Source organism: Hemicordylus capensis, chromosome 4, assembly GCF_027244095.1.
Source record: "Hemicordylus capensis ecotype Gifberg chromosome 4, rHemCap1.1.pri, whole genome shotgun sequence".
Lineage (NCBI taxonomy): Eukaryota > Metazoa > Chordata > Lepidosauria > Squamata > Cordylidae > Hemicordylus > Hemicordylus capensis.
In genome coordinates this window covers 277,855,223-277,968,526 of record NC_069660.1, presented here as the reverse complement: position 1 = coordinate 277,968,526, position 113,304 = coordinate 277,855,223, and the positions used below count along the sequence as shown (strand labels likewise).

General features: G+C 42.8%; 1 protein-coding gene across 4 annotated transcripts; it reads right to left on the bottom strand.

Moving 5' to 3' along the window:
* Positions 1 to 3,829: 3,829 nt before the first annotated feature.
* On the bottom strand, positions 3,830 to 95,628 carry WWP1 (WW domain containing E3 ubiquitin protein ligase 1). Of its 4 annotated transcripts, none has more exons than XM_053245135.1 (24): positions 95,194 to 95,628; positions 79,921 to 80,011; positions 51,900 to 52,041; positions 48,785 to 48,909; positions 43,547 to 43,684; positions 43,395 to 43,458; positions 38,999 to 39,186; positions 33,845 to 34,184; positions 33,060 to 33,155; positions 31,242 to 31,416; positions 26,048 to 26,102; positions 25,881 to 25,965; positions 25,640 to 25,768; positions 25,173 to 25,245; positions 25,019 to 25,090; positions 23,501 to 23,589; positions 14,931 to 15,090; positions 10,773 to 10,906; positions 10,542 to 10,682; positions 8,819 to 8,939; positions 8,514 to 8,618; positions 8,129 to 8,225; positions 7,963 to 8,035; positions 3,830 to 5,817 (listed from the first exon to the last, which is right to left on the bottom strand). In XM_053245135.1, the coding sequence occupies exons 2-24, from the start codon at positions 79,988 to 79,990 to the stop codon at positions 5,718 to 5,720; spliced, it is 2,772 nt and encodes a 923-aa protein (XP_053101110.1). In that variant the 5' UTR covers positions 79,991 to 80,011; positions 95,194 to 95,628; the 3' UTR covers positions 3,830 to 5,717. The 4 variants fall into 4 exon arrangements, with proteins under 4 accessions (XP_053101110.1, XP_053101108.1, XP_053101112.1 ...); XM_053245133.1 differs by having other exon boundaries at positions 43,395 to 43,461; positions 95,194 to 95,626; XM_053245137.1 differs by having other exon boundaries at positions 38,999 to 39,162; positions 95,194 to 95,625.
* Positions 95,629 to 113,304: the final 17,676 nt, after the last annotated feature.

The window sequence follows — 113,304 nt, the reverse complement described above, 5'->3', positions numbered from 1 at the left end:
TTGGGGCAGTATATAAATGTTAAATACAATAAATACCAGCAACCTCTTCTGCAGGGCTAGTGGGCAGACTAATTTATTGTGAATCCATTCTACCTAGGTGCCCTGTCCATTAGTCATAATAGGTTTACTGTAACCACAGGTCGTACATGGCATAACCTAAGATTGTTTATTTATTTATTACCTTTATATACCGCCCCATCCAAACAGCTCTGGGCAGTGATTGCATTTTAAAAGCCTATTGGACATGATCATACCCAAGAAAATTAATAGCTTGAGCAATTATGTAAACTTAAATAAAATTTCAACTTCATCCATTGGCTACATAATACTACAACTACAACATAATTCAGCTCTAGTAAGCGCTAAAGAACTAGGTTACAACCTAGCCATATACTGGGGAGGTTTGACAGATACTGATCTCATTCTAAGTTTGAATGCCAACAAACGAAGGTAGCTGTTTGGTAGCTAACAAGGTATCACATCCGCCAGAAGATAACACACATATTTTACTTCAGAGCCTGGAAATTCTTCAATAACCTACCCCACCATTTTCTCCCTTATTACATCATAAAGGGAACAGTGTAAGATATAGAGGCTCTCCACACGAGCAGTGTGGAAAGCCTAACCGGGCTCTGTGGGGAGAAGCGGCTTAGCCTGCTCTCCCCACAGATGAGCAGGGAGCCATCCCTGGGTGGCTGAATCGGCCACCCACACAATTACCAGCATCATGGAGCCGGTATGGGTGGTGGAGATTGGGGTCCACCCAGCCCTGGAAAGTCCCAAGATGCCCCATGCGAGTGTGTGGGGCATCCTGAGGAGACCCCCCCCCCCGAGGCCAGGAAGCTTGTTGGAGCCTCCCGATTGGGGGTCTCCTCATGAGTTGCTGCAGCACCACTTCACGATCAGAATGGGGTTAGCAGAGTGCTCACTTTAAGGGGAGGAGTATTTTAGAAGGTTTGCTGCTGGGTGCTGCATGGCTCCCGTTGCAGCACATGAACGCGTGGAACCGGATGGGCCTCCTTTAGCTCGGTGCCACCCGGTCATGAGAATAGCCTCATAGTGTTGATCGTCCACCTGTCTCTTACCTTAAGGGCAGATGATGTTCCAGTGGAACCTTACAAACCCCAAGGTACCCCAAACGATGAGTCAAATTGTAAGGTGGTAAAGGTGTTCCTTATTGGCAAATTAGCTAGCATTCTTCCAAGTCCAATCTCATTGTAGATTAGCTCCATATCATCAGTATATAACAGAACTGAAACTTTCCTTCAAATCCACGACTTGGACAATATCACTAATAAAAATAAAATGGAGCCAGCCATCAGGTGTCTGACTCCTCTCTTGAGTAAAATTGGATCAGTTGTTGGGCCACTCCCACCCTAGCTGTGAGATTAGAATGCAGTTCCATTAGGAATCTGGGTTTCGATGCCTGTTTCTGAAGATGGATGTTTGAGATAGGGATTCAGTTGGTAAACTGTCCACCCTGCTGCCCAAGCCATCTGGGATGGCTCAGATGTTGGGAGTTTCCTAGGCTTTTAGTGCTGGGCAATTTCAGTCTTTGTAACAGAGCTCCCAGCTCAGGTACAGTTCAGAATTTCATGGCAATGGACGGACTTGTTCCAGCTGGCAGCAGCACCCATTCATAGGACAGGGCATATTCTTGACCTAAAAAAGTAAGAGAAGGAAAGTGATCTAGTATGGGGAGGAGATAAACGTATCTCTTTTGTCATGAACAGATCACCTCCTGATAGGGTTTTGCTTGATCACAATCTCTGCAAGGGTGAGAGGCACATTAGGATGGCCTGCCCTCAGAGGGCACCCTTGCCCTTATGGCTAGGGGAGTACATGAACTGTTTTACACTGTTTGTTCCGAATTTGGACCAAACCAGCTCAAATTGGGTAGTTAGTCTTGATCGAAGGTGGTGGGAGGGATGAGGGTGGTGGCAGTGAGAGGCATCTTTACAAGTAAATAAGGTTGTTACGGGGAGTACTGAAGTTGCTTGGTGCAGCGGTGCTCCCCGCAGCAGCCGGCGCAGTTCCAGCACTCACCTGTCCTCCACACATGCGGAGGAAGAAAAGTTTCAATTCTGCATGCATGAAAGAAAGTTTCAACCTGTTGTATGCTGATGACATGGAGCTAATCTCCTACACAAGTGATCATCCAGCCCCTGCTAGCTACCTAGACCTAAGCGAATTTATACAGGATGGATTGCATTTATGTAAAGGGGTGCCATTTGTTTGCATCAAAGCCACACACATGGGGGCATCCTTTTCAGTGGTGTTGAGACTAGTGAAAATAATGAGCACGATACTCCCCCCCCCCCTAAATCTTGTAGACAAGAAAAAGGTACCACCACATGCTTCTAAATTTTTCCAGGTAAGTTCATACTCTTCCCTTGAAGTACAATATCCTAACATGCCAGAGATCTGGTAGTTTAATGCAGCAGATTAATACTACCTATTTTTGTGGCACCTCTGCTTTTGAAGACTGAACCCAGGTTATGATGACTGGAAAGACTGAGAAGTTACACGCTGCTCACACAACCAAAAACTGGGTAGGACAAATGTCCTACACAGGTTTGGGTGGGAGCTGTGCATCTTCCCAGTTTCTGGTTGTGTGTGAAGAAACAACTAGGAAGGAGGAGAAAGATGTGACTAGAAATGTGCAAACAGGTTTGTCATCCAAAGTGCAAACAGGTTTGACAGTCCAGTATCGAACTGAACCCCAACTACCCCCGTTTGGTAGGCCCCATTGGGCATGTGCGGCAGCCTTCAAAATGGCCACCATGGCAGGGGTGAGGACTGAAATGGATCAAAGACTGCCTGAACAGGGCGATTTACAACATAATGGAGACTGGCGGGGAGAGGGGGAACCTCTGGAGACACACACACATACACCCGTGGCCTCGGAGAAGCTCCCCAGATGGAATAAGTACAAGATCACAAAACAGCACCCCCCACCCCCCACCCCAAAAAAAGCTGAACTGGAGGCAGGGAATTTTGAGCTGGACCAAACTGGCCAGGTTGTGTTCAAGTCCGACTCAGACCCGAACCAACCAATTTTGTGCACACCCCTAGAAGTGACTGCGTGTGAGGATAGACAGCTTTTCCTCCTACCACGGTAAAATGCTGGGCTTGGTAAAATGAAAGCTGGGTAGGATGGTGCTGTCCTACCCAGCTCTCATCTCCCACACAGTCACCCCTCTCTCCTCTTACCTAGTTAATTGCTCCCAACACAACTAAAAATTGGGATTCCCCATAGCTCTCACCCAGATTTTTGGTTGTCTGGATAGCCTCTATAGCAGGGTTTCTTAACATTGGGCCCCCAGATGTTGTTGGACTACAACTCCCACCAATCCCAGACATGGCCTTTGTGGCTTAGGATGATGGGAGTTGTAGTCCAACATCTGGGGGCCCAAGGTTAAGAAACTCTGCTCTATAGCATATACTAGGAATATGAAACAAAGAGATTGTGGAAGGCTCAGTGGATTCTCTTAACAGGTTTTCTATAAGTAAAGATACTTTCTGATTTGTTACACTTTTTAAAAAGCATGCAATATTATTTCCAAAGAGAAATAAGTTTTGACAATAAAAAAAATCTACACAGAAGCCAAACATCCATCCAGTCTTATTATTTTAAATTCATATGTTTTCACTTGTTTTGATTGATAAATTGAAGTCATTTCAAGATAAGGCTAACGTTAATACATTCCCCACTCCAGAGCCCAGTGAATAAATTTAGACAAATTCATTTGCTCCCCTTTTCTTACAACTTCCTTTTCTGAGAGGAGAGGAATAAAGTCAAATAATTACCAGAGTACATTTTGCGATGCACTGTCTTTGTCTTTTATTTTAATTATCAATTTACAAGATTAGCTGTTGCAATGGTTCTCCCAGTCATTCATTAGTGCAAATTAATAAAGTGTTTCTGTTGTACTGAACTTAGTTCTCCACTCTTAGACAACTCACTTTTTCTTTTCCCTCATTGACACTTTTTAAAGTTCTTTTCCATATAAACTAACATGAATAATTCAGGTAATTTCCAAATTTCATTACTTTTCTGCATATCTTAGGAAAACAGTTTTGATGTTTTTCACATTTGTTGTGAAGAGCAATCTAAGATATTTAAACCATTTTGATATGTTTAGGGCAACTAACAAGATAGACTGGAGGTCTGTTAGTTCAGTGCTTTTATCAAAGCATTCACAGGTTAATATCTATGAATAACAAAGTGTAACAATATGTAGAAAAATAAGATTTGGCAGGATTCAACTGCTATATTGAGAAAATGAAAGCAAATATAGCAGTCATTCTGCATTTACAGTTTTTGCAGTTCGATATGTTACAGAAATGTTAATTCTAGGAAATCTGTTTCATGTGTGTACAAAACTGTATAAGTTAAATTTAATGGAATTTACAGTGAATATTGAAAGCATGATACAAATGCAAATTTTAAAATGTTACTCTAAGGAAGCACAATTTGCTAAAAGTAGCATTTAATAATTCACATTGGTAAGTTTTAGAACTCATTACACATCTTTGCAGCTCAATACTGCTAAAACAATTAAAATGGTTTCTATATATTGTGCACTTATGACAAATAAGCCTTGGCCTATACAAAAGAATAAAATTTAGAGATGCTTAATTAGGAGCATCTGGATCTTTTCAGGAACTTAAAAAAGGGATGAGAATATTTTAACACTAACAGAAAATTAGTTCATTTGTGCAAAGCTTATGTAACTGTGTTTCCATTTGGCTTATCTAGATCCATAGCCAAAATGAGCAGCGCAGTTCACATTACCTTTTATATCCTCCTAAATCTCAAATTAGTTTATCCTATGAAACTGAAGTATATCACCGATATCTTTTCAAACACCTTTAAGATACCAGACCAGGAGAGAATATGTAAGAATCTTTTATTTTTTTTTCCTTGAAGATTACCTACTGTCCTCTTGGAAATAACCCAAGGTATATGTAAACAATTTTCAATGCTGCTCAATGAGTTAGAATAGTCTGTTCAGCTTCTACAGTAAGTCAGAACAGTGGCACCAATGTCTTAACATTAATCACATTCCTCTTATTGTACATTACTTGTGCAAGTAATAAAGGCTTTAACTCATGACTTTGGCTACACAGACGTAGCAGAGAGGGTTATCAGCTAGTACAGTTCTTTAAAATTAAGCTGACAGAATATCACATTCCATCATTTCAAAAAGCCAGCAGCATTTTTCTACATAGTGAGGATACGTTTGGCCTAAGCCTTTAACACCTTTTATAACAGCCATGCATTAGAAATAACCTTGGAGATATTGCATAAGTGAGAAGAACACAGTCTGCGCATATTCTGACCAAAGCCAAGGAAGAAATTCCTGACTCCTCTGAATGGCTGTGACGTTTTGTAAGTTTTTAAGCTCTATAAAACTAGAGCTCATTAGTGTGTATTTATATACACAAATATATTTTTAAATAAAGTCTTTTTCTGCTTCATTTTTACTCTGCCAAGTCTCTGAAGGGGAAAATAAATAAAGTAGAGAAGGTTGAACTGTTTTGCATATCTTTGTGGAAGAACGGAGAACATATATATTTTAGAGTTCCAGAAAAATCACTGTACAGAAGAAACAGCTTATATACAACTATCTGTGCAATTTAGTTGCTCCGGCCTGTCTGTCCAAAAAAAGAAAAGAAGAAAAAGCCAGCATCACTTTGATTAGAATTTGCTTTTACTCTTGTCCAAATCCTTCCGTCTCCTCAATTGCAAAAAGCAGTTTCTCTTTTAGCTGTTCATAGCTTTTGTAAGGCGGCAGATCCAACCGATTAAAGCTAGAGAGAGAGAGAGAAAAAATCAGACCATCTATTTTCCCATTTCATAAACCTTTCACAGGTTTATCTTTGCAAATGGGACCCTCCAACCCTTCCCTGCTTGATAGCACCCTTTTGGCACTGCGCACAAGAAACAGGTCAAGTATTAAGCTGCTCAATTCTTCCCCTGCTCCTTTCCACATTCCAATCCCCACCAACTGCTAGGCTATTAGAACCTTAATTCCCCCTCCCTGGCAGTTGCCTTCACTTCCTTGTGCAACCACGAGGGTATAAAATTGCTAAAAATCACCAGTTACATTGTGCTTCTGCATTTTTACCACCCCCTCCCCCCCCAAAAAAGTATCTTGTTTTCAAGAGTCTTGCTTGAGTCTGTTATTCCTCTGGGATACCTCAACATTGGCATTTGCATCTGTCCAGGCTGCAGTCCATTTGATATATTTGCCAATTCAGTTTCAAGCAAATACTTCCAAGTGCATCCATCCACCCACACCCGTGTGTAGCATACACATATTTGAGCAAGTGTAGTATCACACTGGCCAGTATTCAGAAGAATAGAATGTGCACACACCATGTTGAAGCTTTGAAGAACCATATAGCATCATGAGCACGGAACAGAGTGAGTGAGTTTTGATGCTGTGCTCTGTCTCCAGAAGTGCCTGCATATGTCCTTGAGAGTCAGGAGATATTCAGATGATACAAGGCACTTCTGGAGGCGGAGCAAAGCATTAAAATCCCCCACCGCCTGGTGGGTACAGCAGTAGGTCTTCCTGGCATGACCATGCTCCATTGCGCTAGATGTATTGTTCCTAGGTAATATTTCCAAACTCGGTCCATTCCCCAATTCAAGAGACAGACCACAAACAGAACTGAGGAAGAAAAATCTTATATTTTCAATGTATTACATTATGCATTAATAGACTAATGCTACATTTTCTCAATATGACAAAAATATAAAAGAGAGACTTAACAATGGTCTCTAAAAGGATGTTGAACATCTCTCCACATGGAGAAGATGTGGAGTTGCTGCCTATAGTAAGGCCTGAATGTGCGTTCCCAGTTATAGCCAGAGCTATAGCTGGCTTCATCCCAGAGGATATGCAGGTCCCCCCACATGAACAGATTTTCAAAATCTGAACCAGCCCTCACATACTATAGTGTTTATTCAGTATCTCAAGAGCACCTGGTGCCAGCCGTCCACAAATGTTATTCTGTGGGTTTAACTTTGTGCTCTGTTTTTAATGGTGTTTTAAATGGTTTTTCAAGAATCAGAACTCTTTTCTGCCATCTACTCAGATGCAATTTTTCAAGCTAGATGAGAAACTCCCTGCTCGCAGGGTTTGGAAAAGCTGTTCTTGGGGTTATTTTAAAAATCAGGATTCCTTGTACAACCACATTTTTAGAACACCAGAGCCTTCATTTAGGGTTCTCAAAATGGCCCAGTACATTTTCACAAGCAGCTGCCTCTGCACACTCGTGTTCTCCCTCTAAGATGCTGTTTTAAGGATGGGCTGATGCTGGCGGAATATTTACTTTCACCCACAAAAGGTCATTTGAGGAGGAAAGGGGAGAGGGAAGGAGGACCCAATGTCATCTCATTCTCAGCGTGTGTTAGGGAAGTTTTGCTCCTCCTCAGATGCATTCCTGATTGCAGTCAGTTTACTTTCACCCCTGGAAATAAACTGGCTGAATTTAGAATGTAGTGGAACTGGAAGCTAAACTTGCCAGTCCCCAAAATGCATGCTCAGTTCAGACGATCAAACACAAAAGTCGGTTAGACTGAAAAATTGCGCTTCCCATCTCCCCTTCCACACCGAGCTAAATCAAACACTTCCTGTTTGATTTAAGCTAGAATTTCCTGAGATAATACTAACAAAAAGGATTTGAACCTAATAAATTAGGATCAAATAATGGTTTGCCATTTTGGTTAATCTGAACCAAACTACTGTCAAAGGAAAGAAATGATACTGCCTCCAGTCATCTCCCTACCCTATCTTCCCATGAAGTGCTTTTCTTAATGGCATAAACAAACAGCAGCTTTTAACTTCACTGTGAAAAAACAGTAGTGCACATGCACCCTCTAGAGGACAGGAGGGCAAACAGAACAAGCTGACCAAAGGTTAAAGCAATTCTGTTGTAACAACTCACCATGTATGACTTCTTGGTAACCATGTTTCTTTGCCAACTTTTTCAACGCAGAATTTCTGAGGACCATTGCTTCCTGAATAAAAAAGATTCACATATTTTTGAGATAATTGTGTAGAAATATATAAAGCAGGGGCTGTTAAGATATAAATTACAGCAATACGCTTACCCATGAGCTCAGCAAATCCTCCTAGTGGTAATCTGCAAGTACCAGTGACAAACTGCATCAGTCGCATACGGACTTCATTGTCAGCTTCTTTTATGAACTAAGAGTAGAAAATGAAATGGTTTACTTCTTTACTTTGAAATGTAGACTAATTAAGAGTTAGAGGCAGTCAGATAAAAGGGTAACAAAAATTGCTTGTGATTTGAACAGAGAGCACACACCTACACTATTTGAGGAGCTCTAGAAAACATACCCATTGTGGGGGGAGGAGTTCTAGAAAAACATATTCCCACTGTAGGACTTCACAGAAGCCCAAGTAAACCATTGGTTTATTTCTAAAATAAAAATGCAAGACGTCTGATTTTTGCAACAAGTAAATATATCGTACCTGCCAAAACCATATTATTTGCTTGCTATTCCTTGTATAATGACGATAAACAGTATTCCTCTGCCAGTCTGCTAAGTCAACCTCCTGCATGCCACAGAGCATAACCTGGAAAAAATCCATAAGGTTTAGAAGAATAGTGGCCTCTAGTATTGAATGTGTAGTTAAACATTTTCTAATAAACTGTGTTGCAGCACATTTTGAGTTCTGCTTGCTTGTTTCTGCATCAGTTGAACGTGTACGTTGTATTGTTTTTTGCTTTCTTCCTGTACAGCTAACCACCTCATACCATGATTTTAGAATCTCACCTCCAGCTCCTTTTCGTCAAAATACTGTAGCCACTGAAGGGGAACAACTTCATTAAATCCATCAAGGAAAGCTTTGGTCTGTTCTCGTACTCCTCGGGAAAACCGCCACTCTGCCATAAGACTGAAACAGGTAAGAGAAAGAGGAATACTTTATTTTAAAACATGATGCAGCTTCTTACTCTGTTATATCAATTTCACATTTGTATACATTTCAAACTCCAGAATAATATAAAGGTAAAGTGTGCCATCAAGTTGATTTCGACTCCTGGCAACCACAGAGCCCTGTGGTTTTCTTTGGTAGAATACAGGAGGGGTTTACCAATGCCTCCTCCCATGCAGTCTGAGGAGATGCCTTTCAGGATCTTCCTATATCGCTGCTGCCTGATATAGGTTTTTCCCATAGTCTGGGAAACATACCAGCGGGGATTCAAACCGGCAACCTTCTGCTTGTTAGTACCTTGATCTTTAGATGTTGCTGTCCAAATGCATCATATGCATTACTGCTAGTTTGCAATGTGAGCTTTCACAATGAAAACACTTTGAAGACATGGACACTAGTAATCCATCACAAAATTAGGCCTATCTAAAAAAAACCCTGACAGTCAAACTAATGCATTTTGCACATGCAGTGGGGGACGGGTGATTTTCACCAATCCCTCCTTCCTCCCATAGCCCTCTGTGCCTCCCAAAAATATGTCCCTGAGGGCCCTCAAGGAAATATTTTAAGAAGACACATCAGGCTGCAGAAAAAAGGGGGAAGGTCAATGAAAACTGCTCCCTCCCCCAATGCACTCATGCAATGTTATTCAGCACACACATTAGGATGTATCACTGTAAATATTCTCAGCACAAGAATAATTCTGTTCCGTGGAAGTCTTAAGTTTTACATGTATCTTTATAGCTCTAAAAAACTAAGCTACTGAGTATTTTAAAAAGTAAATTTACTAATACAATTAGTAAATTACTAATAATATTTTGTTAATATTTAAAATGTAAAGTAAATTTACTAATATTAGCAGATCTCATTCTATGTGAACACCACTATCTTGATTAGGGGTGTGCATGGAACCGCCAACTGCGGTCCAGCACTGGGTGTGTGGGGGTACCTTTAAGAGCGGCGGGAGGGTTTACTTACCCCTCCCGCCGCTTTCCTGCTTGCCGCCGTAATCTTCTGAGTAATTGGGGCGGCAGGACACCAGCCGCCCCCGCCCCCCCGCGACTGGATTAGGGGCCAAATCGGCCCAAACTACTGCCGCCGTGGCCGCCGCCCACCCACCCAACCGCCCAACACAAGGCCCGATCTCGGGCCAAGGTAGCCACGGGGGGCGACCTGATTAGGGGCCAAATCGGCCCAAACTACTGCCGCCGCGGCCGCCCGCCTGCCCTCCCAGCTGCCCGAGTCCTCACCATAAGAAGGCCCGCGTCAGTCGGGCCGATCAGGGCCCCACAATTCTAAAAGGAGAGGAGCTCGCAAACAGAGCTCCTCACTCTGCAAAGTCTCGGCCCGAACTGGGGCTTTAGGCGCAAAGGACGCCTTTTCAATGGCCTCCGAACTGGTCCGGGCCCACCCCTAATCTCGATTTCTCATATACATATGCACACACTCAATATAAACATAAGCTGAGGGAAGATCAAAAACTACATATGTAGAAATTAACATTTCAAACATGTGAAAAATAAGTGACGGAAAAAATAAGGTTTTTCCGTTGCTTTGTTTCCATACCCAATGTATTCTTCTTTATTCTCTTCAGTTACAAGTAAGTTTGAGCCTCCTGCTTTCAGCTCATGTGAGGTAACTTTCCCTAGTAGCTCCATATCAACACAGAAGTACATCTCTAAGTTACACTCTTCAATGTTGTTGTCCCTGGGAGAAAAAATTAAAAATATATTAACTACATATAACCATTTTAGCAAGAAAATAGGAAAATGTGAATATCTGAAAAAACATACAAACCTTATCCAAATTAGGGAATTATAGAATTCAGTATCAATGGATTCCAAATCCTTTATTGTGAGTTTCTTATTTAGCATGCGCTTGTAGAATGGCAGGGAAAAACCAGTGTCAATGAATTTGCCATGAAACAAAGCCTGTTTAAGATTTAAAAAATCAATTTGGTATTTCATACAAAACAACTTCAAGTGCATTGTTCATGGCAGAAAACCTAACAACTGCTCTAAAAGGCCTCAGAACAGATGTTTAGGAATAAAAGCAAGCCTGGAGAAAGCCAACATAATGAAATGAAAATAGTAAATAAAAAATAGATAACATGATCTTCAGTGCATAATCCCTTCAAATACAGATTACACCACCAGAACACATTACAGTCTCACAGCCAGATTCTGATTATGAATTATGTTCCAAGTGGTTCTACTACCGAATGCTAGGCTAAGCCCAAGAATACTCAGGCTAGGCCTGTGCAATACTTGGCTCCAAATAGCCCAAGCCAAATAATCCATACAGCCTTGCTGGCACTTCATGGAGGTGAGCATTCCCAAAATGCACCTCCACACAGGACCCTGATCCCCAATTCCCTATCCGTTCTGATAGCCTCTTATAGAGAGTGGCACCCTTCTACATTCCAGTGCCATCTTGGAAGGCATGCAGGGAGCACTGCAAAGTCGAGTCCTTTCCATTTTCCCCATGGAACCCTATGGGGAAACAACTGGAAAGGACTCTACGTCCCAGTGCTCCCCAAGCTAGGGATGTGCGAAACGTGATTTGGCATCCGAATCACCAGCACAATCCGTTTAAAAAGGAGGAGAACAGGTCCATAGCTGCTGCTCCTCCCACTAGCCATCACTTATGTAATCCTGGAGCTCCTCCTGGATATCTTTGCATCCCTGCTGCCCCTACGTGTGATGCCGGCATGGACATGGACTCCATGCACATGAAGATATCCAGGAGGAGTGCCAGAATTATGGAAGTGACAGTGAGTGGGAGGAGCAACAGCTATGCATCTGCTCTCCTCTTTGTTAAAGGGGCTGTGGAAGCCCTCGTTTTAAAAATGGGATTGTGCCAGTGATTCAGATGCTGAATCACGTTTTGGCACATCCCTACCCTACACACCTTCCAATTGTTGAAGGAGAAATCTTGAAAGTCTTTTACAATTGGGACCTTTTTTACATTGGTGTCCTCCTACATGGGGGAAAGAAGAAAAACAGACACATGCACTATTGTCATAAATGATAGTGTGCATAAACCCAAAACACATGCATGAGTTGTACATGTGACTATGTCCACAATTTTCTTTCCACATACATGTACAGTCCAGAAAAGAACATGTTCATATATGGGAACTGCACAATTAATGAAATATATGTGAGAAGGTTGTGCAACAATCTACACATCGATGTTTTCTAAATGCTGTGCTCTATATGTATGAATTTTGTTAGTTGATTTAATGTGGTCTATCTTGAGACGCTGAAAAAAACAGAAGGTGTGATCAGTGCATTCCTCTATTTAAAAAAGTTATATAAGCTTTAAAAACAGAAATGGTCTATACCCACATTTGTGACTATATAAACCAGGGATTCCCAACGTTGGGTCCCCAGATGTTTTCGGACTTCATCTCCCATAATCCCCAACCAAAGGCCACTGGGGCTAGGGATTATGGGAGTTGAAGTCCAATAACATCTGGGGACCCAGCGCTGAGAATCCCTGATATAGACAATGCTTCACAAATAAACATTGAAGGGGAAAATAGAAATGCATGAATTCTGAGCAAGGAACACACAAAAACTAAGCTATTTTTGATGGTGTGGTCCTCTGACATGGAGTATAAAAAGCAGAAATGGTACAAAAGTAATTTATTGCTGAGAGCAAGTTCTGACACATTTTGGGGATAAGACCTCTTCCTCAAGGGAAAGTATAGCATACATAAATCAAAGTGCAAAGCTTCTCTCCAAGCTCCATTTTGATTTATGTTACACTTTCCCCTGAGCAAGAGGTCTTATCCTCAAAGCGCATTGGGACTGTTTTCAGCAATAAATTACTTTTGCGCTGTTCTTTTTTGCCCTCCTGTCCTCACCAGTATGGTGCCTCCCCCTTCATCTCTTGTCCTTTGACATGGGACATTTTGATGCTTAAAGCTAGAGAGTAAAAAGGACACTGCTTTAGGTGGATTTAGGAAAGAAAAAAGTCTGACACACCACCATAGCTTGGATGTCTGAAATTGCCATCACAAAAGGTGACAAGCTGGGATGTGTTTAAATGTTCGTTATAACTAGTTGCATGAATGCAACTTGCCACCAAGTTTTGGAAGCATAGGGCTTCCGTCACTAAGAAGTAAAAGATAAGCCAAGGAGCACTTCACTGGATCAAACCGTAAGTGTTCTACTCGAGCAAGCTGTCTCCAGCATATATAACCAAAATACCTTTGTGATGCTCACAAGCCAGACATGATAGCGGCAGATCTGCCCTGCTGTACTCAGCATGCTAGATGTACTGGCCAAGGTGACTCTACAACTAATATGGGGCAGTAAAGTTGTGGCAAATAACTTATTGGGGAGCAAGAATTTTACTATACATTAAATATTTATAGAGAGTAAGGTAATTAAATGTTGTTAGTTTATTTGCCTTCTTAATGAAGCTTGCTTGATATTTTCAAAATTATTCAGAAAATGGGCCAAATGCCTCTTAAAAATACTATCCTTTTGGATTAGGTTAAACCTCTCTGTCTGCCTTCCAGGTTAGTTTTCTCTTCCTGCCCAAGAACACTGGGCAGCAAAGATTGGGGTGAGGAGAGAGATGAGTACCAGGCCAGCTGAAATCTACAAGTGAGATAACCCAGCAGCTCCCTGCACACATGGCCTCACCCAGCCCCAGTTCCTGGCCAGCAAAGAAGCAAAGGGAAGCCTAGTTCCAGGGAAGCTGGAGGAGTCTCCCACCTACCTGACCACACTGGCTTTTTGTTCTGGGGTAGAAGAGTGAGTGAATGAAGTTTCTTTAAGCAACAGAGGCCTTTTAAAATACTGTATATTCTGGTAGGAACGCCACAGCACATACATTTTTGAAAGTTCTTTGTTGGCACTTGCGATGTTTACGATGATGCAGCATTTACGTGCAAGTGGAGATGAAGGAGGCCGCCGAGGAAGAGGAGGTAGTGGCCACTAAGGTGGACAACGTGGCGCAACGACACTTCAGCAAGACCAAGCTCAGCAGTCCATTTCAAGATGGCAATGCAGGTAATAGAGAAGGAGGGATGGAAGGGGAGCAGGGTATGTGTCAAAGAGTCTGTTTTAAGGTGGTGCTGCAGGCCATGGAAGAGGGCTGGAAGAGGAGCAAGCTGGGGGGGGGGGGGAGAGGAGGAGGAAGGGTGGCGGTGGCAGCAGCAACAAACAAGCCAATCCAGACTTCCCCTCCAAGAAGGCGCAGCAGCAGCAGCAGCACAGCAGGGCCTTCTGACCGATAAGAGGCCCCATGCAGCCGAGAGGGCATCGAAGCAACAGAGTTGCTTCCTCCTCCCTTTTGGCCATACTTAATTGGTTTAGCTGCGGCGTTTTTGCCATGCAGCATTTCTGATGGGGTTTTTTGGTGGAGGAGGGAGAATCACCTTTTCCCCTCAGTGCAGTGTTTACGCCGATGTGGCATTTCTACCAGAAAATACGGTAGTTAATCCAAGCTATAGGACCATAATGTATTATCACTGTATTGTCTGAAACTTTGATGTAAAGTTCCAGTCTGGTGGATGAGAGAGTTGGAAATATTTTTTGGGGGAGCAACTGCTACCCCTTGAAGCAATACTGGCAACGCAGCCTACCGGTAATGTGGCAGGAAGACACACCATGTGATGGATTGCTTTCTTATCTGAACTCTGGTGATGCAGCAGGGAAGAGGAATTTCAACTCCTCACACTGCCTCCAGAAGTACCCTGTGTAACCCAAAAATATGTCCCTGGAGGCCACACAGCCATCAGGGATAGAATTGCAAGTGATACACACTCAGGAGAAGCCATGTGGTTCATTAAATTGTCTAAAAAGCCTGTTGTCCAAAGGGCTGAAAAACAATTCAATCTCTACTTCAAAAAAGAAAGTACATCAATTCCTTCAATGCATATTTCTTATAATGATCCTGACAAATACTTGATCGAATACAATAAAATATAAAACTCACCATGGCAATAAACCGTCCAATGAAACAGAAATAGGAAAGATGATCTGGATTTATTGTTGATGCTGGATTTATCTGTAGACAGTAGTTGCTCTTCCCAGCATATTCAAAGAGACAGTACATAGGGTTCAGTACTTCATGGGAAAGCAAGAAGAACCATTCTCTACAAAAATTAAAGCACAATTTAATAAAGCACAATTTAATAGCTGCCTTCAAGAGCTACAAAAAATGATCATAGAATGTATGAGATTAGCTCCAAACAACCATGAGCAGAAGAGAAGTGAGCAGAAGGGAATTTCCTAACCCTTCTCCCTGTTGCAGGCCTCTGAACAGTTACTCCTGAGAATTGGGGATGAGGCTGAAAGGTGGAGAGCAGATTCCACAGAAATCATAGTGCTTTGTGTGTCCAGGGCTCCCATGAGAATCCATGAGCTATTTTCCACTCACAATTGTTTCAGCCCAACCCAGTGCCTAATACAGGTGGACCTCGCTATATGTGGTACCGCTATCTGCAGGTGTCTTGACACCCAACCTCATTATCTGCTGATAAAACCCCCCCACATATCAGTGGTTCCTAGACGGCTGGAAATTACCTTGGAGGTCATTTCCGGCCACCATTTTGTGGCTCATTTGTCAGAACAAGTTGTTCTAATAAGAACTAATCTGCCTACCTTCCTTCCTTCCATTATCCCTTCAACTGGACTAAATTTTGTCCAAATCAGTTAGGCAGTTCACAAGTTAGCCCACTTGCATCTCAAAAATTCATCCGTCTGCCATCTTGGATCAGGGTGGATGGCTTCATTACAAACTACACCATTGAGGTATCCCTATGTGTCCGTGAACACAATGTGGTTCATATTGATCCAGGCATTGTGAAGTTGATAGGGACACACACACGGAATGCCGGGCAGTCTCATAAGCCTACTGGAAAGTAGGCTAAACAGCATTTTCACCTGTAATTTTTTGCAGAAAAAATGGGGAATTTGGAACTGGAGCAGGAGCATCCCGGGACAGCTGGACACCCATGGAACACAATAGGGCACTTTATTTGTCCTTTTCCTTGCATTTTCCCTGTGTTTTTGCCAGCCTCCAAGAACATAAACCCACCCCCCATCCCATTGACTTCAATGCTCCAGTATCCACGATTCCCCCGCGGAACAAAAAAGAACAGGTTGCTTACCTGTAACAAAAGATCTGGTAGTGATTCCATGACATTCATAAAGTATGGGTTCTGCACCTGTGCAGATCAACTTCGGGTAGAACTTGTTAGCTCCTCAAGACACCTTTAACCATCTCCTGCACGTGCCCTGCAGAACCTTATAGCAGCAGTTAGGCATCATCCTCTCAGTTTCTTGAAGGCCGATTAGCGTTTTTGCATAATGCTGTTCAATTAGTGGTGTCTTGGAAGTAGCTTGCGTTCTGCAGTGGGGATGGCTGAGCGGGTTTTATGAATGTTGTGGAATCACTACCAGATCATCTGTTACAGGTAAGCAATTTGTTTATTTGATAATGAGTTCCAAAGACAATAATGAAGTTCCACGACAATAATGAGTTCCACGACAATCATAAAGTATGGGTGAATTACGAACTTCCCTAAAGGAGGAGGGAGCTGCAAGCTATCATAGCACCCTTTTAAAAACTGCTCGCCCAAACTCAGCCGCCACTGCAGAGCGAAGGTCAAAAGCATAATGTTTGACGAAAGTCTGGTCAGAAGCCCAGGAAGCAGCCATACAGATGTCTCAGAAGCTTATTCAGGCTAAATGTGCAGCAGATGTAGAGTATGCTCTGGTGGAATGGGCCTTTATTGACCCTGGAGAGGCTACCTTCTACAGGTCATACATCATCTTTATGATCTCTATTTACCAGTATAATAGTCTGTGGCAGGACGGCTTCTGGCCCTTTTGATGGCTGATCACACAGACAAAAAGATGTTTGGTTTTTCTTATTTCTTATGTTCTTTGTAAAAAGAACAGAATGGCTCTACGAACAGTCCAGAGAATGCATGGCCTGCTCCAAAGGCGAGAATGGATCTCTGAAAAAGGTTGGTAAGACTATATCATTATTCAAATGGAAGTCTGATACTATTTTTGGCCTAAATTCTGGATCCAAGTGCATCACTACCCTGTCTGGGTAAAACTTTGTATATGGCTCGTCTGTGTGGAGAGCGAGAAGCTCACTCATGCGTTTTGCAGATACACGAGAAATAATGTCTTTAATGCCACCAACTTTAAAGAGTCCGTAGCCATTGGCTCAAAAGGTCTCTCTGTTAATGTTATCAGTACGAGAGACAGACTCCACTTGTCCATTGGCTGCCAAATCGGTGGGTACAAATTATTTATTTCTCTCATGAATTCCTTACATCTAGGGTGGATGAAGACCATTTTTCCATCCCAACCACTGTGGCATCCTGAGATGGCTGCCATATGCACTTTGATGGAGACATTAGCGAGCCTGCTTGATTTCAGGGATGTAAGATATAGAAGCACTTCCTTTAATGTTGCGTTCTTGGGTGAGAAGTCTCTTAAATCCGCATGGACGCAAAATCTTTTCCATTTGGCCCAACAGTTTCTTCTGGTTGAACTTTTTCTGTAATTAAGCAATATTTTCTTCAATAATCTATCCACCATGCTTTTAAGATTCAGTATGGCGAGGTTCAGATGCAGCAGCTGGCGCCCTCCCTGCAAGATCTGGTCCAGCTGCTGTGGAAATCGTCTGTGGTTCTAGCCACCAAGTTCGAGTAGTTGCGGGAACCACAGCTGTCTTGGCCACCAGGGAGTTATTAAGATTCCTCTGGTTCTGTTTTGCAGCATCTTGGCCACCACTTTGTTCAGTAGAGGAAACGGTGGGTACAAGGAGATTGTGCATCCACTGAAATTGTAACGCATCGCCCTTAGATCGTTCTCCTAGACCCATCCTTGAGCAGAAGTGTTTGAATTTCCTGTTCTGGGTGGTTGCAAACAAGTCGACCGTTGGTGTTCCCCAAGAGGTGAATAGGTCTTTCAGAAGTAGGGGATTCAGCTCCCATTCATGCTGCTGAAGTACTGGGCTCCTGAGCTCAATGCATCTGCTATTGAATTGTTTTATGTGGATGGCCATTATGTGAATGTTCCTTACTATGCACCAATTCCATATCTATAAAATGAGTCGACACATTGGTTTCGATACAATGCCTCCCTGGTTGTTTACATAAGCAATAGCGGTGGTATTTTCCATCTGGAGTTGAATCACCTGGTCTCTGATGATGTTCTGGAACGACTTTAGAGCCTTTGAGGTGGCCAGTAGTTCCAGGAAATTTATGTGCAATTGTCTTTCCAGAGCCGACTAGCAGCCATGTATCCTTAGATCTGACAGATGAGCACCCCAGCCTTGCATGGAGGCATCTGTCATAAGAGTCAGTCTGGGCACCAGAGTCTTGAATGGCACACCCTCTGGGAGATTCTTGCTGTTGGTCCAGCAGTGTAGTGAGGCCAATACCTTGTTCGGTAGATGCAGGCAGGGATCCTCAACGTTGGGCCCCCAGATGTTATTGGACTTCAACTCCTAAAATCCCCAACCAAAGGCCAGTGGGGTTTGGGATTATGGGAGTTGAAGTCCACTAACATCTGGGGGCCCAACGTTGAAGATCCCTGGATGCAGGAGTTTCCCTTGAGGATCTATATTGGGATGAAATTCCGACAAATACCACATCTGCAGACTTCTCATTCTTAGTTTGGCATAGCGAACTGTGAACGTGCACGAAGCCATCAAGCCCAAAAGTACTTGTACTGTCCTGGCTTTTTGTAGTGGAGCGTCCTGAAACAGTTTTATTATTATCTGGATGCGTTTTATCCTGTCCTCCGGTAGGTAGGCCCTTTGGTCGTCCATATCTAGTATTGCTCCAATGTATTGTAGTCGCCTTGTGGGTAGCAGATGTGACTTTTTCCAGTTGATTTACACTCCCAAGTCCTGTAACAGTGATGTCACAATCTGGATGTGGGAGTCTGTGTCCTCGATTTTGCACTGATGAGCCAACCGTCCAGATATGGGAAGCTGGAGAGGCCCTGTATCTGAAGGTAGGCTATGATGATTGCCATCACTTTCGTGAAAACTCTCGGGGCTATCGCTAGGCCGAAAGGTAGCACATTGTATTGGTATATATCTGTGCCTACCATGAAGCATAGGTATTTTCTGTGGTTCTCCTGTATGCCGATAGAATACAGGAAGTAAGCATCCTTCAAATCCAGTGTTGCAATCCACCTCTCTTCGTGTAAAAGTGGGAGGATTGTTTTCAGTGTTATCAACAGAACTTACACACATTGATATACAGGTTAAACCAGCATAGGTCCATTATCGGGCGTATGCCCCCATCCTGCTTTGGGATCTGAAAGTACCGGGAGTAAAATCCCGCTTGACTGAGTCCACTGCACTGGCGTGATCGCCTGTTTCCCCAACAGTTCCTTGACCTCCTCTTTCAGAGTCAGTGTCTCAGGAGTACATCGGGAGACCCAGTGTGGTGTAGTGGTTAGAGTGCTGGACTAGGACTGGGGAGACCCGAGTTGAAATCCCCATTCAACCATGATACTTGCTGGGTGATTCCGGACCAGTCACTTCTCTCAGTCTAACCTACTTCACGATGTTGTTGTGAGGAGAAACTTATGTAGTACACCGCTCTGGACTCTTTGGAGGAAGAGCAGGATATAAAATGTAAATAATAATAATAATAATAATAATAATAATTATTATTATTATTATTATTATTCCCATAAACACTGGCAGAGTCAGGAATTCTATAGCATATCCCATTGTGATTATTCTTACTACCCACTGATCTGATGTTATACAGTGCCTTGCCTGAGCATGACTTGCCAGTTTGATGGTGACTCTGGCTGGCGTCAAGGTGATGTTTTTTCTTGCACAGATGGTAGTTATTGGTGTTTTGCTGCTGGGTGCAGATGGGCTCTGACTACAATCAAAGATGCTGCTTAGCCAGTTGAGCAGCCTTGTTGTGGTTTTGCTGATTTGGCCTGTTCTTAGGAGTGTAAGTCCTGTGGTTAAACCGTTGATACGGCCTCCTATAATCTTTTCGTTCACCTTGGCAATAATTGTAATGCCTTCTTTGGTAAGGTTGGTATCTAGAACCCATATATCTTTGGGTCATAAAACTTAGCTGTATTCTTCAACTTTTTCCACTGTTCCATTGTGGCATCTGTTTCCTCAGAAAACAGAAACTTCCCATCAAAATGAAGCACTTCTATACGCTCTCGCATATCCTGCTGCAAGGTGGTTGAACGCAGCCATGCGTGTCTTCTCACCATTATTGCTGACGCTAAGGTGCGAGATTCTGATTCAGCTAAATGTTTTGCATTAGCTAGCTGTTGACGCATTGCCGTTGTTGTTCTGACAAAGGTCTGTTCAAATTTCTTTTGAAATTCTGCTGTGGTAAGGTTGGCACATTCGTCAATATAGATTCTCCCATAAGGAGTGTGTGAATTTTGACAAACAAGCGATGTAATTTGCTATTTTAATAGAAATACATGCAGTCGAATAAGTTCTCCTGCCAAGGACATCCAGTTTACAGCCCTTCTTATTGGATGAGGTTGTATGGCGTCTTCCCCCTCTGGATGAAGATGCACAGTCTATAACCAGTGAGTTAGGTGCTGGATGCTTCATAAGCTCTTCATTGTCTTCCTCCTGTATCCTGTAGAGAGTTTCCAACCGTTTTGATGTTGGTGTGGAGGTCTGAACAACTTCCCAGGCTGAATTTGCTGCCTTGGTGATGACTAGGAGCATGGTAAGTATACCGGCTGTAGTCCTGCAGTTCTCTTCATAAAGTTATACACCGGGTCATCTAAGTCAGATGTTTTTTGCTTGAGGTCTAGACCAAGCACTTCAGCCATTTCAGCTATTTGCTGATAAGATTTCAGTTCCTCCGTTGGAGAAACTGATGGTGATGTTGATACCTCTGGAGTTGGTTCTGGGACATGGTCCTCGGATTCCTCTGCTGAGGAATCAGAGATGTAACTTTCAGCCTCGTCAGAGGAGTCTATCTGCTCGTCCATAAGTAAGTGCATAGCAGCATGACTGTTGGTCATGCTATCCACTGAAGAACAAGGCTGGATCATTGCGTCCCTTTTTCTGTTATCCACTACTCGTAGGGTCTGGGTTGTCGAGTGTTGTACCAGTCATGTTGGTGCTGATGGCAAAGGAGGGAAACTTACTTGAATAGAGACTGTCCTAATCTGTGTCCTAGGTTCTTCTAGAGTCAGAGTCTGTACAGAGGTATCTCTGAAGTCCTGTCTATCCAGTGAGACTTGTGTTCCAGTCTGCATCAGCAGACTCCTTTGTTTTTGACATAGTTTAAAGGAAGAACATTCTTCAGTGGATAAGGTTATGGAATCACTCCAACCCCCATGAGGTAATAGTCCCAATGCTGGAGTGGTCTTGTACAGAGTTGTTCCCAATATCAAAGGGGTTCTGGGTATTGAGAGATGTTGTTTGGATGTGTCGTCATCATTGACATCTAGACCATGGCTCAAAAAAACCCTAAATGTGGAGGTCAATGGTGTGCTTTCTCCTGACTGTAAGAGCTGCACAATGTCAGGTGCTGGAGTAGAATCTAACTCCATCTCTTCTGCCACTTTGATGCCATGTTCGGCATTGTGGCCGAAGTTGAATCCGGAATCGAGGGTGGCCTATGTCTTCTTATTTCATTCAGACGGGTGCCTGGATGTCAATGAAGATCTCAATGCCGACGATAGCAAAGTGTTCAATGTTGATGATGATTTCAAGGGCATAGTAGGTTGAGCCTTCAACATCAATGTCATCTCGGGGGCTTCATGATGATGGGACTCCAATGCCTGCCCACCCATCCTTGATATCGAAGACATCAATATAGAGCGTGGCGTCGAAGGGGATAGCTGAGGAGTTGGTGTGGGGGAGAGCGATACAGCGACTCAGTTCGATATTGAATTGAGGTAGACGCCAGTGGGATTTTGGTTTGTTGTAACCCTGTAGGGGAGAGGGTATTATCTGAGGTTTAGTCTCGATGCTTTTTCTTATGAATGTTATGTTTTTTTCGGTGGTGGCACCTCCATTGAGGGCTTGCCCTTTCTTTTTGGTCTTGTCTGCACAGCAGCTGGCTTTAAAAAAGATTATTCGCCCCTCGAGGTCGAGGCTTTCGGTCCCAACGCCGGGATTTTAGACTGCATCAAAATTGCAGTTCTTGGTATCGACTTCTGAGTAGACTGTGAAGGCAAGAGGAATTTGCAGTGTCGATTTTCCCGGGCTGAGTGCATCCTCTATCAAGGTGACCTTAAGTCGGGCTGCCCGGTTCTTTAATGTCTGCTTTGAAAAAGCTGAGCAGATTGGGCAGGTTGCTGCACTATGGTTATCCCCCAGGCACAGGAAACAAGGTTTGTGCCTGTTGGTAGAGGGAAGCTTTCCCTTGCAGTTTTTGCACCTTTTAAAGGTGGTGTTTTTTCCATAGGAGGTTGTAAACTCATGGGAGGCATTACAATAAGGGGGGGGGGGTTAGCAAAAGAGTAGTTGATTTCAGTCCCGGGCCAAGCCAAATAAATCCTGCCGTAACAAGTTTAAATCGATGCAAATCTCCAATACCGTTTAGCTGTTCCATAGTCAAAATCCATTTTATCACTATAATTGCCAAAATCTGAGGGTAGAGAGAATAGTAGTCACTGTCTATTCCAATTTCAAGCCATTTAAAAGATATTTTTGATTAATTCTGAGGAGCTCTGAACCGAACATCTGATCACTTAGGAAGTCGGAAAGAAACTGAAAGGAGGACGCCTAACTGCCGCTATAAGGTACTGCAGGGCATGTGCAGGAGGCGGATAAAGGCATCTCAAGGAGCTAACGAGTTCTACCCGAAGTTGATCTGTGGAGGCGAAGAACACAGAGTTTATAATTGTCGCGGAATTCACTATCCAGATCCCCTGTGGATAGCTGGGTTCACCTATATTGCAGCCAGCGCAAACTGCTATGAGTTAAATTATTACTTACTTTAAAAAAAAAAACAACTACTGAAAAACCATGTGACCCGCAGTTTGGAAATTGGGAAAGATGAAAGGGGGCAGACTGAACTCCGTAGAAGTGTTCCCTCCCAGCTCAAACATTCTGAAAGTGAAGTGGGGATTCTCCCTTTGCTGTCAAATGTCTGCAAAAGGAACATAGACTGGACTCTGAGAAAGTGCCTCCTCAGAGCACAACTTTGCTCCCTTTGTGATTGTTTTGCTGGCAAAGAGATTTAGTGGACTCAGCCTCCCCACTTTGTCACCAAAACTATCATATTTTAAGCTGCTCCACAATTTGTGTATTTTCACTGGCCCCCAGTTACAGCCTTTATAGAGAAATATGTTCTTAAAAGGAAATTGTTAAAGGAGTCTTGTGGCAGCAGAGCATCAAGCTTATTTAATGCAATATCATCCAAATTCCAACCAAATGGCCAAATAAGTTACCCTCTTTTTTTCTCCTAAATTCCTTATAGGAATATAGCAAGGTAGATTTCTATTCTCTCTCCCCTTACTATAAGATAGATCCTACAACTATTTCAAGCAAGATTTTGAACAAGGACTTACCTGGCTAAACCACCATAATCCAATCCTTCTTCTCCTCTGAATATGACATACAATCGTCTCCTTAAGTCATAGGGTTTTAAAGCCATGATCTACATACAAAATATCAAAAACACAGTAACACTGAAAAAACCAGAACAAATATTGGACAAATTGAAACAATACATTCAGTGTTAAATCTAAATATTTTATATAGCGCTATGGGAAATGTTCTGTTACTTTTCCAGCACTATTTTCTTCTCCCTCAAAACATGGTCTCAGCCAATTATGGATCATGAAATCAGTGAAATGATATCACAATGCTGCAGAGCCAGATTTGGCTATGAAGCATCATCACTGAGAGAAAATAAGGAAGCATTACAATAACACGAGAGAGCAGTGATGAACTCATCACCATGTTGTCAAGGCAATTGTTTTCAAGTGCTGTATTAATTTGAGTTGCTGTCCTCCTGTGTAGACAAGTAGATTTCTTGAGCCCTGAGAATGTAGCAACCAACTAATTGTCCTGAGGAATGATCACATGTTTGTATTTTAGATTGTTTTAATTATGCTACTGTTTTGCTGATTTTATATTGTGAACCGCCCAGGGACCTTTTTGTATTAGGTGCTATATAAATGTTCAATCAATATTGGACAACGCTTCTAGACTCTCACACTGTATTGTAAGAGTAGTTTCTTTTCCCTCACAATGCAGCAAGAGAGAAAACATGTCCTCACATTGCCCAGGCAATACTCCTGTTCTGAACTGTGAGGGGCAGGTTATGTGGGGAAATATTCCTTTCTTCTACACAATGAGCAAATAATTGGTTCCTATTGGTATATACACTATGGATATTTATATACCGCTCTTCAATCAAAGTTCACAAAGCGGTTTACACAGAAAAATACATAAATAAAAAATATATAAATAAAATGGTCTCCTGTCCCTAAACGGCTCACAATCTAAAAGAAACATAAGACAAATACCAACAACAGCCACAGGAGAGATGCTGTGCTGGGACTGGATAGAACCAGTTGCTCTCCTCTGCTAAATATAAGAAAGCAGGGGCGTAACAAGGCTGGAGTGGGCCCAGAGACAAAATTTTAAAATGGGCCCCTCACTGATACACACACACTCACTTCACATGTGACTTGCCTCTGGGGGGCCCCTCAAGGCGTGGGGGCCCCCAGGCAGCCGCCTCCCCTTGCCTAATGGTAGTTACGCCCCTGTAAGAGAGTCAACCACTTTAAAAGGTGTCTCTTTGCTCAGCAGGGGTCTCACCCTCTGAAAAATCCACAAAGGGGGCATTGAGAAGGGTAAATGGTTTTGTGGGGAAAGTCCTAATTTTGAAGAGACTAGCTACACACACACTTTCTACTAAACTGTAATAAGTAAAGATTTGTGAGGTAAGATTCACCCACTGGAATTTTACAGCTATAACACAGTTGTAGAATAAGCCCCTTTCCTAGCTGTACCATGAAAATGGAAATGTTCTAATCTACACAATGTTTAGTAATGTTTGATACTATAAATATTCTTACTTGTTGGAAGGAATCTTCAAACAATGTTTGTCTGGATACATTGATCTTCACATGGCTTGGAAGAGCATTTGACTATAAAAAAAAATAGTAAAACATCAAACACCTACTCAAAAAACATTGAAACTTTTATAAATTTTGATCAGTATTCCAGTACCTGACACAAGTAGCGGAAATGAGCTAGCTTCCACCTGAAGCTGCGTTCATATGCAATTTGTGGTCCTTTATTTCTGTAACAAAATATATCTAAATTTAATATGCAACAAGGAATATCATTTCACAATACATTCAAGTGCTTACAAGAATTTATAGGTTGCTATAATTTCACAATACATTCAAGTGCTTACAAGAATTTATAGGTTTAAATATATTTTATTCAATTCAGAAATAGTGAGAGCACTACTGCAAGCTTTGGTCTCATTTTCTGGGTCAATCTTAAAATCTCATCATATAATCTTTTAAAGAGATATAGTCTATGAATACTTCATATTAGTCAAACACCACCTAAAAGGTCATCAGTTACGCAATTCTGTCAAGGAAACACTGCAGTCATTATTTCAACTATACAGATTTAATATGCCAGAAACACAAATATATAAGAATTTCCATTAACATCTCACTTACACAGAGGATTTACCGGTACGAGGATCATTGAAGGTAGTTGTCCGTGTGTTATGATCAACGAAGTATCTAACACCTTCTCTGGTGTATCTGATTTCCCAGCCCTCAGGAAGGGGGTCCTCATTTTGTAAACTGCATAAAAAATAAAATGTATTACATTTAATAAGAGCATGTCATTTTATATCTAGTTTAATTTTGTTTAATTTAAACACATACTACAACGCATATATATACACAGACAAACCCTTGAGTCCGTGGGTCTTCCCATTGTGTTGTCTTTGTGTTGTGGTTTACAAAATACACTCTATCATTTGCATCTACTCTCCGTTCTGCAATTAAAAAAACCAGCAATGTAAACAAATGTTAAACTATACATGGGTGCTATTTCATATAGATACTTATATTTCTCACCCCAGCCTGGTGGTAAAGGACCAAGTGGATCATTTTCTGCGGACAGCATGGAGGCCTAATGAAAACAAAGGAAAAATAAAAATAAATATGTTGGAATGTATTTTTAAAAAATAAGTTAAACCAGCTAAACAAGGAAAAGCTCCAAAAAAGCACTACTTCTATGTTTAATAAATTATTTTGTGCAACAGGAGTTTCTGCATTTAAACACATATTTGACATTCCTTCTATTATGCCATAGCTAGAGGTGGGCTTGTGTCTTATCCCGGACGTATCTTATTGAACAGATGTTGCGTAAATGGTAATCGCCAATCCTGTTGCTATCTACTTTCACAGAGAAGTGAGCAAAGGAACAACATGACATAGAGTTGGAAGAAGTTGCCACCCTTTTGCCCAATGTAGTTAGTTGCCTTTCCCCCAAGATGTCCTGTTAGCTTGCAGGTGCTAGTCTTGGCTATCAGAACAAATAATGTATCTTGTCTTCCATTTAAAAAAAAAAAAAAAGCCTTGTGAAACTCCATTAGACATATATAGAGCTACTTCAGATGAGCAAACAAATCATGGCTTGTTCAGTCACTAATAGTGACCTGAAGTCCTCTAAGCCCATAACCTCCTTCCTCCCTCTTCAGCTTGTGCACTGTTTAAACCACAGCTCCTTAGCTTATTCAAAGTCTGGGAGTGGTGTTTTAACTATGGTTCACAGATCAGGTAATAAAAATAGATTTAACTCTGGTTTCTCATAGCAGTCTATGAACCATAGTTAAACTACCACATCTTCAGACAAGTCACAGAGCTGTGATTTAAACAAACCAGAATGTCAATATCAGAACTCTGCATCACAGCCGAGGAGATAAGGGGACGGAGAGGACAAAGCAAAGGGGCTTGTGAGACTTATACCTGCATTTCCGATCAAAACAAATATATATTTTTAGATCATGTGAACAAGTCCATAGATCATCTCAGCTAGCCCTCAATGGTTAACATGAAGTGTATGCATCATATATAGGCATGATTGCTGCTGCCCTAGATTATCTGGGTGATTTTAGAAAATGGGATATAATATTAGAGTCAGACTTAAATAAATAAATAAAAGTAAAATAAAAATATCTAGAAGATATACTGGATTTTAGAGAGAGAAAGATCACAATATATTCTGTACTGCACACTTCAGGACAACGTTAGCACATGTGCTATAGTTCTGTTATGAGTTATTTACTTCATTTCAGATAGAAGCCCAACAACAGGTTAACTTTATTCTGAAATGTGCAGGGATGTGTGCACACACATATTGAGGAGTCAGAAATATTCAATGCAAGGCAACTGTAGTTATCACAGATGGCACTTATATTTCAAGTTTTAAAAACTAGTAAGATGGACATCATCCTGATATTCATCATAGAATCAATCCACAAGTTAGCTGGTTCTGAAGATGTAAATGAAAAGACAATATGCCCTAAATTTAATATTTTAGCAAGAAGGCATCATATATAGTCTTTCTAATCTTTGTTGAAGCTTTCTGAAATGATGAAGATCTGAAGGGATCAAATCAGTTCAGCTAAAAATAACTTAAATGCATGACAGAGTTCCCAATATACTGTAACAGTAAACTGTAGAAATGCTCACACTATGAGTTAGCACACAGAACAAAAAGCCAGGTTTCACGATCAGTGAGACACGGGTTCAGGAGCTGAGGGGGGAGAGCAGGCTAAGCCTGCTCTCCCCACTCACGACTGGGGAGGAAGCCCTGGATGGCTGCCCACACGATTGCTGGCTCCGTGACGGAGCCAGCGGGGGCTGGGGAGCTCGGGGGCCGTGTGGCCCCCAGAAGCTCCAGTATGCCCTGCACGAGCATGCAGGGCATACTGGGGAGACCCCCAGAGCTGGGAGGTGGCTTTTTGCCTCCCTCCCAGGGGTCTACTCGCGAGTAGCTGTGGCACAGAGTCGCACTGCGGCTACTCACAATCAGGAAGCCCGGGTTTGCGGAGTGCTTGCTCCGCAAACCCAGGCTTCGGGAGGGCTACTAAAGTGGGCTAGCCGCTTGTAAGCCACCGGGGTTGCCTGCGAGCCCGGTGGTTTACACCACAGTTTCTCAACCGCCGGTCCCCAGGGGGTTGAGTGCCGGTCTGTGCAAGTCCTTTAACACCCCCTCCTTTTCAAGCATGCCAGTCCTTTAACACCCTGGAGATTAGCTCCCTGGAGCTAATCTTTAACCAGGCAGCCTTCGCTGCAGGGCTCTGTCTTCCTCCGGAGTCCCAGACAGCCTTTTCTCACTCCCAGCTAATCTCTCCAGTCTCTTTGATGAGAGGAGATAGCGAGAGCTGGTGACGTCACTGGTATGCAGCCGGTGAAACACACTAGGCAGGTAGCAGGGCGAGTGAGAGGGAGTGCTTGGCTTGGCTGGAGTGCTGCATGCATAAACTCTGTTCTGAACTTCTGCATGCATAAACTCTGTTCTGAACTACTACAGAGGAGGAACAGAGGAAGGCAGGCAGGCAAAAGATAAGAAAACAAACAAAAGTAAGCAACAGTGCTGATCAAATGAAAAAAGAAGGGAAAGATAAGAAGAATGAAAGGGGTGGGGGTGAGGGGCGGGCTGATCATGTACTGACTCAACAAAAGGGGAAGAAGATCAAATAAAATGGGATTTTTAAAAGCAAGCATACAGGAGAGAACAAGTACAATCTGTGTGAACTGAGAAGTAAAATGGGGGGGGGATGAGGGAGGTGAAGAAAAGGGTGGCTAGGGTGAGCTACTGACTTACCAAAAAGGGGATGACGCTAACATAAACTGGGATTTTTAAAAGCAAACATGCAGGCAGGAGAGAGAACTAGTGCAATGTGAACTGAGAAAACCAGTGGAAAAAAGAGATCACGAGAAAGGGGATGGAGTGGGGACTGGGTGTAGCAAGGTATGAAATGGTGAATAGAGGAGAGAGAAGGAGGGAAGGAAGGATGAAGAAGAGACCCACTAAAAGTCTTCCCACTCATGTGTGAATACATAGTACTCCCCCCTCCCTTAAACCTCTGCCTAAAAATCATTACAGTTGTAAAAACCTGGATATATATGAATGTGTGGTATGAAGGGTTAACTCTCCCACCCCATTCCCTGTGGTTTACTTTCCTAATGTGGATGCCATATTGATGTGTAAAGTTCATTACCATAACATTACCTTTTCAAGTCTCTTTTCAAGGTAATGAGTGTTTTAGTTCTGAGTGTACTGCTTGGAGGTTTTTTGGATGATGATGTTTGGTTACAGACTTCCAGTATGATATGAGATGTCATGTTTTAAGCTTCCTATCAATTAAGTTGATAAGCTGGTTTCATGGTAGCAAACATGCATTGTCCCATTTGCTAAGGAGAGCAAGGGCAGTGATTACCAAATGAAGAGAGGAGGAAATCTGGAGGGGGAGTACTGTGTGTAAGAGAGAGTACTATTTTAAAAGCAATATTAAATTACTATTTTTATGCATTTAAGAAGCAAGATATTATGTATACAGGAACTTGACACAAGTTCCTGCCTGCATGTTTATATGCAAAATAGATAGATGAGGAGTAAGAAAAGACAGAATTGGAAGAATGGAGTGTAAGGTTGCAACCTATTTTTAAAATATGAGAATGTTAAATCTGGACTGGACCAATCTCAGGTGCCAGGGAGCCATGATGTCTCATCCTTTCCTCCCTCCCCCTTTTGAGCCAGAACTTCAAAAGTTAAATATTGATTAAATTCATTTTCATTAATTTCACTTTGATTTAATTGATTGATTAAGTGTTATTTTAATAATCAGCACCCTAAAAATTGACCTTGGCCCCCATGAGCCAAGTCACAGTCAGTTTTGGCCCATCAGGACATTTGAGTGGTGAACACCTGTGAACGCCTGTACTAATAGATAAATTTGAAACCCCTTTGCTAACTGCTGGTCTGGTACTAGAAACTGCACACACAAAATGTAGCGGTCCTTGAAACTCTGCATGGCGAATTTAGTGGTCCTTGACTCCAAAAAGGTTGAGAAACACTGGTTTACACAATCAGGCAAAATGGGGCTAGGCTCCCCTAGCCCAATTTTGCCTGATTGTGAGAATAGACCCAAAGTATACTAACTAGTACCTTTAAAAAATGGATTCTGAACCTACCAACACGTCATGTGTACAGAGCTCTCATCCAATCCCTTGCTTGAACCCCTTTGTCCCCCCTGCACACTACTCTCATGTGCAGAATTCCCCCCTGCCATCTCATCTGTCAGCCTACCTCTTGAAATGGAGAGCTGTGCATAACACTAGAGGGTAGGGGTATGCACGGACTGTTAGGCACAGAACCATGGACAGAACCATGGGTATGCGAACCAGTTAGGTCAAACCAATTGGCTGGGCCAATCAGTTTGACAAACCAGCTCAAAGCAGTTCCAAACTGCTAAACCGGCCTGGTTCATGGCAGTCCAGTTCCTGACCGAACCAGTTCTGCACATCCCTACTAGAGGGCTGCACCATGCTGCGTTGAAGATGCAGTAAAGATTATTTTAATTTATATTAGCTTAATCCTAAAACTAATTTGGCAGGGCAACAAAGTAGTTTGTAGAAAGGCTACATAAACCTTTCTAAAAACTAGTCAACTATATAAAACAACTGAGGTTTGGGCATAGAGAACACTATTCCACATTGACTTGGAAATAAATGATGTTGAGACACTTTCTAGCCCTGATTATTAGGATTATTCCAAAGTTAAACATGGCACATATGCCTGACTGTTATGTCTCTTAGCATAGTCCATTAATGTGAATGATTCAGGCAAGGGGGGCGGGTGGGAGCAAAGGAACATATCCATGTGTTGTGACTTTAGAAAGATTTATGTTATAGTAACAATTGCTTATAAAATGGTTTTGGCTGCTTTGGCATATTTTTGGTTTTTTTGATAGCGTTTTAATATGGTTTATGATGCACTTTAAGGGTGTTGGTGGTCATTATTGTAACTGGCCTTGCATGTCTGAAAGGTTGACTATAAGTTCAACACACAAAATAGAGATAAAGACGACCAATACAGTAACTAAATGTTATAAAATAGAACCTGTTATTCAGTTTACTCAAGACTGACATTATCAAGACATTATCAAGTCTTTGTGTATAGTTGTATATAGCAAAGAGTATTAAATATCTAATAGAAGACAAAAAGGCAAAAAATTATTTCATAACTTTGTACATTTACCGAATAGAGGTATCGTTGGTTAAATTGCTGCATAGCTCCCTGCAGTTGATTGCGCTGAGACTGCCATTGCTCAAAGTTCCTGACTGATTCCATTGTTGGTCGCTGCCAAGTTGTTGTCCGTGTGTTATGGTCCACATAATAAACTCTTCCACGATCATCAACCCTCCTTTCCCATCTACCACACAAAATGCCAGAATTAGAAGCAACGTTTTTCCCAGTCATAATATGAATATAGTTTACAACTGAATTTTATTTGCTGATATCATTTTGCCTTATAAATCTAAGTTTTTCAAATGTTTTTCTTCTCCTAAAGTTAAGAAGCTATAAAGTAATATTCAAGAAAAACAATTAGAAAATAATATATCTGTCTCAATGGGCAACATGTACATTCGTTAGTCATGACTAAGCACCATTGAAATCAATGGCCAACATGGGCAGTTCTGAACTGCCTGAACCACTGTAAGTGCCTTAAAAAAATCCCACTGGCATTCTTGTACAAATACTTACACTGGTGTGATCACACTTCTGCGACACCACTAACATTATTTCCAATATAAGTAGCATTGCGGAAGCATGATTGCACCAGTTTAAGTATCTGCACAAAAGCACTCTTATGCAAGAGCGTCAGCAGTTCTTTTTGGTGCTTACAGCAGCAAGGGCAGCTCAGAAGCACTACACAACATGTTGGACTATCAGATAAATCAATCATGACTCACATTAATTGGGACTTAGTGTGGATGTAGCTCAGTTCCAGTGCTAAGGTCCAACAAGTCTGGTGTACAGTCACTTTGTTTAATTAACTAATAATGCCCTATGCCTTTGAAAGAAAGGGTTACAGACTGAACTGTAGTTAAGCTTAAGTAAATGTTACTTAAATAAATGCATATTCTGCTCCTGTTTACCTCCACCTCCATTTAGTTTGCCTTTCTCTGTGTCTCCCTTGTGTAAAATTTCAAACAATAAGCATATTAGGGCAGGCATCTCATTCCTCCAAGTTGCTAGGAAGATTGTGAAATTCCTAACACAAACTAGTTTGAAGCTCCCCAAAGTAGTTTGAATACAAAGGCCTGCGAGTGTGGACTACTCCAGAACAACAATCTCAACTTTACTATTAAAAAGGGCAAACTGAGCATCAAGGTGAGTATTCTGTCTTCTAAAGGCATAACCTGCAATTTCAGAATTATTATCCAGCTTTGCTATTCATTTCTGCCAGATTCTAGCTACTTGCATACAGAAAGGCATTTAATACAAGTATACAACTGGAACAGATTTTTTTTTTAAGCTTAACTATGGTTTGGTTCCTAAGAATTATGGCTTGAATTCTAAGAACCATGAACAATGTTCTGCTTGAGGAATGGGGGCCCCTGTTCCCTCCATGCAGCAGCCCTAGTGCTCCTCCAAAAGGCAGCTCCAGGGAACCCTTGGGAACAATTTGGGACATGGCGTGAGGACAGCACATGGGGTGTTGGAGAACTGTGAAAATCACAGAACTTCCTCTCTTTGAACAAGGAGTGCCTTTACACTTATGCCAGACACACCTGCATTCAAGTATACTTATTTTTAAAATAAAACACACAGTACAGTATAGATGATCATTTTTGTGAATCTCTGTTTCTAAAATGCATTTATCAGCACATTTTTAAAAAGATTAATGTTTATTTAGGAATTAAAAGGTTCTACAGGACATCATAACAGAACCTATGCAAACTTCAATGTAATAAACAATTTTCCATTTTTGCATTTAGTTCTCAAAACTATTACTTTAAAAATCTGCAACAATATATCCAAGTTAATATAGAACTTGTCTTTTTTGTTTACCCTGGAGGCAAAGGCTGTGGCCTTTCCCATGTTGTAGTTCTTGTGTTGTGATCAACATAATAAGTTCTACCATGAGGATCCTTTCTCTGTTCCCATCTTTAAAAACAAAAGCATTAAAAGAACACGTTGCAGCTCACTGAAATTTATTGATGACAAAACAAAAAGTACTTAATATTACATTTTGATTGCTACTTTTAAAAGCTGATTGGGAAAATCTACATTTATGCAGAAGACACCCATAAAAGTTGGCTATATTTTTTCTGAAAATGTTAGCTGACAAACTTTACCTAGACCAAGAACCTTTACATCCTGAATAAGAAAAGTTGGGTCTAACTAGGCAAGCCAAATTAAGATACTGATGAAAAGGTATCCAACAATATATAAAAAGCAGTCCAAGCTAACTGAGAAATATTAATCCAAAAATATAATACATATCCTAGAGCTTTGGACATAAAAATGCTGAGGAGAGAAAAGTGAATCAGAAGCCTAGAGGCCAACTCAGGATAAGCCTCTCCCTGCTTCCCTTCCTCAGCCATGAGAAAAGCCTTTATACAGAACTGTTCCTACTGGTTGAAAAAAAATCTACTGCTTCTATTAATCTATATAGCACTGCCCATCTTTTGGCCATAACTAGAAGACAAACAACTTTTTATACATAATGAGAGATATGTTTTAACCAACTAAACCTATCTGGCAGGTTCAAGAATAGCAAAAACTCCACATCTATACATAACATGTTCCATCTAGCTATTGCATTGTTAATAAAAAAAATCAACTGCACATACCCTGGAGGCAAAGGCTCTATGCTGGTGCTAACAGGCTGTTGCCTTACAGCTTCCCCAGTTACATTTGAAGATTCCCTTGGTTTTGCTGCTTCTGTAGTTGTATTGTTTCTTGTACTAGAAGGTGTAGAGTCTGTGGGAGCAACAGCTTCAAGACCAGCAGATACAATGGGGGTAGTTGTAGATGTGCTACTTTCAGAGTTACTAGTAGCTTCTGTTGTTGAAGGAGGTTCTGTAATAGTGGTAACGCAATCTGCAGATATCGAAGATGCTTCTGCAGAATCCATAGGAATTTCAGAGGTTGAATGATTATCAGCTTCCATCACAGATGACTCACAATTAACTGAGATGCAAGGGGGGCGGGGCAGAGGGGAGAGACTTGTGTTATACAAGTTTAACATTCTCTAATTTGTTCCAAACTGATAAAAATCAGAAAACTCAATATGCTACAATACCCTATTAAACAGATAATAAAAATTTGAAAGTAACATTTAGAAGTTGCATGTGAAAAACAATTGAGGTTAATAATGTCCATAATAGTTTTCTTAAATTGCCCTTTACTTCTCATAGTACCATAGCCTTCCCCAACATTGCTTAATAGTCCCTTTCCCTGTACTAGTTACAATATTTGTTAAAATTCCATTCCATGATAATATAGCTCAGCTATTGATGGCAACTTGCAGACATAACATATTTTACCTATAAACCAAACTACTAAAATGCTGAAAGTAAACTATATGTATGAGACAGGGAAAAGAGCTGGTCTTGTGATAGCAAGCATGAATTGTCCTCTTTGCTAAGCACGGTTCACCCTGGTTTTCATTTGAATGGAAGACTACATGTGAGCACTGTAAGATATTCACCTTAGGGGATGGGGCCACTCTGGGACAGCATCTGCATGCTTGCATGCAGAAGGTTCCATGTTCCCTCCCTGGCATCTCCAAACAGGGCTGGGAGAGACTCCTGCCTGTAACCTTGGAGAAGCTGCTGCCAGTCTGGGTGGACAATATTGATCTATATGGACCAGTGGTCTGATTCAGTATAAGGCAGCTTCCTATGTTCCTATTACAGTATCAATCAAGTGAGACAGAAATGAGGCCAGAGCAGCATCTAAGTAGGCTGCAACATTTGAAAGGCTTGGCCTTTGTGCTGCCTTACCCCTAGCTAGTATGAAGAATCTAGTTCTAAATTGTCATGTTTTAATTAAAAAGGTAATTCACATGCACTTCTGTTTATGAAATAAAAGTAGAAATGGGAATTTAAGTGATTAATATGTTAAATCATGTTTTAAAGCACTTACATCTGTATATATACCATCATTACACAAACACAATTGTTTTTGCCATTAAGGAATATTTTCACATTTTATCAAACAGTTCTTTAGTAGTCAGTATTTTCATATTTGTCATAATTTAAATAGGGCAGGATCCAGACTAAGTTATTCATGATTAAGCACCACTGAAATCAATGAAACAATTTCAATGGGACTTAGCCATGGGTAACCTGATCTGGATCTTGCCCATTGTCTTGTTTTAAAACCAATTATTCCTTTAAAACAGATTGTTCATGTGGAATAAAATATGTAGATAAGTCAAATCTTACTCTATAACTTTAATCACACATATACGTTAGGCAATTTTGAGGCAATGTGGGCAAGAATCAACCTTGTGGGTTTCACCCAAACACACTAGACAATGGGAGTGGCCGTTGGTGGATGGGAGTTTGGCCCAGCAAACAGCACACCTTTTAAAAGTAACCTTACTAGCCATACAACAAGAAAAAACTTATGGAATAAAAGCAAAGGGGATGAACTTTTCACACATGTATATATATGAAGGAGTCCCAGAATGAATCAAATGAAGGAGTCCCAGAATGAATGGACATGCAAAACGGACAGAGAGAAACTAACTCTAAGGAAGAGATATGAAAAAGGACAAAATAATATTAAAGAAGGTGGGGGTGCGGTTTTGAGCAATGAAAGGCACCTCACAGAAAGAGCTGTTGATCCAACAGCGGACAATGAAGAAGTGAGGGGAGACAGGTGCTACACTATGGACGGGTGGTGATGCTTATTCACCAAAAGCAGAGACCATGCCAAATAATTCTAATCACACATAGTCAGGATACAAAGGGGGCTACATGAGGCATTCCATGCATAAAGTCCGGTTACTTACCTGTAACGGTAGTTCTTGTAGTGTTCCATTGTCAATTCACACTGGATGTCTGAGCACATGCAAAGCACATCTCGGAACCTTCTAGAGTTTAGACAGGTTTTTTGACAGACAGACAGACAGACAGACACACACACACCCCTTGTAGCCATACTTGAAGCACTTACCTGCCTCTGTCTCTGACCGCTGCAATAGTACCTCTAGAAGTGACCACTGCAGTGTGGAGGAGGGAGGGTCGTGTGAAAGGACACTCAATTTTCATTCACACCGAGGTGGTTAAACGAGCTAACCACCTGGATGGCGAGTGTTGCAGGCATCTATGGTAGGACTGTGTTCAGGATTGCTGCTCCAAATTGAGAGAGATTCTGAGACCTGGTATCCAGTGTGTAGTGTTGATAGTGGTCCTTTTCACATTGCTGCCCTGCAGAGGGCATCTAGTGGGACCCCATGGAGGAAAGCTGTTGAAGTTGCAATGGCCCTTGTTGAATGAGCCCTAAGGGTGTGAGATGGGCTCTTATTCAAAAGTGTATACGCCAGTTTGATTGCAGACATAATCCAGGCTGAGAGGTTGACAAGAGTCCTGTTTTCATTTGTTAGGTCCCACAAAGCACATGAAAAGAGTTGTAGTCTGTCTGAAGGAGTCTGTCCAATGGAGGTCAAAGAATAATTCATATTTAACATCTAGGCCATGCCAGGCTGATTCTGCTTCAGGAGGACATGGGGGAAAATACAGGTAGACAAGATGTCCTGTGAGACATGGTATAGGGACACCATCTTTGGCAAGCATGAGGCATCTAAATGGAGGAGTACCATTTAAATGGCATCTAAATGGAGGAGTACCAGGGCGTGGAGTTCTGCCACTGAACAGGCTGATGTGATCACGAGCAGTGAAGTGAGGACTAGCTTCAAATCCCAAGGAAGGGTTAGTCTAGGAGTAAGTAAGCATATCCTATCAGGGAAAGTAAACATATCAAACCTAACTGGTTCCATGGAGAAGATATGAATGTCTTTGTTGGAAAGATTGCAGACCCATAGACTTAGCCGTTTTCATAATGTGGACCCTTTAAGGTGTCGTCTGTTTCCTTCCTAAAGAGGTTCTCCCTCTCAAAGGGGAGATCTTCGTTTCTTAGTTTCGCCTCAGTAGTAAGCAATGTAGATTTCAACCAGGCATGTCTACACAAGATTACTGCTGCTGCCATGGCCCTTGACCCACAGGCTGCCTCATGGTGGGCAGAATGCAGCTGTTGCTTAGTGATCTGAAGGCCTTCCAAGAGAAATGTCATTGCTGCTTCTTGTTCAGTTTTGCAACTGATTGATGAAAGGTTCAAGCTTCTCTAACACGAAATGTGTGTATGGTGCCATGCAGCCCTGGTAATTGGATATGCATAGTTGGAGCTGGCTGTTGCGCAGATCCTTTCCCCAAAGGAGTCGAGCTTCCTCCTATCTTTGTCTGCTGGCGTGGACAGTAGCTTCTGCTTAGTGCCTTGCTTAAATAAATAAGGTGCATTGCTATGATGGACCCTGTCTAAATCTTTTGGAAATGGAGTGGATAGCAGCAGGTTTTCCCCATGTGCTTTTTACCACTTCCATGTCTGTGGGTAAGAGATGCAAGGACACAGGAACTGTGGCCACTGACTAAATAAGGCCAAATATGGGGTCTGCTGTTTCCCATTTGCCTTGCTGGGTTTCAAGACCTAAAGGAGAAGCCATCTTTTGGATTTGTTCTGAGTATGGTCGGTAGGCATCAGCAGGATCATCATTTTCTCATCTCCCATCAAATTATGCAAGTGGGAAAAGTCTGGAGGAAATTCTAACTCTTTCTATCCTGAGAGGATTTCGTCATCTGTATCAGATTCTGCTGCTGGGACTTCCGATGGTGTGCTGTTATTGTTTGAAAGGCAAGGTTCTAGAGCGGGCTGAACTGGAGCCGATTTTTAATTGGATCGGGTGCCTCTCTCTTTTGGCTTCGGGTTAGATTTGAGATCCCTGTTCATCTTGGTTTTGACTGGTGCAGTAGTCAAGGCTTTAGTAGCTCAGATAGAAGGTGGGGCTCTCAACTGTGAACGGGCACAACAGTGCCTGGGACTGTGCACAAAATGAGGGTTTCTTTCCCAGTCATCCAGTTCCAAGTAACTGTGTGCCCTAGAACAATATAGATTGGATCTCAGATCAACCAGCATATAATCTGTTCTAAGGTAAAGTGTGCCTTCAAGTCGATTTCAACTCCTGGGATTCGAACCGGCAACCTTCTGCTTGTTAGTCAAGCATTTCCCTGCTGTGCCACTTAAGGTGTGAACAGAATCTGTTCTAGGAATGTGGAATTCCATTCTGTAAAATTCCATGTCATATCAATAAGTAGAGGCACCAAGATCTATAATCGGAAGAGTATTGGTACTTTATCCTTTCCCGGTATTTTAGGGGGTGCTTGCCATCCATGCTCCTATCCCTGTTAGGGGGATCTGGTTCTTCCTTGGAACACTGAGATTCCGACCTGGCTCCCAGTCCAGTAGAAGATAGGGGTTCCCTTCCCCTTCTGAATAGAGTTTGAGATCGTGATACACTTCCTCATCCGAATCTGGCATGTTTGCTCCGATTGGGGAGGGAGTTAGGCAGATAAGTACTTCAAGTATGGCTACAATGGGGCGAGATTACCACCAAAAATCATATCTAAGCTCTGGAAGGTTCTGAGATATGGTCTGTGCATGAGCAAACACCCAGTGTGATTGACAATCTGATCACTACAAAGAAAGGGATATTTCTGCCCCTCCTCTACTCATTGCAGCCCCTCCAAACACTCCCCAAAAAGCTACTCAGAGGATAAGGGCCCTTTGGAGCAATATTCAGTGTAGCACAAGGCAGATACAGCCAGAAGAGAACACACACATTAATCAGCACACACATAGACAACGCTTACAATTACTTTGAGATTAGTTGTATAACAACAACAAACCTATTGGACCACATTTTCCAAACATTTTCCCCTTACCAATGCTGCTATCTGGCTGACTTGTAAGTGGTTTTGGTGTTGGTGTATTTTTGGGTCTGGCTGCAATATGAGAAGGAGATGGTGTGCTGATTCCGCTGTCTCCATTAACTTGTACAGGGTATGAGTTTTGTCCTACAGGGTTTGATGAGGTTTGATTGTCTATTCTGTTAGAAATATCACATGGAAATCTTGTCAAAATACAAGTTTTAAGATTAGTACAAATTCAAATAACCAAATCTGCAAAATCACAATGGAAGTTATGAAAAGCCGCCAAATGATTAGCAGCTGAGATAGAATGACTGTTTAATTATTCTAGACAGCAGCACAAATAAGCAATATTATATTTATTAAAAGTAATATTTAGGTGATTAATTGACTATCTCTTCCCCAGTCAGGGTGAAATTTCAATGGGTTTACCTGGTTTTATCAATCATCATCATCATCATCAGTGGCCAACATCCAGACTAATGATGCACTAGTGTAGTGGTGTCAAACTCAAATCTTGTGCTGGGCCGGATTAGATTCTGATGCACTTCTGGAGGGCTGCACATAACCTCTTGACATGTTCTGTTGCCTCATGCCCATTTCTGACCTCCTTCTCCTCCTCGTACTCTTTCACTCCTTTTCTTGCCCCCTCTCTCACCCTGCCACTTAAATTAATTGAATGCACTACTTTTACACTGGAATATGCTCAGGGGAAATGTAAATAATTTTTTGGTAGGTTTTGGACAAAATTCTGAATATCATACTTCCCAATGACCAGAGAGATGGGTGGGGGAGGCTTGACAAGAGAAAGGTGCAAAGAAGGGGGTATGTGGGAGGCTTGATGAGAGAAAGGGGAGTGGAGGAGAATTGACAAGAGGGAAAGAGAGAGAAAGAAAGAGGGAGAGGGGATGGGGCAGGATCGATAAGAGAAAGGGGATAGAAGAAGGAGAGAGAAATACCAGTGGCGGTTGCGGGAAGAAGGAAGTCGGCCAGCATTTTGGATGCCACCGCTCAATGGGGGGGGAAGGGGAGTGACACAATCTTGCGTGAGGGGGGAGAGTAAACCACCAGTGCTTTAGCACTTGGCAGGGGGAAGGGGGAAGAAGGAGCTGTGCAGCACAGTGTGAGGAAAGAAGGAGCTGCGTCGGCCGAATAAGGCCTGTGGGCTTGATAGTCCTGCACTAGTGCAAGAGTTTCTAAAGTGGTTTACATAGAGAAATAATAAATAAATAAGATGGATCCCTGTCCCCAAAGGGCTCACAATCTAAAAGAAATGTCAGATAGACACCAGCAACAGTCACTGGATGTACTAATGTCAATTTATTTATTTTTTACATTAACTAGTTCTGCTCTCAGAAGCTTGCAGAATTAGTTTTGAAGCAGAGATAGGGCGTGCCTGTACTACCTGTGGTGTGCTTCCTGCTCTCAAACCTTTCCCTGAGTCCATATATGCTGCAGGGAATGATGCAAAGCTACCCGCTATCCTCGCTGTGCTAGTGGAACAGAGCACAAGAAACTGAGCAACTTTGAGCAACTGCTCAGCTACATGGTCTTCTTGTGGTAGCAAGCATGACTTGTCCCCTTAGCTAAGCAGGGTCTGCCCTGGTTGCATATGAAAGGGAGACTAGAAGTGTGAGCACTGTAAGATATTCCCCTCAGGGGATAGAGCTGCTCTGGGAAGAGCAGAAGGTTTCAAGTTCCCTCCCTGGCTTCTCCAAGATAGGGCTGAGAGAGATTCTTGCCTGCAACCTTGGAGAAGCCGCTGCCAGTTTGTATAGACAATACCGAGCAAGGTGGACCTATGGTCTGACTCAGTATATGGCAGCTTTCTATGTTCCTATGCATATATGGTTCTTTATTCGTTGCACTAGTGCAGAATTAGTCTGGATGTCAGCCATTATTGACCCAAGCTCAGAAAACTAATCAGATGCTATTTGCATCCAACTGGGCAATCAACGTATTTTGTATGCTTCTATTTTATATGGACAATATCTTCTGCCATTAAAGATGCTAGATAATAGTTGTTCAGACTGACTGACTGATTGATCAATCAGTCATTTATATACTGCCTGATATGTGCATCTCTAGGCAGTGTACAGAATTTAAAATACAACAAATATAAAACAGATAAAAACAATGAAAACAATTTCAAGGAATAAAAAGTTAACACAATCTCATAGGATTAATACAATAGTTTAAAATTTCAGTTAAAACCGTAAGAAAACAGGTGTGTATTGAGGGTCTTCCTAAAAGCAAACAGAGAAGGAGGTGTTCTTATTTCAACAGGGAGCATATTCCAAAGCCCCAGGGCAGCCACAGAGAAGGCCTGGTCCCAAGTCGCCACCAAATCAGCCAGTGGCAACCATAATCAGATCTCTCTAGATGATAAGGTTATGCCATTTCCTGATAAGGTTGGTATGGAGCAAGAGATCTGGGCGTCATCAGCATATTGATAACATCCTACACCAAACGATGATCTCTCCCAGCAGTTTCATGTTTTTAGGCTGCAGTATTGCTGGTGCCTATTGGCCAAGCTGCAGCCCACTATCCCCAGAGACCTCCCCACCCTCACCCGAGCCCCGCTTCTGCTCCTCCCCAAAGGAGCAGCAGCAGTTGACCGGGCCCTTCCTTGCTGCCGCCACGGCCGCTCATTCCCCTCAGGCTACTGACAGGCACAGGCACGTCCCTTGCCTGCCTGCCTCTCTCCGCCAATGGCCTTGGTAGCCCCAAACAGCAGCAGTAGTTGACTGAGCACTTCCTTGCTGCCAATAAGTGCCGCCATGGCCACTTGTTCCCCTCAGGCTGCTGACAGGCCTGTCCCTCACCATTCCTTCTTTCTCTCTTTCCTTCCCTTCCTTTTCTCTTTCTCCTCCACTCATTCTTCCCCTCTGTCTTTCTTCCCCTTCCTTTTTTTTCTTTCTTTCTCTCTCTCTCCCTTCCTGAGTTAAGAGATCTTGTTCATCTTGTTTCCTCATCTAATTCACACAACGGCAGCCTCCTTCTCCTGAAGGGGCTCTTTCCTCCCTCACGACCCCTCTCTTCGCAGACCCATGCCCACTATCCTTTTATATATATAGTTATTTATTTCTCTCCTCTACAATCAAGAACATCTTCCAACCAGTAACAGTTGCATTCCAACTGTTCTTAACCATCAAAGGCTCCTCCTCCCTATCTGCATATGGAATCCCCACCACCCAATCACCACAGTGCCACAAGCTACCCACTGCCCGATCACCATGGTGCTTCTGCTCTCACAGGCTTTTCCTCCCTATCTGCATATAGAATCTCCAACTGCCCAATCACCATGGTGCTTCTGCTCATGAACTCTCGCAAGAGCTGCCACGCACAGGATTAGCCACGGGTACGCCTTAGAGAATTATATATATACACACAAGCAGACCCGGCACAGAGTGTCTGCGCCCGCTTCTTCTCCCACCCCACCGCGGTTTCTGGCCTGGCGGCCCAGCCACCTCATCACCCTGGCAGTTGGGCCTGCCACCATCTCCTCGCTGCCGCCACCTCCCCACTGCGGCCAGGCCCGCCGCCTCGCCTACCTCTCCTCTCCGCGGCCGGGCCCAGCGCCGCCGCACCTGCCTCTCCTCACCGCAGCCGGCGCCGCCTCCACCTCCTTGCCGCGGCCGGGCCCACCGCCGCCTCCCCAACGCAGCCACCGCCACCTTGCCTGCCTCTCCTCACCGCCATTAGCTTCACAAAGGCCAACCAGCACCCAGCCAATCAGGCGCCTCCCTCACCAGCACGCATAGCCTTGCGCTACATCCCCATGCATGGCTGGCAAAGAGAATTAAGTATAATGATAGATAGATAGATAGATAGATAGATAGATAGATAGATAGATAGATGTTGCCTGGAGCGCATATCATACTCCAAGATGATCTGTGCTGCACCAAACAGCATGGATCTCCAGAGACTGGGATGGCGCATCCCGACGTCCGAGAATCCCACAATGCACCACACGCCAAGCATGCTGCATTGGGGAATTCTCCCACTAGACAGGCGCTCTAGGTGCCCATCTCTTTGTGCACTTGGGCTGCAAGCAGTCCGAGCAAACAAATGATCCCAGCAGCTAGGTTAAGGGCACACTTGCACCCGGCTAAGAGCCGGGCTATGGAGTTGGGTTTGGAGGTGTAATGGCACCAGAATCTGCATGGATCCCAGCGGTTCTCATGGGCAGCCAAGCCCATGATATGGAATCCCATATCATGGGCTTGGCTGCTCATGAGAATAGCCTTTAAGTCTCAGATTCCGCAGTCTCCATTTCAGTTTTGATGGGAAAACTGCTCTATTGAACTTTGAAATGCAAGCTGATAATCTGTAATACAGATTCAGTTGATGACATTTTAATGTTGTGATTATATACAGTAAACAAACATTTTTTAAAAAGAAATCTGACCTGGAAGTGGTTCTTGCAGATGTTTCTCTGTTTTCATGTAAAGCATCACCATTTTGCTGGACTTCTACTAAACAATAAGAAACAAATTACATTTTTTTTCATATTCCAAAAGACAAGAAAGGGTAATTTTTATTTTTCCTAATTTAACTTACTGGTTACTAGTGAACTGTGGTTTGTAAGAGATTCTGGTTCCAGCACCACACCATCAAGCACAATGATCAGTTCTCCTGTTTGCACCAAGCCACTCTTGTTTTCCAGTGAGAGTTTCAATTGTTCTTTGACTCTTTCTACTATAAGAAAAAAATTATTTAGAAGAACCAGTTACAGGATAAAGCAGTTGATAAATTTTAAGACAGGCCTAAATTAATGCTAAACATTGGGAGGGGGTGTCCAAAGGCTTTAGAGCACCCAGTGCAAGTATTATTATGCTATATAGATGTATTAGCTGTTTATTCCATTCCCCTCCTCTGCGCGCACGCGCGCACACACACACACACACACATGCATATTATACATATGTGAACATGATTATATGTCATGTTATAGCTCCTAGCTATACATTATATATCCACGCAAATCAGTGAATTTTTACCAAATTATAGTATTTCACACAAAAATAGGAACCTTTGTAACTAGTACAGTGAAATGCTGTTGGCAGACCTGAAGCTAAATCCAGCTCCGCAATGCTCCTCATCAGATCTGCAGCATATGCCTTAATCAAAAGTAACCTCCCTATTTTCCAGTTATTCCCTTCAGCGTTTTTTCTCCCATATTACTTAGCATAAAGGAAAATAACTTATTACCCCCTCTTTAGTATGAGCAGCAACAAACAGTATGAATATCTAAGACTTTAGTAGAGCTCTCCACTTATAACATATATCAGTTGATAACCCCAAGATACAGCAAAATACTCTTTAACAGTCAACCTTCAGCGGGCAAATAGTATCAGAGATTGTTTCCCCCTCACGCACATGAACTGTTCAGTCCTATTCGTCTGTGTGTTGGCTACCAATCAGAATTCAAGATCTGAGAAGCTCAGGGGTGAAGAATGTTGACAGAGCTTCTGCTGCTGTTCACACAGGGACAGGGCACAAGTATGTATCACATTTACATACTGCCCTATATAAAAATCTCAGGGCAGTTTACAATCCAACCAAAATCTAAAAATCACACAGACAGATTAAAATTATCATAAATAAAACTTTAAAGCATCATAAACTAAAAGCCCGATAAAGCAGGTGTATTTTCAAATGTTGTTTAAGAACAACCAGAGATGGGGAGATTCTGATTTCATTTGGGAGTGTGTTCCAGAGCCTCGAGACAACCTTAGAGAATGCCGGGTTTTGGGTCGCCACCAAATGGGCCAGTGGCAACCGCAACCAGATCTCCCCCGATGATCTTAATAGGTGGCGGGATTCATGAAGAAGGCAGCGCTCTCTAAAATACCTTGGGTCCAAGCCATACAAGGCTTTATAGGTAATAACAAAAACTTATTTAAATACATCAGAAGCAGAAAATCTGCCAGGGAGGCAGCTGGACCATTAGACAATGAGGGAGTGAAGGGGATTATTCAGGAGGATATGGAGGTTGCAAAGAAGCTAAATGAGTTCTTTGTGTCTGTCTTCACGGCAGAGGATACTGAGCATATACCTGTTCCTGAACCATGCTTTTTGGGATGGAGGCTAAAGAACTGAGTCAGATAGAAGTGACAAGAGATAATATTCTAAACTGTCTGGAAAAACTGAAAACTAACAAATCACCAGGGACGGATGGCATCCAGGGACAGATGGCACCCATCCAAGAGTCCTCAAAGAACTCAAATGTGAAACTGCCGACCTCCTTGCTAAAATATATAACTTATCCCTGCAATCGGGTTCTGTACCAGAGGACTGGAAAGTAGGAAATGTAACACCGATTTTCAAATAGGGGTCCGGGGGCGATCTGGGAAATTATAGGCTGGTTAGCTTAATGTCCATTCCAGGCAAATTGATGGAAAGCATCCTCAAGGATAAAATTGTAAAGTACATAGAACAACAGGCCCTGCTGGCAGTGAACCAGCATTGCTTCTGCAAAGAAGAACTCTTTGCAGAAGAAGAAGCCTCACCAACCTTTTCGAGTTCTTTGAGAGTGTGAACAAGTGTGCAGATCAAGGTCATCCAGTTGACATAGTATACCTGGACTTCCAAAAAGCTTTTGACAAAGTTCCTCATCAAAAACTCCTGAGGAAACTTAGCGGTCATGGGATAAGGGGACAAATACATGTGTGGATTACTAACTGGTTGAAAGACATGAAACAGAGGGTAGGTATAAATGGAGAGTTTTCACAATGGAGGGAAGTAAAAAGTGGTGTCCCCCAGAGATCTGTACTGGGACCGGTGCTTTTTAATTTATTCATAAATGATCTAGAAGTAGGGGTAAGCAGCGAGGTGGCCAGATTTGCAGATGATACCAAACTCTTTCAGGTAGTGAAATCCAAAATGGATTGTGAGGAGCTCCAAAAGGATCTCTCCAAACTGGGTGAGTGGGTGACAAAGTGGCAAATGCGGTTCAGTGTTGGCAAGTGTAAAGTGATGCACATTGGGACGAAAAACTCCAACTTCAAGTATACGCTGATGGGATCTGAGCAGTCAGTGACTGACCAGGAGAGGGATCTTGGGGTCGTGGTGGACAGCTCGTTGAAAGTGTCAACTCAATGTGCGGCAGCTGTAAAAAAGGCCAATTCCATGCTAGGGATCATTAGGGACTAAAAATAAAACTGCTAATATTATACAAAACTATGGTGCGGCCACAAGACGGAGTGGTGAGAGGGCCCAAGGTGACAGGGACGAGTAGCAGCCGGAAAGAGATGGAGGAAAGACTGCCAATAGGCAGGGACTCAGCTCCAGTGGAGAAGGAGCTGAGTCCTGATAAGATCGAAGGGGAAGCATGCAAGAATAACAGCAGCAGCATGCCTCCCGAAGGGAGGGGGTCTGAGCAGAAGGAAGGAGAAGGGGGAGAGGCATTGGCAACAGCTGTACGGGGTGATCAATTACATGTAAGGCATTGGGCCTGCAATTGGGGGTGGGCGATGCATAGCCTGGGAGGAGGCATATAAGGAGCCGGCCAGGGATGAGAAGGAGGATGGTGGAGAGTGTCGGGGCCTCCAGAGAGGGGAAGACACAAGGAACAAGCAGCGTGGGACAGAGGAGGCACAGGATGACGTTCAATCCCCTCCCTGTCCCTGCTCTGAGGCCAGTCCTGATAAGCCTAGCCAGGCTGGGTAGAGGAGACAGGGACGTGTAGCCAGATACTGATATTTCAGGGGAGTGTAATCACATCCAGAACAGGTAGATCTAAGCAACTTCCTAAGTTCCGTTCTTCCACAATGAGTGCCTCTGTCTTGTTTGGATTCAACTTCAGTTTGTTCTCCCTCATCCAGCCTATTACCAATTCCAAGCAAGCATTTAGAGAGGTTAAGCCATCTCCTGACAGAGTTGATATGGAGAAACAGATCTGGGTATCATCAGCATATTGATAGCGCCCTGCACCAAATCTCCTGATGATCTCTCCCAGCAATTTCATGTAGATATTAAAAAGCATTGGAGACAGAATGGAACCCTGTGAGACTCCATAAAATGGATCTCACTTTGAAAAGCAACAATCTCCAAGCGACACCATCTGGAATACCCGAGAGATAAGATCTGAACCACTGCAAAGCAGTGCCTCCCACTCCCAACCCCCTCAGACGGTCCAGGATACCATGGTCAATGGTATTGAAAGGTGCCAAGAGATCCAAGAGGACTAACATGGTCACACTCCCCCTGTCGATTCATAATTGGAGATCATCCATCAGGCTGACCAACACAGTCTCCACCCTATAGCCTACCTGAAAGCTCATTTGAAATGGGTCCAGATAATCTTCTTCTTCCAAGACTGGAGACAGGCTTATATGCCTAGGTCTGAGGGATTCAGTGTAGATTTCTTCAAAAGTGGTCTAGCAATTGCCTCCTTGAGACAAGGAGGCATCCTTCCTGCCCTCCGTCAGAGAGGCACTGATGATACTAACAAGATCCTCTCCTGCTAGATTGTGTAAGCCATGTAGGGCAAGAGTCAAGAGAGCAGGTAGTAAGGCAAACTTCTCCAAGCAGCTTGTCCACATCCTCAAGAGTTGCTAACTGAAACTGATCCAATCTAACCATACAAAAGAATTTGCTGGATACCTCCATAAATGACTGCAATAACCATGGAATCCAGTTTGGCTCAAATCAGAGAAATGTTATCCCAAAAAAGCTCACTGAAGTTGTCAGTGAGTCACGGATGGCTCTAAATTCTGATTCAAGGGAGGAGAGGCACTACCCTCTCACAACCCTGGACAACTCTGCTGGATGTGAGCTTTCAGTTGCAATGCACGTAGGAAGAAACTTCTTCTATGTTGCAAGCATATAAATCTTCATGTGTGCTCTGTGTTGTCATGTTGGATTTGAGTTGAGGCGTTTTCCACCTGCACTCTAACTGCCTGCCTTGCCACTTCAGCCCACATAGATCTTTTGTATACCAAGGGGCTAATTCAGAAGTGGGTTGGGAGGGGAACTTAGAAGCAGTCATGTCTACCACCCAAGTCTGAACCAGGTTCACTGGCGGAACCAACCTTAAAACCCTCCAAGGCTTCTTGGAATCCTATTGGATCTAACAACCTTCTTGGGCAGACCATCCTAATAGGTCCTTCACCCCTGGAGTGGTGGGTTATGGTTGTTAGTCCAACCATAACCAGGTGGGGGTCCGTCCATGACAATGAAGAAATCACAGGTGTCCTCCACCCACGGAACACCACCCTGACCACAGCAGAAGACTAAATCAAGCATGTGATCAGCAATATGTGTCAATCCTGAGACCACTTGAGACAGGCCCATAGTTGTCATAGCCACTATGAACTCCTGAACTGCTCCTGACAAAGTGGTCCCAAAGTGACATTAAAGTCCCCAACCATCATCAACCTGGGTGACTCCAATGCCAACTCTGCAACCAAATCAGCAATTAGGGATTCTGTTGGGCTGCCGAATGAAAAGGTACACCAACAGAAATCCCAATCTGTCCCTGGTCCCCAGACTTAGGTACACATTTGATATAGGCTAATTTCATGACAGGGATCCTGGTAGGGGAGATATTATTCTTATGGACCAAAGCCACTCCATCTTATCAATCATAACATTCCTATACCACCAGCATCAAGTCAGTTTATGATACTGTGCCAGTGCAGTAAGAAGTACTACTTTATGCCTTTATATACTATCACAGGAAATGTTACAACTGGAAGATTAAGGTAAACACACCAATTAAAAATAGATCAAGATACATTTTACACAAACATCAAATTTAGTTAAGAAATGGAATTAAATAAATGCAGAACTTACATCTTCTATTGTGTATTTCCAAAGCTTGTCTAAGATCTACAGTGGCTTTTCCTAATAAAGCATCAGCTTTTAAGGTATGATGGCTCCACACTCTAAACTCCAAAGTGGTTTGTGGAGTCACATTCCTGTAGACAAAAAACATGTTTAACTTCCTATTTCTCATTTACACAATTAGAAATATGCAGGGCACTGTAATGTATTAGTTCAATTATACTTAACATGCAGAATAAATCAAAAGTTATGCCTATGATGAATACCATCTATTGATTCAGAAAGAACACAATTTGAGACCACAATATTCATTATAGAACTATCAATGTGCATCAGTGTTTTAATTTTTGACAATTCAAGATGGATGGAACAGAAAATGGTGCATTGCACTGGCCACAATCCCAGCAAACCCAAGATATATGAAGGAATAGGATATCATACCGCCCAGCAACCATGCATCCCTCTGTGGTACTGCACAACACCACTTTTGTGAAAAAGAACATAAGAACAGCCCTGCTGGATCAAGCCCAAGGCCCATCTAGTCCAGTATCGTGTTTCATACAGTGGCTCACCAGATGCCACTGGCAGCCTACAGGCAGGAGTTGAGGGGATGCCCTCTCTCCTGCTGTTACTCCTCTGCAACTGATACTCAGAGGCATTCTGCCTTTGAGGCTGGAGGTGGCCTATAGCCCTCCAACTAGTAGCCGTTGATAGACCTCTCCTCTATGAAGTTATCCAAAAAGGACTGAATCTAGTTATTAGCCCTTGTTTGCAAGGCAAGTGCAAACCAACTGGCTTATTTGAATGAAAGCCCAAGCTATGATTTGCCTCAAGCCAGAAAGAAAAAAGGGAATAAGCACATGCAAAGAGAGAGGGAGGAGGAAGTGAACAAGCTTGAAGCTCAGACCCATGGTGCTAAACCATGGTTTGGCATAATGTCAAAACCACCCCATAGTTTAGGCTCTGAGAAAAGATACTGAAGCCAGTTAACAGCTGGTTGACAATGATCCAGGACCAGCATCAAAAATTTGTGATAGGCCTAAGAGTACACTGGAAGGGCCCGGTCATAGTAAATCAATGAGAAACACACAAAACCAAAATATAGATGTTCTAATCAGGAGAGGAAAGCTGGTCTTGTGGTAGCAAGCATGAACTGTCTCCTTAGCTAAGCAGGGTCCACCCTGGTTGCATTTGAATGGGAGACTAGAAGTGTGAGCACTGTAAGATATTCCCCTCAGGGGATGGAGCCGCTCTGGGAAGAGCAGAAGGTTTCAAGTTCCCTCCCTGACATCTCCAAGATAGGCCGGAGAGAGATTCCTGCCTGCAACCTTGAAGAAGCCACTACCAGTCTGGGTAGACAATACTGGGCTAGATAGACTAATGGTCTGACTCAGTATATGACAGCTTCCTATGTAATATGTTTAAGGATATTTCAATTAATAATTATAACAAACACTTTTAAAAGTGCCACTGCTGGTCAGTCACACTAGCCTTTGGTAAGTTGACTGGAAAGTAGGTTGTTTGCTACAAAACAAACTGATAGAATTAAAACACACACACACACACAAATGAAAGCTGAGCATTTAAGGAAGTGGCCTGAAATATCTCTGAGGCGGCAGGTCCTGCACTCATCATTAATGAAATAATACACATATTCACACATTCAAATAATTTAGAATACGTTACAAAAGCTTTTAAAATACTAATGAAAAAAACATGAGCAGGGAACAATTATAAGTACAGTATGAAAGTGTTAATACACACAAACTTGAGGAACAGTGATTTCTGTTCCTCAATTCAAGTGGAAAGAACCCAACTAAGCTGTGATTTTATCAAATCAAGACACAGATCTCTATTTGGGGGTTGTTATTCTGAATCTAAAATTCTATCCTGGATTTGCTTACACAGATGGGGAGACTCTGGGCTTCCCTTACTACCACAAAACCATATTCCATTACCCACCAATCATATTCAGATCACTGTACTACAGGGTTCCCAGATATGGACTTTTACCCCGAATTGCAACTATTTTGAACCCCCTGAAACTATTTCTGTGCTGGAGAGAGTTTCCAGAGTTCCAGCAATCCTGCTGCAAGCACTGAGTGGCTTAAATCAATCAGCAGCTATTACCCACGAGTAGGCTCATTGTTTACTCATGAGTAACATTTGCTGTGAGGGTGTAGGAGGAAGAGTTCATTTGCTGCTGCTGTGCTGGCAATTCCTATCCCATTTTCCCAGCCATGTGGTGGTTTGTTTGTTTTTTAGCAACCTGACTCCTTTTCTCAGTGACTCACTGTGACTAGCCCAGTAGCCCCAAGGAGGGACTTCTTTTTCTAACTGTGTTGTGTGTCTCTGCTGCTCTACAGCTGTGGTGCGCAGCCAGCAAGCTCCCTCCAGGTCAGGAAACTTATGCTTCCCCTATATGCACCTCTGTGGAGGGAAGGCTAGTGCTGAACTGTGGAGAAGGGGTGTGTTTCCCCTCCAAAAATGAAATTGAAATGCACCATTTGCCCCATGGGATTCTGTGATCCAGAGGTTACTGGTGTTTGAACTGTGTGGAAAGGATTCTGTGGTGATTTCCTCCCCCTTGAAAATGAAAAGAAAATGCACCATTTGTCCCATAGGATTCTGTGATCCAAGTCAGAGGAAGACTGGTGTTTGAACTGTATGAAAAAAGGGGTGTGTGAGTTGTATTTCACAAATTATTCTGTTTTTAGCAAAATATGCATATATTATACAAATTAGCATATGTAAATTTTATGCCCTTTTTAATACAAAATGGAGACTTTTTAGGTGAACAGCACCAACTATATAATCAGTATCTCAAGGGGCAGGGGGGATGCACAGACAAAAGAGAGCCCTTGCCTGTGCACAAGTTCCTTTCCCCCACCCGCTATAGATGTTTCACCTCTGATATGGCCATCTAACATGTTCAGTAGAGCGAAGAACCCTAGATCATCTGTGTATGCATATTTTTCAGGGAGGAGCAGACCACCAGGACCAATTCCCAAAACTGTACGTGTTGGATAATGGGTCCCAATGAGCAAATATCCCATTGCAAACACTCAGTGATGACAAAGAAGTCATACACATAATATATTAGAGCTAGTGGGGAAATACTTACACAGTCAACTGCTCATCCCATTTTGGATTTGAAGAACTGTTGGATTTAGATGTTTTCTTAATTTCAGTATCTGCTAGTAGTTCTGTATAGATTGCAGTTCCACCAAACCAGTTCTTTTTTCTTTTCAGCTTGGCACTAGAAACTAACAAAAACATTGCTTCTAATGACTGAAAAACACTTCATGTTGGAAAATGACAATGTTAATATAATTACAGAACATTAATGAATGAAAATTCAATAAAGTTTGCTTTTCAGCTTTTACTAAAAAATGTAACCACCCAGTTCAACTCTCAAATGCAGTCACAGTGGATCTAAATGAGGTACAAAAGGAAGTTAAAAGGTCACATAACTCTAAGCAAAGTAACTCTTTATAAGAACAAATTCATTTTATCAGGCCACAAAAGTGATCTGAATATAATAGCTATCTTGCTTTTAAGAGAAAACAAATACTTTTTATTTACCAGTAAGGGCCAGGAAAACTTAAGACTGATGTTGTCACTTGATTAGCAGCTCCATGAAAATGTTTTTTATTGTGCTTAGGAAAGGAAATTATTCGTTAAGTTTCCTTCCTCAGGAAGAAGTTCATCTTTGGATAAAAAATTGTGGCTGACATCCAGCCTAACATTGCGTGAGAGCAATGAACAAAGTTGCATACACAGAAAGGCCCCATAGCTGCATGGACGCTGTGTAATGGAAGTTAAGTAATCTCTTGCGCTCTCATTGCACTTGTGCAAATGTTGCATTTTGACATCAAGGATAGCAGAACAGGAGTTGACACTGGGAATGATGTTAAGTTTCAGTGCGCAAGTGTGGGCACCCTGTTTTACATAGGTGCACAACTGCACTCTTGTGCAATGCTGCCAGGGCTGGCTTCCACATGTGCAGCAGCGCCAGTCAGTTAGGAATGTTGGAATTGCACTGCACAGCATATGGGCCAATATTTATTTTAACATATGCAGTTACAAAAGTTTGCAAAATATGGGTAGTAAGAAAAACATAAATATCAGCCTTTTATACCATGATTGATTTAAAAACTAAACTAAAATAGTTTAAACTAGCTTTAAACTAAAGATTACCTTCTTTATTTTTTTTCCTGGGAAATGTATATGCTTGAAACATGCCCATTTTGGTTTGCTAAAAATAAAAATTCCTGTACCTTTTGTACCCTTGAATTTGTAACCTGTTTTCGGTGCACTGTTTTGGGGTGCTACCCTTTGTTTTACTCCATTTTGTGTACAGTGTGAAAATGACCATGGATTCTCAACTTAGTATATAAGAATGGAAATGTGGAAATTCTTAGTATATAAGAATGGAAATGTGAGATGTAAACACACATTCACTATATAATTTTGGGGGCATTTGCCAGACATAGATGTGCATCTGACCACTGGAACATCAAAGTAAGTCTTGGATCATTTTTCTACATGCATCTTAAAAATGTGAATGGGGGAAGTAACGTTAGAAATAGTTTGCGGGGGGAGGAGGCTGCTTTTTCCAGGCTTCAACAGATTGGAGATGATAGTAAATTGTACATGTTAAATCTGTCTATAAGTACTGAAAAATCCTACAACACAGTTATTAGTTAGTTGAGGAAATATGGGTTATATAGATTCAGCATTTTTTTCAATGGGGAGGGGTTATGTAATAGGGAACAGATTGAGCATAATAAGATAGGTTATCAATTACCATGGTTATTTTGGTTTCAAATTAAATCTATTTTGAGTAATAAAGAGATAGTAAATTCAGTAACTCAATCACTTACACATTTTGAAAAATTAATTCTGTCTTAGAATCAGCCAAAAGGGATAGTTTCCAAAATTCATATACTATTGTTACAATTAGAAATAGGGGACCACCACCCCCCAAGAGCTTTGAAGGATATTTGGGAAATGAATTTGGGAAGTCCTATAGAAGAGAGTAAATGGCAATCATTATGGAAGTCTTGGGGGATTCATGTCAGCTTCCATACAAGAGCTACAATGGAAGATTTTACATCAGTGGCATTTAACTCCAGTAAAATTAGCATATATTTCTCATAATTATTCTGCTCAGTGTTGGAGGGGGTGTAAGCAAAAGGGAACATTTTATCACATGTGGTGGTCTTGTGAAAAGGTGGTATGTTTTTGGCAAAAAATATTTGGAGAAATAAGAACTATAACGAGACAAAATGTGGTGTGTTCTCTGGAATCAGGGTTATTACATATATTTGTAGGAAATAATGCCAAGTTAAAAAATAAGGAACTTGTAACTTTTTAAATCTTGGCAGTGAAATTGTTCAACTATGGAAATATCTGTATCAATTATACCACTGAGCAGTGGTATAATAAGGTATAATTGCACTCTTAGAAAAGATCACTGATAAGATTAGATTAATGCAGGCTGTGAGAGTAGAATCATAGTTCCATCGTACTTGGGCAGATTATGTTTATTATATTAACAGTACTAGGTCTGATTTTGGATTTTCTTGTAATATCTGGAAAATATGATTGTTAAATGTACTGTGTTATTATGTGATACTGTTCTATGTTATGTGAATATTGCAAATAATTTTTTTTTAAAAAAGTTGAATCTAAGAGCAACAGAAAAGCTTCTGCTCTGTCTCAATATCATCCCTTAGTAAATTCCTTAACAACTACATTTTTGAATGCAAATCAACACCATACTCTCCATTTTGCTTTTTACCCAAGTCAGAAGGAGCCACCTTGAGAAGCTGGGGAAGAATGATTATTGAGCAAATGAACAGACACCTCCTTCACACTTCAACAGCAACACGTCAGTAGCATGTAATTTTCACCTACTGTTCACTGGCTAAGTTGTCTTATCCAAAGTGTTTTTCTTCCTCTTAAACAGCTACCAACCATGGAATGTTTTATGAAATGTTACCATAGCAACATAGCTACAAGTATTTACAGCAATTTCAAGAAACAAACCACTAGAAAGCTGGGAGTGTCAGAGCTTCAACCTTTAAAATGCCAGAAAGTTGCGTATCACCAAGCTTTTCAAAATATCTATGCTTTTTCCTTTTTACATAGGGTACTGTGTTTCTCACCCTGCAACTGAAGCCTTTGAAAATTCCTACTATATACTATATCAATGACACTGGAGAGAGACTGTAGCTAGCGGTAATAAAATAACCTGAGAGTTGAAATTAGAGAAGTGGTTTCTTTTACCTGAAAACTCTGTACTATTCTTTAGCTTGACAATTAGTACTAAACATTTCTGCAATTTTATTCTCAGCACGTTATCTTCATTTAGATCCGAGAACTACATCCAGGTGGCCCTCATTATCCGCAGTCCTGGCACCTGCGGTTTCATGTATTTGTGGACGGACGGGTCTTATAGACCCGGTTTCTTTGTCCACAGTACAAAAATGGGCGAAACTTTGTCTATTTGAGGTTGCTGAGTGGTCGGAAATGACTTCCGGGGTCACTTCCAGCCACCATTTTACAGTATGGATGGAGCCATTCTGAGGCTCTTTATTTAAAAATAATAATAATAATAATTCAGGATATTAAGACCGCTTTAATGCATAAGTAAAATAACTTAAAAACAAAGATCTTTCCAAACTTGAGCAAAAACATTCTCAATGCTCTATCTCTAACAACTGGAAACTCTTGAGCTTAAATACAACAACTAAAACTAAATAGCCAATGCAAAAATGGGGGGGGGGGAGAGGAAGAGATGACACTACAGAACATTTTTAACCCTTTTATAGAACAATGAATTTCACTGCCTCTTTCATTTCTTCCCTAACATTAACAGTTGGCTGCAGCTGTTCAGTGTACATGGCTTCTTTAATCTTATGCTTAACTGTATTTCCTTCTATAGCCAAAATAAACACCTTTGTTTGCACAACTTCTCCTTCATATGCTTTGCCCAGGGTTTCAACTGATTTTTATTCTGTTGCATGTCTGCCAAATGTCTTGCCAAAAATCCGACCTATTTGGGGGTTTCCAGGGTTCTGGAGCCTTGGAGAGAAAGGTACTGTGCATTTCTACTCTTATTTCTCCCTCCTTCCCACTTATTTTGGTTAGGAACTTAGCACCTAGATTCTCATGGGCTAAGGTTTCTTTATTCACAGTTTGTGTACTCATGGTTATAGGTGAGAACAGAACCCCTGCTAATAAAGAGGGCCACCTATACTAGCAAATCTATATTTTAAAAGCAATGTGTTACTTTATTTTGAAACACTTGAAAGTTGTTGTTTTTAAGGGGGATGTTTTTCTAAAGTCACTTCTACTAATCTAAGAAGTTGAAAACGTTGTTTCAAAGATTCATGTATAATTCCTAGATCAATGACTTGGCCAGCCTCAGTAATTACTGAACTACTGTTACTAAAACAAAGAGGCTATTCACACAAGCAAGTAAAAACGGGCTAAGGGAGCCCAGCCCGGTTTTGCTCACTTGTGTGAACCACCGGGATTGTGTGAACCACCGGGATTGCACCCAATCCTGGCGGCTACACAGCGGCAAACCCGCCTATGTAGCCTCCTCGTTAAATGAGGTTAGGGGAGCAAGTGCTCCTTGCCCTCATTTTTTAAACCAGGTGTCTGCCACCACTGCTTGCAGCTGCAGCAGGCACACTCAGGGGGAGGAGGCTCCCTTGCGCGGTGCATTAATGGGGCTGGGTGGGGTGCACCATGCGGCAGCGTTTCCATGTGCCCTACCCCCAGAGTACCCAAGCAAGGCATGGGAGTGCCACAGGGAAGCCACTGCTCGTCTGGGCAGGCAATCCGCCTGCCCAGAGACCAACAGAGGATCATCTGTAGGGAAGGGAAGGTTAACCCTCTTTCCCTGCAGTTGGACCCACTTCCATTGTTGTTGTTGTTGTTGTTGTTGTTGTTTAAAAAATCTGTTTATCCTGACTGATAATGTAGGTTCATTTCTAGCTACAGAAAACATCAAACAAAGTGACTCCTTGGGGGTTGGTGTAGCAAACAATGCCATTTTAAACAGATCAAGCTGAACATCAGGCCAAAACTCTTGATGCCAGAAACACTATAATTATTCTCACGAAAAGCCATTAGAACAAAATCAGTGGCTCCATTCTGATCGGGTTGGAGGCAAAAATGGGGGGGGGGGCATAAACAAAGGTAGGGATCTGCATACCTGAGGGCAAAGATCTCCAGATAATAATCTCCAGAGGACTGCAGATTTGTGTCTTCTGCTCTGGCTCACATGCTAGGGCAAGGGGTTGAATGTGTCAGGCTCTTTTAAAAACAAAAAATAGGCAATGGATGGCTGCCTGTACCAATTGTGCTCTGACAAGAGGTGAAGGCTTCATGCAGCTGCTCAATTCCCCCTGAGACCCATAACCAGCCCGACTCAGTTCAACTGACAACAACCCACCTGTTGTTTTTCTGCTATTTTAATCTTTATTTCACCATTATTTGTTTCATTACTCAACACTTTGTACACCACTCTGGTATATTTTTTATGAATAGTGTTTCAGAAACGCATGAAGACACATTAAATAAACAAACCCACTTGGCCAAATTTTTGCCTCTCTGACAACTCCATGGCTCCGTCTGAGCTGCCCTCAGCTCAAACTCTGACCAACAGATCCTGTGTGAGCTCCACCCTGGCTCTGACCTCCAAGATGTTGGGCAGCCAAACAGGGGTGCAGTTCCCCCCTCACCAAACCCAATAGTCCATATGTCCCCAAATGTACGTGAAGAGTTGCTCCTCAAGCTTTCCCTCTGTCTGAAGCTCTGTGATGAAGTCAAAGCACTGTAACTGCTCTACTTCTAATGGCAAGTCTTGAAGACTCTAGTCAAAAAACAAACACCAGAGATTCCCAGGCAACACCAAGAGGAGGTTGCTTCTGTCAGCCTCTCTCTGCCTTCCTAACTACTGAACTCAATGGAACTCGTACTTCTGAATAGATGTGCATAGGATTTCACTGTAATAAAGGCAATTTAGATTTTTCCCTATCCCTCAAAAAGAACACAGAGACACCTGATCTTAATATTTATACTCCTTTGATTTCTCATCTCTTCTTAAGAAAATATCAATCTAGCCAAAATTAGACGCAGCCAAAATCAGCTGCGTCCATTCCTTAAAGAGAACGATCTCAAAACAGTGGTGCATCAGCTGGTAACCTCCAGGCTTGGCTACTGCAATGAGCAATATGTGGGGCTGTCTTTGTACGTAGTTCGGAAACTTCAGTTAGTTCAAAATGCGGCAGTCAGATTAGTCTCAGGGGCAACCCAGAAAGACCATTTTATGCCTGTCTTAAAACAGCTGCACTGGCTGCTAATATGTTTCCAGGCGAAATACAAAGTGCTGGTTATTACCTTTAAAGCTCTGAACGTCTTGGGTCCTGGCTACCTTAGAGAGCACCTTCTTTGGAATGATCGCCATCGCTCATTGAGGTCATTTGGAGAGGTCCGTCTCCAGTTACGACCGGTACGTCTGGTGGCAACTCGGTGGTGAACCGGGCCTTTTCTGTAGATGCTTATGGTCTATAGAATGCACTCCCAACATATATCCGCAGTTTAGGCTCGCTGTCAGCCTTTAAGAGAGCCCTAAAAACTTATTTGTTTGGCCTGGCCTTTCAAGGCTTGTAAAGTGTTCTTCTTTTTAAAAAGTATTTTAATTGGTTTTTAAAGGTTTTAATTGTTTTTGAATTGTTTTTATGTTGTTTTTAGCATTGTATTTTAAATTGTGTGTTTTTATGTCTTTTTAATGTTGTTGTACACCACCCAGAACCTCTGGATGGGGCAGTTTATAAATGCAATCAATCAATCAATCAATCAATCAATAAAATTATTATTATTATTATTATTATTATTATTTCTTGTTTACACAGTCAGACAGGTGTTATTCACTGGTTTGTTTTATCCAGACATCGAGTCCTTCCCAAGGACCTGGGATGGCTGAATTTTATTGTCAATTGTTATAGATATCGTCGCAGAATATAGGCTGTTCCCAGTAAAGCTGCTTTTTGTAATTGGCTGATGGTGATTTCTGTGGCCCCTATGGTGTTGAGGTGCTCTTCAAGGTCTTTTGGAACTGCACCCAGGGCGCCAATTACCACTGGGATTATTTTGGTCTTCTTCTGCCACAGCCTTTCAATATCAATTTGTAGATCTTTGTATTTTGTGATTTTTTCTATTTCTTTTTCTTCTATTCTGCTATCCCCTATGTCGATTATTTTAACTTGTTTTTCTTTCTTCTCCACTACAGTTATATCTGGTGTATTGTGTGGCAGATGTTTGTCTGTTTGTAGTCGGAAGTCCCATAATATTTTTACATCTTCATTTTCTTCAACTTTTTCAATTTTATGGTCCCACCAATTCTTGGCTACAGGTAGCTTGTATTTTTTGCAGATGTTCCAGTGTATCATCCCTGCTACCTTGTCATGCCTTTGTTTGTAGTCAGTCTGTGCGATCTTTTGACAACAGCTGATTAGGTGGTCCACTGTTTCATCTGCTTCTTTACAAAGGCGGCACTTGCTGTTTGTTGTGGATTTTTCGATGTTGGCTCTTATTGCATTTGTTCTTAGTGCCTGTTCTTGCACAGCCAGTATTAAACCCTCTGTTTCTTTCTTCAAGTAACCATTCTTAAGCCATTGCCAGGTCTTGGTGATGTCTGATTTTCCACTTATATTGTGCTAATATTGACCATGCAGGGGCTTATTTCTCCATTTTTCTGCTCGGTTCTTGACTTGTTCTTTCTTGTAGGCCTGCTTTGTTTCATTGGTGTTGAATAGTTTCTCGTTATTGACCATTTGAAGTGCATCTTCTTCACTGTCCTTAATATATTCTTCAAGGCCTCTTTTCTCCTCCTCTACTGTTTGATGGATTTCGGTTAAGCGACGTCTTCAAGGCCTCTTTTCTCCTCCTCTACTGTTTGATGGATTTCGGTTAAGCGACGTTTCTTCTAGTAACTTTGCTGTCTTCAGCCTTGGTTGCTCAACTGAAGATCCTGAGTCCTGTTGCCCACTTGCCACCAGATGTCCAGGGACTCCAGCACCTGGCACGGTCCTTGTTGACCCGGGCGACGACCGATCCGGTATAGATTTATTAAAGTTACATCTCATTGTTGATGGGAGAGGCACTCTTTGTCTGGTTCCTCTGGTGAGACCTGTCCAGTATGGTTGGACCTCTGGCATAGCTCTCACCTTCCTCAGAGTATTATTATTATTATTATTTCCAGGTAATGCATCTTCTTATTTTACTGACCTCTGTGCTTTCCCCCTCTGTCTTCACTCATTCCCTCCTCCCTTCCCAGCAATCTCTTTGTAGAAATCTCCCACACTGGCACCAAGCCTTGGGCATCCTATGCACAGCACTGGTGTAGTCACCACTTGTTCCTTCCGATAACAAACTCAATGGCTGAGTGCTGAACAGTTTTAAATAGGAGTTCTCAACCTTGGGTGCCCAGATGTTGTACTACAACTCCCATCATTCTCAGTCACAATGGCCAGAGGTGCAGATGATGAAAGTTGTAGTCCAACAACATCTGGGGACCCAAGGTTGAGAACCCCTGGTTTAAAAGTAAAACAGGACTGCTGAAAAATAAGGTAGTAGTTTCTATATACTTGAGGGACTCTCTAGGAATACAGAAGTTTAGAAATTTGTAAATTACAAACAAGGTTGATGTTACAAAAGAGCAAAATTTCCTAATGTAAGAGCAATCCAATAGTAGAACAGTCTGTCTTGTGCAGTTCTTCTTTGCTAGAGGTTTCCAAGCAGAGGTTGGACAGAACCATCTTTCGTGGATGCTGCACTGACCAGGGGGTTGAACTAGAAACCTTTCAAGGTTCCTTTCAACTCTAAAACTGTAGAATTCTACAAAAGGGGGGGGGTAATCAGTCAGTAAGTGGGGAGCTGTGCCCCTCTCCAACAAAGCACCAATTGTTGGGTTTTGCAGGGAGGAAGAGAGATGGGGGGAGAGGTAGAGGAAAAGTTAGGCAAGTTTCTTACCTTTGGGGGGGGGGGGGGGATGGCTGCTACCGCATGTACCAAATATAAAGGAAGAATGAGATCAGCAGCCTATCCTCTTATCTTCTGTGATTGGCTGGAATAGCTGCCAGTCAAACTATTCTGATTGCTTTTTCTCCCACAAGAGAAAAAGGAAATACACACACACACACACCCTCACACAATTAGTATATGCGTTTTTTCCCCTCTTGAGGGTGATGCTTGGACTGCCCCCAAGCAATCAGAAACCAGAACAGCTTGACTGGCAGCTATTCTGCTAACTTGGCAAAGAGGCACCTTTGAATGTGGTGGTTCTCTTTATTTAGCAGGGGGAGAGTAACTGGCCCTATCCCTCCCCAGCACAGTACCTCCAGTGACTGTTGCTGGGGTGTATCTTATGTTTCTTTTTAGATTGTGAGCCCTTTGGGGACAGGGATCCATCTTATTTATTTATTATATTTCTGTGTAAACTGCCCTGAGCCATTTTTGGAAGGGCGATATAGAAATCAAATTAATAACATTAATAATAATAATAATAATAATAATAATAATAATATTCTTGCCAATCACAGAGAACATGAGGCTATGCTGCTGATCCCAGTCTTCCTTTGTATGCAGTACCTGTCCAAAGTTGCCTCTATCTCTCCCTCTCCCCCCACCCCAAAAGCTGTGCTTGGTAGGAATGGGACAAAGGTGCATTGACTTGGGAGCAAGCCCCACCAAGCACAGTAAGCCCCTTCCTGCCAAATAAACATACATAGGCTCTGGCTGAGAGTCCTTCCTTGCATTACTCAGAGGATTCTCACATTACCCATATACTGTACCGGTGGTAGCTGCTGAGGAAGTTGGAGTATGTGTCCAAGGAGTTGCTGCTGATGTGATTTCTGTTGCCTTCCCCATTTTTATTTTATACTCCCAGAACTCACATTCTTCTTTTTTGCTCCCTCTGTTGTGAGCCAAGCCTGATTAGCAAGTCTTGCTTGTTAGGCAAAAATTGCTGAAGCCCTGTCTGGAGAGCTCATTTATTTATAGTTGTTCGATTATTTGATATCAACGTAGAGTATTCTCAGATATCAGCATCCTTCCTGAATCTCAAAGAGTTAATTGCTCGTGACAATGTCTATTTGTCTGGGGAAATTGATGGGCATCTCCTGTGTATCCCCAGTTTCTGTTGTCAAGAAGGAGCTGTTCTATTGACATTCTCAAAACAAATTGGCATCTCCGAGCTTTGCAGATGAGTATTCTCTCTTGTCCATAGACGTTTGCTGCCTTTGCCTCAAAGAGTGTTAAAAGTCAAAGATGTTAAGAAGGAAGACGCGAAGCTATATGTGCGAGACAGCAATTAAATCGCTTCTTGTGTAAATCTGCTTTGTGTGAAATTCTAAAAACATTCCAAAGTAACAGCAATAGGATATATAAGTGAGACTAGTAATCAATGCATCTGATTAAGGCAAACAATGCATCCTTCCATAGGAAATGCAGGATTATCTCCTGCCTTCCCAAGGCAATCACCAAATAGCAAAGCACAAACAATCTGGCATGTTTCTCAAGAGTTAATCATTTCACTCAGAGTTCAAGCATCAATTGATTTCTTAATAAAGTAGACTCAGACACAGGCCTTGATTTCACATAATTTTGGATTTGTAACTTCAGGTCCAATGTGGTAGCCTGGGTGGCCACAAAACCTCCCCCACACTTTCCCCCTCTCATTGCTGAGAAAGTTGGGGTTTGTGTAAGGAGTAGCATTTCTCTGGTTTAACAAAGACTTGTTTTAAGTAGGTGTATCTTGATTCATTCAATAACCCCTCTTCATGTTATAATCTGTGCAACATCTAAGAGAGACTTTAATCAGCAGCAAAGGTATCCGGGGGTGTGTGTGTGTGTGTGTGCCAAGTGAACAGATCCTTCTTTGATCCACTTGGGTATAGGCTGCATTTATGCTCCAATTCTGAAATATTTATATACAGGAGTATTGGGTAAATTGAGTCCTGCTTGATGTGTATTGTAGACAGACAGAAATAAGATTGATGACAGAATTCAAAGTTAGAGGACAAGAATTAGAGTAGAACTTATGAAAGTTGTGGTGTGGTGTGGTGGTGTGTGTGTGTGCTTGCTTAAGTTGGAATTGCTGTGCATATTGCTTTTGTTAACTCTTTCTAGTTAGTCACATCCTTTGCTTGTTGCCAATCAGCCACTTTCAGCTACACCTTTTAGCTGCTACCTCTGGATTCTTATCTTGCATATAATGAGAAGATGTGTTAGATGTCCTGAGCTGAACACAGGCTCAACCCTATGTTGCACTGATCATTATATTCAGACTCACATGCACAAAAACTCTGTTCGACTCTTGTTAGTACCCCTGCTAATTGAGGTACCCATGCTAATTAAGCAAAGAGGCACATTTTAGAGTAGTGATTCTCTAAGATTTAGCTGGGGGAGAGCAACTGGCCTTATCCAGCCCCAGCACAGCATCTCTCCCGTGGCTGGTGTCTGCCTTATGTTTCTTTTTAGATTGTGAGCCCTTTAGGGCAGGGAACCTTCTTATTTATGTTTTTTTTCCTCTATGTAAACTGCTTTGAGAATTTTGGCAAAGAGCAGTATATAAGTATCTGTAGTAGTAGTAGACTTGTATTCTGAAAACACCTCAAAGTGTTCGAGAAATTAGTGGGCACGTGTATGTCATCTGTGTGTGCATCTAGTGTTTCCTCTTAATATGTGAAAGAGACAATCTCCCCTCTCCTTTTTTTGGCATGTCTGCATTAAGAGAACTCAAAGCCAATTGGTCTACAGCACACAGGCATGAATAAAAAAAACTGTGGTAAGTTCCTTATGACCAACAGAACAGCAGGATTTGCTTTTATTCAACAGCAGCTCCCTACCCCTCATTGTAAACCTCTTTTGAAACTGAGGAGAGCAGTTTAAATAACCTTGTGAGCTTCCAGTAACTACAGAATCTCAACTGCTCTCTAAGCGATGGTATCCAGTGGGGGCGGGAATAGCCTGCTCAAGCATTTACTACCTTACATTATTCTCCCTGCCTGAAATTGGGGGTGGCATAAGAACAGCCCTGATGGATCAGGCACAAGGCCCCTCTAGTCCAGCATCCTGTTTCACACAGTGGCCCACCAGATGCCTCTAGGGAGCTCACAGGCAAGAGGTATGTGCATGCCCTCTCACCTGCTGTTGCTCCCTTGCAACTGGCATTGAGAGGCATCACAGGAACATAGGAAACTGCCATATACTGAATCAGACCATTGGTCTATCTAGCTCAGTATTGTCTTCATAGACTGGCAGCGGCTTCTCCGAGGTTGCAGGGAGGAGTCTCTCTCAGCCCTATCTTGGAGAAGCCAAGGAGGGAACTTGAAACTTTCTGCTCTTCCCAGAGCAGCTCCATCCCCTGAGGGGAATATCTTACAGTGCTCACACTTCTAGTCTCCCTTTCATATGCAACCAGGGCAGACCCTGCTTAGCTAAGGGGACAAGTCATGCTTGCTACCACAAGACCAGCTCTCCTCTACCTCTGAGTCTGGAGATGGCCCACTAGTGGTGTGCATGGAACCGCACCTCCACAGTCCGGCACTAGGGAGCGGGGCTCTTTAAGGGCGGGGGAGGGTGTACTTATCCCTCCCGGTGTTTTTCCCCATCCAGCACTCCCGTTTTTTAAAGCATTTGGGGCAGCAGGGTACCTCCCTGCCCCCGCTTCCCCCGTTCCTCGGCAAAAGGTTTCAAAAGCCTGACTGCACGTGCACACACATCACGCACACGCATCATGTCCATGCAGTGCGTGCGTACATCAGAAGTGTGTGTGCGCGACACACATGCAACACACAGACGTGACATGCACGCGACGTGCACACACACAGTCAGGCTTTTGAAGCTTTTTGCCAAGGAACGGGGGAAGGGGAGGTAGGGAGCTACCCTGCCACTCCAAATGCTTTAAAAAACGTGAGCACTGGAGGGGTGAAAGCAGCAGGAGAGATAAGTACACCCTCCCCCTCCCTTAAAGGTCCACCCCCACCCACCCCCAACATCAAACCGCCGAACCGGTCCCACGTCCGGAGGTCCTTAGAATGGGCTCCGGACTGGTCCGTGCACATCCCTATGGCCCACAGCCACCAGACTAGTAGCCATCGATAGACCTGTCCACTATGAATCTGTCTAAACCCTTTTTAAAGCCATCCAAGCTGGTGGCCATCACTACATCCCATGGCAAAGAATTCCATAGATTAATTATGTGCTGTGTGAAAAAATACTTCTGCTTTTCCCAGCCTTCAGTTTCATGGGGTGACCCCTAGTTCTAGTGTTGAGAGAGAGAAGAAAAAATTTCTCTCTGTCTACCCTCTCCACTCCATGACAATTTTATACACTTCAATCGTGTCTCCTCTTCCTCACCTCTTTTCCAAGGTAAAGAGCCCCAGATGCTGTAGCCTAGCCTCATAAGGAAGTTGCTCTAGGCCCCTGATCATTTTGGTTGCCCTCTTCTGCACCTTTTCCAGTTCTACAATATCCTTCTTAAGATATGTTGACCAAAGCTGTACTCAGTACTCTGGGATGGATCCAGCTGGAGCAAGGCTATAAGTCTCCAGAAGTGTGGAAGCCATGAGAGAAAGATGAGAGGTTTCTTCCTCCAGCGTGTTTCATAAACAGACAGAAATGTTGAGCAAAATGGAAATGCACACAATATTTAAGTTTGTATCAAATCCAAACTTTCTTTACTACCTTAAAAACATGAAATGTATTATGTATAACTTAGAACTGTATTCTTTGGTATATTTATGAATTATGCATAACCAACAATACAGTATTAAAGATCAAGCTGCTGCACTTTAAGTAGACTTGGTTCCAACATATCACCAAAAGATTGCATGGTACTACAGAAGACAAAGAATGTTTATATACTGCTTTTCAACAAAGTTGAAAAGTTCCCAAAGCATAGAGAAATAAAAATAAAAAGAAATAAAAAAGAAATAAAAAGAAACAAACATGGATCCCTTTTCCCAAAGGACCCACAATCTAAAAAGAAACATAAGATAGACTCCAGCAACAGGCACTGGAGGGATGCTGTGCTGAGGTGGATATGGCCAATTGCTCTCCCCCTGCTCAATAAAGAGAATCACCACTTTAAAAAGATGCCTTTTTGCTCATTAGCAGAGGAAACAACAAGCCTTAGACTCAAGTGCTTTCTTCTGCCCCCCATGCACATAAAGTAATTAGTTATTGCCTGGTATTTTAAGCAAACTATAGTTTGCTGTTATATCCAAACTAGCAAACTATGGTTTCCAGTTGCCCTACAAACCTGGTTCAAAACTTGGTTTTCAATCCTAGCTTACAGGGTGATGTCAAACCATGATATACTAAAAACCAAGAAGTAATAACTCAAAGCGCAGGAGCATGCAAGCCCAAGACTCCCTGGAAGTTCATTCTCGCATCACCAAACCATGGTTTGGCCTTATGTCTAAGCCACAGCTGTTGCTAGTTGGAAGAAGAAAAATGAAGAGCTGAAGACTGAAACAAAGGAGAGTTTATGTCCCTCATCAGCATCATCATACAGAACAAGAAACTCATACAGTATGATATACATTTTCTGAACCTTTTCTCTAAAAGCACATGTTTTTTCTACATGACTTCTCATTTAATTACCTCTCAAGTAATTAGGAAGTAAGAATAAATCTGGATATTCAATTACACTTCATACTACTATCAAGTAGTTCAGTTTTATTTCATCACCCACAACATGCAAGTCATGGTAACAGTTTAGACAAAATTGCCCATTTTTAGCCTACTTTCTAGTACACTTATGAGATCACCTGGCATTGATTATGAGTGAGTGAGTCCCTGTGTGTCACCCTGCTATCAACTTATTTATTATTTTATTTAGCATATTTTTATACCGCCCAAAATGCAATGCCTGGACCAATATGAACCGAATCAGGTACAGCTGTAGGGACACATAGGGAGACCTCAACGGCCTAGTTTGTGATGATGTAATCCACACCAATTCAAGATGGTGGACATGTAAACTTTTGAGGCGCAAATGGGCTAACTTGGGAACCACCTAACTGATATGAACCAAATTTGCTACAGCTAGAGGGGCACATAAGGATGTGCAAATGGCATAGTCTGTGATGTCATCTACCCCAAACCCAAGATGGCAGACGTGTTAATGTTTGAGCCGGGCTAACTTGTGAACTGTCTAACCGATTTGAACCAAATTTGGTACAATTGTAGTGAGTGACACACAGGGACACCTCAATGGTGTAGTCTGTAATTATGTCATCCACCCCAATCCAAGATGGTGGATGTGTGAACATTTGAGGTGCAAGAGACCTAGCTTGTGGACTTCAATTTGAACCAAATTTAGTCCAGTTGTAGAGACAGAGAAATGAAAGTAGGCTGATTAGTTCTTACTAAAACTTGTTATTTATTAGTTTTATTTATTTAGCATATTTACATAGTACCCAAAACCCGTGTGTCTGCATAGTTTACAATAAAACACAGATTAAAACAAAATTATAACATTAGAACAATTTAAAACAATGATGGATTCTATAATTAAAAGCCTGTTTGAATAAATGTGCCTTAACAGCCCTTTAAAAAGCTGTTAGAGATGGGGAGATTCCTATTTCAGCAGGAATCGCATTCTAAAACCTCAGGGTTTTATTTCTAGGACACACTTTTATATCCTTCTCCACACCAGTAGATAATACATCCTTGAAAATACCAGCATAACTCGGGTTTATCTAATTAGAATCAGTGGATGACATCCAGACTACCAAATGTGGCTGTTATATGACAAGTGGAACACTGCTGCTGCATTCCCAGCTGATGCACCACCAGTACTTGCACAGAGAGAGAATAATTTTGACAGCCTCCCCTTCCCCCAGAAGTGCTCTTTGCTACCTGGAAATATCTCCCCAAGGGCTGCACAACCCTCCGGGACATATTTTTGAGTTGCACAAAGTTCTTCCAGGGGAAGGGGGGACCCATCAAAATTCACTCTCTCTAACTGCTGTTAAACAGTAAACACCACATCTACAGTGCACATGCTGTGTGATGAACGTTTGATCACATGAGCTCAGATAATGTTTTTGTCCTTCAACTCTATGGGGTTTTGGGGTGTGTTTTTTCCCCAACTGGCAACAATTTTTCCAACTGGCTCAGTTTAGACATAAGGAGTCAAACACATCCATAGCACATGCGCATCTCATGAAGCACTCATGCTTTGTTAGTCTGAATATCAGCTACTGTTTGAAAGACCCATGACTTATGCTAAATTTTGAGCTTCAACCATTTGAGGAAATAGAAGACATGCATGAACAGAAACAAGCATCTCATATTTGATGTTGGCTGTGTGTATTTTCAACCAGCCACCAGTTTCTATCACTTCTTACAGAAAGCGAAGAAATCCAAGGTAAGCAAGAAGCAACAGCACTCAGAAGCAGTATTGTATCAAGGTCTTGTTGGAGATAGGGATGAGCCCGAAGTGCAGTTTGAGCACAATTTGGAAGCGGTGCGGGGGGCTTTAAGAAAGAGGAGAGCGGGTCCTTACCTGCTCTCTGCTGCCCCATGCAGCTTTCTGCTGGGGCAACGCTCAGCCCAAATACCCCTTGTGCAGCACCAGCACACACATGGGTGCATGCATGTGCAGACATCATATGTGCACTGGTGCCAACAGGGGTATTTGGGCTGAGCGCTGCCCCTTCTCTCCTCTTTCTTAAAGCTCCCTCATGGCACTTCTGAACTGTACTTGAACCACACTTCAGACCAGGCACATCCCCAGTTGGAGAAGCAATCTTCTTGGCAGGTTCCCAGATTGTACTCCTGTACCACATACCTGAATATGTTCTGCAACACTGGGGAAGTACTTTTCCATATCATCTTAATAATCCAATAAAATGCAATTGCAATGTTATCATAATAGTATAGTATGAAGCACCACTACTGCATTTTATGAGATAGTAAGGCTGTAGCTTTACATCTTGGATGTAGAAGATTTAGTATGCATTGGCTCTGTAATATTTTTGAAACTCTACTTTTAAAAGTAGTTTATTAATCAAGAAGAAAATAAACTTTTTAAAAGATCCTAAAACTCTCAGATCCTAAAACTCTCAAGATTTCTTTTTTCTTTTTAGAATTGAGCTTCTAATTCTAAAAAACAAACAAACATAGAAATATCTTTTCTATTTCCAGCCTTGGAAAAATATAGTGAAAGGTTATCTCTCTCCCCCACACCCCCACGGCTTCATATATACAGGGCTAGCACAGATATATTAATGGGGTTAAAGAAATGTTATATTGAAAGACCTCATCATGAACTATTTTTCATGACATCTGTGAAACATACAAGTGCAAACAGAATAAGGAAGTTACATTCAAAGCAGATTAAAAGCCTCTAAAATGAACGTTTTCAGATATTTATAAAGCTGGGTAAACTCCCCACTCACACTGGGAGTTTGCCTATCTTTATTGTGAATCATTCTATTGATTTAGAATGGGCTTGGTTTTTTTTCCAGAAAACTGTAAAAGACTCAGGTTTCTCCAAGAATTCTTAGAAAGACCTGCCCTATTCCAAACAATTTGCTGCCAGTCATCCACAGTCCCCAGTCTTCCCTGCAGACAGTTTCTACAACCCTGAAACTTCCCTTCCAGCAGCAGTAAAAGCAGAGCAAACGTTGGGTCCTTTTCCTTGACTCTTAAAAACAAAAAAGAACCATGCCATAACTTGAAAACCATACCAACAGGACATTCCAGGAAAATGTACTTTGCCACGACTTCTGGACCCTTAGTAACAACCTGGATGCCCTGGCAATCTACAATCGCTGTGGATATTTGTGCAGCAACGTTGGTAAGCTTTTGACTACAGCAGGCCCAAGGAAAAGTCCATCCACTTTGTTCCGCCTTCAAAACTGCTGCTGATGGAAGGCAAGTTTCAAGAAACTGTGAAGACAAGTGGGCAGAGAAAGCCTGGAGCAGTCCAAACTTATTTACAATCAGAGTCAAAATTTGAGGGGATTTTCCAGAGGCATAGGAAGCTCGCCAGCAGCCCCCACCCCACTGCAAATTGGTGTGCACACACTACCGTGCACACCCTAACCACACATCCCTGCATCAACATCAGATGCAGAGGGTGTGCCAGTATTGGGAGTGAGGCCGCTCAGCAACTGGGGAGAATCTGAGTGGCACCACTCCAGATATTGACCATTACCAGGAAGAGGGGCTGCTCGGCCCTTCTCCTGATCCTCCCCAGTCAAACCTCTGTTCAAATGCTGACTAGCTGGGGGTTTCTTTCTCTACCTCACCGGGAGCAAGGCAGGAAAAGCTGCCCCCAACCAGCCAACACATACGGCTAGGCAGGAGAGGGGCACTCCTCATGCATTCAGTTAGCGTGTCATTCGCTTGCTGGGCGTGGGAGGGGACAAGGGGGTGCCGTGGCAGTTCCTCAGGCCCCCAGTAGCCTAGGGACATTCATCCCCCCTTGTCCAATGGTGGCTACACCCTGGGATTTTCACTTGGAGCATAAGAAGTTTGTTACGTCTCAATGGAAAGCTGCATCTCACCAAATCTTCCCAAATCTGAAGCATGGCAACAAAAATAGTGTATTTTGAAAGGATCAACAAGAGAAACCACTCAACTACATTAACTAAGCTATCCCATTTCACATCTTTTATCTAAAGATTAAAAGAGGAACTAGCTTTTCAAAAATAAGGCAACAGATCAAGGTATACTTCAACAGAACATCTGCTAAATTTGTGTATGACTATATCAGATACATGCATATATGCCATCAAGCTAAAATTCATGAAGTGGTACTATGAAAAGGAACCAAGAATATATTAAACAAAAGGAAATACAAAACATCCTGTATTTTGTTTAAATGGTTCTTCAGGTGACAGTAAAGATAAATTAGGAGAAATGACAACAAACTGAACTTGATAACAAAGTCTGGCAGTGTTCCACACTGGCAAGTGTGGAGACTATTGTTATTAACATGAAAGCCTTCACCAGACACTGTTTATTCTAATGTTTTCTTAAATTACTCTCCTCCTGCGATCTTGACTGAACTAGTCATGAGTAGCACTGTTTATTTGTGAAGCACAGCTATAAAACATTAAAAATACGTTATGGATGCAATCCAGAAAAGTCAATTGCTTTAGGGACCCGTGGGGTTTCTCTCCTTTAGCTGTATTTGCACAAGGAGCCTTGCATGATTTAGAGTGGGTTAAAAACAGAGGCATCCCACAGATAGGGTGCATGTTTACATATGCGAGCACACATGTTCCATTCCCAAAGCTTCAGAATGCTACAAACTCCTTTTCTCCCTTACAGAAGTATGGTTTACTGGCATATGGTCCATTCCACTCAAGGATAATACAGCAGAATACAATAACTGGTCTATTTCACGGTCATATTGTTAGCACTGCCACGCTCCCTGTACCACATCACAAACTGCTTATTAAACTCAGGAGAGTTTCTAATGCAGGTTTGTGAAGCAGCAGTTAGAAAGAGACAGGTGCATCACTGAACATCTCTAAGCCAGGCAGTCAAGGAACCATGTGCATGATGGCAGTTAGCCTCCATCGTATTTTTTATTATTTCTTGTATACACAGTCTGACAGGTGTTATTGACTGGTTTGTTTTATCCAGACATCGAGTCCTTCCCAAGGACCTGGGATGGCTGAATTTTATTGTCAGTTGTTATAGATATCGTCACAGAATATAGGCTGTTCCCAGTAAAGCTGCTTTTTGTAATTGGCTGATGGTGATTTCTGTGGCCCCTATGGTGTTGAGGTGCTCTTCAAGGTCTTTTGGAACTGCACCCAGGGCGCCAATGACCACTGGGATTATTTTGGTCTTCTTCTGCCACAGCCTTTCAATTTCAATTTGTAGATCTTTGTATTTGGTGATTTTTTCTATTTCTTTTTCTTCTATTCTGCTATCCCCTGGTATTGCTATGTCGATTATTTTAACTTGTTTTTCTTTCTTCTCCACTACAGTGATATCTGGTGTATTGTGTGGCAGATGTTTGTCTGTTTGTAGTCGGAAGTCCCATAATATTTTTACATCTTCATTTTCTTCAACTTTTTCAATTTTATGGTCCCACCCATTCTTGGCTACAGGTAGCTCGTATTTTTTGCAGATGTTCCAGTGTATCATCCCTGCTACCTTGTCATGCCTTTGTTTGTAGTCAGTCTGTGCGATCTTTTGACAACAGCTGATTAGGTGGTCCACTGTTTCATCTGCTTCTTTACAAAGGCGGCACTTGCTGTTTGTTGTTGACTTTTCGACTTTGGCTCTTATTGCATTTGTTCTTAGTGCCTGTTCTTGCGCAGCCAGTATTAAACCCTCTGTTTCTTTCTTCATGTGCCATTCTTAAGCCATTGCCAGGTCTTGGTGATGTCTGATTTTCCACTTATATTGTGCAAATATTGACCATGCAGGGGCTTATTTCTCCATTTTTCTGCTCGGTTCTTGACTTGTTCTTTCTTGTAGGCCTGCTTTCTTTCATTGGTGTTGAATAGTTTCGCGTTATTGACCATTTGAAGTGCATCTTCTTCACTGTCCTTAATATATTCTTCAAGGCCTCTTTTCTCCTCCTCTACTGTTTGATGGACTTGTAGCATTCCTCTTCCACCAGAGCTGCGAGGGAGGTATAGCCTATCTACATCACTGCGGGGGTGCAGAGCATGATTGATGGTCATGATTTTCCTGGTCTTACGATCCAGAGTCTCTAGCAGTGCCTGGGTCCAGTTGTTGTTGTTGTTATTAATATTATTATTTATTTTATTTATTTATTTATTAAAATTAATTCATTTTTATATCATCCTTCCAAAATGGCTCAGGGCGGTTTATACAGAGAAATAAATAAATAAGATGGATCTCTGTCCCCAAAGGGCTCACAATCTAAAAAGAAACATAAGATCGACACCAGCAACAGTCACTGGAGGTACTGTGCTAGGGGTGGATAGGGCCAGTTACTCTCCCCCTACTAAATAAAGAGAATCACCATGTTAAAAGGTGCCTCTTTGCCAAGTTAGCAGGGGTAACTTGGAGCAAGAGCATCATGTCTGCAGCATCTACCAGACCTGCCTTTCACCAATCCTCTAATCCTGTCTAACAGAGGAGAAATGGACACTTTGCACCCCAACTCCCCCGTGAGGAAGATAACTTGAAGACTCTGAACTATGGACTGTTGTCAGCCCCACAGTCGCCTCTACCCACCAGGGCATCTCACCTCCTCGTTGGCTGAGGAGCTGTCAACCTGAGCTCTCATGGCTTACCTCTGATTGGTGGAAGGTGCTCCCACCCTTCCAGATGCTTTACCTAAGAAACTATTAAAACGTTGTGTGTTGCCTTTAAGATGTCAGCTATTTTTCATCTACTTGTTAAGATGTCAGCTATTTTTCATCACTTACTTCTCCAAGATAGTTGCTCTGCTTTAGTCTATAGAACGAGTTAGAAATGACTTGCTTTATTTTCCTAATGCCTATCTGCTCCCCTTCCCCACCTTCGTTCCTGTAGATTAATAAAGTGATCTTTTACAGAGAACAATCTCGCATCTTGTGTGTGTTGCTCAAAGACTCTGTATTTGCGACTCCCATGAGCTGACCACTTGGTTGAGCTACTTAAAAGGGAAACTTACCTGAAGGGGTGAACTAAGCCAGACGCCCACTCTGGAGACAGAGGGGATCCTCCAAAGATTGGTTCAGACCCAGACTTCAGTTCTCTCTGGAAGCAGAGAGTGGTGACAGTGACTACACAACACCGCACTGGAGCAGGGCTGAGTGAGTAGAACTGCCCAAACTCCAGTGGCTGTTTACACAGGCCCAATTTTCTTTTGATCTAGGAGTCAATGAACGCTTTTCAAAATTATAAGACATCGTGATGAATATTGTGGAAGGGGAGGGTAAATGGGCTTCTTTCCCCCCCCCTTTCCAAATAACACACTTAGAACAGCAACGGGGCTACCAGGGACAAAAATGATTTTATTAAATAACTCTACCTCTGAATATGCTAGTCTAAGCACCATGGTTCCCTAGTTCCTGGGATTTGTCAAGCCCTGTTCTAAGCCTTCAAAAATCTATTTATTTATATTTATATTATATAGTGCTCTACATCCTAAGCCCTCAAGGCAGTTAACAAGATAAAAACAATTCAATAAAAACAAAAACAGAACAGATACATCTAAAAGTTTTAAAAGAGCAAAGGACAGCTCATTGGCCAAAAGCCTGGATAAAAAGGGCAGTGTTCACTTTCCTCCTAAAGGCTGGGAGAAAGGGAGCCATGTGCATCTCAGCTGAGAGCAAGTTCCACAGCCTGAAGGCAATAACTAAGAAGGCCCTGTCCCACATGCTCAACAAACAGGCCTAAGCAGAACCCTTCCAGCCAATCTAGTTAGGTGGGCCAATTGAGCTGGGAGCAGATGATCCCTAAGGGACCCTAGGACTTTAAAAGTAATATCCAGCACCTTGAATTGTACCTGGAAACAGACTGGCAGCCAGTGCAGTGCCTTCATGACTGGAGTAATATGTACACTGCGAGCTGTCCAAGAACTAAATCTGGCAGCCACATTCTGCATCATCTGTAGTTTCCAAACACTTTTCAAGGACAGCCCCACATAGCGTGCACTGCAGTAAACCAAACATGACGTGACTACAGCATGGGTGAAAGAGGCCAGATCAGCCCGCCCAAGGAAGAGTCACAGCTGGCGTTCCAATCGAAGTTGAGCAAACACACTCTGGCCACCACCACCTGATTTTCTAGGAGCAGCACTGAGTCTAGGATAACTCCCAAGCTGCGAACCTGCAACAGTCCTCCAGTAACACTTAGGACACACTTCCTCTATCCAGTTCCCGCATAGATCATCCACCAAGGCAGTTTCACTCCCATTGCCTGCCTATACATACCTACATATCATCTTTTGTGGATATTGGTATGTAGTCAATAACCACTAAAAAGCTTCATGGCTGCACAATACATTTATGGCCCTGAGGCAAATGGGCCTTTCAGAAGCTATTGTGTTTGTCTTAGTACTCAGAAGGACGAGGCACTAATTAAAGGTAGGCCAATATTTCCAGGCAAGATGGCATCTCACACCACAAGCTCCTAACTTTCTCCTTGGTTCAAAGCTTCAAAATAGTCTTTGGGCTTTGAGGGTCAGACGTTATCCTATATAATAAAACCCTAAGATACCTGCGTCAGTGTCTCTGGCGGGTGTTCTGCGCGTGGCGCACACGGACGCAGCAACGGAAACTACGCACACAACTGCGTGCGCGCGTAGTTACCGTCTCTGCGTCGAAGACCGAAACACACACACCGGACACAATGGCGGGAGGAGCAGGGACAATGCCCCCAAAAGAAGGGAATGGGCGGTAAGGAGACCCAGGATATGTGGAGGGTTACAAGAAAATGGATGATGCGAGGGCAAAAAGCTTAAACAGGAGATTTTGTTTGGTTTTGTTTATTTAAAAAGGGGAAACTAGACGGGTGGGGGGGAGGTTTGGCAATGGGGTGGCAGCAGCTGCAGGTGGCGCCAGACGAGACGGGCAACTGCGGTGCCCACTGCAGGCTTGAGAGGAAGCAGCAGAACTTTGAGAGCTGAAGCGCCCCAGATGGCTTTTTTTGTCCATCATTCAGGCCTGGCAACTGGAATCCCTCCACGGGGGCAGCATGGCGGCGGACTCCGCAAGGGCGAAGAAAGCAGCACGGGGCAGCTTGACTTCTGCCACCTTTCCGGAGGGGGCCCAGCCTGGCCTTGCACACCGATACCTTCCACCGCCCGTCGCTGGACAATTGCTAAAATGGCCCCCCGCACACACACCTCCCTCCCTCACAGCTTCCACGGCAAAGAGAGGCAGCCCCCCCCCCGCCCCTTCACCAGCTGAAGCTCGCTTCTGATCGCGCAGCTTCCGGGTTCCGCCACAGCATCCAGAGAGACAGACATAGATGAGAGTGACAAACAGTGGCTGTCCTTCTTGGCACTCCTCCGGTCCAAAATGGAATTGGTTTTTTCTGTTCAGTTCCAATGCAAGCAGATTGGGGTTTTCACCACAGAGACATTAAGCCTGTTACATAAACTGTTCTCTACACAACTCTTCTAGCGCCCGTTAATGTAACGGGCTTAATGTCTACTAGTGTCATCATAAATGTGATTCTCAACAAAGCACAGACTCAAATGATGTCATGGCACAAGGAAATAACTAGAGACAAGAAAAAAAATTAGAAAAAAGACTTTCCACATAGAAGAAACAAAATCATAAAAGTTTGTAAACTAAAAAAAAAAATACATTTTTAAAAGCCCCACAACCTTGACCATCCTGCAAGATTCCAAGACCTACAGAATACTGAGAGCAGTTTAGCCCATAGATATTTTTTTTAAAAATACTAGAGAGTAACTCACTCCATTGTCTGATGTTGGAATTTCCTGGTTTCTTAAGAACCTATTATTTTCCTCCCATGGAGCAGAAGTTAGAGCTGCCCAATGAAAACAATTGAGAAAACCTGGATTTTAGCATAGCTGTGATTGGGCAGCACTGCGTCCCCTGAGAAACGAGAACAGAGACAAAGTAAAGAAAGGAATTCATGCTCTAACTCCGATCTTATTTTGTGTGAAAAACAGAAAAATAGTTTTTAAACATTTAAATACCTTACACTTACATCCAAATTATTTAGGCTGGGAGGGGATCTGCAGGGACAATTTTAATATATTGATCTTTGCTGCAATCAGCAGCAGGGTTTGTATGAGGAGGTTCTGACTGGAAACCCAAACCAGTCTCAGCTCCATCTCTAACCTGCAATGTTAACTTACACTGCAAAGGTGTCATAAGCCCCTCTCACTCAGCCACAGGTCCCTCCCTCATACCTGAAAATGGGAACAACAAACAGTATTGGCATGGCTTTTTAAAAAAAAATGTATAAAAAAAAAAGATCACCATATTTTACACAAATAAGATCCAAGTTAGAAAGAATGTTGGCTCCTTTCTTTGCTGTCACATTTTTTTTTCCCTAGGATGGACAAGCCACAGCCCAGTCACAACTATAGAATCACAACCCTCGTAGAAGCTGTGCTGAAAGAGAACCAGCATGGCTTCTGTAAGGGTAAGTCTTGCTTCACTAACCTTTTGGAGTTCTTTGAGAGTGTCAACAGGCATGTGGATAAAGGTGATCCGGTTGACATAGTATACCTGGACTTCCAAAAAGCTTTTGCCAAAGTTCCCCACCAAAGGCTCTTGAGTAAACAGCAGTCATGGGATAAGGGGACAGGTTCAATGGTGAATTGGTAACTGGTTGAAGGACAGGAAACAGAGGGTAGGAATAACTGGACAGTTTTCACAATGGAGGAAAATAAGAAGTGGGATCCCCAAGGAATCTGTATCGGAGCTAGTGCTTTTTAATTTATTCATAAATGATCTAGAAATTGGGAGAAGTAGTGAGGTGGCCAAATTTGTAGATGACACTAAACTATTTAGGATAGTGAAATCCAAAACAGAATGTGAGGAGCTCCAAAAGGATCTCTCCAAACTGGGTGAATGGGGGAGAAAACGGAAAATACAGTTCAATATAAGCAAACTGGCAGTTTGCAGGGGGCATTGCTGGACAGATGGAGACCCGCAGAGCATGGCACAGTACTTTATTCCTGCCATGTTTTGCCTTTTTTGTGACCTTTTCTGCCCTCCAGAAACCTAAGCCCCCAATTCCCATTCACTCAATGACTTGCTATACACGGAAATTGGCAGGAACAGAAACCCCACGGATAACAAGGTCCACCTGTACAAGGAGTTCCAAGAGTAAAAAAAAAAGTCACCACCTTTTCCCTCTCTTACTTCAGAAAACTCCCACCACTATGTATAAGTCACTCAGATTCAGGGCTGGCAGTCACTCCTCAGCCCAAATTCTTCAGCGCTACATAGCACAGCTAGGTAAGGTTTAGAATAGTGGGGAGACTCTGTCTCCACCACCTCATTGCAGTAAATCCTGTTTTTAGCTGGCTAGAGCCCTGAACAGGAGTTCTCCTGCAAAGTATTGTAGATACATTACAACACTTTGTCTCAGATCCCCATGTATTTCAATAAATACTGGCAATGGTGCTGAAGGTCAAATTAATTCAAGTCCCATTTATACAAGTACAGGTCCTTCCACAATATTTATACATATGGCCTCTCTATGATGTTGTAAGGAGGGGAACAGCTGGGACCAGCGTTATTAAAAATTCAAAACAGGTGTACTGAGCAGAAAACAATGCTACTCTTAAGTGATAATGTAGAAAGGATGATCAAGATAAAAAATGTTTTTAGTCTGCTATCTTTGAAAAGAACATTCACTGAGTTCTTAAAACAATCAATTGCATATAATGTAAAGATGATAATTATAAATTATATTTGATACTATAGTTAATATAAAATAAGTTTCTGATGCTATTTAATATGCTGATATTTGGACTTGTAAAAAATTTGTGATTTTATATTCATTATAGCCAGTGACTAAACAAAACAGGACGTAGATATAATTGAGCGAAAGGGTTCAAAGAACACCAGCCCCCAGCTCCTGAGGGCCCAGAGGTGTATCTAGGGAAAATAGCGCCTAGGGCAAGCACTGAAATTGCACCCCCTATCCAAACATCTGACACCCATCTTTCAGATAACTTTACCATAATATCAGCTGAAAAAGTCAAGCTCGTTAATCTTTTAATATTTCAAAAACTATTTAGCAGTGGACGTAGCCAGACCAAAAAATGCTGGAAAACTACAAATTTCAGTATGCTGAGACTCATGAAATACCCAAATACTATGTGGAGGTGTACTTGGAAAACTAAACAGAAGTGCCTGCCTAATTCTCTACTATGCATTGTAGCATCACTATTACATAAGTTTTAAAAATAAATGGAGAATTTGACTTTTCCCAAATACTCTGAAAATAATTAAAGGATATGCAGAGTAAACTGTGTCACTGCTTGGACTATATTCAAGTATTTCAGAAAGACAGTTAAAATGAGAGAAAGAGAGCAAGAAACTCCCAGTGGGCCTTAATACTAAGGATTTCACACTGATTCAAAGACAAACTCACAATTAATGGCCATATTATTAAGACATCACATTTAACTCACTTATCACAAGAAGCAAAGTAAGAGCAATCCTAGCTCATAAGCTTCAGCTCAGTATTCACAAGCCCTGATTCTCTGTACATAGTGCCAAACTAAATATGTGTACAGTTACTTATATTATATTAATTTTTTTAAAAAAAATAAAAAATTACCTGTAGCCTCTTTGGGGGGGCTTCCTAAAGGCCATGTGGGGGGGTCTGCAAAGGTCCCCCCTCCCCCACTGGCCTCTAGGGCCTCACAGAGGCCATTTGAGCATGCACGGTGGCTATTTTGTTTTTGGCAGCCATGGCAAGTGGCGCCCGGGGCACATGCCCTGCCGGCCCTACCATAGATACGCCCTGCTCCATCCCTCCCTATTTTCTTCATTATCTCCCTCACTCTGGGGGGCTGCCAGAGAGAGGGATGAACACGGGCCCCCTCTTCCCTAGCTATGCCCCTGAAACAAAATACTATACTATCAGTAGCAGAAGTTAGCAGTTCTTTGTGTTCTTAGATCCTTAAAGGCCATTAAATGAAGAAAAAAAATCACATCCTTGCCTGGAATTACAATATTTAAATAAATAGAAGTAAGAAAAAAGATCTGGCATTTCTTTTCTACTTAGAAGTAATTCCAAACAGAGCCATTCTTCTCTCTACCCCGCTCATCAAGCAGAAACACAAAGGAAAGCCATGGCCATACTATACTAGGATGCTTGCATTACTGGCACCTCTAATTATTCTAGACCACATTCTAATTATTCTGTGACTTAAAAATTGTTCTTTGTTTACACTACCACTAACTATATGCGAATGGCACTTTACTGTACTGTGTATGTATATTTTTTTTCTTTCCATAAAGGTCAAGACTCAATGGAGAGAAAGCCTCTGCAAGCCAAAAGGTCTGCATCTGGGGTAATTTCTACCCACCACAGGTAAACAGACAAGTAGTTCATTACACATCTGTGCTACAATGTCAAGACACAAGGATGACATGCATAAAATACAGAATTTTACTCACTAGTTACTTGCATTTGTAGTCTTCCATTATAGTTATTACCAGTTCCAGATCTTGGTGAGGCTCCAGCCATGTCAGAGTTTTCTTCTTCAGGCTATTTTTTTAAAAAAGGAATATGTGATTATAAACACACCTGAGAAGTGTAAATAAGAAGCACTTACCACTTCAGAATAGGCTAAACACATTAAAAAGCACATTTTTACAATATTTTCACAGCCAAGCATGCAAAATCTGTTCAAAATATGTACTAGCTTTCAAAAAAAAAAAAAAAAAACCCACATACCAGCCCACCTGGCTACACATACCCAAATGTCACACTTTAATTTTTATTAAAACCTCTCACCAGAAATTTACACAGGTGGCTTGAATTAGTTGAACAACAGCAGGAAAAATTACACCTTCGTTTACATTCTGAAGACTTTCTCCTCCATCCCCATCCTCTGTATCCCTATATCCTGCAATATGCCCTTAAACCTGTCCTATGCGTCTCACCTCCTCCCTCCAAGTTTGGTAACAAAAGTGTATCTAGTTTAAAAAACTATTTGCAGACGTTTTTCAGCCTTTACTGCCACATGCAAACTACCTAACATCTGTAGAGAGCAAGTTTGTAAAATCAAAATTTCTCTAAACGCTGTACGGCCACAGATCAGTGGTAGAGCATATCTTTTACACATCAAAGCTTCTAGTTAATCTCTTGGTATCTCAAATTTAAGAAATGCCAGGCAACAGGGCTGAGACTGCACAGCTGCTGCCAACCAAAGTCCAATACTAGGCTAGGCAAAGCAATAGTTTGCTTTGGTTTCTGTCAGCCAAGTCATTATAGTAAACTACAGTGGTACTGTAAACACAAAAATTTCTAGCATTCAACAGAGCAATTCTGAAGGGAAGTACAGTATTAGCAAATTCTAAAATTGAGGAAGAAAACTTTCTTATCAGGAGAAAGAATAATGGACACATTGGAGTGAGAATCCCATTATTTCGAGTGACCAGGTCAGTCTCTATGGCTGCAATCTTAAGCATGCTTACTAGGGAGTAAGTCCAGTTAAGCTCAATAGGACTTAATTCTAACTAAAAATGCATAGTATCACACAAACCACTTCATTCTACCTCTAGTGCTTGTTTTGCTGATTTAGGACTAGTTTAAGACAGAAAATGTCTTGATCTATCACGAAGCACATTTTTGTTCTTAAGGAATAAAGTTCTGCCAAAAGTAAAACCCAAAACTATTATGTGTACTGTCACACACTACTTTGAGTGCAAGCAAAGTGTTGAATAAATAGATAAACTCTGATAGCCCAGTCAAAGATCAATCTTTGACTGGGCTATTCTAATATAAAATCCTAATATAAATTAGAATACCCAGTCTCAGTTTTGTTTATATTGCCTTGTATATGTAATCAGTTATAATATTTGTAAAGATATACTTCTTTAAAACATAAGAAATCACAAATTGTCTTGTTTCAGATTATTCTTTAATATGCCTCATACAAGGTGCTTAAAGAGGCTGTTCGCACAAGCAGCCAAGACCAGGCTAGAGCAGCTAAGCCCGGGCTTGGCTGCTTGTGAGTGGCTCCTGATGGCAAACCCGCCGATGGAGCCTGTTCGTTAGCCGAGGTTAAGGGCCCTTAACTTGGACTAGCTGCTCATGTGCAAAACACCAGCTGCTCCCAGCCAGCACTGGACCAGAATAGGCTCCTGGCTGTCGCAGGGGGGATCCCCAAAATGCACCGCACACTCACACAGTGCACTGTGGGATTTCCAGGAGCCGCGACCACGTAACGCAACCCCCGCACCTCCACGCTGCCTAGGGCAGCAGAAGACCATCTGGGCATGCAATCCACGCACTCTGACACACACAAACCCAGCAGCCAGATCATTTGCGGGGAAGGCAAGCTTCTGCTGCCCTCTCACCCTCAAGCCTTCTCACACAATTGTGAGAAAGGGCTCAAAGTGTACTGAAGTACATCTGAAAGCTATCAATGCCATTTCTAGTTACAAGTGGGCCAGCTGCATACCCTGTTCTTGCAGTGGAGTAGCCCCCTCTTGGTTAAAAAAGCCAACATGACACACAAAAGAGATTCACGAGGAAATAATCAGCACATGATCAGGACTGCTAGCATTCTCTTATTTTACTGACATGCAACTTGTCAGCTTATATAGGAGAGCTAAAGAATTTTTACTCATTCTGTCTAAAAACACAAGTGCCTAGTCTGAGTAGCTACAGATGTCTGACATCACACAGGAAAAGTGTACAAACTAATTTTGCTGTCATTTAGCAGTAACATTCTATAGGGTGCATAACTTTTCTGTTTTATTTACAGAATAAAACTACATGCCAATCTACCACTCACTCATTCCACCACTTTCATGAAATATACATTAATATTAATACCTTATATAAGCCCTTCCAAAAATGGCTCAGGGCGGTTTACATCAAACCAAACAATTAAAATTCATAATTAAAATCAAAACTAAATCAATTAAACAATTAAAATCATTTAAAACACACATTAAAAATTTAAAACCATAAATCTAACTAAACGCTTGGTGAATAAATGTCTTCAGTGTCTTTTTAAAAGTTGCCAGAGATGAGAGAGGGAGACGTGCGAATGCACTTCCAGTCTGAGGAGGCACCGGGGCGGCAGTGAGGTATCCTGCCACCCTGGCAGACTGAATACACAGTGCCGGTGGGGGAAACATCATGGAAGGAGTAAGAGCACCCTTCCCCACCCTTAAATTTATCCACCACCCCCACCTTCGAACCAGTTCAGTCGCCGGTCCACAGAACCGGTTCGGTGCTCCTAGAATGGAGCACCGAATGGTTCCGTGCACATTGCTAGAGCACAAGGATGTGCCAATCATCATAGCAACATGGTTCTATATTAGCAAAGCACTTATATAACTGATATGGTTACTTATTGGTGTTATGATTATTAGCTATCCAGAGAGTAAGGCTGATAGGTAAGATATAAATCCTCTTTTAAAAACAACAATGCAGTATCAACATGATAAAGCAAAGGGCCGGTTCACAAATTTATCAGAATGAATCTCCCAATATGTGGCAGATTGTAAATATGTGTTGTGTCTCTCCATCACATCTATGACCTCTGTATGCAAGTATGCAACATGCATTATAATCTTTTCCCCAAGTTTATGAGAAGAACCACACTTATGTGCACATAGAAAATGACATGTTACATTGTGGGTATGGCAGAGACATGTGTGAAGCAACCATGCAATCACTAACCACATAACCCAAATTGGACTTTGTGAAATTAGCTTTTCCAAACAGCTTAACATCTGTATGTAATCATTAGAATGATCCTCTTAAATAAGCAAATATCAAGGATGAGATCTTAAGCAGTTGTTTCTCAGAGAGCTCTAGAAAACCCTTCTCCTTGTAGCAATGAGCACAACCATCTCAGGCCAGCAAAGAAATTGCAGACACTTCATCCCCAGTCACGTGTTTATTTTATTTAAAATATGTACACACTGTCTAAAAACACTTTATCCAAAACAATTTATATTAAAATACAGGCTGTCTTTAAGGTCACAAGTCTGATGGATGTAGCAGCCATTGATTCAAATGGAGCTTGAGTTAATGAAGAGAGCACTAACGAGATGTTCCAGGGTTCTACTGGAGCACGAATAGGAGGGTACACGTTCATAAGTCCCTTTAGGATGGCTTTACTTTCCAGGTGAGAGAAGAGAGTCTTGCCATCATACCCGGGGTGTTTTGATGAGAGTGCGGCCAAGTGGACTTTCAGGGACACATCAGCTAAACCTCGCATCTTCAACGTAGTTAGATAGAGGATAACATCTCGGACAGTTGCATCTTTTGGTAGAAATCCATGTGCCCTGGCATAGGTCTTGAATCAGAGCCATTTCTCCATGCAATTACATCTAGTAGAGGCCTTCCTCTGGTTAAGCAAGATATGCTTCAGAACCAGATTTGCCAAGTAGTCAGACAGAGTATGAGCACATCTGAGTGGAGGGCATGTCTGTCATCCTGGGACAGGAGATCTAGCTCTCAAGGCAGACAATGATAGTGATTCTCCAATCGTCTGAGTAGCTAAGGAAACCATGATTGCCTGGGCCACCATGGAGTAACCAGGATGCAGGACATTGGAGCAGTCAGGAAATGAGCCACCAGTCAATTTATTAGGGGTCGTGGAAGAAACATATAAGGTGTTTGAGACCAATCCAACTGGAAAGCGTCTAGTGACTGTTGGTCGTGTCCTGCCCTTGAGCAGAAGTGACACACTTCATGTTTATCAAAGTTGCAAATAGGTCTATGGACAGGTTTATCCAATGGTCGAAGAGGGGAGCAATGTATTCTGCCTTGAGCTCCCATTTGTGTTGGCGTTGTGCGGCTGAGGTCATCCACTAGGACATTCTCCAGGCCGTTGATATGAATGGCCATTGGGAATACTTGATGCTGGATGCACCAGTGCCACAGTTGTACACTGAGGGCACACAAGGTTCACGATACAGCCCCCGCTTGAAGACTGATGTATGCCTGGGCCGTTGTATTATCCAATTGTACTTGAACAACTTTGCCTTGTATCAGTGGCAAGAAGGCCTGTAGTGCCTGGAGACAGCTAGCAACTCCAGGAAGTTGATATCCAATTGGGCTTGGTGTGGAGTCCACTTGCCTTATATCTGATGGTTCTCACAATGGGCACCCCATCCTAGCAGTGAAGCATCTGTCGTCAATCTGGCTGAGACGCTTCTGGAAGGGAACCCCCTCTAGGAGATTCCGGCTGTCTGACCACCACAATAGTGATTGTAGAATTTGTGGTGGTAGTTCCAGACGTTTCCGTTGATTGTCTCGGTTGGGATGGAAAACTGACAGAAACCACAACTGTAGCTTCTGTATTTTCAGCCGTGCGTAATGTATCACTGTATTGCAGGATGCCATAAAGCCAAGCAGTCGCTGTATCAGCTGAGCCGGCTGTGTAGGATGCTGTTGGAATACTAGCACCAGATCCCTGATGCATTTGTACCTTTCTTCTGGTAAGTATGCCCTTTGGGTTACTGTGTTCAACACTGCTCCTATATAGAATCAGAATCAGCTTTTATTTCGATCAATGACCAGAACAAAACGCAAGCAAAAAGGAAAAAGAGAATAAGACATCATAAAATAGTAATACACAACTTACATGAAATGTAACAAAACTTGGCCACAGAGTTAGTACTCATACTATCAAATTTAGACAGTAATAAATCAAGATAAAAGTCATCTGAGCGGCCAGGAAAAGGCTTCAACAAGGGTGAGATAAAATCTAAACGGGCATCCCTGTAGAGGTCACAGTAAAGAATAAAATGTGCAGTCGACTCAATAGCACCTGAGCCACAAGGGCAGAGGCGCAAAACATAAGGAATCCCCTTGAGCCTTCCCTTAAGCACAGATGTTGGAAGAACATTAAGACGTGCAAGGGTCAAGGCACTCCTAAATTTAGGAAAAGTTATGTTACTTAGGTAATCAGCGGGCTTAAGATTGTAGAGCTGTTTACCTATACACAAACCTCTAGATATTTTGGATGCTTCAACCTATAGATCAGTATCAATTATTCGCTGTTTAATAACCTTCATAGCTGTAGTAGAGCCCATCCTAACAAGTTCTTCAAGTGGGAGCCCATAAAGTTGAGATTTTATTTTAAGCGACCGTTTCCATCTCGAATCAAAGGAGTCGGTCATAGTAAGAGGGACTAATCCCACTTGTGAGAACCTCAATTTTAACCAGAATAGGAAAATACATTTCCAATAAACCGATTCCAAAGTATAGAGGCCTGCCTCCCGTCTAATAGCGGCATTTGACACACTATTTGGGACCTGGAAGATGGATCTAAGAAATTTTGTCTGTATGGCCTCCAGAGGTGAAAAATTGCAGAAAGGGCCCAATTGTGCACCATATGTAAGCTGTGGGTGTACTTTAGCTGCAAAGAGCTCCTATATAGTTGAACATGCACACTGGCTCCAGGTGGAACTTTTTCCAATTGACTTGGATCCCCAAGTCTTGGAGGAGAGTCAGAACATACTGGATCTGACAAAGTAACTCTTCTTGGTCCCTGGACATCAGGAGCCAGTTGTCTAAGTATAGGTAAATTGCAACACCTCTTGTCCTTAGATGGGAAATCACTACTGCCATACATTTGGTAAATACCCTTGGGGCAGTGGAAAGTCCAAAGGGTAAGACATTGTATTGGTATATTTGGTGACCTACAGTGAAACATAGGTACTTCCTGTGTTACTTAGTGGTGTGCCCGGACCGATCCAGAGCCATGCAAAAGGCCTCCGGACCGGTACGGAATTCGGCCGGTCCGGCGGGGGGGGGGGGAGTGTCGCTTTAATAGCAATAGCAATAGCACTTACATTTATATACCGCTCTATAGCCGGAGCTCTCTAAGCGGTTTACAATGATGTAGCATATTGTCCCCAACATTCTGGGTACTCATTTTACCGACCTCGGAAGGATGGAAGGCTGAGTCAACCTTGAGCCCCTGGTCAGGATCGAACTTGTAACCTTCTGGTTACAGGGCGGCAGTTTTACCACTGCGCCACCAGGGGCTCTGCTTTAAGGGCAGGGGGGTAGTACTTATCCCTCCCTCTGCTCTTCCCCCTCTGGCGCTCGACTTTAAGGTAATGTTTGCAGCCCCCATCGTTGGCTGCAAAGCTCCAGAGCAAGTAGGTGGTGGTGTCACGCATGCATCCGTCATGGTGTGCGCCCGCACACCGGCGGCAGCAACAAGCACGCCGTGATGGGCGCATGCGTAGCGCCAGCTTCTACTTGCTCTGGAGCTTTACAGCCAACGATTGGGGGCAGGGGCGGCAGGGAGGAACCCTGCCGCCCCAAAAACATTACCTTAAAGTCGAGCACCAGAGGGGGAAGTGCGGCGGGAGGGGTAAGTACTACCCCCCCGCCCTTAAAGCGACACTCCCCCCAGTGCCGGACCACGCCTCCGTGGTTTCGTGCATATCCCTAGTGTTGCTTCCTTATATTGATATGAAAATAGGCATCTTTCAAATCCAGCATTGCAAGCCACTTCTCTTGGTGGAAAAGTGGTAAGGTAAGATCTACTGCCATGCCATCATATCAAATTTCCTGACATGGACCAGTTTGTTTAAATGGCGCAGGTCTATGATGGGGTGGATGCCCCCATCCCGCTTTGAGATCTGAAAGTAATGGAAGTAGAACTACTCCTGCCTATGCACCCACAGCACCGGGGTGAATGCACCCTTCTCCAAAAGCTCCTTCACCTCTTCCTGTAAGGAGAGGGATGGCAGAATGAACTTCATTCCCGTGAAGTGAGGGGTCGTTTTGAATTCTATGGCATATCTTGAGGATATGATCTTCAGGACTCAGCGGTCCGATGTTATGTGATGTTGTATGTCTACAAACTTTTCTAAGTCAGGGTCAACTCACAATATCAAGTTCTATTGTGAACAACATCTGCAGAAATAACTTGTTTTTTGCACATTTTGAACACTAACCTCATTTGTCAAGCAGCAGCAATACACTAATAGTTGCCACTTGTCCAATTATATTTCAAGCTGACTTCCTTTAAAAAAATTCACAGGGTAAACATTTTAAGTTAGCGGCAGAAGAAATAAATAAAGAAAATTATACTTCCTATAAGCATTAAGGTTCGCTTAGTCCTCCTGATTTTTCAAGATACTGAAAGAGGAGTTTAAACCAACTTGCATCTTTTTAAAAAACTCATAATATTAAAGATTAAATTGATCTTCCTTGTGATGTGTTCCTTTGTAAACAAGAACATCAAATTATATGAGTAAGTTGTATAATGCCCTTTTTAAAGAACCATAGGCATAACATTATGGATGGTATGAACACCTGCATTTATGAAGGAACAATCTCATGAAGTGATCCAGAACTAGTATAACTGTATGAAAGCAAACTGACATTGTTACCAGCTACGCTTATTCTGCCTGGCTCCCAGGAGCCTCGTTTGTAGTTGCATCTCCAAGATTGGAGATTACACTTCGGATATGCTCAGGAGCTGCACAGCATCATGAGCTCTCAGTTTATAGTACACATGGGAACAGGTCACTTAGTTGGCAAGTCTAGTCACCCCTAGATTTGGCTACAAACAAAGCAAATTGGAATGGGGATCAAGATACATGCCCCATCCCTATGAGGGGGTCCCAGCTAAGTAGACTTGAGTGTTAACTATAGCGAGTTAACTGGTATCCAAAGCCACTCTAAACTTAGAGTGAACCACCTCACTCATTTCACAGCAGATAACATACTAACCAGCCAATTATGGCAAGCAGAAAGAAAAGTAGATAAGGCAGTGAAGCAATGGTCTCCCCATCACAAACAAGATCAGTCAGTGACACAGACCTAGAGGTATACCCCTTGAAATTATTTATAGGATTACTAGAGAGCCTGGCCCAGCACAGATACTCTTTTGCTCACCTGCATACTCTGATTTTCATCACAAACAGCCTTACTTAAAAAAGGCAATCCCCCCACGAATGGTCACACCCAGGAAGAACAATCAGACACAATGCAGCCCGTACAGGTACGTCCTAGCACTTATCCCTCGGAAAGTACAAGAGCAGGAATGTGCCCCCAAGGAATGTTTTGGGATATAGGTATCCCCAGTTCCATGACCCAGTGTGCTTCCTTGCATACTCCAGCTTGTGCTGTACTTGGGACTCCATTGAGCACTCTTTATGTGCTCTCGCAACCTACAAAGAGCTTGAAATCACTAGTTTCTTGGGCGATCTACTGTCCACCCGCCATCACTACAGGGGGTGTTCAATTTTTCATGCCATCACCCAGATCAGTCCTTCTGCTGATCTATCCAGCTTGCCTCACACCCATAGGAAGCTGGACTCACGGAGGTCTCATGGACATCTCTCCCTCTACTAATCTCCATAACTCTCTTGCTTCCACTCCACATGAGGAGCGAGATTCTGCAGCCCAGAAGTCCCGTTATCCAGATCAGGTGAAAGTGAATGCTCGCTCTTGGGCCCCCATCTATCTCTTTCTTAAATCCAACCCCATCTCTCTCTCCCCCTACCCCAACCTGGGAACTTACAAAATTAGACTCTAAGCTAAAAGGCCTCACTGAAGCTGATTTATTTAGAAACGTACTTTATTGCTCTTTAAAGTTAGAAACGTCTTATCATAGTTAATTTGCTTAGTAACATATTTTTATTGCTTTAACCACACAATTCTCTTCCTGTATTCCTTCTCTCTCTCAAATTCTTTTTATTTTGAAACTATAACCTTGTCTCAATCCAGTCATTTCTTGAGTCCACAGGTTTGCACAAATTAAAACTGATGGTGCTGACCCACTTTAAGAGCTAATTCCTCACAAAGCCCGAATATTGAGGTGCTGACCAAACAGCCCTGGGCCAGTTCCGTTGACAACATCCACCATTATTTCTCAGACAATTCTCCTATAAACTCAGGGACAAATTGCAAATGTAATTTCCAAAAAAGTATACAGTTAAAATATTTTGCTTCAATATACTGCTTATGTTTACTGAGCTGAAAAAAAAAGTTTAACACACTCTTTGCAAAGTCAGTATAGTGCAAGCAATATACAGTTTTGAGGTTCCATATATAAAAAAGAGTCATAATATAGTCCAAGTTAAGCACTTAAAGCTGCAATCCAAAGCACATTTACTTGGGAATAAGCCCCACCAAATACATCATGGCTTCCAGGTTAATATTTATTTAAGATATATCTTTATTTAAGAGATGCATGCACTACCTTTCAGTTTTAAGTGAAAAATTCATAAAGTGGCTTACAAAAAACAAAATGATGACTGTGGAATTTAGTTAATTGCTTAACCTATTAAAAACTTCTTATAGACTAGAAAGGTGCTAACAATTAATTGGGCAACAGACCAAATACATGATTTTTAATACAAGTACTTATAAAAGCTACAGATTACAAGCATCATCTTAAAAGGCACTACCCCTTCTCTGACACAGGAGGAATGCCTCTCCTAAGAGTATGCCTGCCAAGATACATGCATATATCACCTACAAATAAAGCAAGCTCTTTACTTCAGAACGTGTTTTTACGCATATTTGACCAGCAGCATTTTTACTCAGAAGCAAGTCCCACTATGATCAATGAGGCTTACTTTTATTTTATTTTTTTATATACCACTCGACTCCAAAGGCTCTAGGCAGTTTACAAAAAAAATAACAAAAACAGCATAAAACCAACTATTAAACAAGTAAAATTTAAAACATGCAAAGCTTACCGCAATTAAAACAGCAATTAAAATTTTAAAACAAACATTCAGAGATTATTAAAAGCCTGGCTAAAAAAGTGTGTCTTAAGTGCTCTTTTGAAAACTAGTAAAGATGTTAAGCCACAAATGTCTATAGGGAAGTGCATCCCAGGAGCAACTATAGAGAACGCCCGCTCCCGAGTCACCGCCAAATGAGCTGGTAGTATACGGAGACAGACCTCTCTTGATGATCTTAATGGGTGGTGGGGATCATACAGAAGGTGGTACTCTCCCAGGTAACCCGGTCCTAAGACATTTCGGGCTACTTCCAGGTAAGTGGCTGACATACAGAGCAAGGATGCGCCTGTGCAGCCAAAGAGCCAACTAACTAGACTGGAGCAGAGGGAAGCAGCAATTTGACACCTTCCCTTTCCCCAGGAAGTGAAACTTATGTTCCTAAAGCTTGCACAACCCTTAAGGACATATGTTCGGGTAGCATAGAGGGCTCCCTGGGGAAAAGAAGAGTGTCAAAAATTCTGCTCCCTAGCACCAGTGCATTTAGTTCCAAAATCCCTACCTTGCTGCACTGGTGCATCCTTGCTTTGTATATCAGCCAAGTACAGGATTGCAGCCTAAAACTCATACTATTAATCTAAGTTTTCAGCGATCCGCTGATAGCTCTCAAAACAATAAATCACAGCAGTAAAAATAGTAAAATTAACATAATGAAAGATTTTTTAAAACCCCAGTAAAATACTATCCTCACCGTTTAGTTAAAACTTTGGGTAAAAATAACTATTTGTCCTGGCACTTGAAGCTCACCAAAGTTGCTGCTAAGCCAATTTCTCCAAGAAGCATATTTCACAATTGAGGTACTACCACAGAAAAGGCCCTCCCAGTCACCAAGAATCTTACTTTTGGATGTGGAGGCACCCAGAAAGGGCTTCTAGCATTATTTCAATATGCAAGCAGATCTATATTGGGAGCAGACAATCCTTTAGCTACTAAAATCTCAAACCATATAGGAATGCTATATATATATATATATAATCTTATACAACAAATAGTTTATTTATTTATTTATTTATTTATCTATCATATTTTTACACTGCCCAAAACTTACATCTCTGGGCAGTTTACAAGAAGATTAAAAAGTAAAACATTAATTAAAAACAAAAACAAAACAAAACAAAAATTTAAAAGCAAGAAATGTAAAACATAATTTAAAAATTTTAAAACAATATTCTAAAAATAACATTCAAAACAATCAAAACAATATCAGTTAAAAGCCTGGGTGAAAAAATGCGTCTTTAAGGACTTTTTAAAGGATGTCGGAGATGGGGAGGCTCTTATTGCACTAGGGAGCGCATTCCAAAGCCTCAGGGCAGCAATGGAGAAGGCCCGTCCCTGAGTAGCCACCAGACGAGGCGGTGGCAAATGCAGACGGATCTCTCCTGATGATCTCAATGGGCGGCGGGGTTCATTACGAAGAAGCCGTTCTTTTAAAAACCCAGGGCCCAAGCTGTTTAGGGCTTTATAGGTTATGACCAACACCTTGTATTTTGCCCGAAAACATATTGGCAGCCAGTGTAACTCCTTCAATACGGGAGTAATATGGTCTCTCCTAGATGATCCAGAGACCAGCCTGGCTGCTGCATTCTGGACCAACTGTAGTTTCCGGACTACGTACAAGGGCAGCCCCACATAGAGCGCATTGCAGTAATCCAGTCTGGAGGTTACCAGCAGGTGTACCACTGTTTTGAGGTCACCTAACTCAAGAAACGGGCACAGCTGGTGTATCAGCCGAAGCTGATAGAAGGCACTTCTGGCCACTGTCTCAACCTGGGTCACCAAGGAGAGTCTTGGATCCAGAAGCACCCCTAGACTGCGTACCTGTTCCTTTTGGGGAAGTGTGACGCCATCCAGAACAGGCAGATCAAACTCATCTCTCGAGTTCCGACCCCGCACAATGAGTACCTCTGTCTTATCTGGATTCAGTCTCCGTTTGTTATCCCTCATCCAGCCCATTACCAACCCCAGGCAGGCATTTAGGGAGGTTATGCCCTCTCCCGATGATGCTAATATGGAGAAATAGATTTGTGTGTCATCAGCATACTGATAGCACCCTGCACCAAATCTCCTGATGATCTCTCCCAGCGGTTTCATGTAGATGTTAAACAACATCTGAGACAATACAGAGCCCTGAGGGACACCATACAAAAGTTCAGATTTTGAAGAACAGCAATCTCCAAGGGACACCATCTGGAACTTGCCCGAGAGATAGGAGCGGAACCACCGCAAAGCAGTGCCTCCAACCCCCAACCCTCTCAGACGCTCCAGAAGGATACTATGGTCGATAGTATTGAAAGCCACCGAGAGGTCCAAAAGGACCAACAGAGTCACACTTCCTCTGTCAATTGCCAGTTGGAGATCATCCATCAGGCCGACCAAGGCAGTCTCCACCCCACAGCCAGCCCAGAAGCCAATGAGGTTCTTCTGAAACTTGAACAGAAAAAGGACAGAGCTGGGTAAGAGGCATTAAGTACTTAATGCTGAAATGAACTGTGATATGACAGTGTCCATTCCATGCACCATGTGGTGGCGCAGCGGGGAAGCAGCTTGCCTAGGAAGCAAGAGGCTGTTAGTTCAATTCCCTGCTGGTGTGCTTCTCCAACTGTGCCTAGTAAATATATATTTGTAGTCACCTACATTGGGCAGCAGCGATACAGGAAGGTGCTAAAGGCAGATGCTCACTTCAGTGACAATGGCAAAGACATAATCTCATACTGTGCAGGAGAAAGGCAATGATAGACCACTCCTGTATTCTACCAAGAAAACCACATGTCTTTGTAGTCGCCAGGAGTCAACACCAACTTGACAGATAGACAGACAGATATAAATTCTCTTTCTCTAAGGCATACCCATGGCTAATCCTGTGCATGGCAGCTCTCGCGAGATTTCCTGGCAAGGCAGACAGCACAGCAGGGGGAGCCACTCTCCAAGTCAGCCTGCCGAGGGTGGAGGGAGGTCGAGGAGGAGGTGGTGGCACCACTGTGAGTTGGCAGGAGAGTGCACATCGGCTCCAACCGCCTGCCTCCTCGCAAGGAGGATGGCCGAGCAGGCAGCAGCATGGGGGGGTGGGGGCAGCGAGAACAAACTGGCCAAAGGGGTGTGGAGAGGGGAGAACGAACTGACCAAAGGGATGGAAACGAAATGAAGATGGGGCAAGCAGCCGGATCAGTTGCCTGGGGAGGGGGAGACAGGGAGAATTAGGGGGCGCAGGTGCTCTGTGCCAGGTCAGCAAGTTATATTTAAAGTGTTTCATCTTTGACTTGTGCACCTCTTCTACAACAATAGTCTAGTCTAACACTTTCACACCCAGGGCCCATCTACCCCAACTTACAACAGAGCATACATTTTTAATGTTTTTACCCTATACATCCATCTTTCTTCTGTAAAGTGACTTAAATGCAAAGAGCAAGGCATTTTGACAGTTGTTGCTGTTCTCATGCCTGTAATAAGCTGCAGCTGCCACGATTCTGAAGTAAAGCAGTTCCCCCTTTGCAGCTGATCTCTCCCAATCTTTCTTTTTTCATAAAACCTCTCAAAGTCCTAAAAAAACAAAGGGGGTGATACCACTGCCATGACTTACTTGGAGATCCTGCCACACCAAGCAAAGACCAAGTGTGACCTTCTCTGGACACAGATAGCCTGGTCATAGTTACCTATGTTCTGGTAACATCTGCACTAGATCACTGCAATATATTGTACAGAGATCCAACAAGAAACTTCAGGTAGTACAAAATACCAGTTAAACTATTAACTGGTCTATTAACACATCTCACCAGTGTTAAAAAGTTTCCAGTATGTTTCTAGACACAAGTCAAAGTGCTGGAGGTAACTTTAACCTAACATCAGGACCTTAAAAGGTTAAACACCAGTACTTTGACTCAGGTTTCAGAAGAACCTTTACTGCTTATGCAACAAGACTACCTTTTCAGTGGCCCTCTTTACCATGAACACACTTTAAAAGTTGCATAATATGCACACTTGCTTGGAAGTGAGTTCCACTGGACCCACTGGGCTGCAAGTCTCCCCTTGTCCAGATATTCAGTAAAAAATTGCAGGGGGGAGGGGGAATACTGGCATAGTATCAATCAACCCTTGCTTGCCTTCACCACCTTTGCAATGTTGAAGGGGAAACACCCTCTATACCTAAAAGCAAGCTTATGCAGTACTTTGGATAGAGAAAAGGGAGAAAGAGAAGAGGCTGCAGAGTCACAAGCAGGTCATCCTAAAGTGAGAGAACTTCTGCCCCCCCCGCCCCCACTTTGAGAGAGAGGGGGGGGGGGTGGGAACAGAAATCAAATTGTAACGAATATCCTCCTGTCCTTTGGATCAGGAGACAGGGCCGCCCTTGCGGGACTGCTTCCCAGGGCGCTTACGCCCTCTGCCAATCCACTCAGCAGAGCTAACAGGGTTCAAAGCTCAGCCCTCAGCTGGCCCATCTCCCTCCTCCTCCTCCTCCCCCCCCCACCTGCCCCGCGTCAGTTAAAGGCCCAAGAAACAAATAAACAAGGTGACACCAGGGCAGCAGTTGGGGAGAGGAAGTGAGAGAGAGGAACAACAGGAGAGAGAGGGGGGGGGCTCAAACACCTTTCGCCGCCCCCCCCCCGCAGGCTCCCCCCGAGCAAGCGTGGCCGGGCGGGATGGTGGGGAGGGAAGCAAAGGGGCATAGAGCGGCACCCCCCAGCTCTCCTCCCCTCCCACTCCACCGGAGGCCGATGGATTGCGGGCGGCTGTGGAGGAGGGAAACGAGCCGCCCCTCCTCCACACGTCGCGTCACCCCAGAGGGCCATAACGAGCCCCTGCTCTTCCCTTTTCTCCCCACCCCACCCCACCACCAGCTCCCCGCTCCCAGGGAGCCTCCTTCGTCAGGCCAGGCGCAGACCCAGCGAGACGGCGGCGGCTGCGCAGCCCGTTTGTTTGTCTGTCAGGCTGACGAGTTGTTTCTCCTTCACACTGTGTTCCTTTCCCTGCGTCTCTCGCTCTTACCGTGGCTCGGAGCTCGGCTGCTTGGCGGTGCTGGTGGTGGGGATGATGCCGCCGCCGCCGCCGCCACCGCCGCCGCCCCCTTGCTGTGGCGGAGCGCTGTGCCCTCAGCCCTCGGCACCGCTCCCAACCACCGCCGCCGCCGCCACCACCACCGCGCAGAATGATGCCATCTCACAGCAGCGGCATTGGTGGCTCGCTCGCTCTGCTCACCGCCCCCTTCCCCTCACACACACATATCCACCCGGACAGAGAGAAGGGCTGCGCTCGCTCACGCGCCGCCTAGCTTTGCTCTGCTGCCTGCCACGGGCGCGCGCCCGAGCCCCAACCGTCTGGGAGAAGGGGAAAGAGGATCCGGAGCCAGACACTCGGGGGCGGGGCCTGGGTTAGAGCGGCGCGTGCAGGTTGGCTGGAAAAGCAGGCAGGAGAGAGAGCGCGCGCGCGCAAGGAAGGACGGACGGAAGAGAGAGGGAACCTGTGAGAGCGGAGCGCCGCGGTTTGATTTAGTACTCCGACGGCGCGGAGGTCCCGGGCTAAACCAATGCCTCCAAAAAGTAAGAGGGTGATCCTGTAGGGCTGAACCAACTGGAAAAGCAACGCGTGTGTACCTTCTGTGCTCCTAGGTAGCCTTCCAGAGACCGAACCAAGTGGGGAGAAAACGAGAGGGAAGGCAGGCTATTCAGCATTAAACTCAAAAAAAGTCGAGAGCTAGTGTGGTTGTGCAAGGATCAGCCGGGGAATATCACCTTCTTGTTATTTTTCATGCATGTTTTTAATATTCGGTATTGATGCATATGGGTGCTAGGCACAAATGGCTGGCAGGATGGGGGTGGGTGTTAAATGAGCCTCTGCTCTGTCAATACCATGTGGGTAACCTGAGCAAGCTTCTGGCTTGCCAGTCGATAGGGTAAAGCAGCTAAATCGCCAAAGCAACAACGGTGGACAAGAGAGGAATATGGTCGGCCGAGTTAAACTTACCGGATTTCTTTTCTTACATCCAAAAAATTGGCGAGCGTATTTTGGAAGAAAGTAATACACAGCCCCAAGGCAAAGCTCATTTAAAACTTATCTAGCACTTAAAACTATAATTTTAAGCCCACCTACAATCAGGTAAATGCAACAAAGAGTCTTGTGGCATGGCTAACAATTTTTTTTAATGGCATAAGCTTTGATGGCCCAGGACTCGCTTGATCAGTTGCAGTGGGCTCTAGTATTCTAGGAAAGCTCATCTCATATTGGAACAAATGAACACTGCTGAACTCCTCCCCAGAGACGATCTATCCCAGCACATGGTGCAGTGAGTATGGGGCCACTTCACACTTATTTGTTTAACATATTTTTATGCTGCCCAAAACTTGCATCTCTAAGTGGTTTACAATAAAACAATACTGTAGTGACTAGTCTCCCTACCCTCTAAAGACTTAACAAAAAGTGAACCCTTGTCTTGACTGTTAAGCTGGTGAACTCCAGGGCTCAACCAATCCATCAGCCAGGTAGGTGGGACATGAGAGCTTCAGGGGGAATTCTGGGGCAGAAAGGAAGTCTGGGCACTGGCAGAGAGTGCAGATTAGCATGAGGTCAGATGCCTCATGGCAGAGCTGCAGTATGATCTCTAAGGGTGAGAGATCTGTAGAGGCTTGATTCTCATTAGGAGTTTGGTGGGTTCAAGGAAAAAGAAGCCATCGCTTTGGCTTTGGGAATTTAGTCTAGGGCAAAGTTTGTTTAGTCAGACTTTGTGTTAGGAGTTTTATTTTGCTTTTTGTGTGATATTTTGCATTTCCACATATCTGTTCTTTGTAACCGAGTAACTAAGATTTTTAACGTGAGCCGCCCCAGAATCAACTGGGTGCTTTTAAAGCATACTTGTAACCAACTAAGTATTTTTAAGGTTTTCTAAAAAGCTAATAGCCTCAAACAGAACCAGTCTGTAGTAACTGGATAAATGTTTTTTCTCTGTTCTTTTTACAAGTCTCAGAGCGTTGGTTATTAACCCAGAAAGGGGGGGGGATATAAGGGGGGATTTCTCTGGTGCAGAACACATCTCAAAGCATGCTTGGCCAAATAATAATTAACTCCACATGCAGGCAAAACACATGAGAGGAAAAGGTTTTATTCTTGCCTATTAGCAAGGGGGAGCATATTTTTTGTTCTTGCCAAATGCGCATTTACAGAGGAACTCTAGACTAAAGCACTCTGGTCCAACAGTTGGATTCTCTGAAAGTTTAATATGTTAAACAATTTTAGAGTGCTCGGTGGCAGCAGTAACCTACCAGAACTTCTGGGGTGACCAGAACCTTTCTTAGCTTTCAGAGTTTTGAAAACTAAGGATTTTTAATCTAGGCAGCTTTTCTGATCACACCGCAGAAATGACTCATCGCTGATAGGAGTCTTTCCTGAACTAGTTGACTGAGAAGGCTGCTAAGAGCTGGTTAAAACTGGTTCAGCCAGTTTATTAGTCCATTATGACAGCTTCCAATGGTTCCAACCTGCTGGAGGCTTCCTGCTGTTGTGATGGAACTCCCTCCAACAACCCGTGACAGTGGGGTATCAGTCCGACGTGTCTATCGGACTGACACAATCACACAACCTCTTCATCTCTTGCAACCTGATCAGAAGCATGTTTACTCAGAAATAACTCCCATTCTGTTCCAAGGGACTTATTCCCAGGTAAGCATGTAGAGGATTGCAGTCTTAGCCACTATGCTGCACTACTTGCCCTTTATTGCCAGTGTGTTGTATGTGACCTTAGGACCTTGCCCAAATTCTCAATACACTGAACAAAACATGACAAGAGTAGAATCCATGAATTTCTCTGAAAAGTGATTTTCAATAGATTTCTTAGCTGTTATACAGTGTATAAAGATAGCATGCATAAATTCTGTGTCCTCACTGGCATTTTCCACAGGAAAATAAACATTGCTTAGCCCATGTAGTGATCAGCCACCCCTCCCCTAAAGAGTTAACCAGAAGTAAACCCTGTCCTGACTGACAGGCTGGTGAAGTCTAGGGAAAAGTTTTAGTCAGACTTTGCATTAGAAGTTATATGCCTTTTTTGGGTGTGTTTTGCACATTCCTGATACTGATCTATTATAGTTTACCTACAATGCAATTGAAACAAGAAACACTAGCCTACGCTCCATACACCCAAAGGTAAAGTGTGCCACCAAGTCAATTTCGATTCAACTCCTGGTGCCCACAGAGCCCTGTGGTTTTCTTTGGTAGAATACAGGAGAGGTTTACCATTGCCATACACTTAGGGCATAGAAAAAGACTGTATGCATTCAAGTGTGCTTTTGCATTTTCCTATATACCTGTTCTTTGCAACTTGGTAACCAAAATTTTTAAACTGTGCCACCCCAACATCATTTGGGGTGCTTTTGAAGTATTCTTGTAACCTGAGTAATTTTATCGGTAACTAAAAGCTGAGAAAGCATCAGACGGAAGCAGTCTGTGGTATTTGAATAAAGCTGTTTTTATTTTATTTTATTTTATTTTACAAGCCCCTCTGAGTGGTTTTTAACTCAGGAAAGGGGGGTAAAGGGAGTTTACTCTAGTGCAAACACGTCCTCAGGAGCTCAGCACCTATCAGTTTTCTCACCACATGTAGGCTTCTGCATGTAAGATTTTTGTACTTTTCCAATAGCAAAATAAAGAGAGTTTTCCTTGGGAATTCCACCCCAAGCCCAAGGAGGTTCAAGCTCTGTAATAAAGAGGTGTGGCGGTGGTAGCCATTTTTGAACCTACTAAAAATACAGAAAAGTTTTAGGAGAAGCCTAGTCCCTAGCTCAGCAGGGATGGTTCAGCATTTCTTTCCCTCATGTGAGCTTGCTCTGAGACAAAGGCTTTAATCCTCTACAACCCAACTCTTTAAAAGTGTTAAAGGATTATTCCAAACTTTTGTTGCAAATGGCAAAAAAGAAGAGAGTAATAAATGCTACTTCCATTCTGATTTTTAAAGTTTCCCAGGTGTAGGGACTACAGAACCTAGCATGCAACATTTCAAGTTAGCTGAAAGAAGTAGAACACCATGTACTCTCAGCAGGGAGTTACCTTTTCATAATGCTGCAAGGAAATATCAGTTTCATGGAGTACTCTCTTTGAAAACTTAACCTCAAGGTTCTAGAAGGGTTATATGCCAAACCATAAATCAACTCATAGTTAATCTCTCCCCAAAGTTTTCCATCCAAGATGATTTGACAACTAAAATGAAAAACCACAAGTGAACCAAAATCTAAACTGTGTCTGTTCATTTTAGGGAACAGACCTTTTTGAACTTAAATACAAGCGCTCTCTTCGTATGTATAAGGATTTGCAATAACTCAAGTGTTCCTCAAAAGCTTGAAAGTTTGAAATCAAAGAACAGCACCCATGAAAGTAGGATAAGGACAAGATATTAGTGTTATGCAGTCTGAGCTTATGCATGTCTACTCAGAAGTAAGTTCTACTGTGTTCAGTGAGGATTACTTCATAGTATGTTTACGAGCCTTGGAAACTCTCAAAACTATCCAAATAAGCTTGTGCCCCATCACTTCCCACTTTACACATTAAGCAGCTACAAGGATTAATATGAAGCAGATCTGACTTCGAGCTAGGTAATGATTATGAAACTGTTGAAGTATCAACAACTGAGAGCCCCAAGCACCTTAAAGATGAACAATTTTATTGTGACGTAATCTGGACTAGAACCCATTGCATCAGAAGTGTGAAATATTATCCTCACTTAGCATCAGGGTGAGGTAAATAGTAGACATACATGCAAAGGAAAGGTTTGTAAAGGAACAATGGGGCTCTTGTCAACAATCAGTGAGAGGAGCTCCGGGGCGGTCTGCAGGGAGAGCGGGTTACACTCACTCTACCTGCAGACAATCTCCTCTCCTTCTCTGGGTGGGTGGATCATGCGCTCAGATGAACGGCGGCTCCCTCTGCAGCTCCAGGGGTTGTGCCGGAACACCCCACTGCGCATCACTCCACCACCACCCCGAGCTCTGATAATGCACCATACAAGTGTGCAGTGCATTATGGGAATCCCCTCCCCAAGTGTGCACACACGAACAAGTAAATGGGGGTTAAGGGAGCACTTAGGGTGGCTAAATAGGCAGGTTTGCTGCCGTGTAGCTTCCGGGATCAGGCCCGATCCCGGTGGCTCACATGTGCGTGCAAAACTGGGTTGGGCTCCCTTAGCCTAGTTTTTCACGCTCGTGTGAATAGCTTCAGTGTGTTAACAAAGGGCAAAAAAATGTTGTGATGCATAAAAGTATCGGTGTCGACTCCTGGTGACCACAGAGCTATACACTTGTCTTTGGTAGAATAAAGGAGGGGTTTACCATTGCCATCTACCGCACAGTATGAGATGATGCCTTTCAGCATCTCCCTATAACGCTGTTGCCCGATATTGGTGTTTCACATAGTCTGGGAAACATACCAGCGGGGATTCAAACCGGCAGCCTCTGGCTTGCTAGTCAGATTATTTCCCCACTGCACCATTAGGTGGCTGTGTTGTGATGAGTAGCAGTAGCCCTATTCCTCCTGGAATAGATCAGAATTAGTCCTGCTGTTTGCATTTGATGACCTTTTGGTCCTTCTGTTCATGCACGGGCTGCAAGTTTCATCGATAAGTTGGTTGAATTAGTTGCTGAACAAGGTGCCTCTGGGTAATCCAGCAGCAAATTAAAGGTTTCCCCCTGAAAAAAGTATTTATAAAAACTAGGGGGAGCTGGCATCACCTTGGTAGAGATATTTACCTTTTTCACATTAGAGGGATACCATTTCTAAAATTGCCCAAGAAGAACAGAAGCAAAAAGGCTAAGGGACACTGAGAGATTACAGCCCCTGCTTCCCAGGAAGACCATTGTGGCAAGGAATGATTGGCCAGGCATTTGACCAATCAATGCTAAAAGCAAAATCATGAGTAAATGGCTTATAAGGCCATAGGAGCCATTCACACGACCTACCGGGTAGGTAGGTGGGTGGGCGGATGGATGGCTTCCCAAATCTTCCCTTCCCCCCAGACAATTGTTCGGTCCTTGGTGGGAGCATGGAGTGCACTTCCACACAATCAGCCCTGCTCTGTGAGTGCAGGGCAGATTGATCTGAGACCAGCATTCATTGTCCTGGCCTCCATGAAGCCCACAATGCACTGTGCTACGCACATGATGCACTGGGGGATTCCCCAGAAGATGGGCTCTCTAGATACCCATCTCTGTGTCCACTTGGGCTAAACATAGCCCCAGCAAACAGACAAGCAGTCATGTTGGGTTAAGGGAGTACTTGCGTCCTTTACTTTGCTAACAGTTGGGTTTGAAACTAAAGCATGGCTTTGAAACTAAAGCATGGGTTTGAAACTAAAGCATGGCTAGGCAGTGCTGCCCCACCAGTATCAGGCCCGATCCCAAAAGTTCTCAGGCGCAGCCTAACTGGGGCTGGGTATCCCTAGCCCAGGTTAGGCTGTGCATTAGAACAGCCTCCATGTGTTAGTTCAGTTATTTATTTAAAACCTGTATACCCAGTCTTTCTACCAATTGATCTCCAAACTGGCTTCCAGATAAGTATTAAAGCAGCATCAAAACAAAATAAAAATGATTTAAAACAATGAACTTTAAAAAGAAATCATAAACAAGTGGACCAAGCACAATAAACATCATGTTAGGTATTTAGACCTATAGACTGCTCTATCCTGAAGGCTAAACAGTACTTTAAATTGGGTGATACTATTTCATCAATCAATAATTGATAATAAATAGTAAAACCAAGGTTTCTATATCTGTTTTGATGTATGCCTGAGTGGAAAGGGAGGAGCTGTTGGCTATTAAACAATGTGAAGTATTTAAAAGCACCATAAAATCTTGATTTAAGAAATTGGTTGTCTTCTGCTGTATTTGTATTTCATGACCCTGATCCACCAACTAGGGTGGCCAACTGTCCCTCATTACACAGGATGTTCCTCATTTCAGGGATGAAATGTTAGTCCCTGTAGGGGCAGCATTTGTCTTATTTATTCAATAACATATACTTCAATTACATATATGTCAATGATACTCAGGCTCTTGATTACCACTGCATACACCTGCCAGCCCCAACAAACATGTCCCTCATTGTGGAACTTGTGTCCCTCATTCTGGCAATTAAATGCTGGCAATCTTACCACCATCCCTAATCATGCTTTGTTGTAAACAAATAGTTGCTGATATCAGATGCATCCATGGAATTAGGTGGGTGCTGGAAGACCATCATCATGATAGCTGTCAGCATCAGCTGTGTGAGCAGATCTGTTGGATTGGGCTGAATAAGTGGTACATACTTGCATCTGCTTTATTTCAGAGTTTACCTTAATTAACATGCAAGGAGCTGCAGTTTCATTTAACAGCTCAGCTCTTCCATGCTATCTCATCTCTCTTTATTACCCATTGTTTAGGCAGCAGCAATAAATACTAGCATGGCTACCTGCAGTTTTGTTTACTTTGGTGAATACTGAATTCATCCGTAAGGAGAAATCCTAGAACTGAAAGAAACGACCTCCTACCAACCGATGATAGGCCTTTGCCTATAAGGGAAACATAACCTCCAACCAATACGGCTTGTGCTGACTCTTTATCTAATGCACCACCTGAAAATTAATCTCCTGCTTTGCTAATATGAGGACCACCACATTTTTCTTTGCTTCTGTTCTCTTCCTTACAGGGGACCTGTTATGTTCTGATAAGTGCTAGGAACAAATCTGAATAAATGATGGGTTTTATGCTTCCAAAAGGAGAGCATCCATTGCTTCTTTATTTCAGCATGCTTTGCTGAAACCTCACATCTTTTTGCACCAGGCACAGTCTGCAAAGCACACACCCCATTCCATCATGATCTATCTTAATACTGTTAAAAACTTCATACTGGGGCTTTCCCATCATGTCCACCTATATCAGGCCTGCTCAACCTAGGCCCCCCAGCTGTTTTTTGGACTACAACTCCCATAATCCCCAACCACAGTGGCCACTAGCCAGGGATTATGGGAGTTGTAGGCCAACATCTGCAGGAAGGCCGAAGTTGAGCAGGCCTGGCCTACATACTTCCTCTCTCTGCTACACCATTGCTGTTTTTCTTTTTTGCCTAACATCCAACCTGAAGAAAAGTTCTCAAAACCTTGTCTGCTACTTCATGATGTTTCATTTGATATAAAAGTATTACACTAGTGGTGTTTTTGGATTCCCCCCGCCCCCTTATGGACTAACAAGACTACTTGTAACCTTTAGCTTTATAAGATGAACAAAAAGAAAAAGGATGCCCCTTACAGGGTAGGGAAGCAAATTAGCTTTGGTATTTAAGATGGAACTATAACTCTGTGGAAAATCACATGCTTTACATGAAGAAAGTTCAGTCTGCATAGGGTTGCCATATTCTGGCTCTCCAAATCCGGGTGCCTAATTTGTATATTATGTAAATTGGCTTGCAAATAAGTCGCATATGCAAATAAGCAGCTGCACTTTCCAATTGAATTGTATTTGCTCTGGATATGTACCAACAATAGTTGGGGAAGATATCTTTGCCTGAACATTTTCCTTAACATATTATCAGCAGCAATGGAACAAAAAAATGCACCACTTTTAAATTAAGGCTGCAATTCTGTACACACTTATCTGAGAGAAGACCTGATTGAAACCAACGGTGCTTACTTCTAAGTAGGCATGCATAGAATATAAAGCCAAGAAAGTCCTTAAACTTTACAGTACACAGCCTGGTAGGCAGGTAGTGATTCACATCAAAAGCAAGCTATCCTCTCAACAGCAGATAGAGTTCCCCTGCAGATAACAAAAAAGGCAACATTCCTCAGGGGATTTGTGTACTTGTGAAAGTGAAACCCTCTCAGCTGCCCTCCTGTGCTCTTCTTCTCTTAATCAGAGTCCAGCAGTTGAGCAGAATAGTGACTGCACGTTTTGCTCCATAACTCTGCTTCTACAAGGGCTAGAGCTTAGTTTCTTCTTTTTTAAATGAAAGCTGAAATCCAGGCAAATCAGGGTGGGCTAAGCAATCCAGGTGAGATGCTTAAAGTCCGGGTGATACCTGGAATTCCGGGGGGCATGGCAACCCTAACAGCATCTACAGTTAAAAGGAGGAGATGGCAGATGATAGGATTCTGTCAGTCGTAATAGACAATACTGAGCTAGATGGGCTCAATATAACCATCTGGCTCAATATAAAGATGCTTCATATGCATAGCCATGATTTTGTACTACTGCAGAGCTACAATTGGCAATTCTCTATGTCTTTATCAGTCTTTTTCTGCCCGTCATAAGGTACTTGCAAAGTTGCTAGAAAATAATTGCCTATACGTGGCTTTCAGATAAACAAACAACCCTGGAATTAGTTTGGGTTCGGTTTGCCATAGCCAAATGATCTCATCACTTCCTTCTGAATTGGTTATTGTTCGCTTGCCTATACTACATAAAGCACAGTAATATGGAATGAGGGCTCAGCTATGCTGGGTCAAATGCTTAGTCTGTTTCCATTTAGCTCCAGTGCAAAGCTGTTTTGCATATGGAGTTTTATGCATTTATTTTGTTTATTAGAATATTTTCATCCTTCTGTTTTGTTGAAATGCCTATCTGGCAGCCCACCATAGAGCATAAGAAACAAGCAGCAGAACTGAAAACCCAATCCATATACACATCAGAGAAGGCCACAAACTAGCATACTACCAGGGATCAGAGACATACGATCAGAGGGATCAGGGAGCATTTCAGCAGGGATCAGAGAAGAGAAATACGAACATGACGAATATTTATATACCGCTTTCCAGCAAAGTTCCCAAAGCAGTTTACATAAATAAATAAATAAATAAATAAATAAATAAATAAATAAATAAAATGGCTCCCTGTCCCCAAAGGACTCACAATCTAAAAAATTGACATAAGATAGACAACAACAGCCATGGGAAGGATGCTGCACTGGGGATGGATAGGACCAGTTGCTGTCCCCCGCTCAGTAAAGAGAACCACCACTTTTAAAAGGTGCCTCTTTGCTCAGTTAGCAGGGAAAACCTAAAGGCACTGTTAAAAAAGACTGTCAGTATGTGACTAAATATCATCAGAGATTGGGTGGCACGAATCTCACCCAGGAAGGAGTTCCCAAGTCTCAGTGTCTATCAAAAAACCCTGTCTTGGGTTGCCCTTGTGAATTGGCTTGAGGAGGGGCATCAATGTAAATAATAATTATGATCATCAATAGCAATGTTGCAGTTCAAAATACAAAATAATCCTTCCACTGAAGAGTGCTCCACCCTACATGATGCCCTACATACTAAGAGAAGGACAGCAGTCCATAATTCAGAAGTAGTGACCTTCTGGTCCTATAAAACTGCCATCAGATTTGAATAATTTAGCATATGTCTACAGTTCAAACATACAGTGGCTTTGTATTAATTTAACTGCCATGGCTCCTCCTGATGAATCCTGGGAATTGTAGTTGGGGGGCATGCTGAGACTTCTCAGAGGTCTACCTGCTCTTGTAGAATTATAGTCCTCTGGGAAAGAGGGAATACTGTTAAACCAGTTCCAGTAGGTAAAATGTAAAGAATTAGGAGTCAGAGAGATTTAAAGGGCTATACAATCACATTTGCATTTCTATAGTTCCATTATGTTTCTTGCTGTCATAGGTTTCTGAAAATGGCTGCCTTATTTTGGAAAATGGCTGCTCCCCAGTTACCCCTGCTAACTGGGCAAAGAGGCACCTTTTTAATGTGGTGATTCTCGTTATTTAGCAAGAGGAGAGTAACTGGCCCTATCCACCCCCAGCACAGTACCTCCAGTGACTGTTGCTGGTGTCTATCATGATTCTTCTTAGATTGTGAGCTCTTTGGGGACAGGGAGCCATCTTATTTATTTTTAGTTATTATTTCTCTGTGTAAACCACTTTGGAAACTTTTGTTGTTATATTTGTTGTTGTTGTTAAATGTGTGAAAGGATTTCAGTATTTTCCATAGAATGAGTTTAAGTCTGCAGTTCCATATCCGGAGAACCCTCATTGCTGTTGAAGACTGCTGGAGCTCTACAAGTTCACAGGGATTGTTCTCTCGCCGTACCCAGCACAGGGAAGCCTTGCTTGAACCAAGAGGGCTGCCTGTCTGGCTCACAAATGAATACTTAACAACATTGCCTTCTCTCTGCGTGCCAATTTCCCTCTATCAAATGTCCTGGTTGTGATGACTCGTCAGAAAAAAACCTTGGAAACAGTTACAAAGATGTGTTTACATGGAGGGTAAAGCAGCACAACACATTCCAAGTTGTCTGGGAATCTCCTTGTTTTGGCTCAACAAAATCACCTGAAATGATTGCTCAGGTTATTTGAACAACTCCTCTCTACCCATCTGCAGTTTGTCCTTAAGTGGTGCTTTGGGAAAGGATAAAAGCCAGGAAGCATTTGTACATTCCACATCAACAGTGCTCCTTGATGGAACCAATTCAAGTTGCCCTTTGAGTAAAGAAACAAACTGAAGGCATCATGCATCTGGCTGTGCGCATGCAGGAGGGGATCCCCACAGCTGGTCTATAGAGGACTTTCTTTCCTTCCCTTCTCCTGTTGTCCACCCACCAATATGGGTAGGCGCAGTGTACTATGTCCAGCTATTACCTTGGTGGGTTTGTTTTTGTTTGTTAGCCCTGCTAACTAAGCAAAGAGGCACCTTTTAAAGTGGTGGATCTCTTATATTAAGCAGGGGGAGAACAACAGCCCCTATCCAATCCCAACTCAGCATCCCTCCAGTGGCTGTTGCTGGTGTCTGCTTTATGTTTCTTTTTAGTTTGTGAGCCACTTTAGGACACAGAACTATCTTTCTTATATTTATCTATTTCCCTGTGCAAACCGCTTTAAGAACTTTTGTGTGTTTGTTTAGCATATTTATATACGGACCAAAGCTCACGTCTCTGGGTGGTTTACAATACAATATGAGAACAAAATTAAAATATTAAAACAATTTGAAAACAAGGATGGATTCTAAAAGTCTAATTAAAAACCTAGATGAATAAATGTGTCCTATAGGCCATTTTAAAAGGTGTCAGAGAGATATACTGGGTTGTTTTTTGTTGAAAAGTGTATAAGTGGTAGCAGCAGCAGCAGCAGTCGTAGAAGAAATAGAAGCTCTTCATGAGCGGCCTTGCCTGGGCAAGGACGCTTGTGTGGAGTCCCAGGGATCCATGCGGATCCTAGTGCTCCCGCCCAGCCAAACCCTGCTCTGAAGCCCAGCTCTTAGCCAAGAGGGCAAGCACTCCCTTAACCCGGCTGCCGGGATCATGTGTCTCCTTGGGCTGCACATGGCCTGAGACAGGCGCCTATGGTGTCCATCTGACAGGGGATCCCGTCAATGCACTGTGTTCATTGTGCAGTGCATTGTGGGATATCTGGGATATTTTGTCCCAGCATCCAGAGTTTTGGGACATGTCGTCCCAGCATCCAGAGTTTTGTGCTGCGTGGCACAGTGTGAATCCACTGGGAGCACAGTCTGCACTCCCAGCAACATTATTGTGATTGTCTGGGGGGAAGGTGAGTTGGAGCAGCCTGCCTACCTACCCGCCCGGTCGTGTGAATGGCCCCATAGTATTGTTCATTTAATAGATTTGTTATCCCATCTTTTAGACACAATGCTTCACCAGATACAGTAGTTTACAAATAAGTAAAAGACAAACAATTACATTTGAATAGGCACTTAATCATGCTAGAGCACAGAATGGGCTGTTCTCACCAATGTAAGGGAGAGGAGGCTCCAGCTGAGAGTTGAGAACTGTGTACGCTCCCAATAATTGACCATGGGGGTGGGAGTAATGTTGGGCAGAGCACCAAAAGTGAATGTCAGCTGCAAGCAATTCTAGTTGGGCAGTGCAGGCAGCAGAGCTCCTCCACCCTACATCAAATCACAGATCACTGACATCAGCTGACTGCATCACCCAACCAGATTTGCTTGCAGTGAGTGATCACTTTGATCCCCTATCCGACATTACCCTCACCCACACAATCAGATTATCAGAGCACATACAACTCTCAAATCTCGGATGGAATCTCCTCCATCTCCTCCTCCTCCGCCTCCTCCCATCTGATTGTGAGAACCAGCCCAATGTAAAAAGCCAAGTCAGATTAAAAAGCAGCTGACTAAAACCAAAATAAACAAAAAGCCTCACGAAAGGACAAAGGACCCAGCCTGGTGGATCTCTCTGGGGAGCATATGCCAAAATTGTGGTGCCACCACCAAGAATGCTCTCTCACAGTTCACTGCCAGCTGAACCTGAGACTAAGCTGGGCCAAAGAAGCAGGGCTGGGGAAGATAATTTTAAGGTGAATTTATTTGGCTTCAAGTAATGAATGGAACTGCTACCAAATAGATGTAACACTCCTGTACTGCCATGCTCCCTGGAGGATTCCTGCAGCAGCATTCTGGAGCACCTGAAGCTTCTGGAGCATCTTCAGAGGGTCAGGAGATGAGAGCTGGTCTTGTGGTAGCAAGCATGACTTGTCCCCTTAGCTGAGCAGGGTCCACCCTGGTTGCATATGAATGGGAGACTAGAGGTGTGAGCACTGTAAGATATTCCCCTCAGGGAATGGAGCCGCTGCTCTGGGAAGAGCAGAAGGTTCCAAGTTCTTTCCCTGGCATCTTCAAGATAGGGCTGAGAGAGATTCCTGCCTACAACCTTGGAGAAGCCGCTGCCAGTCTGTGAAGACAATACATAGCTAGATGGACCAATGGTCTGACTCAATATATGGCAGCTTCCTATGCCTATGCTACCACACAGAGTGCTTTACACTAGTCTAACCTGGATGTGACCAAGGTATGGGTGATTAATATCAGATCTGTCTTCTCAAGGTAGGAACACAGCTACCTTACCAGCTGAAAGTTGTAAATGACTCTTTCAGCCACCAACACCATTTGGATATCCAAGGACAGTGTTGCATCCAGCTGTTATTTATCAGTTTTGGCAGGTAGCTAGCTAGATTAGCCTACTGCAACATTAGAAGTTAGAACTCAACGCAACACTTTTAAACCCAGGGGCGTAGCTATAATAGGGCAAGGGGAGACAGTTGTCTGGGGGCCCCCCCCAGAGGCAAGTCACATGCCTGATTCCCCCAGCCATGCACCAGCCCAGGCTTCTTTCAGTTGTATTCATCTTCCGAAATTGATGTGAGTGTTAAGACCTGGAGCTACCAGAACAGCATGTCTTTCTCTAGTACCATTAAAAGACTTGCATCGTCCACAATTTACAAAACCTTTTAAAAAATAATTTAGGATTATGTTCTATTGAGGCACATAGGTGTCATATATTAACTATGCTTTTTGTTACCACTATTCAGCCTCATTGAAGATTTCTTAACTTCATAAGCTGAGCTTCCTTCAGTGACGGGGGGGCCCCGTTTTAAAATCTGGTCTCTGGGCCGACTCCAACGTTGCTACGCCACTGTTTAAACTAATTAAATGAAATGCCCATTAAAGTAAATGAAATGTACTTTTACAAATTAAAATTATTTCGTTTAGCTTAAGCCCAGCTAATTAACACTAAGCCCATGCAGAAAAGCCGAACTGCGCTTTTGAAAACAATCAAGTTCCGGTTTTGTCAAATCACCAAGGGAAGGAAAGTCAAGACTGGAGCAGCCACCAAAACGCTTCCTTCTGTGCTCTCTTTGTTCAGAACTGACTCACAGACGAAACAGTCAAGAGGATGCTTGGAACAGAAGGGTGAAGGCAATCTCTAAGACAGAGGTTCTGAACCTTGGTTCCGCACATGCTGCTGGACTACAACTTCTAGGTCACTGTGGCTGGGCATGATGGGAGTTGTAATCCAACAATGTCTGTGGACCCCAAAACTGAGAACCCCTGCTCTAAGCCATGTTATATAGGGTTTTATTGGTCAAAAACACGCCCTAGAAGAATCTTCTCTTGTGTGGATAGGCATGACAATGCAGAAGTGGTATAAGGTACTTTCAGCAACCTGCTTGTGTCGTAGGGCAGACAATATGCCCCTAGACAATATGCCCCTAGAATTCCTTCTGTGGGCAGCAGCCCTGAAGACTGCATTACTATTTATCTGGAGTTCCAGTTGCCTCGATATTTGTATACCCAAGATATCCAGATATTGACAATGTGTCATAATGACATACATTCTTGCACAGGGTTGCCGTCACATGTAATTATTTCTGGCATCAAAGACAATATTTTGACCTAATAATATTGAGCATATTATCGGACACAGTTGCAATGTTAATTATGAACTGGGGAAGGAACATCCATACCAAACTGATCAAAGGTAGCTTGGTAAGTCTCCACTCTCCAGTGACCTACAGCTGAACCAAAATGAATGCAATTGACAGTTCTTTAGTAAACCAGTGAAACCCTGTAGACATGAAATTTGGAGCCCTGTGTTCAAATCCCTGCTTACTTCATACATAAGGGGTAAGTAATTTATTATTTTTTAGCACCGCCTTCCCCACAAAGAACTCAGATTGGCATAGATGGCCCTCCTCTATCCTCACAACAACCCTGTGGGATAGGTTAGGTGGAACAGGTTTGTGGCTCAGCAGAGATTTGAACCCAGGTCTCTTCAGTGTAAGTCAAACCAGAGATGAGAGACAAGAGGTGAAGATGCACCCCTGGGCTGCCCACCTTCTCCTCCTCCCCACCCCCATCTTTGCTGCAGAAGAACTGTAAGGACATGGTAAAAAAACCCAAAATGTTCTCAGCATGCCCCTTCTCTCAGTCTAATGCAGGGCTGCACAACTTTAGCCCTCCAGCTGTTTTTGAACTACAACTCCCATCATCCCCAGCCACTGTGTTTGTGTGTGTCCTCAGTTATCAACTTCACAATACCTGGACCAATATGAACCAAATTGGGTACAGTTGTCGGGACATATAGGGACACCTCAACGGCGTAGTTTGTGATGATGTCATCCAGCCCAATTCAAGATAACGGATGCATGAACATTTGAGGCACAAGAGGGCTAACTTATAGACTGCCTAACCAATCTGAACCAATTTTTTTACAGTTGTAATGAGTGACACACAGGGACACCTCAATGGCATTTGTGATTACGCCATCCACCCCAATTCAAGATGGTGGACATGTGAACATTTGAGGTGCAATTGGGCCAACTTGTGAACCCCCTAACCAATTTGAACCCAATTTGCTACAGTGTAGGGACACAGGATAACTCAAGGCAGGGCCTAGTTTGTAATGATATCATCCACCCTGATTCAAGATGGCAGTTGCATGAACATTTGAGGTGCAAGAGGGCCAACTTGTGAACTGCCTAACCGATTTGGACCAAATTTAGTCCAGTTGTAGGGATAGTGAAAGCAAAGTAAGCAGATTAATTCTTATTAGAACAACTTGTTTAACATATATGTCTATTACAATAACCTCATACAACACCAACAGTGAAGAGAAAAAAGTGAGCTGTCACTGCCACCCTGCCAGTGGACCACCCCCCCCTCTCTCAGGGCCCCAGGGACGTCTGCTCTCCTCCCACTTCTTTAATTATAGCTAATCCCCAGAGTCAAACACTAGCATTACACAGACTCTTGAGAAATTAACACTTTCTCAATGTCAATGCCCCCATATGTTATAGAGCAGGGTTTCTTAACCTTGGGCCCCCAGATGTTGTTGGACTACGACTCCCATCATCTTCAGCCACAAAGGCCATGTCTGGGGATGATGGGAGTTGTAGTCCAACAACATCTGGGGCCCCAAGGTTAAGAAACCCTGTTATAGAGAATGGTTTGGAAGATGAATTAATGAGCTAAAGATTATAAGGTGTCTTGCATAATTATAGATAGATAGATATAGATATAGAATTATATACATAGAAGTTCTATACAAGCAAAGCTAAGCATATTCAGGTCCCATTAGTTTCAATGGGAACGAGTTAAGCATGTGCTTACCTAGCTCATTGAACTGGATCATGCCAAAGTCATTATTTACCTATTGTCTCTCATGCTGCTGCTGAGGATGTTTAGTTTCCAGCCCAGCATTTTAGGCCTAAGATCAGATTTTCAAAAGGCTAGATTTATGGTCAAATGCCTCCCTGGGCTTCAGCCATATTACTCCTGCCTACAATAAGCAATAAATAATTCCAGCTCAAATGCTACTGTGGTGGTAATGGTCTTTTATGGAACACTATGAACAACAGTGTTGCTGATAGTCTTGACTGACCGACCTCTCCTCCTGGCAAACTTTTTAAAAATTATATTTTATTTATTTCAATACTAACATGTAAATCAATAAAAGTTGCTTGAAAATCTTTCATAAGCATGTTTTGATCCTAATTTAATTCCCTAGCCTTCCCCTCTGCTTTCCTTCAACATTGCTCTCACATAAACCATCAGGATAAGTTCCTCTCTATTACAGACTTTGACTTGCATTTGGCAGACCTGAATACAGATTTTGGCATTGTCAAATCATTACCATTACAAGGCATTACAATGAAAGTTTTTGTATATTAAAATGTCATCTTCAGTTTCATAATCTGATTTGCTAATACCCTTATACTGAGCAACAGTTACTTCCATCCATTTTATTTTTGGTCATTAAGTAGCCTACATGGTTGCCTGGAATAAATCCAATACTATTGTAGATATTGGCCACATTTGCATATAACACAGGTTCCACTCCCCCCTCCCCTGCTCTCCCATCCAAATTCGGACATAACGGAGAGCACCCTCTTTGCTGTCAGCGAAATTGCAGAGAGGAAGGGGACTTGGCTGTGTGGGTTTCCTTCTTCCATGAAGTACAGCCCACACAGCCAATCACAGCTGGTGTTGGGGGAGGAGCTTCCTCCCTCAATTTCAGTTCCAGGAGATGCAGCCTGCGGTTCCGAATTAGTATGCAACACAGGCTGTGCCTAACCTCAGGTTGCGGCGATGAAACTCACTACAACTCAAGGGTTCAGATTGGAGTCAGGGAAATGAAAACCCAGGTACGTTGCCGCGTGGAACTGTAGTTGCATGGATTCACACATAATGCTTGCAGAACCAGTGGCCTCCTTCAACTCTGGTTCCACGTTACGTGTGAATGCAGCCAATGAGTTGCTGTGCAGAGTAAGCACAGCAACTCAAGTTATGCCCAGATCATCACTTGTCCACCAGTCGCAATGGAGGTA

Bases quoted from the DNA above. Each gene is read 5' to 3' on its own strand.
- WWP1 (XM_053245133.1), bottom strand. From the start codon at position 79,990: ATGGCTGGAGCCTCACCAAGATCTGGAACTGGTAATAACTATAATGGA. The intron at 10,683-10,772 runs GTTTGTATGTTT...TTTTTCTCCCAG, and splicing joins AATTCCCTAATTTGGATAAG to GGACAACAACATTGAAGAGT. The intron at 8,226-8,513 runs GTACGATATATT...TTCTACTCTTAG, and splicing joins AAATAATATGGTTTTGGCAG to TTCATAAAAGAAGCTGACAA.